Source organism: Chlamydotis macqueenii, chromosome 4 (assembly GCF_036417535.1).
Source record: "Chlamydotis macqueenii isolate bChlMac1 chromosome 4, bChlMac1.mat, whole genome shotgun sequence".
Classification (NCBI taxonomy): Eukaryota; Metazoa; Chordata; class Aves; order Otidiformes; family Otididae; genus Chlamydotis; species Chlamydotis macqueenii.
This window is the reverse complement of record NC_141559.1, coordinates 180,142-324,320: the sequence shown is the minus strand read 5'-3', so window position 1 is coordinate 324,320 and position 144,179 is coordinate 180,142. Positions and strand designations below refer to the sequence as shown.

The window sequence follows — 144,179 nt, the reverse complement described above, 5'->3', positions numbered from 1 at the left end:
GAAACCCTCTGAAGTGCACAGAGGCTGATCTCCTCAGCTTCCATCAGACACGCGGTGCTCTTCAGCGTCAGGAGCACCACCACACGTGTACATAGGGTCACAAACCACAGCCAGCCCCAGTACGTCAGTATTCACGCCCACCTCCCTACCTCTACGCACACGGTTTGCCTGCAACAGCTGCTCAGAAATTCTCATTTGCAACTTAACCAGATCTTCCTTTTTACTGCCTAGGGTTGCTCAGTGCTTCCAGGCTAACCAGTAACGACCAGTAACGCCTCCCATAGCATGGAGCAGAACAGCAGGAGCTCTCCAGAAAGCCCTCCAGCAGCTGGAAGAGCAAAGCAGGGCAGCACGTCCAGCAAAAGCCCTGGTGCTCGTGCCCCAGGGGCGATTCTCCGGTCCCTAGGGAAGCAACTGCATCCCTGTGCCGCTGCTGGGACGGTGTCCTGCAGTGCTTGGTTTGCAAGAGTGGTGGGTATCTCGGAGCAAAGGACACAGCAACGGGAACTCACATAGAAACTGTGGTGGGCATCTGGCGCCAAGTGCAACTGTAAAGTTGGATTCTAGGTTTTTTCAGTCCAGGAACGCTCGTAGTTAACTAGAGATGGGAGAAGGAGAAAATACAATTTATATGAAGAGGGGAAAAAAGTTATTGCTATTTTATTCTGTTCTTTCCTGTATTTTTCCAATCTTATCTCTGTGTTGTTTTTAGTTACACCTGAATCACGTAATCCAGATCCTCAGCTGACTTCAAAGAAACTGTGACTTTTTCTATCCCATTGAGAGCCAAGCCCATTTTACTTACGACCACAGTAATACATGTAGTGCTGATAACTAGTCTCCCCAAATTTCCAATTCCTTAACTATCATCAGAATCCAAATATTTCTGATTAAACAAAACCGGAATCAGTTTTAATATTAACTGCCTTCAGCTTTAAAGGCATGCAAAAAAAAAAATCTTAGGCCCTGCAAGTCCCTAAGGAACCCTTAAGGTGCTCTCTCATACAATGATTTGTTACCTATCACGGTAATTCACAGATGCCGCGTCCCATTTTCCCTCCTTGGAAAAGGGTTGCTGGAAATATGTAAACGTTTGTCAAGTGTTTGAAAATTCAAAGTATCAAATGCAGTGCTACAGATATTGATATTTACACATTGATATTTCTACCAGCGTTTGAGCTGGCAGCCCTCAGCAGCAAAGACTTTCCAAGACCCAGCGCAGGTATCGTCCCCCACACTGATCCCCACCGTCCCCAGAAAGCAGCACACGCAACTTCTTAGCCGCATCGTTGGCTCCGATGACTTCCTCAGAGGCCACGGCGGCTCGGAGTGCAGGATGGCCCATCGCACGTGAACCACATCAGAGGGAGGACGATTGGCCTCACCGCTTCTACGGGTAGGGTGAGAAAAAGCAGGAAAGCTCACACTGGCTAGATTTTGCCCACTGACATTTATTTCCTTAGCATCCTGCTTTAAAAAAGACACAGATTCCTATAGAGGGCAACTCTGTATTAATAAAAATTGCTAGTGAAGGACGTTCGCTGCCCTGCATTTCTCAGAGCAGGGAGTGGGGACTCAAGGCCATCGCTGCTGCTGAGAAGCAGACAAAAACTTTGGGACAAACGTGGCCAGGTGCTGCAGGAGCTACGGACCCATGGAGCCCACGTGCCTGCCCCGAGCCACTCGGCGGGCACTGCAGGGCACTGCTCACCCAGCATCCCTGAACGTCTCCAGGGAGAAAGGATTCACCTCCGAAGGGCAGAACAGTACGTGTCCAGAGCGACGGCAAAGCACGGCGACTGCTGCCACAGGTGGGCCTACAGTCAGAGCTGACGCGCATCCCATCTGAAGAGGTTACAAGACACCACAAGTCCAACCACAGCTCACCAGCCCATCCTACCGAAGCAGGATAGGGGGATGTTTGGGAGCTGGCAGCCTCCGGGGTGGCTTTCTAACACTTTTTGGGTTTTCTAAGTGGTGGACTTCTGCGTGACCAAGCTGAAAAGTCTTTCCCGAGTGCAAAAAGACGGGCGCTTGGAAGGGATGTGCTGCAAGAGTTTCAAACCTGCCGGGGTCAACTGCAGAGCTGCGATAAGGGATCTGAAAAATCAGATTATCAAAAGGGTTGGTTTCAGCTCCACTCTGCTGCTGAGCCAGTGTTTATTTGTCCAGGTTGGCAGGCGAAAGGTTAGTCCTTTATCTAGTTACTGCGAACAAAAGCAGAGGGAACACATATGGGTGGATAGGTCAGACTGTCACGGGTGAGCGAACATCCAAACATCCCCAAAACCTTCAGGCCTTCTTATGGTAACCATACATCCCTGGCTGATGGCAGGGAAAAGGAGGGAAAAGGAGGGAAAAGGAGGGAAAAGGAGGGAAAAGGAGGGAAAAGGAGGGAAAAGGAGGGAAAAGGAGGGAAAAGGAGGGAAAAGGAGGGAAAAGGAGGGAAAAGGAGGGAAAAGGAGGGAAAAGGAGGGAAAAGGAGGGAAAAATTTCTGCCTTCAGAGGTGGCTGAAACGCGTGCCAAGGGCATTTCCTTTCCCAAAGAGGGAAGCCATGGCGTGGGACCCAGCGCTGCCTTCTGGGCCCATCCCTTCGCTAGCAACTGGACGTGGCTGTGAGATCCCTGCTAGTGGACAAAGTGCCATTTCAACATCAGCACTAATGCTGCATTGTAAAAACCAAAAAGCTGTACATTCAGAAAAGTATCTGCTCTCTGGTGCTTTGTCCCATCAGGGCGTTTCAGCAGGCCCAAGAGGTTTGGGCTGGAGCCAGGCGAGGAGCTCTGCTCGCGAGGATGACGCCTCCAGGTCCCGCCTCACTCCCCACGTGCGCGTTTCGCCAAGGGCCACAAGTCAGGGTCTGCAGAGTCCCCACCTGAAAAAACCACGCCGAGCCTCTAGTCCCAAGTGGGGATGGCCACGAACCCAGCGAGCAAAAGGCTGAGCCAGAAGCGTGTCTTGGCTTACTGGAAGCACATCTCGCACTACGAATTCACGTATGAATTTTGCTTTTTCTAGTTAAAGCCCTAATTGCCTGGATTTTCTTACAAATGCTTTGGAACTGCTTTTTCTTAAATGAGTGGGAATTAGAACGCGCTCTGTAAATTACCATAGCGCGTTTCTTTCCGCAAGCCTGCCGCTCTGTTATTGCACGCCTGCAAGAGATGTCTTATACTCTTGCTTTAAAATACCTGCTTAATTCAAATGTTAAATTAAATTAGACTTGTTCACATGATGTGAAAGTTTCTTAAAACCTCCTTATTTTTCCTAGTATGATTTTTTTCTACTATTGTAATATAACAGGATTGTAAGTTTTAATTGACTGACATTAAATCTTCCCTGCAAAACTGTAACTTCGATACTCCCCAGGACTATCAGGTTTTTATTCATTCTTTCTCATTACTGAAAAATCAGTTTGAGAGAGCCCCTAGGGTCTTCCCCAAATAAGGATAAGAACCTATTAGTCCTACAAATCATACTCTAGGAAGTAATTCTTATTGGGAGGAAAAGCCCATGGGGAATTAAATGCAGATTGAGTAGCCAAAGAAAGAGAAAGAATGGGGACTAGAAACTGTTAAAGCTGCTCGATGATGTTTTCCTTCGCATCCAGAGACCATCTGGCAGCTCCGAGACGCTTGGCTTTCCCGCACCATCATCATCCTGATCTGTAAACGGCTTAATTTGCATCAGGTTTCTGGATTTCAAAACGCTGAGGCACATTCAGACTGTTTGACTATAAACAAATTAGCGGCAAATCTGCTGCACCTAAACAAAGTAGAGAGAGAGAGAGAGAGAAAGCGCACTCACATCCTCACGATATTCTGGTTGTGTTGTAAAAATGATCTGCCCTGTTTAATAATCCCTGCAGACGCGTGCGAAGAACCTGCGAAGATCCCGTCGTGCCGCCCGCCTGCTTTTGCATCAGGAGCAGCGGCTCGTCTAGCGCTGCTCTGTTTTGGTACTGAGCAAGTTGAAAGTGAGAAAGATGAAAAGCTTGATTTTTCTCACATCCTAATAAAGTTTCAACTCCTTTAAAGTTACTTTTCCTTAAATTAAAAATAAAAATGCTCAATTAGGCGAACAATGCTTTTCCCCTGTAAACCACAGGGGAAGTGTCGGCCTCGTTGTGAGCGTGCAAGGGTCATGCTGGAGGGGCACTCATATCCGGACCCGTGGAGTGAGGAATGAAGTAGGAGAGATAAATTATTGCCTTTTGTTTTTCAGATTTCCAGGTGCTCGCAGTAAGTACCCACTGCTTCTTATCTCAGCTGTCACGCAAGCAACAAACATCGCTCCGACTACTGAATTTAATTACCCTAAAACCAGAGCGGTCCCGATGCAGGCCAAAACCCAAACAACCCCACTTGCTCTTGAGCTATCTGTGAGAAAAGCTGAAAACGCTGCGGTGACCCAAGCGCTCGCCCCTGCCCGGGTGGAAGGACGCAGCCCAGCGAAAGATGCTCGGCGCAGGATTCACCTGCATCCTCGCGTTGTTGATTACTCGAATGGCATTTAAAACCCACCCTGTAAAATGCCCCCCAGAAGATCATCACATTTATTGGTGAAGCTACAGTATCAGCTATCTTGCACGTGAACTGAAAAAGACGATGCTTTGCCTGCTCCTGACGTGTCCCACGCGACCGACACGCTCCCAGGGGTGCAACCAAAGCCATCGACACAGTCACGGGATTTTTGGCTGGTTCCTGTTACAGCTCTGCGCTCATGTTTATCTTTCTCCCGTGCAGTGGGTGGTACTGCAAATTAGAAAATTAATTCCGAAAGAACAAACTTCTTTTTAATATTTACTCTCTCTCCCCCTCTTAATTTATTGCCAGCTTTAAGCACGTTCGCTCCGTATGATTTATTACCCTGACCTATTTCCCGATCCAAGGGCAAATGCTTCCTCTCCTAATGACATCTTGTTAAAGTTTTCAAACATAACATCTCCTCAGCCTTCAAAGCTCCATCCATCCAGAAGCATTAGCTCATTTGAGTCATTTTTCTCCCTGTTTGACCTCATGAAGATTTTTGTCGTAGAAGTAGCGTATTCTAAGTCACGACGTAAAACAAATGAGTGGGGAACGTGGCTTCTGCGCTCTGCCTTTTCTCCAAGGCGATGCCTGCTCACCGCACTGCTTGTTATTTAGCGGAGCCCAAGCAGTCCTTGAGTCCCTTCTCCCTGGTTTACCTAAGATACCCTCTTTCCTTTCACGTAATCCCGATTTATTCTCCTTTCCTGCCCATACAGTCAGTGACACCACAATACAGAGCTCAACAGCATTCGGTATCACACCGAGTTCTCCCTAAGCGACGCAAACATCAGCTTTATGGGCTGTCTATACACTCCCTCCTTCAGTCAGGTCTATGCTTCTCCTCTGCATTTTATAATCAAACAGAAAAAGAAAGTAAAACCTCTCCCATGAGTTTAACCCTCACGAGTGGTTGAACTGGTGGACCACAGCAGCTCTCTAGGCTTCCATGTTCGTAACACCGGCCCCTTTGAAAGCACTGAAGGAGAAATATGCAGTTTTCTTTAGACTGTCCTTAATGCAGAAAACGTGCGCGTTCGGCGAGGTGGAATGGAAACCCGCCATCTCTGGTGCCTCCATCGGTACAAATTAGTAAATCTGCCTCCTGTGAAAGCAAGCCGGGGACTGAAAAGATAAATACTCACTCAGTAAAATAAAATAAAATCAGCTCTAGAAAGATGTAAGACCCTGAAAAGGACTGAAATAGCCCCTTGAAAACAGTGAAGTAATAGGCTTACAGTTTTATTATTTGTATAAAGTTTAGTGACTTCAAAATGAACGCGAAGCCAAACAAGACTTGTTATCCCACTAAAATCCATGCTGTAACTGAAGCCAGTACCCAGATGTTCTGCGGTAAAATCCGCTGCTTCGCTGCATAAAAGCGCCACATAGCCTGATGTACAGTCCTGGCTTGCTTTTATCCAAACCTACTTAGATTCTGGATTATTTTTCTAGCAATCTTTTAAACTGCCATGGGAAGCGTAAAAGGTGGTCTCCTACAAAACCGTTCGGTACCAGCTTGAAATGTAACCATTTGCAGAAATAAATCAGGATTTCTTTTTAATAAACTGTTTATTACCAGCCTTTCGAAGCATAAATTGCAGAAGAAAAAGCAGGGTCTGAGTTTAATAAACATCTCGTCTTTTTATACATATTAAGGCAGAAGACGCTGGCACGCTTCAGAGTGAATCGTCTGGCGAACAGGCTCCATCCAGCCCTACCGAAGCCATGAGAGGGGAGCGGAAGGGCCACCGACACCCCATTGCGCAGCCAAGGTGAGCCCCTGCTCCCCCCAGCTCCGTTAACCCACTCATCACTACCTTCAGGGCACCTCCCAGGAGTTTATCCCTTCTTTTCCAGGGGATTTCTAAGGTAGACAAGCCTTAGGTGGACAAACCTTCTAAGGAGGACAAAGCGGACTTGAAGATGCCATTTCTGCCCCTACGCGCAGTTTTGGCGTAGGAGCTGGAACGCTTCCAGGAGCTGGGAGCAGCAAAGGAGACCCAGGGCCAAATGAGTGGGTTGTGGCACAAGTGGAGCCGTGGTATCGATCCTGCCCGTGCCACCGCACCCCCAGCCCGGCTCACAGGAGGAGGAGAGGTGCACTGGAAAAACCACGGCAGACGGGAGCTTTAAACATCGGATGAACGCCGGAGTATGCGGTGAAAGCATTCGAGCCGAACAGGGAAGGCAGCACAGGCGTTACGTGATTTTGAACAGCTTGCTTGACAGTTTGCACCATATTGTATTTATAAACATTGGGGAAAACCTAAATGCTCTGCCTTGGTGTTTCCGAAGTAGTCATCCACAACAAAACAGGCGCGCGGGGCGATCCTGCACAGCTCTACCTCACCTCCGTGACAGGCCTCTTAAAAAAAGGGGCCCATTTTTATCTCTATGAGATCAGCATCCCACACGGCGTCCTAATTCCCTCTCAAACTGCGCATCCGATCACCAAACCCCAAACTCTCCCTCCCAAGGGGGCTGAGGCGTGAGGTAACCCATCAGCCGATGACATCAGCAACGCGTCACGCATGTGTCACCACTCACAGGTGCCACCGGGTGCTGTGTGTCCCCGGGCGGGCGCAGGACACGGGTGTTGTGTCGCCTCGCTGGCAGGGCTGCAATGACACACTGTGGTGCCCACCCTCCACAGCAGAAAAAAAAAAAAAAAAAATCAATGGGTTTTCTATCCGGGGATGCACAGAAACAAGGACAGCGTGACGTACCCACAGTCCTCATCGCGGAAACGTGACACGGCCGAAGGGATTTTTCGGATGTCTTAGAGCCCTCTTCCAAATTAAGACGGGCTCATTATCCGCAGACACAGGAAGTCCACAAGGAACAGGTCTCGTTCTCCCGACGCAGCCACAGGACCCCAAATACATCCACGCCGTACCCACACGTGACACACTACTGCGCATTTCTGCTTCGTCACATTTCTAATGGTCAAACTAGAACATAAAAAAAATCTCTCAGTGTTTTTAAAAGTCCTTTCCTCCTTCAAATATTAACAAGTTTCAAATTCTAGGCATTGCTTTAAGTACTCACGGAGACTCTTAGCAGTACTAGAAAGCTGACCTCGGCAGCTCTCCTCGTGCAGGTATGCGTTTTGCTACGAGGCAGGAGAACGAGGCGGGGAAGATGAGGCATTCCTGCCAAGACGCAATCCAAAATGCCATTCCTAAAATAGCTAAGAATCAGCGATTTTCGACGTAGGCTGAACAGAATCACCAAGTTTTTCTCCCAGCTCCCTTACAGCACAATTAGAGGTGCTGACCACATCGCACGCTATTTTCATAGAAACCAAGCCAGCGGTGCCTTGCCAGGGTCACCAGTGTATAAATCACTCGCCGGGGAGGAATTCACCCTCAAATTGCTCTTGTAGCTGCATAAAACTGGAAGAGATCACTCCACCAGCTTGACCGAGTGCGGAATCAGCGCACCTAGGCTGGCAGCCCGTCCTGAGACGGAGCTGGACGGGGCGGCCAGCGCAGCCAGAGCGGAGGATGCTGCGACAGAGACACAGTGCCACGATCGTGTCACTGAACGTCACCCGGTATCTGCTCGCAAACAGCCAGCCGGGGAGATCTGCGTATTTACGCTGAGGACCTCGCCTGCCCTCTGAGCTCGCCTCCTGCGGCTCAGTCAAGCCACAAGAGCAGAGTCGATGCGTTTTAATTACAGATTGTAACGAGATGCTAACCAGATCCTTCGGCGGGGAGCGAGAGTCCAAGGGAGGCTACAAGCTTCACAAACTGCTCTCCGAAATCGGCCGTAGGGAGGCTGCCTGGCCCATGGAGGTGCCCTGGGCAGTGCGGCACGGACAAGATCACGCTCATCCCTGGCACCAAGCTAACGCGGTGTGAGGAATCAGGGCACGTTCCCACTCAAGGTTAAATACATCCAGACCAAAAACACTCACAGAATCCCTGCTTTTCAACGGTCTGCGCTAGCCCGTAACTGCGAAGGTTTAAATACATAAAAGTTCTATCTGCAAGCGATTAAACAACGCTTTGGAGCCATTGTCTCTGCGCGGTTGAAATAAAAAACACGACCCGAGCTGCGCGTAGTGAACCTCAGCACTTACATCCCCACCCTTGAGTTTTCCATCTACTTTTTTTTGGTAGCCACTTTTTTAGTAGCCACTTTTTCTTTTTCTTTTCTTTTTTGTCCCCCTGAAAACGAAGTATGATGCTAGCGAAGCCGGAGCTGTTGTCTGCCTGGCACAGACCCGGTCGGCACCAGTGCTCGGGATCCAGCGGACAAGCCGGGGCTCCCGGGGGCAGCCCCAAAAAAACCGGCAAAAATAGAAAAAATTGAGAGGGTAAAAAAAAACCCCCAACCCTCAAAACCCAAATCCGAGAGGGTCCTAGCGGCAGCATCCCCGCAAAAGCCGTGGGTACCAGGACGAGGGGCTCGGCGCTGCAGCCGGGGGTGGCCGCTTTGGCCGAGGGGGTCCCGCAGCCGGATGAAGGAGGGGGGGGCACCGCGCCCCGACGGCAATTGGGGAGGGGGTTGCAGGGCCGGCCCTGCTCCCCCGCCCCGTTGCCGGTGCCTTACCTTGCGGCGTCCGGTCCCGTTCCGTCTTGTCCCTCCCGGGGAAGGCGGGTGGGGGGGGGGGCTTTTTTTTTTTTTTTAAGGGGAGGGGCTGGGTGTTTACCAAACCCCCCGCACCGGCGGGGATGGACTGCAACGGGGACTGTGTCACGCACGGTCCCTTCGCGCTTTATAGCCCCTTCCCCTTCCCCACGCCCTCCCCGCGTGGAAGAAAAAAAAAAAAAAGAAAAAGAAAAAAAAAAGAAGAGGAAAAACAATAAAAACCAGGGAAAAAGAGCCGGGAGCCCCCCCCTTAGGGCACTCGCCGCCGCCCGGGGCGAGGGCACGACCCCGGCTTCGCCTCCCGGAGGCGGCAAAAGTTTGCAGGAGGGGCGCGGAGCTGCTGCTGCTGCCCCGGCGGGCGCGGCCGCCCCGCCCCGCGCCCTTCCGCGGAGGGAGGGGCGGGCCCACGGGAGGGGTGGGGTGGGAGGGGGAGTCCCGGTCCCACGGGGGGAGCCCCGCTCCCACGGCCCCGGGTGGGAGGGGGGGAGCGCGCTCCGCGCTTTGTGCCGTGCTCGCCTGCGCTGCCAGAAGCTGCTCAACATCCATCTTGGAAGTGTGGTCCTGCGTGGGAATGGGTGGAGGGGGGGCGTGGGGGGCAGCGGTCCCGCTGCTCGAAGGGGTCGGGGTTGCGGGAACGCTGCGGAGCATCCCCGATGGAGGAAGGAGAAGGGGCCGGGGAGGTGGTGAAGGATGCGTAAGGGACGGGGATTTACCACCACCCCCCCCCCCCCCCCCCCGCAATTTAGGAAATGGGGCTGGAAGCAAAATGCAACCTCTCGACCTTCTCCCTCCTCACGTTTTGATCAGAGGCAGCTTTCAGGTTCAGGGAGTGAGGGACATTTTTCTTCCTATTACCTGGAAGCGGCAACGAAAGGGCAGAAAGTATCCTTTGCCTTTTAAAAAAACAACACCCCTCTCTCTTTTTGTTTCTTTTTTGGCACATCAGTCATAAAAACGTCAAAAGCCACATAAGCATTAAAACAAGTAATTACTGACGGGTAATTTCCCTGAAGGTGATCATCCTTTCCCTACTACTTCAGATTAGGGGAGCAAAAATAAAAGAAACCTTCCTTTTTTTTTTTTTTTTTTTTTTTTTTTTTTTTTTTTTTCCCAGACCGCTGAGCAAATCCGACAGTGAAGCCTTGGTGGAGGGATGCGAATTGTCATGTTCTGTAGGCTGACGAGCAGCTTCGCTCTGTGGCAGCACAGCCCCCTGAAGAGCTCATGTCTTCAGGGACACGTCGCTGTCGAGACCTCTGCTAATTGCCATTAGTTACTGCCATTTACCTCCCGCTCCGTTAACTCGGAGAGCAGCCGGGTCGCTCACTGCAAGCCAGCCAGTGCTCTGCCCAAGGGTCTGCTCAGAAATAGAAGTTCACCGAAAGAAACCCAGGATTAAGAAAAAGAGCCCCATGGGAGTCCCCATCCAGTTATCCTTCTGTTTTCATGTCTCTATTTTTACGTATTTCACAGGTATATTTATCATTTTCAAACAGGTTCAAGGATAGGAGTTTGGGGAAAGGAGGAAAGAAACAGAAGTTTAGAATTAATTTATGCATGCGTAAAGAGAAACTGAAAATACCTGGTATCGACACACAGCATCCCGATTTCTTCCTTTGTAGAGGATCGTTTGCCTCCGACCGCAACACTTCGGTTAAAAAAAAAAAAATAAAAAAAAATCTTGATAAACTGCACGCGCTCCTCTTCTGCTGCAGAAGATGCAGAGATTCAATCATCCAAAAACGGGAGAATCTGGCTAAATAAGAAAGCCAAAATTAGTGAAGAAAACCCAGCGCAATCTCACTAGTTTTTCCCCGAGCCTTTGGAGCGTGCAGGAGGCAGCAGAGAGGGATGTGCTCAGGTGAAGGCAGGCAGCTGCCTTCCAGTCCGATTCGTGGCACAGCAGCGTTCCGGAGAGCCTGCAAAAATGGCTGGCTCCGGTTTGAGGTCATTAGAGGTAAAATATTGCTACCCAGCCCAAAAGCTCTTGAGACTGTGCGCTTCACACACAGGCAAACCGATTATTTTTAACCCGAGGACAGTTTTAGTGCTATTGTTCTTAGAGGGTATTACTGTTTGTGATTTCAGAGGAAGCGAGATGACATCCCAAGGATATTATTTACCGAGGTATGCGAATATCAACTCTTCTGCATACAGATAACTCTTTTTTTTTTTTTTTTTTTTTTTTTGGATGCTTGCAGTTCCACCTCTATCGCAACTGCAAATCTCAATCGTGATTTAAAGCACAGCAACAGAGTGACTCCCTGCCAGAGGAACAGTTAAAACGGTTTCAGAACAAGAGTCGCTGCTCTCAAAATTTACAAGGAACAAAAATATTAAACAGATATGGAAGGTGAATTTGGAATTTAAATGCTGAAAATTACCTGACTGCCTGGGAGTTACTAGTTAATGGCAGCCAGTTAAATAGAAACCAAACACTGAAAGCCCAAAATATGGAAAGTTCTTGTGGGTAGGTGACTCCATTCAAATCCATTTAACTGTCCCAGGTACTACCCCAGCACCTAGGCAACTGGTATTGAAATTAATACCTGAGTCCAGAGATGATTCACGTCTGTGGAATCTTTACAGGAACAGGTCTCAGGCACGGCAGCGTACAACACCCAGGGCAAGAAGTCTTTGACTCTAAAATGCCGTTCCTTATGCCGATGCGGCAAAACTGAGAATCTAAAGGGGAAGAAGATGGCCCAACCTCTAAATGACTTGGCTTTGGGCACTCATCTTCTCCTTCTACCCTCCCAAAGACCATCAGGGAACGCAGTTTTACCAGCAAAAATGGGCACAAGAATGAATTTCAAGAGGCACACGCTAAATACCGACGAGAACCAAATTCTTCATTCGCATGCAGTCACGATCTTTGCAGCTCTGGATCATTCACTTGGGGGCTGAAACTGTTTTGACTTAAGTGAACAAATAAATATCCAAAATTTGGAACAGCTGTAGCTGGTTCATAAAGGCAACTGTAAACTGTCTGGGTAACAATTCCGCTCTTCACGGTTTCAGCACGCTATTAGAGCGGATGGATAGGTGCTACCAGGAAGCAAGATGCATGTTATGTGTTCTGGTGAAAAAGAGGAGAAAATGTTTAATAAGCTATCCAGTGAATAAATCTGAAGAATAAATCTTTCCAAAACCAAAATGGAAATGGGCAATTGGATATTCTAGGAGGAGAGAAAGAGGGATAATTCATCATATAAATAATTCATTGCAAATTTTAGCACCCAGTGCTGCTGCGCATTTGGTATGGAGGACAGATGACACTGTGTGTGCTTGCATGTCTGTGTTTAATTGTGTGTATATATAATTTTTTTTTCGCCCAATTATGTGGTTCTCATTGTGATGCAGATCTGAAGATCTGTTAATAGTAATTCCATTGATGAACATTTGTTGCTAGGGAAAGGGTACCGTTATCTATTAACCTCAGAAACCGAGACACTAAACCGGACTTACCAATCAATTACGCCTCGTAGGCCATGATGGGGTTTAGTTATGCAGCATCACACAGCGCTCACTCTCTCAGAAGAGGAATGGGTTGGGCAGCGGGGGCCTCAAGAGGCATCGACGAAGCATCTGGCTCGGTAGCTGCCGCCGCCTTCCCCAAAGGAGCCACTCATGAATGCCTAGGTGGAGTCTGAGCAGTGACAACAGGTAAGCAACAAAACCAAAATAATTTGCTACAAGCATAGAGATGATGCTCCTACTATCAGTAGAAATACTGATGTTGCTTACTGGGTTTTGCTTGCTCGAGGCTGAGCTACAGGTTTTGTCTGAGTAACAGGTCAAGTTTTTCTTCTTCCCGTTAGGCTGGATGCTCCCTGGAGCAGAGTGACCTGTGTGTGAGAGGTGGTGGCGTTTCAGAGCTGGGCAAAGCACAAGGCTGTGCAAACACCTTCCCCCGGTGCGCTGCTGCTTCACCAAGCACAGAAGCCAAGCAGCGGCTTGCCCAGCACACTTCCCCAGACAACCCGGAGCTACTGCGACCAGCGGCAGGGCAGCGTGAGCACCCTGCAAGCGCTCTGCCGGCTCCCTTCTCACCTCAGTTACGGTTTCTTGTTTTAGTAAGAGACGTTTTCTTTACCCTATCTTGAGAAAAAGCAACAGGCACGTGCAGCAGTTGACATGTGGCTTGTGATTTAACTCAGTATTTCTCCTGCATCGCTTGGAAGTGCTGGTGGGAGAAGGATAAAACAAGACACCTCAGCAGCACAGTGTGGTTAATACAATTTTGCACCACCCTGTTCCATGCCCTCTAGGCTTTACCCAGCTGCGGTGCAAACTGATGCGTTGCCGCTGACCCCAAGAAATTACATATTTGGGCTGCCCTTAACTCATTACTTGCCTATTTTATCCAATTACCTTTTATTTATTAAGCTAATCTTTAAAATCTCTTGGTGTTGACTGTTTTACACCTTCGGTGCATCCTACTGTTTCATGAACTGATTAACAAGACTTTTTGCTCCAACAGCACAAAAATAAAGCACAAATCTAAAATATGGTCCAGGTAGCCAGCATTGGTGTTTCCCATACCTTCAGTGGAAAACGCCTGCTGTCAGACACTACTGTAGCATATATTTTGCCAAATTTGATATAATATTATAAAATCAGATTAAGGATGAGTGATTTCACTGTAAATTCCCAAATCTGCATGTGAAAAACAATGACAAGCAGAGCGCTCATGCTCCAAGCATTATTTCTTAATCATAACTTTTTTCCTACTGAGAAAATAAAAACGATGTTATTTCACATAGTTTAAATAATCTAATCTGCTTTCCAGATAAAATTGTTAACAAACCATTGATTTTATCTCAAGCACCAAGTATACCCCTTAAACTCTGATGCAAAATATCTATTCCTCTAATTAAAACAAATTAATATAAGAGGAGAACGCCATGATAATTGGACGTATTATGAAGTATAGGCTACTTTGATCTAGAACACGCACTCTAAGTCTTATGTGACTAGATTCCCACAGCCACAGCCCAGACCCAAGTTCTTGTTATATTCCTATTTACAAAGAATAATTGTTTTAGACATGTCACCGCAAAGTGTTTGTTCAAGTTGCTATTTTCGACCACAGTGTAACACACTCGCACAACGGAGCAACAAATCCTTTCCTTGGCAACAAGAATCAGCTGTTCCAAAATGGTACTTAAAACTGAACACTAACTTTTTGGTTTGCATTTAATGCTTTGTGTGCCCTAAACTTCAACTGTACATACAGCTTCTGCATGCATGTGGACAAATAGGACATTCTGCTCCTCATAAAACCTCGGTGCAAAAGCAGTAATTGCAATTTTTAGGGCCAATTTGAGGACTCGGTAAGTACTTACCTGGGAAATTAAAGGATGGCAACTTAAGTAGCAGAGAACTGAAACTGATTTGAAGAACTGATTTTGGGTTTATCTGATGACACCTAACTGAGAAGGATTTGCTTTCACATAGGCCAGGTAAGGGGAGTCTGTAGAGCTCTAATTCCTTCCCATCCACTGAAAAAAATCTATGGCATTGTCGTGGTTTTGCTAGTGAGGGGGGGCCTAAGGTGGCAGCTTCTGTAGGAAACTGCTAGAAGTCGCTCCCCTTTGTTCAGTGGACTCGGCCGGGCCTAGGGCAGACCTGCTGCTGGCCAAGGCCGAGCCGATTGGTAGCAGAACGTCCCGTGATAACGCCTCTGCGATAACGTATTTAAGTAGGGGAAAACAGGAAAAAAAAAAAGGGAGGAGAGAAGATGTGAAGAAGCTGAGCGGGGGCAGAGGCACAGAGGGGGAGGCGCAGGCCTCATGGGCCTTGCAGGCCTCACCCTCTGGCCTCTCGCCAGGCAGCCGACTGGGCCCGACTCGGTCTGGCCTGGCTGCAAGAAGTGGAGAGGAGATGAGAAGTGAATAAGATGTAAAAAAAGATCCTGAGAGACATCTACCAGCCTGTTGTGAGGAACGGCTGCAGACGCCAAGGTCAGTTCAGAAGGAGGGGGAGGAGTAATGTGACTCCTGGCCAAGATTCCCCTGCAGCCTGGGGTGACGACCATGGTGGAGCAGGTTGTTCCCCTGCAGCCCATGGAGGTCCACGGAGGAGCAGAGATCCACTTGGAGCCCGTGAAGGACCCCGTACCGGGGGAGGTGGATGCCTGAAAGCGGCTGTGGCCCGTGGAGGGCCCGCTGGGACAGCTGTTCTGGAGAGACTGCACCCGTGGAAGAGATGACCCACGCTGGAGCAGTTCCACAAAGGACTGTGGCCCGTGGGAGGGACCCCACGATGGAGCAGGGGAGGAATGTGAGGAGTTCTTCCTCCGACCATGAAGCAGCGGCGTGAAACAATGTATGATGACCTGACTGCAACCCCCATTCCCTCTTCCCCCTTGTGCTGCTTGGGAGGGGAAGGTGGTAGAGATAATGTTAAGCTTGGGAAGAGGGAGGGGTGGGGGGAGGTTATCTTGTTCTCTGTCTCATTATCCTGCTGTTTGTCGTAATAAATGAATAGTTTTCCCCAAGTCGAGTCTGTTTTGCCCATAACGGTAACTTTAAGGATTTTCTCCCTGTCCTGATCTCAAACCTCGAGCCGTTTTTCCTTATATTTTCTCTCCCTGTTTTCTCGGAAGGTGGGGGGAGTGAGAGAGAGACTGCATAGTCTGGTCCGATCGGGGCTGAACTACGACAGACATCAAACTCCTTCTCCTCCTCTTCTCTTTCCTCCCTCAAGGTGAAGACCAGCTTTCAATATCATCAGCTCCCATTTCAATACTAAGATTTCTTCCCTTCTGGTTAACCAATGACAAGAAAAAAAAAAATTACAAACTCTAGTCACCAGAAGCAGCAAAATCATTCTCATGACATTTTTCCCTTTGGACTTTCCCAGAAGGTCCCTAGCTGAGTGTAACATGAAGATGCTCAGAATTCTTCGCATTTTTGTACATCTACAGCACATAACATTGCTGTGTGCAGTAGGCACGGCTCTCTCTTGATAGAATAGCCCTGAACGAGCGTTACCCATGTCACCGAGTGTATTTAACCAGCAGACATCGCTGATTCCTAGGAAATCAGAATAGTAGACAGAAAACATTGAGAAAGAAATAGCAAAAGGGAAATTTGTCAGTCATTGACCAGATGACACCATTGCTGGGAGAACCTGAAATATATCGGAGCTAACATTTGATTCTCCGTAATTACTGATAAGGACCAATGAGGAAATAAACTCTTAACCTTTCTCCTCTGGGAAGCCCCAGATTTCACCTTTATCCATTTTCAAAGTCTGCACTACGGGCTGTAACAATACCAAAAGAGGTTCTCCTAAAGATAGCAAGTGAGTCAAATTCAGCTTTACCTTACCTCCAAGGACAGCCCTGGTGCCATCAGGGCAGCTGTGTTGCGTTACGGAGAACAGAGGTGGGCTACAATGACTCGACTCTCTCATTAGAAGGTGAAATCAGTGATATCCACTCATATTGCTTTCCGTGAAGAATGTGGCATAATACCACCTCACGCTGCATGGAGCAGGGGCCAAATCTTATAGCTGCTCATACCACCCATGTTGAAGATAAGCATAATGTCCCCAGAGTCGGAGTGTTTACATTGCTCTCTCATGTATTAGTGTAGTTGTTTGATGACATGAATAACAAATGTGCTTCTAAAAATGTGTTTTTAAAAGCTTTTGAGGCACAAATCTGAGAGGTGACGTGCATACCAAACTAGCGCGGTCCCGGCGGCAATGGCGTGTAGCTGGACCTCTGAATTCATGGATTATGTCTTTCAGAAAACTTCACAGACTAAGACATGCTTCATTCTGCTTTCTTTGCCACACTTCAAAGTTTTATTAGCTGTCTTTTAGGTAATGCAGTTTAAGGTTGAATATTTTTCCTTCTCACACCCCAATCACACTTTTTTTTTCCCCTCTAAACCATTAAGCAAGTTTTCCGGCGCTTTCATTTTATTTGGGTTTAAATAGCTAAGGGGTGTAATTATTATAATTAAATACTGGAAGCGTACTAAGGGACAGAGAGATTTGAGGGAATGAGCGCTAAGACCGTTCTGCAACACAAGTCAGTGACAAGAAAATGAAAACATCAATGGAAGCTTCAAGCACTTCTAGCCACAGAAATACATTTCCTTTTTCCACATCTTCAGCATCAAACATTTCCTTGCTGTTAAGCAAGCGCTTGTGAAGCCAAGCTTGCTCAATTCAACCCTGTTACGTGAAACAATCCAATAAAAACGAGGTCTATGTCCTATTTTCTCAGCTTCTGCAGCAGCCTGCCTGGGCTTCATCCCTCAAACAAGAGCTCCATCTTGTGGGCTTTCCCAAAACGTCGAAGCATCCATCCAGCCAAACCGGGCCCAAATTCCGGCGCCCCCAACGACACCGTAGCATAGTTTCAGCCGTAGCTTACTTCAGGGGATTGATTTTGGCTCTCAGGGTCAAACCCAGCATTACAAACCTGTCCCATGAGAACTAACAGGACCGGCCGGTCAGCGTCAGTGCTTTCAGAGTTGGTCTTGCTTTGCTTCACCCTGACTGTGCTTTCAAAGGGCAACTAACCGAAAGCTCACCCTGCCTGGCCGATCAGCTCCCACAGAGGAAAGACGTGAGCAGATTTGTGTCAGAGAGAGTCTCTGACTCTCTGCGCTCTGAAAATAACCTATGGAGTTGTCTTAAATGCAGTTTCCAATGTCAAGCCTTACAACATCCCTGTGCAACCACGATCACGGTTTTTACTGATGAAGAAAACAAGATACAGGGATGCTGAAGGCTACTTCGGTTTCCTGAACAGAGACATCTGACACCCTCTGAGACATCTCTGGGGGTCCTATTGGGCCATAGCTGCCCACATGAAGGGTATAAACCTCCCATTGCCCAGTACCATATCTGCAGATGTTTTGGACACCCAGGGGCATCTCAGATGGAACTGGGTGACTGTTTTTCGCCAGCAAGCTGAGCCAGTTGTGGTAGCACAGCAAACCAGTGACACGAGCCCTGAACCCTCAACACCTCCAGCAACTGCATCGATGGGAGACAGCAACAGTTCAGGAGCTATGAAGTTCCCCAGTTTGCACTTTAGAATGTTACCATAGTTTTTAATCCTCTCTTACTAAACAGCAGATTCTGTTACCGATATTTTGCTGAGTCTAAGTAGGACATCTGTTTCAAAGATCCATAGTTGCTTCCTATCTCAAGTGAACAGTTGATAAACACCAATGAAGAAGATTAAAATTTAATTCTAATAAATTGCATTGGCCAGGAAAGCAAAATTTAAAAACACACAAGATTGAAATTATATAGAACACAATTATGCAGAGCTTAAAAACCAACATCATCTATAACAGAATAAATTTGTCTCTGCCTAAAGAATACAGCGTGTGGGAACGCACGTAACTGGTTTGCCTTCAGAAGCACTCGCTGTGTTGTCTCTCGTAGAAGCCTCCGCAAATTGGGCAGGGTAGCAGGATTCCACAGATTACATAGCCTCAGATGTGCGTGTGTAGTCAACAATTCTGATCAGTTTGTCTGTTTTTTCATAGCGTTCACATCTCGTGAGGAGCAAAAGGCACAACAGAGATGCTTTCTATTTACAGTTTCCTTGTAGCTAAGCACATCAGAGCTACTCAAAAGAAGTTGCCTGCAGCCCTTGATAAGCGCAAGGACTGCTTGTTAGAAGATGGGCAATTAACAGGAAAATGCAAGAAGAGAACTGAATGTCTGTGTGTGGTCCTCAGGAAAGCCCATGGGAGAGCTTGCCTCAAGACATTAAGAAATCTGTGCAGATGAGCCTGCTACCAAAGCCATAAGGGCCAAGGAGGAATTGACAGGATGCATTTATTTAATCTTTCCACTAATTTTTACAACACCAGCTGGAGGAACACAGGGAGTCAACGAAACCAGGGAGTTAGAGGGGAAAGAGCACCCCTGAACTCCATAGCTGGAAATACTTTCGGGGTATTACTATTCCAAACGGAATTGTTTGCGTAAAGATAATTATTTTTCTCAGCACTAGCATTAAGGTTTTTGCACATGCCAATGAAGTATTTTCCAGCTCCAGTTTCTTCTCCCACCCCTCCACACAGACCCAGCATTTATTGCCTGTAAACACTGTGACCTGCTGTGCCAGAAGGCTCTGAGGAATGTTACTAAGATCACTTCTTAAGAATCTCTTACACTAAATAAAGAAACATGCAGGCAAAAATTTCACAAGCACTAAGTTTCTTACTGGAATCTACTTTCTCCTAGGGTCCACAGGTAGCTCTTCTTTTTTTTCTTCCTCTTTCTCTAAGGTTTCTGAGGATAATGAGAATCCAAACTTGCAAAAGGAGGTCCAGGTGGCAAACATGTACCTCCAGGAGAGGGAACCACTCCATCACACTGTATACAGAGTATTTGCACAGTGCTAACCAGCTAACACAGGCAGAGAGGGCAAAGTCATGCAACGCTTTCACATACAACCAACGGTTGTGGATACCAGTAGTCCCAAGGACAAGTCCCAGAAAATGAGGACATCCCCTACCTGGCAATATCCCCGGCATTCCTGAGGTCTTTCATGGGTGCAGGGTTGTTTTCTAAGATTTGTGAGCATTGGCTCATCAAGGAGAAAGGGAAAAGAAAGAGGATTTTAAAATCAAGCAAAAGCCAAATAGGAAGCGTACAGCTTAGAAGCCCCTGATTTTCCCCATCACCAATTATAATCTTTGAAAGTGGGATAAGATGCAGTACATTTGTTTTCAAATGATATTTTACTCCTGTCAGAAAAGAAATGGGATGATGGAGAACTAAAGAGGGAGATAGCATTAGCACCAGCTACAGCTTGGCCACAGCAACGCGATGCCCCTTCGGACACGATGCAAACAAAGGCAGCATCCTCAGGTGCTGCTTCTTATGTCCCACTTTTCCAGAGAAAACTGTGTGCTTTCTCTGTGAAATGATCAAGATGATGATGACCATGTCATGGAAGTAACTCCACAAAAATCCCCTTGCCAAACCAAGGGAAGACCAGCATCAAAGCTCTTCAGCTGCACCAATTTCAGCCTGGCACCAATAATGACATTTCAATTTATTGTCTAGATTAGCTGCCAGCCCATCAACTTATTTATCATGCACTGACTTATAATGTTCTGCTTTATTGATAACATTACAGATTTCCTCTGAATTGGCCTGGATCTGGATTACAAATGTTCTACATTTTACATGCTCGTTCCCTCAAGAGTCAATAGAGCTCCTTACCAGTGCAATGTCACATCTGAAGTTGTTTGAAGAACTTTATGATCTCCAAAGCAGAGATGAGTCTGTACAGCAGTGACTATATTTTGATACCCTTATTCAGACAAAGTTCCCACTGGTGGAAATGGACAGGTTAAACTCCATCCTCTGAACCCACAATGCATATGGAATTGTATTTCCTGTCCTGATTTTTACGTGTACATACATGAATGTGCGCATCTATTACTGTCATTTTATGTTCTTATTTTACTGTTCTACTGACATAAAAATTCACCAATGAATGAACATTAAAAATATAAAATATAAAAGCCTCAGTTCACTAAATAGGGGAATGCACCAGGCTTAATTTTATACAGGAGGTTGCACTATTTTGGTACGCACTCCCCCTGTGACACATCTTCAGAGCGCTGAATAAAGATGGAGCTTTCTTCCACGGAAACTCCAGTCAACTGGAAACACTGGAAAACCAACTTGTAATGTTACTTGAGTGTAACCTTCTGTAACCCTGCCCTGTGTTATATGGCCATAATGGAAATAAAGATTGATCACTCTTCCCCAGCGGTCTGCCTTTTACGGCTTTATCAGGCAGCCAACTGTTCCTATACAAAATGAAGAGTATGAAACAAAATACTCTTATGGAATTCATACATATATCAGAAAAATATGTGTATTGTCTGTAGTATAACCACTCAGGCAGAAGTTGATTGCGTGCCTAACTCTGCCAGAATCAGATCATGCACACTGTAATATCAAGAAATACATCACACTAATGCCGTAACTTTCTGAGTGTCCACAGCATGTAATGCACACTTCCCACATTTATTCTTTATGGTCTGTCTCTCTCCCTCAGAAAAATCTCACCAGCTCTGCAACCTGCAGGACCAGGGATGGAGATCAAACAAGCAGCGTGTCCCTGGGTCGCTGAAGCTGGACCTCCTAGGGACAGGTCTCACCTGGAGGTCCTGTGTGGATCCTCTGATGTTTAATAAGCCCAGAGTTAACACTGAGATTTCCTTGAACTGAGGTTCCCCTACCTTCTACCTGCCCACCTCTAGGAAGCTAATACCCTTGAGACCTGCTGGATTTCTATCAAATTTGACTCAGGTTGGCAAATATGACATTGCATGGATGCTAGTCACTGGGAAGGCCAGCATAGCTTCATAAACACTGCTCCGTAGGAAACCAGGCAAAGAGCATGGAGCTGTTCTGCCTTACACTTGCACAGAGGTGACCTTCTCCCTCCTACTGAAATACCACATGTCGCTGGAGGCCGAGGAGAGGAAAGGTGTCTGCTGCTCCTCACCACTCCAGCAAAGCTCCCAGAGGTGCACCATGACCCTGCAGGCAGAGACAAGACGGTGGTTTAGCTCTGGAGGCCCCTCACCCTGAAACAAAAACCAGAAATGGAACAGACTGCTTTGGAGCCCAATTAAACTGCTCTAGTAAACTCAAAGTACTCTTATAAAAGAGTAAATAAAAAGCAATGGAAATGCACTTTTCCCTCACCAGTGCATAAACAGAAGGCTGGCGCAGCGAAAGCAAGCGTGGTGGCAGGGAGTGGGCTCTGCCAGCCATGAATACAACACGTCATTAACACAGGCAGAGCTTTTCAACCTGGGAAGACTTAAAAAATTAGAGCCTGATGAAGCCTGAACTCCAGGTTAAAAATAAATTTTCATTTTCTCTTACTACAATCCTCTCCCCTGGGAACATGACGTACTGACTCTTGTGATGTGGCCAGGGTAAAAGTTTTAGCAGTCCTGCTAGATTTCTTCCCTAGAGGGAAGAGCACGTATATTTAAATACTTAGTTCTTACACTCAAGTCTTCATAACTGAACACTGATTTTTTATGTGCATCACATAAATAACATAAATATGCAAGTACAAGCACAAGCTGGGATGTGTTCATGTGCGCTTGAACGTCACCACCTGCATGTACAGCCCTTAGACCATCTGGAAGAACCTGAGTTATCTACGCACATTTGTCCTATGGAGTGAGGAAAACCCGTTTAGTTTAGCAAAGCCAGAGTCAGCCTGGCTCTGCAGAACCCCACCAACTTTCCAGGGACTTGAGAGGCAAAAAATCTGCAGAATTTCAGGGAATAATCTGTAGATGTTTAAAGTAGGCTGAAGATTTAGATGCCTGCAACTGAAATGAAGGATTTTTGAGAACAATTGTCCAAGATGAATGACATCCACTCAGTAGTCATGAAACATCGCGTCTGTGTTACGCCCTACTAGCATACATCAATCAAGGTGCCGTATCTGTATCATTTTCTTCTCAGATGAAGAAAGGCTTACAGCCTTCATAAGCTTAAGCTGTTCTAAAACAAAATTAAATGCTGCTTGTAAAAAACAGAGTGATGTTCACACGCAGAAACTAAACAAAATTGGGTGGCTAGGCTGACTGAATCAGAACAAACAAGAAACTTGTAAGGGACGTTCCTTCCTTATTAATATCCTCCTCTTCCCTGGTACTGCTCAGAGATTTTTTTTGTTTGCCGTTCCCATGTCTCTGATCTGCGCTTTCAGACACAGAATGCCTCACAATACACTATAGCTTGAATGTTTGTATTCATCAAATCGAAAACTTCTATTAATAAGAATTCAATTATCTGGAAAAGTTTCCTGGCAGCACAGCACCACCTTTCTAAGTTCGCTTCCAACGGGAATTTTACTTGCCACAAACCTTGTTCAACTCGTAAAATACAAATAGATGGTTTGCTGCGACTCCAAAGTAAACGACTCCAGAGGAAGGAGCATGAAAAGTAGAGCCTGTCGCAGGCGTCTGTGGAGCAGTAGGAAGTTGTGGTAAGCTTGTGAATAGTAGCACTGTCTAAGGCTCCCCACGGGAATACTATTAAATTAACAGCACATTCAGATTAATTGCCTTTTTTTTTTTTTTCCTGGGGATTTTTTTTTTTTCCTGTTGCCCAACAGGTATCTTGTAATGCAGAATTGTGGTTCACAGAGGTCACCCTGTCACACAACAGTGGGTTTGATTTTGGGGCTGTGGTTTTCTGTTTTTTTTTTCTTCACCGCGTTTCAAAGTCATGAGTTGTCCATTTATCAGACAGAAAAAGAAAAGCAGCTACAGCACCCGGACCCAACCACACCCAAATCCCCAGGGAAGTCAGATGTCTCTTCAGAAGTCAGGAACGGTGAGATAACAACATCACATCCACCCTTTGAATTTTAATTGTCATTATTGAGGACTAGGAACAACCCCTGTGAGCAACCGATTCTGCTGGCATTACTGGGCCAGACTCAAGCCTACTTTCAGCTAACTGTGATGCAGTATTCATGCCTCAAACCTGGTTTTAGTGAGCCCCCTTCCCTTCTACAGCAAGTACATCGCTGGAGGCTCCAAGTTTCCTGTTTGGTATCCCCACTCTCACCAACTCTTGACCGCAGGGGAATTATAACAGGGAATAAAGTAATCAGGGTAATGGCATTGCCTTAAATGGATTAAACTGGGATTTACACAACTAAGAGCTGAGATACAGGATGCCTGAACAGAGGAAGGTTCAAAATGAAAACGTCCTCCAAGAAAACGAAAACATCTTCCTTTCTCTTCTCAACCAAACCAAATGATTAAATGAAAGAAACAAACCTGATGATGAAAATGCCAGCAAAGGAGCTTTACCCTTCGTCAAAGCTGTAACTTCTCTCTTAATCAGGTCATGTGATGTAAGACATTAGCAACACAGATGCTGCTTTTGCTCCACAGGACTTCCCTTCTCCAAATCCTTTCCCTTGGCCATGGGCAGAGACCTAGACCCACCTTGGTCTGATGCCTCCCATTAGACCAACAAAGTCGCAACCTACAGTCTCAGTCTTGCAAGATCTTAACTCCTACAGCAATCACTAAGTTGTACCAGGAACCGTGCCCCATCACGTACCCTACCTACCTGCCCTCACTGTCCTCAGCCCTGCTCTCACCACCGCCAGCCCATCACACGCTCAGTGGCCAGCACGGACCCTTTGCTCTCACATAAGCAGCCCTCCAACAGGAAACACCTGGGTGCTCCCCATTTACAGGGCAGGTGGGAGCGAGGCTGTTGCTGCCATCAGTGAAAACACAGCGTTAGCCAGCATCCTGGCGGGAAAGTGTTTTATTAATCAAAAAAACGCTTTCTACCCTGTGGTGTCTTGCAGACCTTTAAACTTGCATCTGCAAAAATCAGAGAAATTCTTCTGTCATTCTCACAACAAAGTTAAAATACAGAAACCATTTTTAAAACTTGAGGATTTTTTTTTTTTAAACAAGAGAGAGAACTTCACCCTGACTAGAAATAGTCTCTGAGCTCAGCACAGGGTGGCACGGGCAAGGCAGAATTTCCAGCTCATTAGGGTAAGGTTGCATTCCCAGTCTATTACAGGGGCAGCTGGAGCAGCTGAGCTTTGCTTGACCAAAAGGCATCGTTATACAACACCAGCTTTTTCTAGTTCTGTTCTAGATGACAGAAAGGGAGAGGGGGATGAAGATCAGAAATTTGGGGCATCTCATAATCCTGATTCCCCCAAAACATGCTGTAACAAAGTGAAATGCTGACAGAGCAATGACAGGTAGGAGGCTGGGAGTGTGATGTGGAGCTAACAAAATGCAAGTCCTTGGTTGTGAGAAACCAGAGCCAAGGGGTATCGTGCGTTCTTTCATCCACAGCATTCACCATGCATTTCTACTTCTACTATTTATAGAATTCATTTAATCTCAGAAGAAAATATTTTTGTTTATGGATGTGTTCTTATTATAATTCATGAGATTTTTATATTACAACATAGCACTTTGCATTCCAGTGGATAAGACATTAATCCCTCTTAGAACACTGTACAAAGGCATTGTTTGCCAGTGGAGCTAGAAAACAAAGTCCTGACCTTCTCCTAAATATTACTAAAGGGCAAATGAGAATGGTATGCCAGAACTTGAAAGGCTATTGCAAGTAAAAAAGGTTTAGAAATTAAGTATGCAGAGGAGAAGTTGGGAAGTGGGGTTGCAGGAGAGATCTGAAGGAAGATGGGGAAAGGCTGTTTAGTAGGGCCTGTTGCAATAGGACGAGAGGTAATGGTTTTAAAATAGAGGGGGGTAGATTTAGATTAGAAATTAGGAAAAAATTTTTTACGATGCGAGTTATAGAACACTGGAACAGGTTGCCCAGAAAGGTGGTGGAGGCCCCATCCCTGGAAATGTTCAAGGCCAGGCTGGATGAGGCTCTGAGCAACCTGATCTAGTCAGGGATGTCCCTGCTCCTTGCAGGGGGGTTGGACTAGATGACCTTTAAAGGTCCCTTCCAACCCTAACCATTCTATGATTCTATGATTCTATGAAGACAGAAGTGTTTCTGACAGGCAGAAGCTGAAGACTCTGCAATAGCAGCATCATCTTACGTAGGATGCAAAAGCTGTCCTCTGGAAGGCCAGAGGGAAGATACGAAACTGGGAGAGCCTGAGAGAGTGAAATGTTAGGTGAGAGATGAATGAGAGAGGAAAGTTTGTTATTTGGACAAGAAATCTAATGTTGATGCTGTAAAAGATAAAAAAATAGTGAATGGATTCAAGGAGGAAAAGAAATGTGACCCAGGATTTTGCTTATAATCTACCAAATCATCCCCAGCTGTAATATCTAGCATTCCTATTATGGGATAGCATAGGTGTGTATTTGGGGCACCCATGTGCTTTGCCTACAGCATTATCATGAATCCACTTTCTCTTCTATCCAGAGTTTGAGACAATTAAAACAGCTCCCAGCTTTTACCAGCAATTTCAAAGTAACAATTTTTCCTTCCTGAAACAAACTGACAGCCAGAGACTAAGGAGGGATGCTATTTAGTAATTTATACGGACAGAAAACTTATCACCAATTAAATATTCATATCATGTCACCCATATCTATGTATAAGAAGAAATATCTATAGAAATACAACAGAATAAGCATTGGAATGACTGTCACCAAAAGCACTTCAGGCCTTCAGAAGAAAAAGACAATTTTAAAACAGCATGTATTTTTGACAATACATGCTTAAAATACCTGGGAAACAAAATAGTGGTGAACTAAAACAAAAAACTTCAAGTAAGCAAAGTGCTGGTGTCACATCTGCTAGCTCCACAAAAAAAAAAAAAAAAAAGGATGGGACAAAAGCTCCCCAAAGACCCCAAGCTTTTAAATACCTCATTTGTGTTAATGACTCCATGAGTTCAAACACGCTTCTATTTTAATGTTGGATAATTACTGTTGTGGTAATTAAAACATCATTTAGTGAATCCAGCACATGATGTTGAAAATAATGTAAAATAATAATGTAAGCAGATAATTTAACTTGACCTATGAAGACTTGCTCTCTTTCACGGAAATGAAAATTTCTCCACAGCATGTTTAGTATGTAACACTGGAACCAAATGGAAAAAGTTCAGTTTAGAAAAAGTCTTCAGAGACCCATGCCAAAACAGATATAAATGTTCTCTACAATCTGTTATTAAATTAAAATTGGTGTGTCTAGTAGATATCATAACTTGCCATTCAGAATCTGTACAACATCTGTCAACACACGTGCTCCCATCAGAAGTCACAAGGCTTTCCAAGGGCTAATCGCAACCCATACCTGGACCCTCCCCATCATTTTAACATGCTGAGTAATTAGCTTCATTCTAGGTCAGTTTCTTATCGTACATATAAAAGTTCATCACCTTGTAAGCATTTTTAGAATGGTAGTTGAGTCCTTGTAACGTGGTCGCACAGGGATACGAGCCAAGTGCTCCTGATACATCTCGCCTGGTGGGCAGACCGGCCAGCATCACTGCAGGACACACTGGTTTTTCTGCTAGATAAATGAGAATATTCCCTTAAACCGCTGAAATTTTTTTACAGAAAATCACTTTATGCTTGTCTGTTTCCCCAAGCTACCTTAAGAGCGGAAATCAGGGGGCACAAACTGTGGGTGTAGCTCATGACTGCTGTTAGGGGCTCACATATTCAAATAAGTGCCGGTCTGGTACGAAAAGGAACTCACTCTCTGTGTATGAATTGCTCCTCTTGCAACGTGCATAGTAATTCCAATATTCCCACACCCTGAGCAGGTCCTACAAGAAAAGGAAGGAAAACATAAAAGGCTTTTCACAAATACATTAGCACTTACTGTGAAATTGGTTCACTCGCCACTGACAGACAAAAATATTGGAGGACACTAAGTAGAAAGAATCAGATGGAAAATTTGGCAGGTGTTTGGAAAATAAAATACGTAACAAAGACTGGGAAGTGCCAGGAGGTTTTTTAAAAGGCCAAAGGAAGAACTGCGAGTGCTGATACCCAGTTTCATCAAAGTTTGAGGACGGAAAAATGCCAGTTATAGGTACCATGTTTGACTTTAACTAAAATAACTCCCCCCCCTCCAGCTTGCCTGTGTCACTGCAGAAAGCATATCGTTTGGGGGTGGTTGAGCCTGACAATACTGATTCAAAGAGATGACAGCACCTGCGTTTGGGAAACATACAGCATTACAAGAAAATCAAGAGGAAAATCAACTGTGGAAGCATTTTATATGCATTTTAAAAGACACAGATTCTCTATCATATAATACAAGGAATACCCCACACTTAGCGTGACTGGGACCTGTGTGAGTCAAAGTTTACAGTCTTGTGCCCAAGCCAGCCAAACATTAAAATCCTGTGACTAAACAGAGGGGAGAAAAAAAAAATAGTCCTGCAAACTCTATTTTCTTACTGTGAATGGCTCGCATTGAATCATCTGCTTGGGCCAGATAATGCTTGCACAAGCCGTCAGATAATTAGTTAAGCACCACAAATGGAAGGCACAAACCTTCGCGGTTCGTTAGGGAAAACAGTGGAAATGAATGAAATGAGGAGTTGTTGCCTCCCACACCAACCGCACAGAAGCTCGTCTGTTTTGAGGATTCACATCTTTGAGCGCGGGGTGCTCTGCCCGCACCGCTGGTCACCTGCTGAGAGCTCGCATTGAATTAGGTTACATTATAATTGGATTTTCCGAAGGCACCGCATTAGCATTTTCCATGATCTCACCCTTATTAGCCAAATCACTAATCAGGAGTTGTGCAGTTATAGTGTTTGCTGGTTAAACTATCTGCTGCTACAGCGTCTGTAAGCCAGCTCCAAATGCATGCAGAGATAAAAACTCCTCTCTCTCTAACAGGGGCTCGGGAGCTTATTCTGTAGCTAATGTCGCACTCCAACTCTAATTTTCAATAGCAATTTCTCTTCAGAGGCCGGTTCACTCGGCGCTTTGCTCGTGTTCTTCCTGAGACCACATTATAAGTTAGGAGAGTCATTTCTTTGATCAGCGCAGGCAAAAGCAGCATCGCTGTAAAATGTAACAGCACAAAAATCCTTTCCCATGACCTGTTCCCCATTGTGTCCACAATCAAATGCTGGAGATGTTTTAATCCTGTAAGGTTGTTATTTTAACGCACAAGCCTTTGTATATTGATGGGAATGGAAATACCTGTTCTAAAAGCAGAAGTGACACATGCAGATCTCGTAAGTGATGACTCTGTCTTTGCACAGCTCAAAATGCTATTTGCGAGGGAACTTGAACGCGTATTAACTACTTCTGAGCTGTAAGGAAAGCACACAGGTCATCTCATACAGCCTAGAAGCGCAAAAATCTCAGTTCCTTCTGTCAGGTGGGATCCCAGTAGGTTCGGGTACTGGTCTCCCAACAACTGCCCTCTCAAAAGCCTGAAGAGAAGAGACAATTTTCCAAGTAGATTACCAAGTAAAGTTTGCTGAACACCCATTCACCACAATTTTCTGAAAAAAAAAATCATGGTCTAAATACAATTTCATTTAAAAAGCCAGGTTTTATTCTCAGGTTAGAGGTTACACGATGACGTTCAGATTCATTACAAGAATCATCAGGAAATATACTGCCCTTTTCACTGACAAGTTAAATCTATTAAATATTTCTAAAATTCTTCTGATACAAATAAGCACACACAGACAAAATTGTGATTATATTTTTCATATAATTCTGGAGCCAAAACAAAAGGAAAGCTGGCTTTGACTCAAAAAGGGGAGCAGGCACCTTCTACCTGACCTGGCATTGGTGGTACCCTGCTTACAAGTACACAAATGTGTTAAAACAGTGAAGTTGATTTCCTTTTTACCAAACAACTAAGAAAAAGAGTACGGAATCCAAGATGGTGTATCAACAAATCATTCCCTGGAATCAAATAAAAAAGACTATAATTCTCAAACAACAAAAAAAATCACTCCACTATTGGGCTTATAAGCTCTTGAATTCAAACCAGATGTGACTGCCTCTGAATCCTCAGCAATAGCTGCGTCTTTTCTCGTAAGCTTTTTAAAGAGATCCTCATAGGCAGCACAAACAGCATCTTCAGAACAAAGGGCAATAACGCTTCCCAGCAGAGTTTAACTGGATCGTGAGGATCACTAGCCTGTATGATCTGCTTCTCTACTGTCCTCGCAGGGATTTCACCAGGGATGAATAACATGCACTGAAGAGATAAGGAGTTGGGGGCAAAAAAAAAAAAAAATAGAACAAAAGAGAACGATGAAGCTGCAAGATGAGCTTGCAGCCTTTGGTCTACACTTCTCCAGGTGACAGAATGTCAGCGATGGGCTCTCTTCTCCGAGGATGGATCTGCAAAAGTAAATTAATACAAATCAGTTTTGACATTGAGAAATACAACTTGTTTCTGATTAATTTCCCTTTATTTTGTAACACGTACACACACACCCTCAGAGCAAATACTGTACATTGTTAGAAGCCTGTAATCAACCCAACACAAATGGCAGTAAGTGTCAAGGTACAGAAGAGGGTAGGGATATCACACAGTGCACTACAGGCTCTCTCAACTTTCATTTAGTCCTGATCGTTCCTACAGAGCAAGCAGCAGAGTGTACTAAGCTAAAGTCCCCATGTAAAATCTTTCTGGACCTCTCAAAAGAACAGCTGACACTGACCAGTGCTCATAGCATACATTTGCATTAGGTGCACCCAAGAGAGCGGATAAATATAACAGAGGGAAGAATTAGGCAGCAGTACCTACAGCTAAGTAGGTGTCTGTGGTTCAAAGACGTGTTTGATAGCAACTCACTCAAGCTAGGAAAGCAAAATAAAATGGAAGAAAGGAAATATACTGTTGCCAGTGTAACACATACTTCCTTCCTAAAGTTTCAAAAGATTCTGGAAATGCTGTAACATGTCACTAGTAGCACACACACAAGCGCACATAGTATTTCACTTACAATAGAAACATTAAGAGTGAAATATCTCCAGCAGGGTTTTGAATTTGCCTACGAGAATTGCTCTGCAGCTGCTATGCAGTAACTCCATCACTCACTTCCAAACCCACAGTGCTGATGATATCCAAATATATATGAAAGAAAGCTCGATCCAAAAGGTCCACATTTATAGCAAGTGGCAGTTTTGGTGACACCTTTTCCTTGCAGGTAGTAACAAAGCTAAAATTCATGTTATTTGTTCTCAAAAGCCAGGAAGAGCAACAATTAGCAGACTGGTTTTGGGTTTTTTTTGTAAAAGAAAGAAAATTGGTACTTGTGTGTTCATTTCATTTCATTCAAACACGTTTGGCAGCTGTACAGTGGGGGATGTCCTTCAATTATTTTTGTTCCTTCCCAGTCCTGAGTCCCACTGGGACACACTGAGGTCACCAAGCTTATGTCAAGATGCTTTTGGACCCTGAATGTCTTGCCTAGCTGGTGCAAACCCACAGATACCACAGCATTGCAGGCATGATCTGCCAGAGAAGAAAGGCGAACATGATAGAACATGTAGTTCCAAAAACAAAAAGTGTCTCTCATCTAGGCAAAGGAAGGTGGACTCATATAATGAGAGTAGGTAGCACTCGGCTGCTACTTCAACAAGAAAATGGCATAGAATGAATTTTTACATAATTTCCTTTGATGATCAATGAGGAACTAAGGATATTTCCAGATAGCAGATGGATGCTTCAACAAGTCACCAGGTAAGAGAATGATTTAATGAAAACAGTCACCACGTCACCTAGCACCAGACCACCACCATCGATGTCCCCTTCCAGACAAGTTCCCTTAAATGCCCTCATTCTTCCCTATGTTTCATTCTCAAATGAAAAGAAAAAAAATCCACTGCGTGAAGCCATTTGAAATGTAACGGATACCAAATGATAAATCCTGATATGTTGTTTCATCGAAATGAAATTATCCAATCATGAAGCTGTTTAAACTACAAACCCTGTTCCTCTTCACATGAGACTTTTCTGCCTGGTACTCTGAAAAACGACAACACATTCTGTGATCTTGAGCTCAAGTTGACTTTTAAAAACAATAAATTTCTAAAAAAGGCAACTCCTTATGTTCTGGAGTTAGAAATTAAAGGTGTGCTAATGGCCATTTTGTTACATTGCAGTAGCAGAAATCAAGCTGTATCAGTAAAAATCCTGAAAACAATCATATTTTCATTCCAAGTGGGGATGGCAAGCTGCTAATTAAATCTGTCTTGACTAGTTGGGAGCACTATAATTTCTAATGTAATGTATGCACTGAGGACAGGCTAATACCAAAAATGTTTAGGGTCTGGGATTTTTTCCAGGAAAATTAAGATGTTAGTTAATTGACTTCTTTTTTTTTCTGTCTGTTTTTCATTGAAAACCTCCACAAATCCATTTTTCAGTTTTTCATTCCCCCCCCCTACAGATGTCATTATTTTCCATGGAAAACCCCACACTTCTCCCTCCTCTTCTTCCAATTAGCTGTAATTATAACAACATTAGCAGCAAACTAGGTACCTTGAGGGGAAAAATCTGGAAAGCAGTAGTGTGGAAGGGAACGAGATATCATAACGAAAGCAAGTGGACACATCAAGCTTCTTCATGTGCCATCTGGGCATCCTTAGGGCTTTGCAGGTTGGTTTCTGCTTTCCCTAGGCGTGCCAAGACCAGGTGCCCAGCTGCTCTCCCCTCTCCCACAAACCTCCAGAGCTACGTCTTGGATGGAGAGGTAGGCAAAGGGCTACGTTTTGGCTTCTCCCTGTGCCTGGCATAACTGGATCAAAACTAAAAAGGTACAGTTTATAACAAAGAAATCCAGTAGTTATGTTTGACGTTCTGAAGGGGTAACTGGGGTTCTTAAATACTTGTATCGAGAATCTTTCTGTCAAGAAAATAAATACAGTAAGATTCATTTTGGAACAGAATACACACCACCAGTTGTGGCATGCAAAAGGGTTCTTGCTCTGAGCAGGCTTTGAGCAATAAACCTCATTTCCAGAGAATTTTTCATTAAAAAACTGGGTTTAGGGAAAATCTCCAAAATCATTCTTTTTTTTCAACTGTCTTTTCAATTTTGCACAGTTGGATAAGGAAGGAAGTCAACACTGCTTGCCAAATAAAGTGACATCAAGTACACTTGCTGGAAATCTTTCTGCCTTGCTCCTTGAAAAGGAAAAAAACCAAACAGCCCAACAAAACCAAAAAAAACTCCACAACCAAGAACGAAAAGATTGGAAACCAGTTCCAGGAACACTGAGTGACAGAGCACAGAGAGACTTAGGAGCTGATGACCCTCCAAAGGCAGTATTGCTGGTCAAACAAGTCTAAGCTGGAAGAATTTAAGCACGGTTTAGGACCAGGCTTTCTGCACAGCAACACACCTGGGGAAGGACTAGCCCAGAGGCAGGCAGGACAAGTTATTATCTTAGAAATATATCGCCAGTGCAGTGAAACAACATCTCATCTCATCATCTTCCTTAATCTCTACTTGCCTCCCATTGCTTACCTTTCCACACAGCTCTTCCCTCTTTATTGTGACTTTCAAGGAAATACCTCTGCTTTTTTTGGAAGCCTGATGATTTCCCCTAACCCTGCTATGCAGACAGGCACTTGCCCTGTGACAACTACCTGAGTGGCCTTTCCCTGGCAGCCTGATCTCCAATGCAGCCCACTTATGGAGCATGGCTGGACACAAAATGTTCTTATCCATCTCTTCGATGTGCCTGCTTTCAGCTGGAGAAGTTCATGTTTGGGAAGATATGGAGAAGAAATACTTGTGTTCACAGACAAGCTGAGTATGAGTTACCCGAGTTTTTAAGCAGTTTAACAAGAGGTGCAGAAACTTTGGAAAAGAGGATCAAATAGGATTGATCAAATCTCTGCAGCAGATTTTTTTTTAAGCCTTAAAAATATTTCAGTGATGATTCTATTTCTGTAGATACAGACAAAGAGGTGTTTCTTACAGAAAATAGAGACAAACTAGGCTTCACAGAGGCAGCAGTCCTTTAAGATAGCCTTCTCTGAACATGGGAGCAACTAAGAAAACAGGCTTTTTAAAATTATATCATAAAAAATATCAATCTCCCAATTTATTTTACTTAACTCTAAAGTTACAAACTGTGACCTTTATTTTGTAATTATTCCTTAAGAAAAAATACCCGGTGTCAAAGGAAAATTTGTTCAGTTAAGGAAAACCAAAGTGTTTTCCCTAGAAACATCAATTTACTGAAGTAGCATTCCTAAAGCAAACTGCCTCATGCCTAAAAGTTGCTGCATTGTTTTTTGTTTTTCTCTAATGAAGCCTTATCTCAGAACAGATAAGATTTATTGGTCAGTTTATCACATAAAGAGGAAATAAAGATGAGAAATTAGACTCAGTAATGCTTCTACACATACTAGCTCATTTAAACCCACCACTGTAATTAGCACTCGTACAAAAGAGAACTAAGAAATTGGAACATCAAGAATACTTTTATCACATATTATTGGAATTTCTACATTTGAAATCTTTCTCAAAACAAATGAATGCAGATTTAATATAGTTGACTAATGCTAGTGCCTTTTAATCTATAGTAGAAGTTGGACTTCTCTGTGACCAATGGCTAATAAAATAACCTTTGGTTTATCAGCAAAGACAAAAAGAATAAGAGCCCCAAAGATTTTAAAGCAGACGTCCTACACAGCACTATGATGGGACATGTTGAGAATTCCTCTTTATGGGGACTGAGAAAAAAAGGAAGGGAAAAGTCTCCAAGTGTCCTACTCACTTTCCCATTGAGAAGGAGGTATTGGGATGTTCTGGACAAGGAATGGTAATAGAAAGACTGAGCATGGATTTAAAAAAAAAGTTGTTTTTTTTTTTCAGGGAGCCAGAAGTCAAGTCATATAATCAAGCAGAGTAAAAGAAGAACTCTCTTTTTTCTGATCCCCTAAGTGTACTGCCCTGGACCACAGCTGCAGTTGGTGGTCGGACTTGTTTCATTCCCTGTTATAAACATCCTCCCTGTATTGTCTGGTGCAGTAAATCACTTTGAGTCTAAGTGGGAGGAACTACAAAATTAATCTCCTCTCCCCTCTTGCAGTCTCAGCACTACTTTCCCTACAACCACATCAGAAACCTCCAAACAGTTGCCATGTAATTATCGGAAGCTCATCCTCCATTTCGGCGAGCTATGTTCCCACCCTACCCTCTCTTCTGTGCGAATGTGGACGACAATAAATAACAGAATAGTTCCTCTGTAGCCATCATCATCATCTTCTAGATGTTACAAAACAGCTTTTGGTGATGAGTCCCTGCAACCCCAGGTGGTACCCACTTGCACCATGAAATGCCAGACATGTGAAGAACACACATTCCTGCAGCGCACACCAGCAAACTCTGCTGGTCCTCCTGCAGCAAAGGACTGGATCGTTCATCCGAGATGGAATCTCTACAAAAGGGCCACGAGACATGAGAACAGAGCAAAACACTAAACTAGGTGCCACAGTTCTCAACCACTTTTGAGAGAAAAAGGGTGGTTTAGCGGAGTTTCTGAAGGAGATGATCTGGAGGGGCAGATTCCCACACAGAACAACGTCCCTTCTTTCCGCCTTCCTTGTGCTCTCTGGCATCCATCTTTTGAGTGGTCTGAAACAAGTACTTCAAAACAGCCAGGAACCTGGCATGATTTCAAATCCAGGTACAAACACTAAATACTCCTCCTGGTTTCCAAAAGATAGCTTGCACCGACATTTTGTCAACTAATTAACTTTGCCCATTTACACGGTTTTATTTTCAGACCTGGCACCTTGAACAGATCAAGCAGATCAAGAATAGCAATGAGCTTTTTGCCTTTAGGGTGAAACAACATCCTAAAGCCTGCACTTTGTTACCAAGCGCTCCGATCTTAATGATATGCCCCAGGTTCAGCACATCATTAAATTTAGTCTTAGCTGGAGCAACAGAAGCTCTAAGGACAAGTCTGAGGATATCTTTTCTTTAGGACTATTACAGGTTTTTAATGAGGCGAATGTGTGATCTTATAATCTGTAATAAAGACATTTTACAAATCGCTACAAAGCTGAAAGCTGTTATGTAGATGTACATTAGAAACCTCACCTGTGTTGCACACACACCAACCTCTGCTCTCTGAGGCAAAGCTGTCACATAAGCACTCAACAGATAAACAGGAAAGTTTACTCTACATCCCTCAAAGGCCTCCATTAAAAAAAAAAAAGTACATTTAAAATATGCTCTGTACAGCTGTTGTCTTACCATTTGCCTTGTGCTGCACATCTGGCGGAAACTGGTCAGGAACATACCACTGATAGTCTGGCTGCACAGAACAATAAAACGTTATTACAGCAATATGGACTCCATAGACACTTCAAACAAAAGAATAGCGACATGATAAAAATGTAATTGTGCTGCGAAGTTTTTTATTAGTCATACAAAAGTAGTTTACAAAAAAAAAAATCTTATATTTAGCTTTATATTCTACTGATTTAATCTTTCATCTTGCTTCCTTTTTTATGACATGTGGTTTAGATGCTGTACACATTAGAAATATTGGTGTAAACCTTTCTAGATCCCATAAATCAAAAGCAACATTATCAGAAACAAATCAGATTTTTAAAGGGCTAAGGAATAAAGCACACCAGAAGATACCAGCAGGCATCACATGCTCTGCACTAAAGAAGCCCAGAGAAACCTTGTACACTCCGACCTGACAGGTGAAGCTGTTCCAGTCTTAATACACGTAACATCCGTAACATGTCTCGGTGTGACAGAAATAACCCCTTTAATAAAGTTCTGTCCCCTCCTCCTTTCCCCATAGGTTAGCATTAGTGTTACTATAACACAAGCTGTTATCAGATAACTTATTGAAAATATTCTGGGATGGGAAAAATTCCCATCTTTCTCGTAAAAGGAAATCTTGGGAAGGTTATGTCCATGCAAACATAGTTTTGTCCAGGGGAATCGTGGCAGACAGAAATACTGCATTATTGTTTATACCACACACCGTGGTAAATGAGTAGCAAATTACCACTAGAGAAAACAATTTTGGGACCAGACATTTCAGTTGAAGCTGTATTAAGCTGTCTACCTGGTTTAAGTAGTAAATGCAAGCTTGTCAAATTCCAAGTAATTACTGCTACAAAATTAGTTAAACTGGGAAAATAATTCATGTTTTGCAGAAATTACTCTGACAAAATCCTGAGTAGTCCCAAGGAGACTCTCCTAGATTTCAACTTGCAGGAAAGAAATTCCATAGAGTTCTAAAGAAGTTTTGCCTAAATTAGGATGGCAGGATGAAGCTGTAGATACAGAAAACAGGTTCAACTTTCATGTATGCTGTCATTCGTAGTTACACAACAGTAATCACTCTCACACACTGTCAAGAAAAAAGGAACTGTCCTATTTTCACTTAAATTACACCATCCACTGGAATTATTAACTAATTCAGCGCTTGTGGGCAAACAAAACAGGCTTTGATACAAAGCAAGACCCTGCTTTGCTTTAAGCACAGGTAGGTTTTTTTCCACCAATGGCTCAAAGTGCACTTACTGGCATTGCTTTGTTGAGTTTCTATTGAATTTTCTGTTCTCTGATCTACTCTTCTCTTTTATACATACTTACACAATGCAAACTTAAATGAATTTCAGAAACAAGAGGTGTATTTCATGTCAGACTAAACAAAATGTTCCTAAAAGTGTAAAAAGGAATGAAAAGGTGCAAGATATAAAAAGAATGAAAAAGCAAAAGCCCAGGCTAAACACGCAGGATTACGTACGTTAACTCAGGACACCCATTAAATTCTAACACCTTTCCTCATTGCTAAACAAATTGCTCAGGGAGGTATCAAAAGCTCAGAGCAGCAACACTGCACTATGGCACTCACACAGAGAAAGAATTTCAAAGAAAACTCAGAATGAAACTGGGAGTTACAAAGCAACCAGTCAAACTGACCCCGGCGCTCCGGCAGGAATGGCAAAGCTGTAAACCTAGTGATCCCTCGCAGAATTAGAAACCCAGATGATGAAAATTCAGGGAGAAGAGCCAAAATAATCTGGGACAGCATCCAAATTGCAGTGAAAAACATTCTGCAATACATCTAACTCTGATAAATAGGCAGATAAGCACACTCCTGAAGCACAGGAATGACTTGTATGACCACAGCTTTTCCGCTGGATTTCTACAGTCTGAAAGCCTTATATGTGTTTCGTAAAAATTTGGCTATAATTTCTCCAATAATGCGCATCTTTCCTCTGGCTTTATAGCCAGAAACAGATACTGTGTATTTAAAATGACCTTCACCATGTTTAAATGCATTCTCACTAGATTGGAACAAGCACAGCCCACTTAAATAACCCAAAGCACTTCAAAAATATAATTCTTTGAAGGAGTATTTTCCTTGAAATAGGTAACTCCTCCTCACATAACCTGCCCTGGCACAAAGCTATTCTTCACACTGAGGAAGACAGGGACCTGCTGTGTGCCAGGAAAAAAAAAAAAAAATTCCCATTGTGTTAGCCACACTCAGACATAACTTCCACTTTCGTTGGGTTGGGTTTTTTTTTTATTTTATTTTTTTGCAATACACAGGCTAGCTTGGGAAAATTGCATTCCTAAAGCATTCACAGCCAGAGTGTCTCGCCCTCAGTAGAAACTTACTCCTCACGTAATCCCGTTTCACTGCAGCGTACCAGAGGGAAAATACTACCGGGTACAAGCAACAGCACCTGGGATTTTGCCCTTACAGTTTAATAGCAGTGTCGTGAACCCTGCAGATAGCTTCTCTGTCTGCCCCAGAACATGTACAGGGAACCTGGGATTGTCCAGTCTGGCTACAGTGGTGTTGCCTGATGGCAGGACAGTTTTATTACGTATGCATACAGAAGCCATAAGTGAAGAAGAAGGCAGAGACAGGGCCAGAGAAAGACATACCTAATGTAAAACACGGAAATAAAGACCTAGTAGTCAATAAGTTTTCTTAGACCAAATAGAGGAAGAGATCAGAGTAATGCTGATCCCAACTGCATTCCCATTTCTGTTACTATCATCTATGTTGAATGCCCAGAACCGGGCTCCAGAAAGCAGATCCATATTTATGAATTTGGGTAACTATGTAACTAGAAAGGGCTCTGAATGTGTGGCATGGAAGTAAATTAATCTATGAAATCAGCAAGAGTTTAATCAAACAACCTTATTTTTTAAATTAAGGAATGACCTTCGGTAACATTGAAAACAAATGTATAATAATCTCCTTTTTCTTCCTAGTGGTATTGTAGATAAATAGTATTTGCCAAAGTACATTTAAAATATATAAGAATATACACTTAAAGTATAACTCATCAACCATATACTTAAATTACTGCAATTTTGCCTCCTTGTGCATAGATTTCTATTGGTTATGCTTTGATTTGCACAGGACAGCACTCTATGCAATTCAGTACCAAAGACACTGGAACAGCAAGGAAGAAAAAACCACGACTATCAAGAGAAAAATCAGCATTTTGAGGCTGACAGTAAGGGAAGAGAGACTGCAGAGACATCAGGAAGGCTGTTCCAGACCTTGGGCTAATTCTAAAACCAGTACAAAATCTTGATCTGGAACCAAAAACAAACTGGGAAACAAGAGATTTAGTTACTGGGATAGCACCATGTTATTTTCCTGTGGTCACCATGCTGTGAGAAAATCAGTGCCCTTGTGAAATGGGAGATGGTGGGAACCTTACTGGGTACTGTTGCTGCTCGCACGCCCTGTGCGACGCTGGATGTACTCGAGGATGTTGACAGTGAAGAAGCAACCCACAACTCCTACAATTAACACCTGGCGAGAGGAAGACGGGAGGTGGGTAGCTGGGCCCCTCAGACTGTACTGGGAGGTCTTTTTTCTGTCAAAAAATAAGAAAAGGAAGAAGAAATGCACTAGCAGCAGGATACAACGGCCAACGGAATATTCACGTTCAAATTAATCAGTTAAAAGCAACAGGGAAGAAACCCTCCTCTCTCAGCACAGGTCGCAATACTGCTCGTTTAGTCCATTCAGATTGTTCATGATCTTAAAAGTTATTTAAGAAAGTTTACTCATGCCACACGAGAGTCTTGATGCTTTTTATGTGAGAAAATATTGGTTTCAAGATACGGCAAGCACATGTCTGGGTGTTCTCTATATTCAAGATACATTTTCATTACACACAGTAGCTTTCAATAGTTTGAAGCAGAACTACATGGACAGGCACTTGCATAACAAGAAAAATAAAACATTTTGGTAAAGGATCAAAGTTGATGGCCTCGAGATTTCGGTCTTTCTTTTCTTAGGCCCTCTGTGTCCCAGCAGAGTCAACAGGAATTTGCTTAAGGCCAGAGGAAGGAGGGGTAACAAGATGAGTCACAACAAAATAATTTGACTTAAGAAAACAAAGCAACAAATATTCTATATGGTTCCTCTCATGTTTAAAATCCTTCACAAGCTCTGTTTAATCAAATGCCAAGGCAGGAAGAGACAAGAAGATCTCTAGTGCAAGTTGTAGACACACGTTACACAGCACTTGTACACCCCCTCGGGTGTGTTGGACATGTGCAGTGCTGTTGGCATTTCTCCTGGTCCAGAGTGGCCGGGGAGCAGTGGGAAAGGCCTTTTAGCCCTATTTTTGGTCACCCTCCTCACTGTCACTGCTGCGAGAGGGTCTCGCAGCGTTCATTGACCAGTTGGGGTCGTGCAAGAGATTTAGTCTTTTACAGTCTCTAGACAATGCAAAAATATATAGGAAGAAGGTGCCTCTGAGTAGTCTGTCTCCTACAAAAAAATTTCTTTACCTTACTGAATTACCCAGGAGCGGGCTTGTGCGTGGAGGAAATACAACTATGCTAACAGATTTGTCCAAGGCATTTCTATAAGCCTGGGATGTCCTGAGTGGCAAATCATGGCATTCCCTCCACCGTTGCTATTTTTACCCTTTCATGAAATGCTTCCAAGTACCTGTAAAAGCACTGACAAGTCTGGAGCTCCACTGCAGCAGCACCCAGTGTCAGCCAGGATGCCCAGCCTGCTCTCCACTCCCACTGAAGTGATGGGAGCGAGGGACACCTGACAGCACCTTGCCTCAGATATTATTTCAAGACCATACTAGTATCGATGCATGATTTGGTTGAGAGTAAGCCAATACTGAAGTTTCTGTTTCATAGCAATGTTGGAGAGGACAATAAATCATCACAGAACATTTTGGTAATCGGCCATAATTTTAAAACTTTGCACAATTCTGTCAAGACAGGAAACCTCGAAATTTCATCATTTTTAAAGGAGGTTGGGAAAGCTCAGAGTTTTGCATGCCATGATTTTATTATAGCTTCCTGAATGTCTGTGAACAGAATACTGACACTACTGTGAAAAGATAAAAAGGATGTTGCAACAAAGAATTATTGCAGCGGCTGCTCAGCTAATTCAGATGGAGACAGTTTTTTTTTCCTCAATGATATTAACATTACTCTGTAATCCCACTGCAGAGGTCAGGATTCATTACAGAAGCTTTTATTTCAAAAGTTGGTTTGATGTTCTAACTCTTACATCAAGTGCCAGTGAAACAATCAACAGTCCTCTGGATTTGTTTTTTGTGCCCCCCCCTCCATTTTAAGATATGTTTGAAAAGTTTTTGCAATAAATACTCCCTTCATGTACTTAATTTGGGAGTCATCTCTAATCATTTCTCATCTTCTTACTGCATTACTTCACAATGATTTCATCCCAGGTGGTGACCTCATATAAAATCCAGTGTCAATTAATGGAAGGCAGAAAGGCTTGGGTTGTGTGAAAAGTGAGAGAATAAAAATAAAATACACATGTGCTGGCAATGGTAACTTTCTTTCGACTCATACCTGAGAGTTTACTTTTTTCAGTTGAGACTGTAATCTCTCGTTAATTTTCTGCAATGCTTCTTTCTCCTCATTAAGTCTTTCTCTGTCAGATCTCTCCTTTCTGAAGTCTTCTTCATATATTTGTACCTGCAACCATTATGACAAAGTAAGTGAATCTCAGCAGAGCTACAATGGAAATTTTCAACAACTTTGTTGTTTGGTTGCTTTTTAAACACTGGCCAAGCAGCGGGGTGCTTCCAAAAGGATCCTTCCTCTTTACAGCCCTGAAACAAAAAGTTTCTGTCATCTTTTTTCTGGCCAAAGAAATGGCTATTCTCCAATGGCACCTGCTAATCAAAACAGTTCACAGCTTCAGTATTTGTAGATCTTTGTAATTTAAAAGGCTGACAGGCAGATATGAGTTTTAAATACTACAAATAAGATAGTAAATACTAAAGATATTGATCTTTCTAAGAGATAAACAGTAGCAGGACAAATATTTTACCTACTGTTTTCCAGTTGTCTCTTCCATTATGAGCACTTTTAAATCCCTCCTGTATCTCAGATGCAAGCAGTTAGCAAATTCTCAAACTGCAGCCCGAAGAACCTACGTGTCCCACTGCAGAAGCAGAGGGGAATGCTACGTACACAATTCAAAATGGAAATGCAGAGGTTTGATCCTGTTCCTAGAAGATAAACTGCCTTTCAACTACTGAAGGATGCAATGGCTTAGCTCTTTTTATGTTGCCAGTAATTGTAGCACTTAATCCCATGAAAAAATATCTGGCCACCCCAGGCACAGGCAGTGAGCGCAAGGATTCAGAAGCAAAACACAAATCCATAAATTAATTGGTGTTAAGCTGACTGGCTTAATTTGTCAGCTAACAGGCAAACAACCACCTGGTAAGAAGCTGAAGGTTGGTGGCACTTCTACTGACCAACAACAGCAAAAGCACGTTGGGATGGGAACCACCACCAGAACTTTCAGAAGTCCTTTCATGTCCTCTTGGTTGGTCACTAAAGCCTGCTGTCAGACTGTTTCCAAAGAATCTGCTTGCTGTGGCTTATGCCCTGCCCGTCGCACAGATCTAGTTTTCATTTTGCTGGCAGCAGCACTATGACTTCACAGGAGGACTAAAGAAAGGTTAATACCTCAGGGGACAAAAAACATCAACACAGGGCTCTATAAATTATTTTCATGCCTTGCTTGTTACAGCTAATTTTGCAAGGCTTTTTTCGGACCCGATGGTCCCTCACTAGATATAACCCCCTTCCTGAATAACACTGTGTGAAAGGAACAAAAGCTTTCTGTGTGGCCGCGTTGGGGACTCAGCTCCACAGCCTGTGCCTGGAGGAGGCATGCGTGCCCCTGACCCTCCGAAGCAGAAGTAAAGCTGTCCCTTGCAGAAATCTAGGTCTCTTGTATCCCTGTCCATCCACATGCTTCTCTCCTCCATATTTCCTTATTTCTTCTCTCTCGATTCCCACTCTGCTGGTCCCACCTCCCTCCTGCTCCCCAGCTGTACAATCTGCTGAAGCTGCAGAGGAACCACTTTGTCATAGTTTTGCCATATATTCTGTCACCCTGAGAAAGAGGGGGACACCTCCCAAGGAATGAACGCCTTCATCTCTTCTGTCGCGGCCAGGGATGGGGCTGATGACAGCCAAGCTCTGGTGAGACTCTGTCACATCGCTGTTTGTCCCAAGAGTCCCTCCTCTGTATAGTTAGAGCCTTCTGCTCCATTTCATGCAGAAGGAAGTCTAAACTCACTGTACTGATTTATACAACTAGAAAAAGACATTCATAAAATGGATACCCCATGAGAATTCTGAAAAAAAAAATTGGTTTACTCTATTTTATTGTGTAGAATGAAATAACTCATTACTGTACAATCAAATGCAGGATTTTATCCTCCAGCATGTGGCAAGCATTACATTAGAGAGCAAAATCTGGCTCTGCTGTCAAACGTGACAGAAACAAGTATTTTATTCCCATTGAATAAAATTCCCATTCTGATCACATCCATTTGTGTGTCAATAGTGTTAACCCTAACACTGTCCAGGATGACAGACCTAAAACATAAAATTATCTGAGAAGTATCATGTTTTTAAATAGATTCTTTCATATGGAAAAAGAAGAGGATGCAAAGCACTTCAATTGCTAAGAACAAAGATAAACAAAAAAATAAGTACACTTCTTTATAGTGACTGGTATGCAGGTTATGGATGCAAATGTTTTGCTTCACACTTCAAAAAATTGCAATGCCAACACTCTAGTTTTCCAAGACTAGGATTCTTAGATAATTCACTAAACAATCAGTAACTCATGAAGTTTAGCATTCCCTCTGGATGAAGTTCAGCCCATAGCAGAGAACTCGCAGGACGTCTCCAAGAGTCAGGAGAGCCATTCCGCTGCCTCGAGTCCTACACTTGTCCTTGATCCAGTCCTTTGCAAGGACTCAGTTTCACTTCACAGACACTGCTGTGATGACAGCATCTTCAGAAACACCATTCGAATGGGCTATGGCTAAACCGGTTTTTGTTTTCAAAAGCTCTACGTAGCAAGCGTACCAGGCACAATTCTTGTGAGAGAGGGCAAAACTATGCTGTAGGAAATCCATCCAGGCTTACTTCCAGCTGTTCTCACCTGCTGTCTCAGAACTTCAAGTTGGGTTCTCATGTCCTCAAGGCTGTTCCCGTCACCCTTCTCTGAAGGAGCCCCAGGAACCGGTGAGTGCTGCTTTTTCAAGACATCCAGAAGGGTCTGGAACATCAAACAACAAAATTACTAAGCAGAAACTGACTACATAAAAAAAAATCCTTTACAATTATTAGAACATTAGCTCTCTAAATAAATTAAAGCGAGTCACAGACTTGTGGGGGCTTTCCCTTCACCTGCGTATATGAATAACATATATGTTTTACTTATAACTAGAACCAACATTTACTTATGGAAATCACAGCTGCAAATCTCACTCATAAACATCATTTCCCTGCAGAAGTCAGAATTTGGGAAAACAAAAACAGGTGTCTGAACTCAGCTGAGGCCAAAAACAAGCAAACAAAAATACCTAAGAACATAAAAGCCATACTCAAAGATGGTCTAAAAATGTGACTACAGTCAAGGCTGACTGAAACATTTTTTGCACTAAGAGTACAAATTTCTTCAACTGGAACCGCAGTAAAACCTCAGGTTGAGTAGAAGTTATGTAGTCTCTATAGCTTGTCACTAGAGGGAGTTACGAATACCGGTAACGTTCTTACTCTGTTTTTTCAGTCAGATTCTGCTATAGTTCTTTGCAGATTTTGTTTATTTTTAACAGTATTACACAGCTCTTCCTTGGACTGGAATAATTTTAAAATCACTTTTACCCTTCTCCGTCTATAACCACATACTATACACACACACAGATATATATATATTTATTTATTTATTTTTTTATATATTTTTTTTTTCATTACTTTTCAGTATCTCTCACATAAGATACAGACTCAGCTAACTTCATCCATTTTAGAAAGTTCAATTGCTGCTAATGATCCCCAGCTCCTCCTTGCTGGCCACACTTGATTCATGCCATAAGGGAAGATAATTTGGAGGGGGAAGAGGGAGAGGGGGATGTGGCCAAGCAGGAGAACTAGTATCTAAAGCAAGTCAATGATTAGTATTAATTATAAAAAGGCCAACAAAAAAAATTAAAAGAAAAATTAGCACTTTCCATGAAGAGCACAGAAAAGGGAGGCTTTTTATCTGATGAGCTACTGTCCCCAGGAATTGTGTAGAAAAGAGATTGGTATAACAGAGGCAAAGTTTGTGTGCCATGTCAATACATAAATAAGGTTTAACATAACATGGGAGGATTAAGATACAGATAGCTTACAGATTAATCCTCCTTTTGTCCCTTTGAACCCTTTCAGGCTATGACATTGCAGTGTTCTGCACAAACAGTAAAACAAGGAATAAAAACAAGTTTCACACTGGCATTTATTTTGGGCATGGATTGCCAGCAGCAGCAAGAGTCAGTGAGGTCTGACACTATCACAGTACATACGATACGTTCCCTGGCTGACTGCAACCCACATCCTTTCCCCAGAGTGTGGTTTGTTAAGCGTGCTGCTGAGGGCAAAGACAAGTGAAACATGTTTTTCTTCTTCCCCCTGCCTACGCGGGATACATCTCGATCTTGCCAACCACTACAGAATTATGAGACTCATTTGGGTGGCGAGGGACCTCTGGAGGTCCAAGCACCTGCTCAGAGCTGGCCAGAGAGGTGAGGTTGAGCACCTCCAAGGAGGGTGATATCATGGCCTCTCCAAGCAATCTTATCTAATATTTGATCACTCACAAAAGAAAGTGCTTCAGATGTCCTGATTCCAAGACAACCGAATATCCTGCTTCCTTCGCAACAAACCATTTTCCCAGTCATCTGCTGCACCCACATTTTACATGGCTCAGTCTTCTGTTACAACTCCTTCATTGGGACGTACCTTACTGATCATGGGCCATCCTGATATTACGAAATGGTAACACACTTCTACAACTGAAGTACATATATTCATAAGCTGTTGATGGTTCTCCTAATTCCTGAACAAATGGCACTATACTGACATTTTTTTTTGCAGCTCACTTCCTAGAATTATATAATGATATAAACATATTAGGTGTTTGGGCAATTCTTCAGCTTTTTTTGTTTATTCGGGGCTCTTCTGAGGAAGCTGTACATCTCAGAATTATGGAGCAAAAAAAAAAAAAAAAAGAAAGAAAAATCCAGAAAATTTGATCCAAAAAAGGTTAATAGTAGAAAAGAATAAGATGAGGATTTTTTTTAAAACCACATTTGGAAGCAATACTGTCAGATACTTGAAATTAAAAGTAAATAAGCTATTTTAAATATGTAAATAAGATTTGTAATTTCAGATTAGCAAATCTGAGAAACGACAAAGAACTTCTGGGCATCTTCTATAACTGGTCCTGTATGCAGTCTTTTCAGATCATTTGGCTATTCCCACTTCATTAGAAGTCAAAGTACAAAAAAACCCTGACCAAACAAAACACTCCTCTACCCTTCAGAAAATGGTATCTCAAGGAAGCTGAAAAAAAAATTGTGTAGCAAAATGCTTGAGGGAGAACTAGATTAATAATTTCAAGAAGAAAAATTAAAATGCCTTTAGGGACTGGAGAAAGGATTTAATCCCAACAAAAGCTACTGCTTTTGGTAACGTTTAGATGAAAGTGCAGGGTAAGAGAGACAGTCACACTTAGCTATATATTGCAAAAGAAATTAAACTATAAAATATAGAAATATAACTATAAAATATTTTCTTCTTCACTATAGAAATGAGCACAAGAAGGAAGGCATTACACAGGAAAGCAAGACTAAAGACAGTATTTCCAATGAGGAGGATAATGCAGAGCTCTGTGCCAGTGGCAGGATGGCTAACAGCAAAGAAGATGGACCAACGAGAAAGAACTCACAGCTCACTGAGTTAAACTGAGCTTAACTTAACCTGGTGTTAATTAACATTCATTCAGACGTACCGAGAACTGAAACCTGAAATTGCAAGATAAGCAGCACAGAGGTTTTCTGGATTTTTCAACATCAAAAATGGAACTGTATGACTGAAAAATAACTATTTGTTTCCAAATCTACAAAAAGAATAGGTCCACGCACCTAGAAACCTCTTAATCTAACTTCAAGAGTGCGTTAGGCCTTGGGGAATATTTTGAAGACAATTTCCTTATAGACATGAGAAATAGGATTAAGCAAAGCACTCTTCAACCTGATGTCTTTCATTAAAAAACTCAGATTTTCTTATCATGGGGAACACATTAAAGGTTATTAGTCTATGATTGAATAACAGTTGAGATGGCGCTGCAGCAAAGTTACAAAATAAGTCAGAAATTTGGCTTGTACTTCAACTATATGGTGAATCATAGAATCATAGAATCATTTGGGTTGGAAGGGACCTTTAAAAGCCATCCAGTCCAACCCCCCTGCAAGGAGCAGGGACATCTCCAACCAGATCAGGTTGCTCAGAGCCCTGTCCAACCTGGTCCTGAATGTTTCCAGGGATGGGGCAACAAGGAAACAACCACAGGAGAGCAAATAATCTTGGGATACAGTGTTGCAAACCTATAGCTTGCATCACTTTCATGCTACAGACATCAAAGTAGGATCAGATCGGGCTCTATACCTTGCCTATTCTGCACAAGAAGATCAAAGTTGGATGAAGCCAAAAGTTAAAGGTCAACGTACTTAAAGTAAAAAGGTTAAGATACTTAGCAACAAGTTGTAGTATCGTCCATAGACTGAGAACTACGCGCTTTAAAAAGACTGAGATTAAAAAAACACGCATATTAGCAGGCATAGCTGTATTTTTTTAAAGACCAAAAGAGCTGGGTCAGCTTAGCTAAACTGTCCTCTAGTGAAAATACAACTGCTCTCTGTAGCTCTAGGGAAAGAGCAAGGGCCCCTGAGTTCCGCTTCATGGAGAGGACAGATCTGTCTCACACAAGGAGTGAACCAGATCTGTTGGACTCTACTACCAGAAGAACAAATGAATACCATCTGGCCAGAATAAATTCAGCCCAACTGAACGAGACGAAAGCATCTAATGAAAGAAGGGTAACAGTTTCAGAACAGCCTTCCAACAGAAGCACAGCAGAAGGAGCTTAAGTATTGTTAAGGAAAAAGTTGTTTGATTTTGGAGAATTTGTAAGAACTTCAGACCACTGAACCTGCAACAGCAGGGGACTAGACTTAAAAGGGCACAGACGGTTCCTTCCAGTCTTAGGTGCATTAATGACATGAGATTTGAAGGATGCAAACACACAGAAAATCAGTAAATTACTTGTGGGAAAGTATGTTACATGAAATGGATGTTTCATTTAAAACAATGGCCTATTTACCCACCTGTCTTAGTTCCAACCATAAAATAAGATAGCAAAACAAAACATTGAAATAAGTTTTTTTTACAAACAAAATCTTGAATGAAAGTTACACTGAGGCTTAGAGCAAGTCCTGTCGATGCATTTCAAACAGAGCTAGGGATCATACGTTCTGTCAGGTTTTTAACATGGCAACATCACTCTTTTGCCTTGACTTTTGCACACCATGGCCTTTTAGCTTGCGCATCACTCAAAGTTACATAGCAATGGTTACTGCAGTGCATTTCCTCAGGAAGTGTTTGTGGTTCACCATGAAATACAAAATTGTTAGAAAACACCCACTACTTTATGTGATCTTTTGATTTAAAAGAAGTTACATTTATTACTTTCCCTCAGTTTAAAAAAAAAATTACATTTAGCTGTTCTATGGCATTTTCCTCCATAAGATAAATATACACGTAATACTTATATGTATGAATAGGTATGTATGTACATAAAAAGTAAGACAGGAGCATGTCTTGTGAAGAGAAGCCATCATTCTCAAACACAGAATCTATGTAAAACAATAGTTTTTAAACTGTCTATTTTTCTTTTAATCACACTGGATTTCACTGGATGCATATGAAGGCCTCTTTATATTATTTCCCTTCTGTTCTAAGGAAGGAGAATGTAAAAAGAGCTTAGATATGACACACAGAGAGGTTTCACAGAAGAACTCAAAGATTCTCTTAACTTTCCTCTTTACAATGCAACCCTTCTACCTGCCACAGGTATTAGCTGAAGCAAGCCCTTGGTTGTTTCCCCAGCTCCCGAATGGTGATTGTGAATTTGCTACCATGAACAGGTTTTTCACCCAGAACTGAAAAGATGGGCATCTGGTGGTGTCACTGCCTGACAACAGAGACACTGGAATTAAAGGAAAGGTCCTGGTCAGTGGCTCACTCTTGTTCATACCTTATTGAGACGACTTATTTCACACTCATAGTGTTCTTTCTTTCTGATCATGGAGGCATTCTTCTGCTTCAGGAGCTTGTTCTCTTCCTTCATTTCATGGAGAGCTTCACTAAGGACCTTTATTTCTTTCTGGGATGCAAAAACACAGAGAGATGCTGCTGAAAGGCAGATGGAACCATTTTTCAAGCACAGTTTTCAGAATATCTGCTGTCTGGCAGATGTGCTGCATTTTTGTTGTCCCAAATGCAGCTGGGAAGGGAGACAACAGGAAGGCGGATGGTTAGTAAAACCCAGATATGATAAAGTCTGTTGAAATTGTTTTGACCACTCACCATATGATGAGACAGAGACAACATACCAGACTAAATCCCTGCTCTCTACAGCCTGCAGTTGCACAACGGCATGAGAGAGCTGGCAGGCAAAGCAGATCAGTGCCGTACAGTGATTACACCAAACCTGCATTACTCTTACGTACTCACAGTGTAGGGCCAGTGCTAAACGCTGGTGGAGTCCCAGCCACTCCCAGTGTCATACAACATCAAAGACAAAACCAGATCTCAGTATCACATAGTCTGAGGGCTTTTTCCACTACACAGGAGACTAAGGCGGGCCTTAGCCTGCTCAAGAATTACCAAGCTACCAACCGAGGCTTAAAAAGCCACTTTCTTTGACCCCATCATGGTTGTTGTCGACTTGAGCTTGACCCTTCCTAGTGTGTGTGCCTACACTGTTGCCACCCCAGCAAACTACCAGGAAGATTATTCTTTTCTCCTGTTGCTTTCGATGTAGCTATTTTCAATCTACAATGAAGGGAGCCGAGATCTGAATCAGATCCCGAAGCAAATGGCCTTGTGTAAGCTTCTCTCGCAGGGTGTGCACTCCTCACCAGCTCGCTTTTGCCAGGCTGTCTTAGACCAAAGCCAGTTAGGTATGAAACAGAATAGCCTGCTGTAATAAAAAATAAAGTATTTATGTGATGAAAAAAATGAGATCTAACGGTCACACGCACAGAACGTCACATGAATGCTTTCTTTCCTGTGCAACAGGCAGATCTCTGTGCAGCTAGCTACCAGGCATTTACAGCTCAGGCTCATGAGAAGTGCATCACTGTAACTGAGCCACTGAAAAAAAGCCTTGACAAACTGTTGCTTGCACATGAGGTTGCTTTATTTTCCTTTGTTCTAAGTTAGTTGGAACATTTCATTTTCTCCAAAAACTGGGGAAGATTAGCAGGGTATCTCCGCACTAAGTATAGGAACTCACCCAGGAGCTAGCTCAAGCTGGCACATGCATGTATGTTTTAGGATATTAAAAAAAAAAAAACAAAACAAAACACTAAAATCCATACAGTTTTTTTAGCTATGCTCTCCTCTTCACTTTTGCCATCCTCTTTTACTTGCTCCTAGCTGACACCTCCAGGAAGATGGCCATGTATGACCAAAGATTTCCAGTTTGTCAGGTTTTTGAACCATCTGAATTCTTACATCTTATTGCTTCTTATTCGACTCTGAATCTTAGGTGTCACGGCACGTAGATTTTACAGTGACTAGGTTCATCTTTGATTCCTGTCTATGGGTACATAGTCGCCCAGAGAGAAGAAAAAAAAAATAAAAAGTACATCTCAAAAACAGTCAGTTTTCCTCTGTTGCCCATGGAGGATGTGGGGATGGATAACATTCACAGCATTATTATTCTGTGAGAGCCATAAGCCCAGGTGCATTTAAAAAACAAAACAAAACAAAACAAAACCCCAAAAAAACAACAAAAAAAAAGCAGCTCTGTAACACAGCAGCAGCATGTAATCTGTCTCAGGGGTCTCAGGGCTGTTTGATGCTGCTGGTGTTCCTAAACGGCTCAGCAGAGCACCCAGAGAACTGCCACTCTGAGTAAACAAATTTAAAAGACACTGTCAGGCTGCTGGACTAGATAAGCAAGTAGAGAACAAACATCATCTTACTTTGCTCTGGCAATTGCCCTGCACAACTTATCCCAGCTCCATGGCTACAGCTGGTTAAATAAAACATTTTAAAAAGAAAGAGTTGTCACCTTTCAAGAAAAGAAAAAACACACATAGACATATATATATATATAAAACAAATGCAAGTGTGAAGCATGCTAGTTGCTGCAGAAAAAAAAAAAAAAAATAAAAAAAACCCAAACAGAAAAAAAACACCATAAAGCCCTAAAAATCTAATACTGGTAGACCTGTCAGCTTGGGTCTCTTCTGCATCTGCTGAGCTTTAAAGCAACAAGCCTCCTTACATGCTTTCAAGCTGAATGTATCTTTATACATTTTTCTGAGTCATCCCCTGGCACCGCTTTTTCTTCATCCTGCCCCGTGAGCTGGCACAGCTGCTGACTTGGGTGTTACAATCCTTGTTGCTCATTCAAAAATCTCTACTTTTAGCAGCTACTGCTGCAAATGTGTAGATCTCCTGCATCCCTGCATGACATCTAAAAAGCAAAGAAATTCAGAGTAAATAGAAACACTTACTGGCTGAGTACAAAACTTGTAAAGAAATTGCTGACCTAAGGCAGAAGTTCCACGCAGGTTAACCTGTTCCCGTAAGAGATTTTCGGATTATATTGTAATTTAGTTCATTATTCATGTATGTAGTAAAAAAAAAAGAAATTGGGAAAGAGTTCTGCTCATCTTTACCTTTCCTAAAAGGCAGTTTGGGCTATTTTTCCACAGTTATAATATATTAAAGGGTAGGCAGTAAAAACCTTAGTAATATGAACAGGAATAGTCTTCCATTGAATCCGCACACAGAGCAAATACAGGCAGTGATTCAGCAACTACATAATGACACAGTTTGCTTTAAAACACGTAAACGGTCCTTTTGGTTAGAAATCAAGCACGTGCTTAGCTAAAACCATACCGTAATTGACAAGCAAGTAAGATGAATGTTCTGCTAATGAAGATAAAAGCTAAGGGCTTTGCATTTCTTTTCTTGCGGGAGCTAACATATCTTATCTGAGCCTGGAAGTGATGTGATTGCCACTTGTTTTCAGGTTTGTTTCATGTCATCAAGCAAATGCAGTGGCCAACTTCAGTCGTCAGAGCACCACCCAGAATCTCTTATGAAGAGGTTACGAAGCGTGTGATACCATGAAGCAGAATAAGAATAGGAAGCACTACTCTGTGGTGCTTATAAAACCAAGCTCAGCCACTCTCAGGGTGAGGTGAACGCTGCCCTAGAGCAGCCTGACCAGCCCAGGCACTTTGAGCCCTAATAACTGCACTGACTACATTACTAATACTTACAGGGAGCTCAGATAGCCAGCGGACGTATAAAAGCCTATACAGCAAATATAAAAATGTGGATGTTTGGAGCTGAATTCATTCCTTTGAGTATTTATCATAGAATCACAGAATGGTTTGAGTTGGAAGAAACCTTAAAGATCATCCAGTTCCAACCTCCCTGCCATGGTCAGGGACACCTTCCGCCAGACCAGGTTGCTCAGAGCCCCATCCAGCCTGGCCTTGAACACTGCCAGGGACAGGGCATCCACAGCTTCTCTGGGCAACCTGTGCCAGTGCCTCACCATCCCCACAGTGAAGAATTTCTTCCTTATATCCACTCTAAATCTACCCTCTTCCAGTTTAAAGCCATTTTTCCCTGTTCTGTCCGTACCTGCCCCTGTCAAAAGTCCCTCCCCGTTTTTCTTACAATCCCCCTTTAGGTACTGGAAGGCCGCTCTCAGGTCTCCCCGGAGCCTTCTCTTCTCCAGGCTGAACAGCCCCAACTCTCTCAGCCTGTCCTCACAGGAGAGGTGCTCCAGCCCTCTCATCATCTTCACAGCCTCCTCTGGACTTGCTCCAACAGGTCCATGCCCTTGTTATGCTGGGGGCTCCGGAGCTGGATGCAGTACTGCAGGTGGGGTCTCACAAGAGCGGAGTAGAGGGGCAGGATCCTCTCCTTCGACCTGCTGGCTATGTTTCTTTTGGTGCAGCCCAGGATGCAGTTGGCTTTCTGGGCTGCGAGCACACATTGTCGACTCATGTTGAGCTTCTCATCCACCAGCACTCCCAGGTCCTTCTCCTCAGGGCTGTTCTCCATTCATTCTCTGCCCAGCCTGTATTTGTGCTTGAGATTATCCCCACCCATGTGCAGGACCTTGCACTTGGCCTTGTTGAACTTCAGGAGGTTCACACGGGCCCACCTCTAAAACTTGGCATTTATTGACAACCACTTTGTGTAACATCTGCAATGACGTTCCTATTCCATTCAAAATCTCTGTAGCATTTTTGTTCACAAAGAAATTCACCCCAAACTGAACAGCGAGGAAGGAAATCTCTGCGGTATTCATATCAATCTGCTCTTTACTCCCACACACACAGAGTAATGCCGTGCTTTCTGCCAGTTTCTATTGAAATGACTCTCTCTATGCATAGTTCTCTGATCAGACAGAAGATCAGCCACTGTCTTGGGTAAAACACTGAAGAGAACTCAACACCACAATCTCATCTCATGGCTGCACGACAACCCACGCCCTGCCACTCACCAGAAGAGAAAGATGAAAGTCAAGACAGCGTTCAACACTGAGCACAAACAAGGTAACAGAGTGCACCCTCCTACCGTTTCCTGCAAGGGCCTCTCTCTGCCCAGGGCTCGCAGCCTCTCATCTTCTGGATGCTGGTGATGTCTCTCTTCCTCTAGCTCACTGACTCTCCTCTCTGACACATCCAGTTTTGCTTTCATTTCTGCCAGCTGAAAAGCAAGTGACAGACAGTGGTGGGCTGACTGGGGATCCCGGCAGGCATGGCACCTTAATGGTGCCTTCAAATCCTCTCAGCTCTCATAGTGTAAAACAGTGGATCTGGTTGCGTGTAAAGTCCTCAGCCACTGAATTTCCCCTCCCGATCTCTTAGCCTCGCTGCTCTCACTGTAGTGAAGACTTAACAGTCCTGGGCAAACTCTCTGTTGGTGTTCATCTAGTCGGGTCTCCAACTGTTTTGCTGCCAAAGGACAGCTACCATGGGTCTGTTCCTCCAAGTGATTTCTCCATTCCAATGTTTGCAGTTTGGACTACCTCTGCAGCGTTGCACATCCAAATTATCTAGCCAGAGGCATAAAACAGTCCTATACTAAATAAGGAAGAACAATTTAAATTTCTCTTTGTTTTGAGGAAATTTTTAAAAAAAATAATCAAATAAATGATCCAGATCTCAGTAAAGCTTACTGGAAAATATTAAAGAGAAAATTTTCCTGATAAGCACATGAGGTCATTCTGCAAACTTCGTTTTCATAGAAGGAAACAGGATATGAGGAGTGTCAGTCAATGAATCAACTTGGTTTTTGGAATACTGGGCAAAATTTTAAGCAGCCAGCTTGTCCTGCTGAAGATGGTACACGCATTAGATTCACTTTTATGTGATGAAGCTTTTTTAATTTGTGAGCTAAAGATCCAGTAAACATGATGCCTTTCCTCTCTAAGATACTTGCTATAGCTATGGCTGGCTGGTATTTAAGCACAGACTTAACTATCAGCAGATGGCATACTTATTCCAACAGAAGTAGTCAACATTGTTACCTGTTTTTCATAAAGTTGTTTCATACTTCTAAATTGATGATCCCATTGCTTGTTCACCTCCAGAAGCTGTAATTATCAGGAAGTCACAGTAAGTAACCTTTATTTCAACATCGTCAATAAATAAAAATAGACTGGCATTCAAATCCTCCAGCTATGAGTGTTCACAACCTCCTCATTATCTGGCCACTTCATTTCAGAAAAAGCAGGTTTAAGGTTTGGCAAGCTTTACGGCCCATCTGCCAGTGCTTTGGTATTTCAGTTGAAGTACAGGAACGTTCAGGAAGTAACATTCAGGAAACGTGCAAATACGCAATAGGCTACAGGTGAATCATCTGCAATGCTGTACAAATCCCAAGCTGCAACTCCTAAATGGCCAAGGGCTGTCTTGTTAGTTTGCTTCAAGTTCCATAAATGTATTTCCAATTAGAAGGTCTTTGATTTGAAGACTCCTGTTGACTGCAATTACTACTGAGGGCAAACCTCCCTTGCCTTTCTCAGTCCCACTAAAGTGAGTAAGTGTACACATGCATGATGGGAAGATCAGCTAACACCACACTCATGTAAGTGTTAGGAGTGAAGTCGGTGTGCTTCCATTTTTATTGGAAAAAGCCAAATAGGTCCCTCTGAAGCATTTTCGGATGCTCAGCAAAAGAACGGCTTCCAGTTCGCTGCTACCTGTGACCGAGACACCACTGGCTACTACTCACAGTGGTTCCTTGGCCTTTACAATAGTGATCATTAAGAAAATTTGCCCTTTGCACCACATAAATCTCTGCTCTTCTAGACTCATAGCCACATTACAATAAGGTATAATTTGTTTTTAGGAACAGTTCTCCAAATAGAACCTTGTCTAGCTCGGCAGAGAGAAGTAGGACTACATGAACCAGTTTAAAAACATAATTTTAAGTGCTTGCACACTTCAGCCTGCGAGGAAATGCAAAGCAGAAAGTCTCCACATAGAAATTGTCTCACAAGAGCGCAGAATGAGATTCCTACAGGAGAAACATAGGCCTTGCTGGACTGGAGGGTAAACCCAACTGCACCATAAACACAGTGTAACAATGGTAACACATCCGGCAATTTCCTGCCTGGGGCATATTACTGATATTGTAATGTCTGTCTTAGAGGCTTTATAAGGGTAAACTTAAGATTACCTCTCGTCTCTGTCTTTCCAGTGAGAAGATCTGTTGTTCCAGAGAACTGGCTGATGTAGTCTTCTTTTTGGTTAGTAACATGTGCCTGGACTGGAGAAAAGAAATGTTCAAAAATGAATGCTTTCAGCATCCTCTCTTCAAGTCAAGACTATCATCTAAAACTCCCATCTACCCTGCCATGTGCATGGAAAGAAACTGAAACAGCCACATTTTCTTACACTGCATTTGTATTCAGTGCCTTTACACCTGCCAACAGCAGACTCTGAAGTGTGTATCTGCTTTAACCCTGCTTAGTCTGTGCTTTAATTGAAGCATTATGCAAATAAACACTGAAATAAACAAAATTATATCTATTTGTACCACCTGAGACATAGAACTCAAAATAGGATTTCATTATCTTACAGATGGTAATACAAACAAGTAGTACAAGTCACAAAAGTTGAGCATAAGTTGAAGTGGGCGTAAGTAATTCCCTTCATTTACAAGAACTAGAATAATTAGTAGTATTGCCCCTGGTAAGTGCTTGCAGGCCCAAGGCAATAAACTTTAGCACATGGGTTCAAAACAAGCAATACAGAAAACAAATAGGCCCTTTGGAGAAATTAGAAATCCATCTGCAATTGCTCAATTTTTTTAAAGCGCGGAGTTTTGCCCACGCAGGGAAAGAGCAGCTAAAGCCTCATTTTTATAACGGCAATGTTGTACATCATAATTTCCAAGAAGTTTCTATGGATTGTCATGAAAACAAATGTGTGATCTACTAGATATATAAATAGACATATATCAAGAGAACTGTACTGGAAAAATGATACATTCTCATAAGAATAAAACATACTATGTTTTGATACCTGGTCAGTTATTTTTATTTTCTCCCTAAATTCTCAACCAATATATGAGAACCTAGAATACAAGTGTGAGCACTACTCAGGTCTTAAATCTCCTGAAATAAATTTATTGTCTTCAGCTAGAGAATTTAATGTCAAATACCAATGAAGATCAAAGAATAGGTTTTTTTGTGGTTTTTCATAGGCAAAAAACCCTGATGACGTATTTGTCTCATGGCCAGTCCTCTGAGCTCTACTGTGTTCACCAACATTCTAACTTAAAGTATCTGAAGAAATTACCTGGCAGTCAGTAGTGTTACTCACATGTCGAATTGTTTTCAGAATCTGGCCCTTAGGCATGTGTGTAAGTGCATATTTAAGAGTTCTATTAAAATCAACACAACGATTCACAAATCTAAAAGCTCTATATACACTTGGCACCAACTGGCCAGAATACCACTCAGAGAAGCTGTTGGGTCACCAAAATGAACCACTTTCTGCCCTTTGTATAACAAATTGAAATGACCAAATACTTTTCAGGTGGGGAAAAAAAAAACTGCTAGGGAAGGTTTTCTTTCAAGAATGTTGTATCCAAAAATATTTCTAACGTTTCATTCTACTCTTAAAGAGCATAAATCATTCAGACAAATCTCCTGGAATACAAAACTGAGCCCGTAATTGTCAATCTACAAAGCGACACGCGTGACACCTGCCCCAGCTCAAGCCATTCCTGTTAATCAGACAGCACTGCAGAGGACAGCCAAAACAATCACTTACTTCCAGTGGGTCTGCTGGGGCTTCCATGTCACTCACACCCGCCCTTGCGCATCCAAGACGGTCTGGAGCATTTGTTTCACTACGGGTCTTTGGAAAAAAAAGCAATGAAACAGATATTTTACACTGGTTAAAGGAGCAGGAGAATTGCGTTAAGACCCGTAAGATCCACGGGTGCTGCCTGTGGAAGCAGCTGAGGTTCAGAAATAAGTGGTGGAATTCTGATTTTAACCTTTTCCTCCTTCCTGGCTGGGGGTTTCCAGAAGGGCTGAAGCACACTGCCTATGACTAATATGCCAGGCAAGGCAGTACTCTGCTTAGTGTGCATATAAATCGCAATCGACTGGCCAGTTCACCCTGAGAGAGGAAGTTGCACGTATAAGGGGAGGAAGTAAATAAGGACAGGGTTTTCTATCCCTGCTTCCAGTTGTAAGAAAGGACTTAGGTCAGTATGACAAGTACTAAGTGACAAAAAGACAGAATGAACTATTGTTCTGGTTTTGTTAGTGAGGGGGGGCCTAAGGTGGTAGCTTCTGTAGGAAACTGCTAGAAGTCGCTCCCCTTTGTTCAGTGGACTCGGCCGGGCCTAGGGCGGACCCGCTGCTGGCCAAGGCCGAGCCAATTGGTAGCAGAATGTCCCGTGATAACGCCTCTGCGATAACGTATTTAAGAAGGGGAAAACAGGAAAAAGAGGAGGAGAAGATGTGAAGCAGCTGAGCGGGGGGCAGAAAGGGGGAGGCATGAGCCTCATGGGCCTTGCAGGCCTCACCCTCTGGCCTCCCGCCGGGCAGCCGACTGGGCCCAACTCGGCCCGGCCCGGCTGCAAGAAGTGGAGAGGAGATGAGAAGTGAATAAGATGTAAAAAGGATCCTGAGAGGCGTCTGCCAGCCTGTTGTGAGGAACTGCTGCAGACGCCAAGGTCAGTGAAGAAGGAGGGGGAGGAGTAATGCGGCTCCTGGCCAAGATTCCTCTGCAACTCGTGGTGAAGACCATGGTGGAGCGGGTTGTCCCCCTGCAGCCCATGGAGGTCCACGGAGTGGCAGAGATCCACCTGCAGCCCGTGGAGGACCCCACGCCAGAGCAGGTGGAGGCCTGAAGGAGGCTGTGGCCCGTGGAGGGCCCGCTGGGACAGCTGTTCTAGAGGGACTGCACCCCGTGGAAGAGATGACCCACGCCGGAGCAGTTTCACAAAGGACTGTGGCCCGTGGGAGGGACCCCACGCTGGAGCAGAGGAGGAATGCGAGGAGTTCTTCCCCCGACGATGATACAGCGGCGTAAAACAACGCGTGATGAACTGACCGCGACCCCCATTCCCTTTTCCCCCCCGTGCCACTCGGGAGGGGAAGGTAGTAGAGATAATGTTAAGCCCGGGAAGAGGGAGGGGTGGGGGGAGGTTATCTTGTTCCCTGTCTCATTCTCCTGCTAATTTTAGAAATAAATGAATAGTTTTCCCCAAGTCGAGTCTGTTTTGCCCATAACGGTAACTTTAAGGATTTCTCCCCGTCCTTATCTCAAACCTTGAGCTGTTTTTTCTTATATCATCTCCTCCTATTCTCTCGGAGGGTGGGGGGAGCGAGAGACAGACTGCGTAGTCTGGTCCTGATCAGGGCTGAACTACGACAACTATCATGACAGAAAAATTAGTGAGTCGTGCTTACAAAGAAGTAATAGCAAAGTCTGTTAACAGCTATGGGGAAGCGCACACCCATACAAACCCCAAGATGTTTCTGGGAAAACCACAGTTGGAAAATTGATTTACTTTCCCTGAAGAAAAGCTGCACAAAGCTGAAGAATGACAGATGATGTTACTCTTCTCCTAATGACATTGTGTTTTCAGTTCTAGTAATTACCTTACCTCAGCATGGATCTAGCCTCACGCTACTCAAGTCTCCTCTTGAGTGCTCAAGGTAACCAACTTCAAACTTGTGTTGGCTTCCCATTTGGAAAAAGAGGTTAGCCGTACCAAGTTAAACTCACAGGAAAGATTAACAAAGAAAAGGCTTCCACAGACTTCATATACAAAGTCAGGGCAAAATAGAAAAGAGCAAAGTATTGTCATCTTCAGTCTTGGAATTATGATGCGTTTGAGAAGGAAGCATGAAAGAAAAATTATTTTCCTCATTGTAGAAAGATCTCTGGGTCTGAGGCATTTTCAGTGTGGGTAAAGGTTGCTTATTTCCTTTTCAAGGAATGCAATCAAAGCTAGTCTGTGAAATTTGACATAAAATAATATAAATCTGTGGGACTTCTTTCATTTTCCAAAAAAAAAAAAAAAGGATTTAGAAAAAGTAAAGTAATCCTGTGAAATGCTGGAATTTAACAGCCACATTCCCGATATTGAGTTCATAATGTGTGACTATGCAACTCCTCTTTTGCAAGATACAAAACCCAATTCAGAAGAAAGCTACTACTTTACAATATTTGTATATGAAATATATCCTCCCTACCTGATGCTCTTTTTATTTGTTCATAGTTTATGGAGCAGCTGGAAAACTTGTGGGATATCAAGTGAGAAATTAAAAAACAAATGTTATTTTAATAAAAATATTTTCGATTCTACATATGAGTCATCCTACCCACCAAAAAAATAAAATAATTTCATCTGTACCCATACCAAAACTAGTTTTCGAGCATATCCCTCCCAGGCAAAGCATTGGTTTAAAGAAGGAAGAACTACTGGCTGATAACACAATGGCACCTTCCACAATTGCATTTCTTGACATCTCTGTAGTGATTAATATATTTTACGAAATATGAGCCAGTAACTGTCAGGCAATGAAACAAAGTAAGCCTCTGTACTACCAAAGCAAGGTTTAGTGAAACAGGAAGGCCACCCTGCGGGAAACAGACATGCGAGAAGGTCAGCTTCTAAAATGAATAAACATACTGCGCTACCTTAGAGAACGTAGTAATAGTTAAACCATAAAATCCGCAGAGCGGAGAAGGAAGAGGAAGCACTACGCATTTTAAAGATGAGATTGAGTATTATAATATAATTAAAAGTTTATGTCAAATCAAAGCTTACACTTAGTGACGTCAAAGCTCTTTGCAGAAGTAGGGAATAACCCGATTAGACACAGGGAAAGGGACCAACTGAACGCTAAAGGTCATCCAGATGTTCACGTCAGACCAGAGAACGATGCCTCCTTTCACCCACACTCTGTCCATCCGTCTGTCACAGCTGCGTCCGCAGCATCCATCAGCAGGCTGTCACTGCATAATTTTGTGTCCTGACTGCACTAAAGTTAGGGCACATGAAGAGTCAAGAGTCAGCTGCTGAAGGAGAGAGTACTGTAACCAGACACAAATGACGCAAAGAGCAATTATTTGTCATCTTCTCACAATGTCCTGCTACCTCGCACTGGCCTGCTACACTCCAATAGATTATCAACTCACGGAAACAGAGTCTGCCTCTGTCTACAAAGTACCAACACTGAGCATCTGATTAATAAAAATACAATCAGAAAACTTCCACATTGCATGTCTGCTCTCGCGGGCAATGATTCTCAAGCACAGACGCTCTCCCTTACCCCACCTCCCATGCTCAGCAGTCCCATCCCTGTTCCAGAAACAGCTAAGGTGTGAGAGAAAGCTTTGGTTGAACAGCTGCATTTTATGGCCTGGTTTGCTAAGGTAAGCCAGCCCTGGTTTCCCATTTCCTCACAACAGCGGGCTGCAGCGTGTGATGTGAAGTGCTGAGTGGTCCCTGCAGCGGGGACAGAAGAGCAAACCCAGGGCTCAGCCCTACTCGTGAATCACAGCTCCCACTTGAAAGATACCAGCGCTCAAATTACTTTGAAGAGAGGATGAGGCTAAGACCTTGGAGTGCGCACAGTTGTTACTGCCACTTAGTTCAAAATAGTTTCCTGGAAAGCTGAGTAGTTTCCTGGAAAGCTAGGTGGACATTAGGACACCAAGTCCTCTGTTGTTGATATCTTAATGACCATATTAACAGCTACTAAAAGTGAATGATTCTCGCTTGGACTGGAGGATTTGAAGGTGCCATTTACAGGGATTTTAACTGGCTGCAACACTTCTTTTCCACCCTCATGACACTGTGAGAGAGCTGGGGAGACCTGGGGGAAAATGTGAAGCTCCTGGAAGAGCAGAGGCTAGAACAGCAATAGCATCTCCACATCTCCCCTATTCCATGCCAAAGCAACCTTCCCATTTCTCCATTTTCACTCTCCGTGAGCCTACCACAGTGACTGAGGACCAACAGCCGTTGTCCTTTCCCACACTAGGGATATGCGTAAGAGTTTTGAGTCAAGTTTAGCTGTTTGCTGAAATAGCTGTTGTCTGCCTGCAGTTTGGCACTGTCAGTGAATGCAATTTATACTGGCCTTGCTTTTTGGATAATCTTTCACCTAACATTCCCATTTTGTTTGAAAGATGTATTGCTCCCTGCCAACAATCAACAAGCTCTGAGGTAGGCATGCCTGTGTGAAAGTTCTTAGATTTTTTTTTTTTACTGGCCTTGCACCCTACACATACATGTTAAAAAAAATGCCAATTTTTCTTGTACCGTCTTAGCTATTCCTCCTCACTACAAGTATTTTATACAAAATATGAGAGAACAGAAATTGCATTAAATACTCGTCAGTGTCTAGCTAAGCAAGCTTGGGATTTATATGGATAACGCTGATGCCCCTTTGCACAGTGCTGAAGTCAAATGCCTTTTAAGAGACCTGATAGGAAATACATCTCAAGGGCTATAACATGCTGTTCAAAAACAACGGTGCTATTCAGTTGTGTGAGCAGCTCAGTGGGAGAAAGGTACCTTGCTCCCTCCCTCACAAACACTTTTCTGTACTGATTCCCTCATAAGAACAGGACAGGATATTGGCAAGAGAAGAGTTTGTCTGAAATCTGTCCGAATAGAAGAAATGCCAACGAGTAGGGAAAAAAAGCCCAAGCTCTTTAGAGGTGGTGGTATTCTTCTGGCAAAAACTGGGAGACCTTGAAGTAAAATTGTTATATCTCTCTGTGAAAACAGTTAACTGAAAAGAAAGACAAGGAGATGACAACATTAATGTTCTTTGGTACTGCAGAGATAAAGACACTACAGTTGTTTATCGGTTAAGTGCTACACAACGAAGAACAACTTAGCTGTACAACAGCACTTCAGAAATCTAAGATATATACAAACCCTTGAAAGAAGGACTATTTTTGATAGCCACCAGACTTCCAAAGTAAAAAAAAAAGAAAAATATTTTTAAGGCATTTATACTTGGTTTGAAGCTATTGAATCAAATATGCAGTTTTAAATTGCTTTGAGAATTTTAATTGAAGATCAGACTGCAAATGCAGTCAAAAACCTAAAAAACTGTTTACAGATCCAAGCAAACTTTCAAAAAGCTGTTATTTTCTTCCAGTCTGCAAAACATAACCAGACCAGTTAAAGATTTTGGAGGAAAATTTGTCCTAGTGCTACACAGTCACAGGAAGCTCAGGAAGCTTCAGAGGAAGCAAAAACGACAGCTGCAGAGGGTGTCTGCAGAGTGTGAACACATCTGTATGAAACACCAGGAAAGTAAATTTTGGAGGAAAACACAGACTTATAAGTGTTGTCCACAGGCAAGGCAGCGTAGGTTTGCTAGGTGTTGCACTGGTGGTAAACGTCTACAGAAGAGCAGAGAAGATACCTGAGGAGAAACCAAGTGTGCTGGCTCTGCGGGAACGATGCCAGCCATGCGCTGTGCTGAGAGGACGTCCATGGGCGCTAACAAAGGTGAGCGCTTGCCAGGAGCTGCCTGAGCCACTCCTGCAGCCGTGGACCAAAACGGTACCTCAGACGCGGGCAGCACTCCTGATTACACACGTGCTGGACACTGCCATACAACTTAGTATCATCCCTAACACTGCAGTAAAAGGCTTGTGGGGAAAATCTAGTCACTCTCTTGTCCCAGAATACTAAAAATGAGATTTTACTGTGGTGAAATCATACCTACTTTAGCCACCAACATGCAAAATCAAGACTTGCTAACTGTGATGTAACCGCAATGACAAACTGGTCAGCAAGTGTTATAAATCCCAATCTTACGCTTGCATCAACCTTAATTTCCCTGATTATTTCATCTCTTCCTCGTTAAATGCACAAGTCAGTCTGTGTCATGGCATTTACTGGTTACACTAAAGAAAAAAAAAATCATAAGAAAACAGATTGCAGGGAATAGTCTCTGAGTGGAGACACACAAACTTGGCAATCTCTTACGGTATAACTGCCTCTGACTTCTCCATAAACACATGTAAAACCAGATCACAGTCCGCAATGGATGGAGTTGAGTTACTTTCTATAGCCTTCCTAGAATAGACAAACAGGCCTTTATCTAGCTGGGGTCCATCAGATATTTTAAGGCAAGAGCAAAACTAACTTACATTCTCTTTTCAGCCGTTTCTCACCCTTTACTTCTTCCACTCTCTCTCTAGAAAGTCACTTCTTTCACACGTTCCCTCTTTCCATCCCAAATGAGGAAACGAAACACCATTACTCCTACTGCTAGGCTGTGATGTGCAACTGTAGCATCAACTGCCACTTTATAAATAAAACAACATTTTATAAACAAACTTTTTCTTTACATTTAGGCATAGTTCGAGTAAACACAGAAAACAAAGCAGAGAAATGGAGCAGAGTCTGCTCTCCAGAGCAAATGAGGTTTGGTAGCTTAAGAAAATGAAGTTACTATATACAAGAATGATCACTTTTTATCTTTGGAGAGCTGGTCAGATCTGGCTCCTCCTAGAAGAGTGGCTGGTTATTTCTCCACTCATCACTCCTGGAAATTCCATTTGTTCAGTAACTGCAGCGAAACCAAGAACCATTAAAAAGCTTGAATCAAGTCAAAGTGAAGCTTTCCTTGATGATGACAAAATGGTAAAATCATCTTTTTTTTTTTTTAATCCTTCCTAGCCAATCAGGTATCTGCTGTGAGATGATGTTCTTTTTTGTTTGCTTTGTTTAAAACTTGGTTTAAAACTACCAAGCTTCTGGGGAGCCTTCTGTTTGCTCACATTTCAGTTGAGCTTTGCTTTTGGCTTTATTCCTGAAGCCATTATTATGCCAGCAGTGCTTGCTAGAATATCCAGTGCAACTCCTTTTCTCATTCTGGTGCATGTAGTGAAATGATAAAAAAAAATTAGACATTTTAGTTGTATAATAAAATCAGCTCTTAAACCAGAAGAAGAATCTACGTCTTCCTGTCTAAACCCAGTCGACGTGCTTCACCCAGAGAAGCATGCTAGAAAGGGATTTTCCCTTAAGTAAGTATGTCAGCCTCAACTTCTTGTGCTGTTTGGTTATATACTCACTCTGACAAAAAAAAAATACGCGCAGATGAGAATGTGTGCCTTAATCTGTGAGAACCAGATAAAATTAGAGCAAGATGTGGTTTCAAAGTAAGTAAAACATACCACTAGCTTCTGTTTCAGGATTTCCTTCATCCACTGGTTTCCATCATCGCCTAGCAGACTAAGCGTAAGGGCACGGCTATTCAAGTGCCTAAGCATTTGCAAAGTCAGGCCTGATTATGAAAATCCCAGTTTTACCGAATAATAATTACATAATAATTTGTAACTGTAGCAAACTGGCTACTTTGAGTTTTACAACATAGTAGTTTCAAGTACAGATAAATGAAAATTTTTCCTTCTTAAACGAAAATTTTTTTCTTCCTCGCTTCATATCCAAAACAGTTTAGGTGCTTAAAAGTGTATTACTTTTTTTTTTTTTAAAAAACCAATTGATCCCATAAAATATACTATCTCTATCAACTTTACTTTAGGTTGACACACCACTAATTATTTCAGTTGCTGTTCTTCCCTTCCTATTTGATACTTTTATCCACCCTCACCTCCCCCAGAAAACACACAGGGACACAGGCACTCCAGTCCCTTCTATCAGACCAATGAACCATGTGTGGGTGTCGGGGACCCAAATACACCAACACGCACTAATTGCTGTGACCTGCCTGTAAGGATGTTTCTCTGTAATCTCCTCTCCCTTTCCCTCTCCCAGAGCAGGGAATATAGCATCATGATAAGCTGCAATTAAAGTACTACAGATAAAGAAATGATAGGCCGAAGGATGTGCTGAGAATTAATTCATTCTGCCGACTTACATTTTCTGTCTCTCAAATATTTGCCTTTAAATTCACAATAATATTATGTATTTTTACAGAAAAAGAAACTGTTGAAAAAGGGATTTTGTTTACAGACATATCCAGATAACAGTCTCAAAAGTTATTTAAGCTCAGAAGGAAATGCCATTTTGCCATATGCAATTTATACTCTTCACTCCAAAAAAAAAAAAAAAGGTTATAGAATAAAAACAGCTTGCTGGCTCTGACAAATAATAAAGAATTTTCCCTTCATTTTAAGTCTAAATCAGCATTTCACTTCACAGACTGATATTTCTTGCTTTTTTTTTTTTTTGTTTTTAAAATACTATTTTATAACCTTCATAATTGACAGGATACTAGGTTTGTTAAAAATATTGCTTCCTTTTCCAAAACACACAATCCGCTACAGGCACTCCTAGCATCTTATACTGAGGATGTTGGAGCTTATCATTGCAATTGTCAAGTTGTCTACTTACTTGAAGTCCAAGTCAATAACCATCAAAGTGACTGCTTAACTTAAAAGTATAAATAAAAAATAGCCAGGATATTTCTAGTGCAGAAATATCATAAACCTTCCTCCTTTACTCAGGCAAAAAAAAAATAAGTGCTATAAAAACAGAAAGCAAAAAAAAAGCACTACAGATGAAATAATGTCATGGTATTCTATGTGAATAGAAGTGCTGAAGCACTCCACGGAAACAATTGAGGTGAGTACATCCCTTCTTCCCTTCCGCCCCCAAATCCTTTCCTACATCTCCTTTGGTTGGAGGGAGGCAACCAGGGGGTATCAGGTGTTTCCACAGACCACCTGTGGCTTGCTGTTCTGCCCTGTAATTTCATAGCTCAGTGCGACTTGATTCTGCACTGACTTGTGTTTCACCATGTTAATTCCTCCCCTGGGGCTGGGAATCCCAGTTCCTCCCTGTGGCTTCTCTCACTGTTTCTAATCCCACTTATCTAACCCTGGGGCATCTTCTTAGGCTCAGCTCAGCTTCGTGCCCCGAGGTCATGAGTCATTTTGGAAATGGTGGTTTACATGTGAAAGGAGCTATGTGTAATTTCGGATTTCATAGAAGAGAGTCATCTCTCCTTTACCTCCTCCTTCCTGCATCATGCCTTGGGGCGCAGCCATCAGAGGTTTTCTTCCTCCCACCCCATTGAGGAGTCACCCAGGCAGGTACGTGTGTCATCCCTTGCAGGTGGATGGCATTCACAGCTTAATTGCTCTTCTCCTCCGCACCTCTCACTCTTCCCTTTCCCAGTTTGCAGAAAACAGGAATTCCGTTTTGTCTTCCTACTGCGCAATAAAAAGCAGCTTGCTATTTCAGGGGAGAGGAGGGAAACTGAGAGGGAAATCTAGAGCAAGTTTCTGTCATGCTTGCTAACCGCTGCTTCACTGCAAGCAAAGACGATCATCTTAGCAGGGGGCTTACAATTTTCTGTTTGTCATACCACAGAAGTGTGGGTTTGAATCATCATTTTTCTTCTTCTTTCTTCCTATTGATCTAAAAGTCTTTCTGACACTCCCAAATATCTTTGTCCCCCACACCTCTGCTCATCCTCAGTTAAATCAGAGCTACTAAATGTAACAGCCTAAAGAAATGTCGGTGCTCTTGGGGTATACAGGTTTGTGGATTTGTGTTATGCAAAAGGTACAGCTGGCTACAGAGGGCGGCACTTTGGATAACCAGTGGGTTTAGTTGACCTTTTAAAGCACTATAAAACATATCTTCTCACTCAGTCTTCCTCATAACAGAAAATAGCTGTATCAGAAAAAAAAAAGAACAACTGTAGCAAGCTCATTGCATCATTTCAGAAATCAAAAAGTTTCATGCATAATCAAGTCACCCAGGGAACATCCCCTGAATGTTCTTTCCTGGCAGATAAACATTGCAAAAGCAGACTGCGTTTACCTTAAGGGAACATGAAGTTCTCTGAGGGTTCGGACTCGCTTGGGCAATAGGTTCGGGGTCCTCACACGACTGGTAAGTGTTATTCTTCTCTATCAAGTTCCTTATTTCAACATCAAGCTCTTTACTTTCACACCTGCTCAGAAAGAAATAGCAATGTTAAATTTTGCACCAAAACTTGAAGCGCGGAGAAGGTAAATTTGTCAGCTGTTTCCTGGATGTGACAGCACAGAGAGAGCTGGTCTGGCACCGAGCTGCTGCTATCTTCCTTCCTGGTACGCAATCAGAGAGCACTAGGGCAGTGTCACATAGGGAATCTCCAAGTGCTTTGTGGCAGAAATTCATTTAAAATATTTAAACAAGCAGTCTTTATGAGTTTTACTACTTTGTGTCTACAAAATCCAAGTCAACTCTTTTGGGGATTATATGAAGACTGTCATGTGCTCTCAACCCCATCCACCCACCTGTGGTTTCAATAATTTTATATTCAACTTTAACAAAAATGCAATCAAAATGGTTAAATATGTTTTGAAGTCTAAAACCAGGTGCTCAGTTCAAAAAGTGTTTTGATGGCACATGTTATTTTCTCTGAGACACTTTGTAATAAATACTTGACATGCATTTTCAATTTTTGTTCCTGAAAATAAAATATTAATATCTTGTAAAAGTTGCTGTGTTGTGAACACTGAAATGATTTTTTTTTTTTGGTGGGAAAAGTCTTTTCTTTCAGTCTCTCCGTTAAGGACACACAGGACTTACATGCACTTAAGGGCTTGCTCCAAATTCCCAGAACTAACCAGCAATTAGGGCTGATGGATTTGATACACCGTAATGGTGGAATGTGACCTTCAGAGAATGGAAGGAGGCACTATTAAAACAACTCCCCAAAAAGCTCTATCCCCAACCCAAGATTTCAAGAAATACCCACGTCTTTAGCAAGCTCTGACCTTCATTTCCTAATCAGCTTAAACCAAATCTAAATATAAGTAATGCATGACCAGAAAGCAAACTGCAAGGCTCAACAGTATTACCAACTTGTTAGAGTAAGAAAGTCTTCGCTTGAGCTACCAGAAAAACTGAAAGCAGTAAGAATTTATCAGTTATACTTCTTGCAGTTTAGACAGGCAATCCACAGGGATCGCACTGTAGGTTCTGAGGAAAGTTTTGAAGGGCAATTGATAAAATCATCCAACAAACAAACCCATCTATCTTAATAACAAGAGTAAGAAGTGTGGAGAATTTCATGCTGACAGCATAAAATGATTCACTTTGTTCTAAATATTTACAACACAGAGACTATAACAGAAATGTATTTTCATTTTGCATGAATGCAAAATAATTTGCAGAAGTACTACAATAAAATACCAAGAGTAGCAAATGAGAACAAGTAAAACTCAAGAGCTGCTTTTTATTTTTCACTTGCTACCTAGTAGTTGGACAAGCTGAAATTTCATGGCAGTTTCAGAACTGCCATGAAGCCTGTCTGTACCAAAAAAAAAAAAAAAAAAGAAAAGAAAAGAAAAAAAAAAGTTTACTGGCAGAAACTAGATATTTGGACGTGTTTCGAGAGCTAGACCTGTGGCATAGGGGAATAGGACTTTTACACAAAGAACCAAGACCAGGGGTTCTGGTCTGAAGCCACAGCATATGATTTTTCTTCTCTCCAGAGAGATATTTCTTCATACTAACCTTTTGGCGTTAAAAAACAAAAAACAAAACAATAACAAAAAAAAACCCCAAACCCACAATATAGCAACCAGTGCAAGTTCAAAGAAACAGAACACTCAACTGAAGAGAGCATTGTCTTTTGTCAGAACACTTGAACTGGCCACAAGTCCCTTTCAAAGCCATGACCATTAAGTGCCAGACCTTCGTGAGGCACGTTTTCACAAACCTCAGGGTGGTGCAGCAGGCTGCAGCTGCTCTGAGCGCTGGTGGCAGTTTCCGAAGCCTCAGCTGTGCGTGGGTGGCAGGTGAGCCCCAGCAGCACAGGCAGCGCGCGGCAGCCAGTGAAGAAAACTACAAAAGGAAAACAGCGAGCCTTGCGAAAGAAATCCAGCCCTTTTCTGTCTCGCTAAATATTGCGAAATCCTGGACAGACCAGTGCGAGTGGCACTTTTTATTTTTTTAAGCAATTCTGTGCTAAGGTTCCTGAACAATAAATTCTCAGGCAGCAGCATGACCAAGCACTTCATTTTTAAACAGCTACATAGTGCAAACTTTGCTACATAAGTAGCAACAGCTCTTTTCTTTCAAGTGCACAACATCTTCAGCTCATTTGGACTCCCATGCCCGAGATCGCTCTGCGTAACAGAATTGGATATACAACACGCAGAGGACTCGGTGCTTTTGAGGATGCTTGGAAGAATGAAAAGCCACAGCAGGGAAGCAGTGGCTCATGGAGTAGTTTTAGAAAAAGTGCATGAAACTACGGTTACATAGTAAGGGAGAAATTATTGCTGGAGCCTCCCTAGAGCCCCTGGAAATGTGGCAGAAGGAAGGGAGAGGCTACATAAAGCGAGGTGAAACGTTATTGAGCAGTACAAAGAGATTTCGGACAGAGCTGCTAAAACCACAGGACAATATTTTCAGACTGAGCTTTCAAAACTTCAGGTTTTTATCTGTGCTTAGGTAACCAACCAAAGGTAGGCTAGTTGCTCTCCTCTTTCCTCACTCCACCCGCCTCCTGTGTGAGATCAGTAGAGCCACCAGCTTACCGCGCAGCTGAGAGAGAAAGCTCTGGCCTACAAGTGGCTTCTCACAAAGGGTGTTTTGCCATTTCCCAGGCTTGCAGTCACACATCCTGCTCCAGCTGCAGCAAAGCCAGGCAGGGTTTAACTCCTCTACAGCCACTTTCCACCTTCACTACCTCTCTACTGCAAACTACCATCCCCAGCTGGCAGCATAATCCACTCATCCAGCTTGGTCAAAATAGTCAGGGTTTCTTAAGCTCTTTTAAGTCAAATAAAGCAGCTTAAGCTAAAATAACTGTTCAAAATAAAGGACAACTATCAAGGTGCAGTCCTGAGGACAGTAAGACATGGGCAGCAACCTCTGGCAGGAGTGCAGCAGCAAGTATTTGGGCAGGCTGCACTCATTTCTGCTGCTGGTTCAGCCACAGCGAGAGGAGTATGTGTGACCACAGCCTCCTGAGATCAGAGCGTTAATCAAGCTGGGAAATACCCCATGAAGCCATGGGTTGGCTTTCAATATTTCTTTTCAGCCAGGAAGTGTTCATTCCTCTGCTCTGCTCCTCGCAGTTTGTCTGACGCTGCGGCTGTAAGAAATGTTCACCTCTGGCTGCTCCCACCCTGCCTCTCTGCGTTCTCCTTTCTGTGCTGAGGAGTACCCGGGCAAGAGCAGGAACCAGCTGTGCCTGGGTAAAAGAAAAGGAACTGCAAAACACCCAAATACCCACAAATTGATTGCTGCTCTGTAATACCCCTAAGTTTCAACATCACGGAATCAGAAAATTATTTCGTTGACTGGATTTCTCAGTGCATTTGGTTTTCCCTCTGTTTTTAGACTAAGATCTTCTGACCAGAAACTACTATTCCATTTATCTGTATTTTAATATTAGTCACTTTGATAACTGGAAGGATATATTTATTGTGATGTAAGACGTTAATCATATCTGGTGTATAAATCCATTTTACAGTCTGGACTTTCAGAGCACACAGATGATCTCAGTGCTTGAATACACCTTGAAGATACCGGTGATGCCGAGCTACCCCAGTGCCAGACAGTTCGTGATGATTACCTGAACTTCCCCTGCTGAGCTCTAGAGGGCACTCAGCATTTAGCTTCTGCGGAAAGCAATTTTTTCAAAACTGCTTTTGGTTTTGTGAAGTTCACAGGTACGTTTCTGCACCATTAATACACCCTTACAAGCTTGGGAGATACAGTTTTTTATGTTTCGTAAAATCAATCATCAGAGAATATTAAAAGCATTTTCATGTGGCCATATGGGACAAAGTGTAGCCCTTCTATGTATAAAAACTTTCTAAAATATATCAAGATGTAAAAAACACATATGCTATGATTAATGCAGAAACCAATAAAAGATTAGAATACTAACTCTTCTTTGTAAACTTTGAGTTAGTTGCTAAATTTCCTTTTTTTTTTGGGAAAATTAAGACATTTCACATGGAAGCGGAACCTACAGATGTAATGAAGGATGCTGGTCTCCCAGTGTAAGGTTTAGCAGCTTGCAGGAAAAGGAGAGAGCCCAACCTTACTCCTAATTTCCAAGTCATATCTGAAAAGTAGTACCCAGTTTCCTTCTAATCATGTCCTCCTAGAATAAGAAATTAGGTCTGTTCTCTTTGGTTTGCAAGTTGCCAGATCCAGGCAGGATTTCACGACTAGAGACTAACTGTGCACCACGTCAAAGACATTTTCATTCCTCCCATGTATTCAGCTAGCTGCCTTTAAAATGCTTTTCACTTTTTGCTCTATGGTACATTTTTGTGCCATTTCAATTTCTAGGTTCTATCGGCTTCCTGTAATTAATTATTTACAAATGGTTGTATACTTCTTACAGCAATTCAGTTTTTTAGCTGGGAGCCAGAACAAAAATTGTGCCCAGCACATGCTTTGTATGCGAGTGGGACTGAAATTCCTACGCAGATCAGTCCCACTCAGCTAAATAAACCATGCTGGTCTGTCTGTCCTCAGAGGATTAGGCAACGAAATGCTGGTTGTACATGCACAGGGAATTTAATTCAATTACGCATGTAACTGAGACAGAGCTAAACCTATATTTGGCCCAAAACTGTCACTAAAGCCAGAATATGATGGCACTAAAAAGGAAGTGTGAGGTGTGGACACCAGTGGCTTCTCATAGCTTGCAGTCCATATTTTCCTGGTCAGGAGAAGCAGCGGAACAACTCCCACTAATACACATTTCCATAATGGAGTAGCAACCAGTTCAGTTCCTGATGGCCTGCCGCATGGCTTTTTTTTGATAAGCCACATGCTTTGAGCTTGTAGCAGTATAGATTGATGGCCAAGACATACAGGTTTATCAAACAGCCAGTTACAAGTTCCATGCAGAGTCCCAGTTCTGCAGCTGGTACCATCTGTGGGCTCTTGGCTCTCCCTTATTTTCACTAGAAACTGGCATTATTACTTACTAACAGCAGTTATGTGGCAACAATGGACACATCTACAACTTGTCCCAAGACATTTATTGCAAATGTTCATACTAAAGGCATATTAACTCTATTTGAAGTAGTAATTTCAAGGTTGGTGTGGTGGGGTCATTCTCCTGTGATTGGTGAAAGCACAAGCACACACCATAAACAATTGTGAAAAAGTTTTAAGCCAGGATTTACAGCCAGGTGCCAACATCACGGAGTCATATTTTGATGGGAAATGAGTTCCAGAGTCTAGGGGTTAAACATATACTTCATCCCCTTTGGTGGGCATTTGGGACACAGGATTCTTACTTGGCTAAGCCTAAGGAGCAGAAAGAAAGAAATTTCTGCATTTCAATTACAGAAAATGAACTAAGTCGGATAAATTTAAAGATGCAGCAAATTTCAAGGCAAACCATTTCAGCTAATATGTCCCCTATTTATGATAACGACCTAATTTCAGAAAAAGGCCTTTAGAATATGGGAGAGAATAAGACCTGGATTACAGAATATTTGATCTAATTTGTAATAGAAACAGACTTACAATAGGAATCAAATAAGGCATCTAATTCTTAAAAATGACAGGTTGTCTGTAGAACTAGTGTATTCTTTTATGTTCCACATGGTATTACATGTTTTTGGTTTTCTTTAATTCAGTTTTGTAGAACTCTTACATTTTTTTTTCATGTAAACTCATTGGGATTTTTTTACTAAAACCTTATCCAGTTAAGACTAAATAACAAAGAATTTCCAGTCCAATAAGCAATGGGAAGAACAAACTTTTTCCAAGAAAACAAAAAGGCTTTTGTTACAGAAAAAAAAATTTTGCAGCCTCATGAGCTCTTACAAGTTTAGTAGATTTTGAGCTGATAGAGAATAGTTGCAATGTGGTGCGGCTCCCTAAGGATCAGTGGTGCTATTCCAGTACTCAACACTTAGGGAGCAGATCTCCGCTCAGATTTTAGGCTGGGAATTTGAGCCAGATCTCTTGAAATTGAACTCCGCTATAGTTCTACGTTCCACCTCACATGTACACTATAAAAACCAGTTTATTGGGCATAAAGCATACTGCACTGGTACAAGCACAAAAAGAACACCTGCCTTTGATGATTATGAGGATATACTTTTTTTTTTTAAAGCAACACATTATTTCATATTATTTCAAACTTAATTTTTTAACTCAAGTTTCACAAAAAAAAAAAATCCTTCCAATATTTCAAAAGCATAGCTGGAAAGCCAACCACCAGCAGCAGCTGGGATCCACCTAGCAGAAGAACTGCATTGTCTTTGGAGTGAAATGTCCCAGATGTTGCGAAAAAAAATGCTGGCACTGTTGCTTGAGAGATAAGTATGAGATTAGAAGTAATCTCATTGCAGTCCCAAGAAGAGAGCTCCATAAGGTAAGGTGTATGATAGGGGTTAAAACTTGTACGTACTGCGGCTATAGCAGAGAAACCACTTAAACTTTCGCTCAAAACTGATTTAGCCAAAACATCTGCCTATCACCCCATAAACGTCCCTACACTTCTGTTCCCTTTACGACAAAGGAATGGAGTTTTTAAGGCACATTTAATAGCCAGCAGCTGTTTGGCTGTCAAATGCCACATCTGGAGAAGCTGTGTGCTGTTAATGTGAACAGAAACAATTATTCTTTAATAGTTTTGCTTAATTTTAAGAATTACACAAATCACAACAACGAAAGAGGTGCGTGTTCTTAATGGAAACACATCTGGTTTCTCTGAAAATAAGTCAAAAAAAACCCCAAAGGACCCAGTGATTAATTGAAGCTGCACCTATAATCTGTCCCATCTCAGTGAAGAGAGAATTAAAGCTACTGATACACAGGTACTTAGTGTCTCCCAGACTTTAACTATTCACCTCCAGAAATATGCAACATGCAAGAAGACGATGACTCACTGGTTCGCTTTAAATGGCGTGTTACTTATCCCACAGTGCTGCTCCCCTCCATGCCTGGAGGTTCCTGTCCTTTGGGACTGGGTTTCAGTGCCGCTGCCTCATTTCTGTACCCTGATACAGCCTGCACGTGAGGAAGATAACATCACTCCCCTTTCACTTGGATCTTCTGCTTAATCATACTACCAAGGCCATAATTAAATGTCTTCCTGATAGCATTTGGGCTGAGTTAAAATCTCAGGAAAGCCAATTAATTTATTTTCGTCAAGTTTCTTGGGCTTTAAATGAGCTATGAGTGAGTTACAGAAGACTGTCTCTCTGGAGAAGCAGTAAATGGAGCACTGTCACCCAAACTGCTCAGCCAGGACTCATGTAGCTGCATGTAGATCACTAGTGGAAAGGGAATTGAAGTTTTACCATGAAAATTAATCAAACGGAAAGCTTGGCCAAGCAGAGCCACCAAGTAGTATGTACTTTCTGAGCAGATTAATTCCTCTATTCACACATGCAGAAAGCTGGTGAGAGATGGCAGGAAAGTGTTCAAAGAACTGAAGACTAAGACTTAAAAAACAAGAAGAGAGACAAATCTAGATGTTTTCAAGTGCTTGCTCCTTTTTCTGTGAAGACCAATAGCTAGAAAGGCTTGCACCTCCTTTAGGGGGTTGGAACTAGATGATCTTTAAGGTCCCTTCCAACCCTGTTCATTCTATGATTCCATGATTCCTAGCCTGAGTGGGCATCTTTCTGAAATGGTCGCTCTCCCACAGCCCTTCTGGACTGGCTGCTCGCTCCACAGATACAGCTTGAGCACCACGAGTTTATTCAGATCTTACACGTACTCATTTCTGTAGAAAGCTGTGATTCTAATGCAATTACACAGTCGACATTTTTAACTGGTACTTTACACCACTATTCTTTCTTTTCCCAAATCAGGCATCACCACAAGCAGAACAAGACCTACACACAGCCCGTTTTGCCTTGCAGTTCAGCCTTGGCCAGGATGTGGATGCGTCACCAGTGCCATACTGACCTGGGCTCACAGCTGGGCTGCACACTTCGCGGAAAACAAGTCCATGATTAATTTGGGTCAGCGTCTCCCACACAGACCTGAGATATTTGCAGTGATCTACTAACAGCACAAGCAGAACAAGCAGATGAACACCATTTGGAAATGCAGCCAGGAAATTTAACGTACAGTAGCTGATGGAGGACAACCAGCTCTGTTAGTTCAAGCCAACTTCTTGCCTGTGGTAGCTGTTGGGGAGCCAAGCTGAAAGGCAGAAGAAGCTTGCTGCACATCTGTCTGTGTCACACATCCAGAGCTTGAAGTGCCAGCAACTGGCATATGGTTTCACCAGGGATGCCATCGCCAGACGGGAACCTGGCACTTCCCTCCCTTCATAGAGACAAGGCTGGAGTCAAACTACACTTATCAGCTCACAATGTCTTGAATAAATCGGAAATAACAGACTGTAAGGGGTTTCAAACCCAGTTATTTCACAATAAACTAACCTGGGAAAAAAATACTTCTTACAGGAAGAAAAAAGGGTATGGGATTATTTCTTAAGCTTCCCCAAACAAACTATGGTTACCTTAGAAAAATTTTTCTTTTTATCTCTCTCTCAAATCCACAGACTATACTTGATACTGTTTACAGTTACTTTTTAATCATTCTCAGCTACCTATTTTTTTTTTCCTTTTTGACCAGAGCTTATCTTGCTGAATACACTAGTATCCACTGAAGTACTCAGCACTGTTAATTTTCTTAAAACTCCTTATTACTCACTGACAGTTTTAGAAAGACATTGCCATCATCACAGCCTCATCAGAGGCTGTAGCCATAATGTGACTTCTTTATCTCTCTATCCTACAGTACAATCTCTTTTACTGCCATTACCAGTAGAACTAATATTAGTTTGTGAAGAAGCAGGTGCCCAAAGCGGCTGTGAAATCTCCATACTTGGAGATATCTGAAACTCTCATAGACAGGCCCTGAGTAACCTGACCTAACTAATGCTACTTGGGGCAAGAGGTAACTTCAGATGACCTCCAGAAGTCCCTTCCAACCTACACTATTCTCTATGATTTTGCTCCTCTCAGTACAGAAAATTTCCGTGTTTCACATACTTAAGCAGATCTCCACAGGCCAGATAAAAGCAGAAGAAAAAAAAAAAAGTATTAACCTGGGTCTCTGGAAGATAAAATGATTGACACGCAGGAAACACATAACTGTGTATTGCCAATAATGTAATGTAAGTTAGTTTAAAAAAAAATAAAAATAAAATAAGTTTTACATGTAAATTAAGATAGTTAATACCTTTCCATCTCAATACACTGATGGGGGCACAATTCTAGATGATCCTCTGCATCTTTATTCTTCCTTTTGAGCTGCTCACAGTGAATCTGTAAGAAACAGGGAGGGAAAAAAAAACAGACTTTAGGGGGAAATAAAAAGATTAGCAATCTAGGCAGAAAAATTTAAGCAATATTACAATAAGAAGAGATAACTACGTGTGGCCTGCATTTTTTTAATCTCTTCATATACATAAATGGCTGACAAGCAAGCCAGGATCTACTTTCTCCTTCCCAGCAACATCCTCTCTTAAGTCCACCACTCTATCAGGAACAGTTTTGCAAGAGCAGGAGCAATAACAGTCTCTGGCTGCAGTGGCAAGAATCTACCAAAGGAGCAAAGCTGTCAGCAGTTGCAAGAAACGTTGTGAAAAGGCCTTTTGTTATTCATCCTAAAAGAATCAACTCTAGAGTTCAATTACAACCTCACATGGACTGGAAAATTCACATGCTCCACGGAAGCATCCAGTAAAACTACTCCTCCAAATTTAAGAGAATTTGAGTAATGAGTCTGATCTAGATCACTTGGAGAGAAAAGTAAAGGCACTGCGAGTTACTGTGCACAAGTGCATTGTTCAAGCTCTTCGCAAGCTTCCCTCTGGTCAGGGCCAGCGACTGTCCAGCTTTGCATTTCCAAAGACAAGGAAGAAAAGAAAAAGCACATCGCTCACAGAAAAGGACATGCATCAGGGTAACAATAAGCAGTCCACATTTAGATACTCCCTTCTGGATGAAACCTCCAAACAGGAAAAAAAAAAACAAGCTGTTTTAATTTTATGAGGTACCACCACCTTTCCATCACAAATGGGAGGTGATTCTGCCCCTCTGGGAGGTGATTCTGCCCCTCTACTGGGAGGTGATTCTGCCCCTCTACTCTGCCCTGGTGAGACCCCACCTGGAGTACTGCGTCCAGTTCTGGAGTCCCCAGCATAACAAGGGCATGGACCAGTTGGAAAGGGTCCAGAGGAGGGCCACAAAGATGATCAGAGGGCTGGAGCACCTCTCCTATGAGGACAGGCTGAGAGAGTTGGGGCTGTTCAGCCTGGAGAAGAGAAGGCTCCGGGGAGACCTGAGAGCGGTCTTCCAATACCTCAAGGGGGCATACAGGAAAGATGGGGAGAAGCTGTTCAGTAGGGCCTGTTGTGATAGAACAAGGGGTAATGGGTTTAAATTAGAAGGAGGTAGGTTTAGATTAGATATTAGAAAAAATTTTTTTACAATGAGAGTTGTAGAGCACTGGAACAGGTTGCCCAGAGAGGTGGTGGAGGCCCCATCCCTGGAATCGTTCAAGGCCAGGCTGGATGAGGCTCTGAGCAACCTGATCTAGTCAGGGATGTCCCTGCTTCTTGCAGGGGGGTTGGACTAGATGACCGTTGAAGGTCCCTTCCAACTCTAACTATTCTATGATTCTATGAAATGGGAGAACAGATGGTACAAAGAGTGAGCCAACGTCACCTCATCCAGAGGAGCCATTCTGCTCCTGTGCTGCAGGCTGCTAACAGCTCTGGGTATATTTCTTCAGGCTCTATGGGACATATCTAGTTCATCAGAAAAGTCTTATTCTTCTCTTTAGATCAAAATGACAAACAATAGCATTATGATAGTTGCTGGAATTAGAAAACTGTCGGGTTTCACAACACCTATCGTAAGGACAGCAACGTGACTGCTGAAATAACGTGGGGAGCCATCAAGAGCAAAATCTGCTATTTATAAGCAAATAAGTTTTCAATTACAAGTCGCTCTCTTTATTGGTAACATCAATTTAATGTGAAACCACAGCTGAACATTTTATAGAAACCATGCTGCTTCATCTATGTGCAGAGCAGAAATTTAAAATGAAAGGTTGCCAGGGAGAAGATCTGAGGTGTTTGGCATCCCTCCCCCCCGCTTAATTCCCCTTCCTGCAGGCATTTCACACATTTTAAATGCATCTGGTAATCACTAATTACAAGGATCCTATTAAGAAAAAATGTCAATTCGGTTTCATGTGAAACTTGATTCCAGCTTGTCTGAGTTTTATGAGTGTCTGTTTAACCATAACAGAAAGATGTTGAAGTATGGAAAGCTGTGTTCATTTTATTTCAATGGGAGCTGCAGACAATGGGTACTAATGAGAATTAATCCTTATTTTGGAGTGCTGAAACTTGGCTTTTAGGTGTCTAACTTAAAAATAATAATAAAAAAAATTGAAATACATTGACCTAGAATGAACACTCTCTACCACCACTTAAACAATAAAATGAAATTAGTAAATGAAATCTGACCATACTTGTCTGAATTAAACAAAAAACCGCACAGAATTCAGACTGCTACTCCATCTCCAATTCATCCCACTGGGCTTAGACATTTCAGCAGTCTCAGATGCATTTGCCGAGTTACGCACAGTATTTTAGCCCATGCGCTGAAAAACAGGCCATCTTAAAGGGATACAGGTTAAATGTTACTGAAAAGACAACACTCACGTTGGTAAAATTCATACAAGAAGCAAAAAAAGTTCTGAAAAACTGAAAAGAAAAAAAAGCAGTGAATACCAGAAAAGGTAACAGGTCATCTGGTTCTGCAGTGACAGGATGGACAGGTGGATTTAGGGGCTCACGGGGAGGGGTGCTGCCCACTCCCTGCTGGGGAACGCTCTGGGATTGCTTAGCGGGCGCTCCAGGTTTTCCGTGGCCCTGCTCTGCCAAGTCAGGGAAACTCATGGAAAGGAGCTGCTAAAGCCGATAATTCCCAAATCACTGTGTGGCCCAGCTGCGCACCCAGCCAGCACAAACAAGCAGTTCTCCAGAAGTCCTGCTGCTAACATCTGCTGGGGCGGGGGGTGTCCCCTCCCCTGTGGCTTGACAAGGTCCGTTGTACGCATCTCCTGACTCTTAGTCATATGCAGATTTGGCAGCGTGTTCCTCCGTGCTGGGCACCTTGATTTAATGCATATCTATACAAGCCAGCCTACCTATCAGAAACCATTTCATTATCAGCATAAGAGTACATCCATCCTCTCCTATCCAGTCAAGATACTGGAAAAAAGTAGTAAAAAGTTACCTTCACTGACAGCTGGCCTGGTCAGGCTAGGGCCTGCTAAGCAGCATTGCCACCCGCTTTGATTTGCCACCACTGTTTCGCAAACTATTGATGAGCAAGGGACTGTTGAAGCAGAATTACAGCTTTTTGGTAAAACATGTCAGTTCTGAAAGGTTTGGTTTTGTTGGTTTTTTTTTTGTTAAAAATAATTTTTTATTCTTCACAACAAAAAATTTACTGCGATGAGTCTGACCTGTGTTGGCAGCATAAGTTGTGCTAAATCTAAACGTACAGTCACGAATCTGAACAAAAGAGATGCAGCTAGGTTATTGTACCACGTGCAAGCGTTTGTTATTAAAACAACCATAAGTTTTTACAACTATAATATGCAATTTAATGCCTTAGGTTTTTATTAGATCAGACAAATTGAAGCCAAGATGGATAAAATTCAGCTACTTCAAAGAAATAAGGCTGTGTAGAAAATAGGGGGGTTATAATGGTTATGTAAAGGATTGCTCAGAATTACACGCATTTTCTGCTTTCTGTCAAGACTTTTAAGAACAGGAACACCCTGAAGTAAAACAGAATCAGTTTAGTTTTGCTCACAGATTTATGGGGTTCCTCAGTAATTGAAAATGTTTGGTAAAAAGCATGCAAGATTTCCTTGATGCTCGTCCATCAAATTTATCAGTGCTCCAAACCCTCAAATCCTAGATACTCCCAAGTAGGCCAAAAAACCAGGTTTTGGTTGAAGTATTATTTTATATTATAAATAACTTTTCCACATATGAAAAACACATTTGGAGAGAAAAAAAAAATACATCGTTCAAGACTGACAAGACGACTCACTAATTTTAATGAAATCTTAATTACAAAAATGATGACAGCCAGACAGGCACTCATCATGCTAGAGTTTCAAAATGTTATCCAAAATGCATTTCACAAACATCTGTATTGTAAGTGTTAAATCCTGCACTGCTCTTGCCCCGTTCTCCTTCTTTCTCCAACTCTAGTTAGAGCTCAAGAGCATCCAATTTTCCCAAACCTTTGCTCATTTTCCCCAAACTTGCTCTGTAATTCACTTGTTCTTCAGTTGTACCAAAGCAATATTTTGTGGGAATGCAATGTAGAATGAATGTCAGAAATGAGCCAGCCTAAAAGATGCAGAGAAGGGAAAGGAGATTTTTGGTTTGTTTTTTTTTTCTGCCTAGATCAGCTCAAAGATTCAGTTTTGCAGACCACCATGAATGGACATATTGCCACAGTGGAGGGAGCAAAAGACAGACAGTATGCCAAATAAATGGAAGTACTAACTAGCAAATTACACATAAGGGATAAATCCAATAACAGGTTATGCTTTCAACGATACCCATTTGTGTATTGCGAAAGATCCTGGGCCTGTCACAGCCAGGCCGAGTAAACTTACCTCATTTAAGTATTACCCATATTGCAAAATAGCTCCAAAACAAAGTGGAACATATCTAATCATAAACGCTGTTGATAAACAAGCCAGCAGGTTATACATTATCTGTGTGTGGCTGTTGTGTAGGAGGAGTGGGAGGGAAAAGTGGATTGTTACTGTAAATGTGATCATAATGGAAGAACAGCCGAAGAAATAAAAAAGCATTTGATGAAAGTGATCCTAAGCAACACTCGCTGAAACTGATCTGAAACAGGACTCAAGCCTTCAAGATTTTTTTTTGCTTCGAAGAAGTCAAATGTGTAATATTTCTGTGATCTCCTCCTACCTAGATATTCCCAGGTTTGCTACTCACAATAGCACTAACATGCAGTGCAACCAGCCGTTGCATTACATGTCTTTCTGCTTCTACATCCAACCCTCTTCACTGAAAATGCAGCTTCAGTCATGTAAATGCAGCACAAGAAAAAGCCACAAACACAGCAAGATCTGCCAGTTCTCTTCCCCCTCCCCATTATTTCCTGATAAAATACCGAAAGGGCAATATTAGACAGTTTCTACCCAAAACTTAAAATCTGAAGCTTGATTTTTGCCAAAAATAAAGAGTAGTTAGGTTCCTCAGTTCTGTCTTGCCTGATTTGGTTAGGATAAAATGAAACTGGTATCTGCCCTGTGTGATGAGGGAGGATTTAATGCTGAATAAATAAAACTGAGCTCACCATTAAGTACAATTCTCCTTTATTAGGCTAACAGTGGATTTAGAACAGCAATCACCCCAAAATTCGGAGATGCCCTCCCATGAAGCTGGGATATAGCTTGATAAGCAGTCTATTTACACGTCTTGAGTTAATCTCAAGCTATGCAGCAACAGAAGCAAACTAAAACCCAAACAACAGGAACCTCTTCAAGCGGACCAGACTGAGGAGTGTGCCAATTAAAGGCTGAACACACTATTTCCACCCAGGACTGGACACCGCACTTTCGGCATAGAGCAAAGGGGACTGGAGAGGGTCTGCACTGCGGGTTCTTTGACTTTGGTCTGAGAAAGCAAAATGTGCTTGGTCATGCTGGATGTAGCAGGGTGACTTCGCACAGACAGTGCCTGCTGTACAGCTCCTCGGTCCTACGGGTGCTGGTCTTCCACCACTGGGTGTGTGAAAACGTGAAAATGCTTCCACTGACACACAAACTAGTTTAAGTTGTAGGTAAAAAAACTCACTGTTTTCCACTACATGACCTTGGTAACAATCAATCACTTTTTTCTTAAATTGAAACAGAAAATAAATTTTCAGGCGTATTTCTCTCTTTGGAAATTAGTCCATTTAACAACTTCTAAATATCTTCGGATGGAACATCTCAAGAACTACATCTGAAAGTTAGACAAATATTCCTCAATAAGTCCCTTCTTCAAGTAGAAATCAGTGGTACAAAGGCTACCAAAAAAAAGCAATGAGAGTCATGCCCAGGGCTTAGGTGACAGACTTTTGCATTTGAACTTACCACGTCAGTCACTCCACACGGGCATGTGTACAGATGAGTTTAAAGCACACAGGCTAATTTGAAAGGCTACAAAATTTAAGTTCAGTGCCAAAAATATCATTACAACACTTGCAACATGCAAAAGAGTCACATAAAAAGTGACCAGAGGAAGTCATAAATATCATCAAGCCATCAAAGCCACACACAGCGTACCTCAAAACACCCTCAGTACTTCTCTGGATTCCTGTCGTCACCCTCTCTCTCCCATCATCAGAGGCCATTAAAAAAAAAGAAAAATAAAATACTAAGCTCTAATTATTATAAGGCTATAAGTTTGGGAGTTGGGAAGATTTAAGCTTTTCTGGTTTGGGGAGTTTTACAACATGTTACGAAGTTGCTAGAAGATGTATGATGACAACCAAAGATGTCACCTAAAGACAACGCCAACATTTTTCTGTGTTTTGGAACTAATTTTTAACTTCCAGGTTATTTGAGCCCCTCTGATATCTAATCACAGCCTGTTACTGATTTTCAGATACTGCACGTAGACTCCTCATTTTTAATATATATAGAAGAGATCTTTTCTTCACTGAAAAATGTTGGGTTTGGCTGAAGCCAATCCATGCACACAGATCTGGGGGCAAAGTTAACGGTACTTTGAACACACCGATTGAACACAACTTCCATGAAAGCAAATTGTTGTTTATAGAATATAAATTAGTCCCAATGAAGTATAAAATATATTGATAAAATAAACCCTCAACAATAAATATCTTTGATTTGTTTAAAATTCATTTATCAAGCAATCGCAGATCTGTCAAATATATAGAAATTTGCCAAGTGTATAGATCTTCAGAAGAAGACTTGCAAACTAGTCCATGATTCTGTATTCCATGGAATAGCACTGCATGAGCCTTTCCAATGCTATTTTCTCACTATCTGTATCCAATTATAATTAGCATAAAAATATTTGGAGGTGGGCAAGATAGGAATGAAGTACTTTTAGGTATTTGTTAAATGTCAGCTTTAAGTTACCCATTACAAAATGGTTCTTTATTATTATTCACTGCCAAAGTATGGATGGGAAACTTTCCAAGAGATAAAATACAGAAATGAAGAGGAAAAACGCTGCACGACAAAAGCAAGATTAATAACTATGATACTCACTGACGTTTTTTCTGAACAATTTTTAATGGAGATCTTACTACAGTGAAACTATGATTTTGTGATAGGAAAGAGAAATGATGGAACTTTCTTGCGCAAGCCAAACCAAGAGAGAAAAGATTTAGGTTCTATCAACTCCAAGGACTTTGGAATCAAGTCTCTGCAGTATAAAGAGGAAGCACAGGAATAGAAAGGAGATCACTCCCAGTACAGGGCCCATATGGATAGGAAGGAAGGGAGGCTGTGAGAAAATAATTCAAGGTGTAGGCATATCTACCTACAAAAAATTGTGCAACTACAAGAACAGAAGTTTAACAGTGGGAAGATAAGAATGATCTGATTTAGATAAGGAATGTTGCTCTGTTTTATTTACATTTAATGCTCTCCAGCCAAACTTCAAAATCCCAAGACAAAAAAAAAAAAAAAAAAGAAAAAAGAAAGAAGAGCCCACAGAAAGGTAGGAACAAACTAACAAGCCAGTTGCAAAAAAAAACCTTGGCATTGCTTGGTTGGCAGAACCACCACTCCTAAGCAACTCAGAAATGCATGTTGCTTTCCATAGGTTCTAGTGTGCCCACACTTCTGGAGATGTGTTACTGCTACTACTAGAGATTAGGACTCTGCTGGCAGCATGCCATGGTGTGCTAAGGATGCAGAAGCAAGTCAAGGGAAGATGATCTCCTAAGCAGCTCTTTCTTCAGGCTTCTAAATGGTTTGCTGTGAGCATTTTGTAACTCTCATAGGTGTACCGACAACTTTTGCATTGTTTTGAGAGCAGCGAGGTAGAGCGGTCGGGAGTTGCTACAGCTGCCCTAGCACAACGGGTATGTGTGCCCCCTGGCAGCAAACAACCCTGGTTCTGAACACAGAAGGGTTGCTTCCCACTACAATGGATAGAAGTACTGCAGATTTATGTTTTCATCAAAGTAGTAGTTAAAACAAGGAGGGGGGGAAAAGCACACATATGTTTGGTTTTTTTCTTCCTCTATACAAATCTCATCTCACTAGTCCTCATAGCTCAGCTCGTTTATATTTATCAATCTGAAACATACCGCTTGGAATTTATAATACTGTGGCGCCAAGTATTCCTTACTCAGAGTTGGAATGTACCAAAACATTTTCTGAGACACAGCATTAATGCCAATTTAAAGCAAAAAGGCAAGAAAAATACCACCTAGCTCAGAGTCCTAGCGCACCCTCAAATGCTATGTGGATTATAGAAAACAGTTTGTAGCACATGGATAAAAGGCCCATCTCCTAACACCAGACCCAGCTAAGGAAATCCTGTGCCTGATCCCATCAGAGTCAGTAGCGCAGGGAACACCCCAAACTCTACAGAACAGGGAAAACTTCTAAAGGTCTCAGAAGAAGCGTTATCCAAGGAAGGAATGTTGGTTAAAGCCAGTACAGGTGCATTGAATCTTTGTATCTCTAGATTTACCCCAAAATAACTGTTTGACATAGGCTTAATGCTCTATATGGCAATAACCCTTCACTATTCCTGTATCTTTCATTGTCCAGCTTTGTGCAAGAAAAGAAAGCAAAAGAACTCTGCTAGAGCTATTCTATATAAGAATTACGGAGAAATTAAAAAGTCATTTAGAAAAAAAAAACAAACCCAAATTTTAAAAGATCAGGTTTTGGATTTGAGGTCTCTTTGGCAGATGACAAGGGAAAGAGGCACATGCCTTCATGCTGAGGCTAGGCAGAGACCCACTGATACGAGCTTCAAATTAATGCAGAGGTTACTCACCATATTTAGGGAGGGTGTTTGTCTCCGTGCTGCTAGGTTAGGACATACTAGTCTCCATAAAGGCTCTCTGAATCAAATGAGAACTACGTGGTTTGGAGGCAAAAAAAATATATATCTCTCTCAAGGTTTAACCTACAGCCCAGGCTCAGGGAAACCCCTTTCTTAAAGTCATTCTAACGTTGATAGCATATTCATATCTCTCAAACACAGCCCACACAGATCTACTTGAAAGCACTGCTTGTAGGAGACCACAGAGGATTCCCTCTCGTTCTTCAGATTACCATGGAACAGTGACACAATGGTACGCCCACGCACCAGCAGAAGCTGCTCTGTAGGAAAAGCGGCGGTCTAGCATGGTGGAAAAGTTGCATCAACTCAAAAGGTATAGAACACAAATATTAATCTCGAAGTAGAATAATTTACTGTAAGGGGCAGATAGGTCAGGGACCCATTTCTAGGAATACATTTTAATTAGAATTTATTCTAAAGGTTTCCCTACAGAATCAGCGCTCAGTTCAACTGGCTACAGTCTCCACATCAGGAAGTGACATTCAGCTCTGCCCCCAGCCAGAAACATTACATTCTCGTATCTGATTTTCTCTCTGAGGAAGAGGGCGTACAGAGGTGGAGACTGCAGAAAATCTTCCCTTCACCCAGACAAGAAGTGATGCAGCGTTTTCAAGAGTATACTATTCATTTCAGCCTATATTCCGTTGCATGCAGGAGTTGATTAATCAAGTTTCATACATGATAAAAATGAACATTTTCACGCTGTTACCTAGAAGTAAAAGATTCATAATAGGTATGTTCAGAAAAAGGTTCATCTTTAAGCCTGATCTTTGTTTCGGTTTAGACGACAACAAAACCTGCACAGTTTTGCACCAAGGAGCAGAAACCGTTTTGATTTTTCTAGGAGACTCCTGTTGTCTTCTGGGTTGGAAATACTAGTGATCTAACTGCCCCGAGAGCATTTTCTACCTTCTAGCAGAAATATCACAGCTGCTCAGCAGAGCAGGGTGGATCTTTTTCTGTCAAATCATTTACATTCTGCTTCTCACATGCACACAGACAGCAATCATTTGCAAATTCATGTTCAATTCACCGCAGTTTTGTTGAAACAAAACTATGCGGGGGGTATTTGTAACTATAGCAGAGGAAACAACACGCCAGGGCCAGGATGTGGGAGACCAAGGTTAAACTCTTTCCCCTGCCTTTCCCTGAAGGGAGTTTAACTGTGTTTGTACCTCCTGGATAAACGTTTTAACTGCTGGAGTTGCAGGGTGGTTTCTCCAGTCTTTTGCAAATAATAGTCTTGCACTGCATATGAAGTATTTACTGTATTTACTTTGTTGGAGAAAATGTTAGTGATTTCAGTTTCATGGTTCAGACATTTACCAACAGAGTTCAGATTTACTGTCTGCCCAGACAAAATTAAAAAAAAAAAAAAAAAAAAAAAATTAAAAAAACCCCAACAGCACCAATATCTTCCGCTTCTCAGAAGAGTGTCCCATTCACTCAGATCCACATGAATAATTTTTTCATACTCTGATCTCTAGTTTAGTTTTATATAAGCATTTATAAAAAGCAAAGCAGCCTCCACGGGGGAGGTTTGAAAGCAACCCACCACCAAAAGCTCGGTAGAAAACTGCTAGAGTACTGTCTTGGGAAGTGAGTGGAATGTACTCAAATCCTTCAAAGCAGCAAAAGAAATGGAAGCCAAGAGATACACCTCTGAGGGGAAATGCTTTTTCCACTGGATGACTGAGTAACAAGGGACTAGCATTACTTCTTCCTCAGCACTGCATTCACACAGAGTATGGTGAATATAGCCTTCTGTCTTTTTGGCTTTCACTGTAGTCAAACACAGCTTTCGCTTTGGACTGACCAACATGTTTAATTTCTATGGGACTGGAAATAGTTCGGGAGGTTGTTGTTGTCATTTTATCATCATCTGTCAGCTCAGGAACAATGATGGGCCTAAATTAAAGCTTCCCACACGTGCTGTTCCTGGGTTTAATATCCATCACCTGTTCAATCACACCACTGTGGTTTCTGCCAGGGAGGCTAAGAACAATCAGACTTCTTCTCATCCAGGACCAGGCAAAGCCAGGACTGTTAAGCCTTTAAAGTCAGGTGCCTTCTTATCTGCAAGGCTGCATGCCATTCCATGAGTTAAGAGAAGTGACCAAAGATGCCAATTTATTCTGGTAAGCGTTCTCCGAGTAAAATGCAAAATGCTTACTAACATTTTAACTGGAGTCATTCTGAGCTGCACACATTTACTGTCAAGCTGGGCTGCTTCTAGCATCTCTTACAACAGCCATGCCCGTAGCACACACCGGGAGGGATACGCTATTCTGTCCACCACATCAACAGCTGCCTTCTGCACAGAGACTAAGAGGGAGCAGCATCCTTGCTGCTTCCAGAGAAGAGAAGATGAAAACATTGGTTCTTCCCTTCCTGTCAGCACCAGTTTAACAACCACCTGGACTCAAGCAATTATATTGTTTCATTTTTAACTCCTGTAAATGTTAGTGATGTGAAAGTTATGACATTTTCATCACAACAAAGAAGGCACAACAAAATGTTTTGTGGAGGCAGAGAGAAGTAGTCAATGGAAAAATTGAAGGGGGAACCCTTTCTCTTAACTTGCAATGGAAAATTGTGGGGGTACAGTAGAAATCACATCTGTATATTTTTACCTGAGCTCCCCTCTTCCCCCATTTAGAAGGGGAAAACCCCTTTGGCTACACCATACATAACTGAATAATAAAAATTTCATTGCTTCTTAGGCATACCCAAGCCACTTATCTAGAGAAAGTCCAGATTGGATGGCTGCCATTCAAATTATTTTATTGTCCACTGAAGAATTGTTTGTTTAGGGGCTTTCCATAAGGGAAAAATAAGGAAATGAGTTGGAGAAAATTTAATATAACACAAAGACAGCAGCTTAAAAGTACTGGATCCTAGGTGACTTGTAAAGGGCTTAATTGCCATGTAAGTATTATTCAGGAGAGAAAAGACCACTACAAGCAAGAAAGGAGACTGGGAAAAAAGCAATTTCAAAAGTACTCAAAACAGTTTGGGACTCCAGTATCCTGGAAAGGAAGCTAAAGGCAGTTTTGCTGTCCAGGAAATTTCTGAGATTGAGTTTTAAGTTTATACTTTGATACCGCACTTAGGGTATTAGGAATTCATTCTGCTGAACAAGGCACCCCGCTCACTGGCTGTCTACAGCTGTCCTCCTCTCTTTTTGGTGCATGAATGAGAACTGCTCCCATGCACTTACATTTTTGTCAAGCCAAAATACTCTCTTCTGCTTCACTCAGAAATAGATTGGCTGCTATCCCCTTTTTTATTTATCTATTTCTTAAACAGATTCACATGCCCCAGAACAAGAAGTAGTAACATGAGACAGTCCCAGCTGTCAAGTTTTTGAGGTAAACTAAACAGTTAAAAGGTGAGGGTACCTCTTATCCACACTTCATACAGAATTGAAATACTTCTTTTTGTTGACAGAAGTGACTTTCCCAGGGAGGAAGGTACTGTCAACCCAGTTCTACTCTAAGTTTTAGTGAACCGCTGATTTTAGCTTGGACTAAATCAGTTTTTGCCTGAGATGTACTAAAAGTCAAGGCCCTTTCCACTCCTTTTGCTCCTGCTCCCTGCTGGCTTACTGCTTAGCCACGAATGAAAGACCACCCACAACAAACTCTCCCTTCCTTACAGAAAAAATGGAAAAGCCACAGCTCTTTTATGAGGTCTTGGACAGCGATTCAATCCATTCTTTATTGTTACTCAAACATATTCTTATGCTATTTCACTGGATTGTCTTGAAGATGTTAATGAAATGGATATGTTATCAAGTATGAAAACAGGCTTTACAGCAGGCCAGCAGGAGGTTCCAGCAGAACATAATTTCCATCACATTTGTCAGTTCCCCAGATTTTAAGCATGCAGCTTAGTGTAAAGGACGTCAGACTACAAACCTTTCCTCTGGCCAGTAAGGCCACCTTGTTCTCTAGCTGTTTTCCCACCCATTGATTCCTACCATTACTTTTTTAACTGAAATATCACAGGGTATAAATTCCAATTCAAACTGGAATTAAACCTAATTTTATGCAATGTCTAAATCCTCCATGAAAGGGATTTCTCTTTCTACATAAGATTCAGAAAGATTTCTTTCCTATTCATACAGAGTTTAACCTGCTTTGCAATTAAGAAAAGTCTGAAGCCATACTAAGTTTCCTATATCAGTGAAATTTTAAACCAACATCTAGTGGTTTGACAGAAATGTGACCTTTACCTCATGGAGACGGGGGGTTTTCGGATAAGGCAAAGCATTTTCAACCAGATTCAGGGACTGCCGAAAACTGCAAGTTGCAGACACTTTTCTGTCTTTGCTACTTCTTGGCTGAGCTACAACATTAAGACCAGGCACAGAGTCTAGAGGACTTACATACCTCATACTACTCAAAATAGTACATAGAATTTTCTCAATGAGATAATCTCCCACAAAACTAGGTTTCTAGTCTCCGATTTTCTTCTCGGAAGCAAAGGAATGCAGTGAGTTACTAGGTTTACCTGGAATAGTGGATACCTCCACAGAAAAGGCCAAAGATAGAGTGCAAGATGTTCAAAGCAAAGTTCAGGATGAAAAGAATGAAGGATTATCACAAACCTCATCGTTGCCCACCCTAAGTGTGAGGAGCACACTCCTGACGCTGGCCTGTCTTTCTAAGATAGATTGTACAAAAATGTGTTACAAAATATCTCAAAAAACTTGACAAGAACTAGCCACTCTCATCACTACATTTATTTGTCCCTCTGGATAGAGCTCCATGGAATTCAAGCCCAGCTAGGGTTTTGGTCACATTAATTAAAGCACCATTGGGAGTTTATGATCATGGTAAGGAAACACTGGAATGATACTGAATAAGGTAACACACAATAACATAAACCAGTATTGTACAAAAAAGCTGCTCCTTTGAACAGTAAGCTTAGCATGCCTTTGCCAGCTACCACCACTATCATAGGTCAACTGGGCACAGAAGCTACAAGAGCCTGGGTTAAAAGTGACAGGAAAAAGCAAGTAAGGCCTGATGTACCAAGTGAAAGCTAGTGTTTGCCATCAGCACAGGTGGCTGAATAGAGAAAGATGCCTTTGCCCGGGTTTGCAGTTGACCAAAGGCAAACAGGGCAAGTGAAAGCATTTCACGGGAAGTATCCTGGCTATTGGTGGACAGGAATAGAGGCACTTCGGAGGAGAGCAGAGGTGACTCATCTACTACATTTCAGTTGAGAATTGTACTCCTCCTTAGCTTCTCTGGAGGACCTGATGACCTTTTCAAAACCACTGATATTCATATAACACAAGCAGAAATCTGTGTCTGGTGTCCCCCTCCCCCCACCAAGTATATGAATCTAATTTTCCCTTTTTGTGAAATCAAGAATGATATCCACTTACAACTCTGCTAGATGGTTGGTGCAAGACATGCAAGTGGTATAGTAAAGCTAATAACCACATTAGAGAACTATTGTGTTGTTAGAAGCCGGATCCAAGTATTTCCAATGCAGCTCTTGATCACATAAGCACACAGACACACACCCACCCCCCAAAAAAATAAATAAAAATAAAAATCTCTAAAGGCAAACATTTCTATATATCGTCCTACATGAAAACTGCCTCAGAGCTGTTTCCTGTTACAAAAAGAAAGGACTATAAAAATGAAGGAACCCCTGATCTTAGGCTGCTATTTCCACCTCATATGACCTTAATTTTATGGAAACTGTGCCCTTGTGTTATTCAGATTTTGCTCATAAAACATAGACAGAGGCAGTGTATAGGCATTGGGGAACAATCAAGAAAAATGTAAAAATTCTTTGAACAGTAAAGAAAAATGTTGTTAAAGTGATTAATTCTTATAAACGATGTAAGGAAAAGCCATTTGCTGTAGTGGAGATAAGGTGCTACTTTTTTTCTTTCGTTTCATTTTTCCATTAAAAAGAAAAAAAAAAAAAAGAAAAAAAAAGAAAAAGAAAAAAAAAAAAGAAAAAAAAAAAGAAAAAAGGCAAGTGCTTGGAGCACTAGGATGTTGTAGCAAACACAGTTTTACTTCCCTTATGTACTTTCCCAGCAATTACAACATCGAAAAAAAGATTAAGTACTAAAGATTAATTTATAAAGTAGGGATATATGTCTACCTACTAATTATAACCTTGCTCTAAACGTTTGCAGTACCTCTCTGCTCATCCTACTTTCAAAGAAGGCTTAAACCCCAGCAAAGCGCCAGTGAGTCTGATAAATATCCCATTACTACCTGTAAGTCTTTCAAGTGTTTGCAAATATTCAAGCTTAGTTCAATCTAATTTCCTAAAAAACCATGTTCAGCATTTACAAACCAAAGACAGACATTGAAAAACAACTAAATACATGAAAGGATTATTGCGACAAGATATTCTACTACAGGAGAAAAATAGTAATGGTCATAGGAAGGAAAAGAAAATATTTGACTACTAGCAGTTCAGAGCCTAATCATAGTGCCAAGGTGATCTTAACTGTTTACGTAGAGATCTCACTACATAAACGGGGTGCTATTTTCAAAATTTCTATAGGATGCATGGAATCTTTTCCCTTTTCAGAAGTGACAAAAGCCCTCAGGTCCAAGTTTTCCAAACCAGCCAGACTTCACGCTATGCACCTAAACACCATATGGAACTGTGAAGAGCGCACTCAACCAGTAAGCTCCCAGTAGCCACATTTTATCCAGGCTTGAGCCTGAGACAGACTACAGAAGCAGATTCCCACGCTGCCAGTTCACAAAACAGCTCAGTTCCACAGCCAGGGCTCTGAACCCTGGAGACAGGGACAAATCACTGCACCCAAACCTGGCTTTGACCCCCCAGACCCATGTGGGTGTGCACCGTCACGGAGCTTAACAGTTTTGCCCAGGATAATGTGAGACAAGTCTGCACTGCTGGATCCTGAGACACCCTCACCTGCATAGGATAATGGGGAAACCCAGCTTTACTCACCAGTGACCTTCACTAGAAAAACCTGACTTGCACTGGCCAAGCTGGTCAGCTTCCGAACCCTGAGTGTCTCCACAGGGACCCACCCAAATGCCTCCGCACCACATTGCTCCAGTTCACAGTACTTGCGGGGCAGCCCAGTTCCTTTGGTCCTGTTACCCTAAGAGGATGGCAGCTGAGAAATTTAGGTGATTTAGGGCATTGGTATAAGACTCTGAGTCTTTAGCACTTAAATACCTTTGAAGAGACGTAAACCCAAAAGCTTTTTGGGGGTTGAGGGATGGAGCTGTCTATGTTCTCTCATTCATCAGCACAGAAACTCCTCATGCTGTTAGGAAACGACTGCCTCCTGAAGTCACTAGTTGAGAGCAAGGCCCCCTAAAAGCATTCTTCCTAAGGAAATCCCCTCACCTTCGGTTAAGAGTATTTTTTTAAATGTTCTTTCTCTTAAAGCATTAGTCAAAGGCTATGGGAAATTGTACATCTTTGTGGCTTTTATTAACTTATTTCCTTTACAGCAATATGCTGTAAAACTGGTAGTGAGACTCTCTTTAAACTTGAGTGTAACTGTGGGGCCTCCAGCAATTTCATGATCCTTTTCAATTCTCAGTAACCATCATATCTCAATATATAACAACCACCTTCTGTATCTTAATATTGAAAATATTGATATAATTTGTTTTAAATGGTGCCTTTTGTGGGTGGGTTTTTTTGTTTTGTTTTTGTTGGGTTTGGGGTTTTTCTTTTTGCATTCCTAGACAGCTGGAATTGCTGAGTTCTGTTTAAATGACAGATAAAACCAGAAAGCGACAAGGAAAAAAAAAATGCCAGAAGGACTTTCAGAGTCTAAAAGCAGCAGAGAACAAGTTGTCTCACCTAGTGCTGTGTATGGAGGGAGCTGTTACCAGCAGAATGGGTGAGTCTGGATTGCAGCCTGTAGAAGCTCTCGGGTAAACTCTGAAATTAAGGAAGGAAATCCAGAGCTGAAAGCAGGAGTAAAGAGAATACCTTCAGATTTTCTGCATATTTCTGCGGACACAAGAAGGCAGGACCAAAGGCTACTGCAAATTGACATTTCCATTTGCTCCCGTGAGCAAACATAGAAGATTTGAAATGTGATCAAAACTCCAGCATGACAGAGAGTTACAGCAGTTACTCCAGAGAAAAGAAAGCAATAGACGATGGTTTCATAACACTGCAGCTTAAAGCAGCAGGGGTTAAACCAACAGTAATATCAGGATAGTCAGATTTATAATGAAAGATGAAAACTCAAAGCAATCTTCTATGCCTGAAGAAATAATTTTTAAAGCTATTCAATTTTGAGTATATAATGAACATATATACACACACACAAAAAAAAAAAAAAAAAAAAAAAAAAGGCTAAACCAGACTGTGCTTCTTGCTGAACAAATCTTAACATTCATTACTGGGAACACATGAACTATTACGGGCTACAGTTGGTGGGTTTTTTGTCTTTTTTGTACAGAATTTCAGACATCTATAACTGCTGAATAATATTTTCAGTTTGATACTAGTTTTGATTTATTCAGCTTCTAAGCTGCTTACTTCTTACTGGAACTGCCATTAATTGCCAATTTAATAAACAAAACTAGCAGCGACATTGCTTGCTTACCCTACAACTCCCCCAAACCTTTCTCTGGTTTAAACTACAACCTACGCAATGGAACAGGATTATATTTAAGCAATAATACAATTTTATAGTTGGAATCCCCTTCAGTTTGAAGAAAACAGCAGCAGTGACTCATTACAAAGCATTTAAAAAAGGGGATTTCCTACTGAAGTAGAACACCAATGAACACTACAGAAAACAAAAATCAGCGAAGATAACAGCAAAGAGAGAGCCCAATGATTACAGAGTACAAATAATGGCTTTTATTTCAGCTAGAGGTGCATCCAAACTGGATTTGTTACTCTAAAACCGAAACTAGAGGACGTACTGAAATGTGAGCCTTCGCTCTGAAACGCAGCTAAGCCAACACAAAGCTGCTTTCATCAGTCAGCAGCAGTTGTGCAGTTTTCGCTTCATCTTAGATTCTGGCAGAGACAGAACCATCGTAGGCATCGCCTACAATATTGTATCTGACACAGAACCCGGCTTCGGTTTAACTATTGCACAAGACAACAGAGAAACACGTTATCGAGCAGCAAGCTATTACCCAATACCTGGGCTTATTCCATGAGTCAGAGCGGAGCAGTCTACTGCTTTCAGTAAGTACGAAGGTCATTTTTGCAATTACTGTTTCTAGTAAAGATAAACTCCCACACACAGTGAAAGCAGGAGGGTGGTTGCAAACTACGTGGGATGTTTCATATGTGGGCTATACAAACAGGGGACACCTTCTGCCTCGAATAGAAATGCCAGCAGTTAGGATTTTTAGTAACTGGTGAATGCCCAGTGCGTGAATTCTCACACAGCACCAGCGCACCAGTACGTTCGCAGTGGCTTCATGTTACGGGGGGGGGGGAAGATCAGCAGCCAGAGGATAAAACCGGGGCTTATTCTGCCACTGAATCACAGGGCTACCTCACTAAGTCACATCATCTGTCTACTTCTGTCCAGGAGGCATAAGAAAACTGCACAGCTTAATGTTCCTACTGCACCTGGTCCTCCAGCAAAAAAATAGTACTGCTGACTGAGTACAGTTGTATTTAGATGTCATCTTTGTACTGAATTTAGCTACATTAAGTTCAACTTCTTCATTACAGAGACATGGGAACAGGAGGTGATACAAAGAAGTCAATCTGTCTTCCTCTACCATCTACCTGCACTGTTAGCACAAATACAAAACACCATGAAATTGAGCAGCAATTCAAATATCTAGCTTTCAAATGCCAGGCATAGAAAGCAAGAGGTAAGGGGGTAGTGCCAATACATGTTAACTAAAAGGAAAGCAATGACGGGTATCAAACAGCTTCATTTATCCATAGCAGCTGCTGTAAGAGAACTGGCCAACACTTCCACCAGCTTGTCTGTGAAATCTTAATGACTCTATATATCGGAAGAGGTCAAACTCACTGCTTTGTGAAACTGTTATTCTTTCATAGCAGAGTTTTGTGGATGGCTTTTTAATAGAACTGGTCCTCTGGACTGACTTCTAAATTCAGGTATTAGAGACTCCTTTTTGCTTTCTCAGGCTCAGATGGCCCAACGCTTGCACCTAAAGAAGAGATATAAAACAAAGAAAACCATCAATGGAATAAAGGGCATCAATTAAAGAACTAATCGCACAACCCTATAGAAACAAATAGGCTTGGGGTAGCTAAGGAAGGGAGGAGGAGAATGCCAGAGGCACAAGACACGCAAAGGAAGGAAAGGCTGTGTGTTGAACCAAAAAAAAAAAAAGAAAAAAAGAAAAAAAAAAACCAGTACAGCTGTGCTATGCTGGGAGAGAATCTGCAGCATTTTCTTTAAGTCTCTGAAACTTCCTTCTCATAAAGGACCAAACTAAACTTACATTCATTATATTTATACACAGGCAAATAAAGTATTCTGCTAGGTGTCGTGGTTTTGTTTAGTAGGGGGGGGCCTAAGGTGGTAGCTTCTGTAGGAAACTGCTAGAAGTTGCTCCCCTTTGTTCAGCGGACTTGGCCAGGCCTAGGGCGGACCCACTGCTGGCCAAGGCCGAGCCGATTGGTAGCAGAATGTCTCGTGATAACGCCTCTGCGATAACGTATTTAAGAATGGGAAAACAAAAAAAAAAAAGAGAGAGAAGAGAAGATGTGAAGAAGCTGAGCGGGGGCAGAGGGGCAGAGGGGGAGGCGCAGGCCTCATGGGCCTTGCAGGCCTCACCCTCTGGCCTCTCGCCAGGCAGCCGATTGGGCCCGACTCGGTCCAGCCCAGCTGCAAGAAAGTGGAGAGGAGATGAGAAGTGAATAAGATGTAAAAAAGATCCTGAGAGACATCTACCAGCCTGTTGTGAGGAACGGCTGCAGACGCCAAGGTCAGTTCAGAAGGAGGGGGAGGAGTAATGCGGCTCCTGGCCAAGATTCCCCTGCAGCCTGTGGTGACGACCATGGTGGAGCAGGTTGTCCCCCTGCAGCCCATGGAGGTCCACGGAGGAGCAGAGATCCACTTGGAGCCCGTGAAGGACCCCGTACCGGGGGAGGTGGATGCCTGAAGGCAGCTGTGGCCCGTGGAGGGCCCGCTGGGACAGCTGTTCTGGAGAGACTGCACCCGTGGAAGAGATGACCCACGCCGGAGCAGTTCCATGAAGGACTGTGGCCCGTGGGAGGGACCCCACAATGGAGCAGGGGAGGAATGTGAGGAGTTCTTCCTCCGACCATGAAGCAGCGGCGTAAAACAACATATGATGAACTGACCACAACCCCCATTCCCTCTTCCCCCCTGTGCCGCTCAGGAGGGGAAGGTAGTAGAGATAATGTTAAGCTTGGGAAGAGGGAGGGGTGGAGGGAGGTTATCTTGTTCTCTGTCTCATTATCCTGCTGTTTGTAGTAATAAATGAATAGTTTTCCCCAAGTCGAGTCTGTTTTGCCCGTGACGGTAACTTTAAGGATTTCTCCCTGTCCTTATCTCAAACCTTGAGCCGTTTTTCCTTATATTTTCTCTCCCTGTTCTCTCGGAGTGTGGGGGGAGTGAGAGAGAGACTGCGTAGTCTGGTCCTGATCAGGGCTGAACTACGACACTAGGCAAGAAAGAAACTCTCAATATTTTTCAAAGCTCTTTTCAAATCTCTCTTCAAGTAATTTATCTTGCTACATCTCCCCCAGTGTAGCCTCCTCACCTCCAGGCCCAGCAACAAAGCTGATGGAAAATTTTCTAAAAACTGGTCTGTTTGAAAATGGTAATACATTAAAACCACAACTTTTCTGCTGAAACATACTCATTACACCAGAAGGCTTACTGGGTGCATAATTAATTTTCTGGTGAAAAGGGAAAGGGGGTAAATACTGGGCCAAAGGGAAGGAGTAGGATACATAAGCAGTGTCCTCAGGCACTCCAGCTCAGAGGACAGCTGGCCTTTCCTTTGCCACTCTTCACACACTGGACAAGTACTTCAGCCCTCCCTGCTTCTTGCAGAGAAGTACACAGAGACCAGGGCTTCTGCTTTCAGGTGAGGTGAGGCACAGGAAGGCAATGGAACCTGCTTCCCACCCATCTGCCTTCCATCCCCAGGTGCTCTGACCTCCTTACTCCCAAGCACAAGAGAAGCAAGTGTTGGGGAGTAACAGCCTGACTCTGCATTTTTTGCTGCCCTTTCTGCATTTGTGTCTCAACCAGCTGCTCAACCCCTGCAGATCAGCACCTGGGGACAGCATCATTCTTACCTCCACCCCTCATTCCTCTTTAGACCTGACAAAAGAAGTCTTCACAGCAAGGGACAGCGGGGACTAACTTCTACTTCGCCAAGTGAGCATTTTTGTGCAAAAATATTTCCTTAAAAAGGTCCTAGCTGTTACTACAATTGTGTTAAATCATGCAATTCAGGTAAAGACAACTACTCTTCCTTCTCCCATCAAGCAAAATAGACTTCCTTATGTTGGGCTCTGATCACATCCACAGCTTGAATGCCCACCTGCCTGGCAGCATCTCATTTTGCATTCCCAGTTGTCTGCCTGCTCCCGAGTGCCTGTGCAGCACAGCCTCTGCTCAGTCATTCCACAGTCTAGTATTACTGTTTCACTTCTGGAAAACCATTGCAACTGGCTTCAAAATTCAGCTGAAATTAAATACACCTAAAACATATTTGACGGCAAGCAGGTCTGGGGTCAGAGCTCCTGAGGTCTGTTCCCCAGTAGTCCTCTCCTGTGGTGCCCATTAAATAAGGAAAAAGGTCTCTAAAATCAGTAGGTGTAAATCACCAGAAAGTTCTAAAAAATTAACTCTTGGGCAGTGAGATGTTCATAAAACTTTTCTAAATACTCATTTTTGAACAAAATGGTTTTTTAATTGTTTGGTTTGCTTTTTTTTCCCCAGAACAGCAAACCTTTACCAGACAGGACAGTGAGCTATGTACCGAGTCCATCTAAACCATGTCAGTACAACCGATTCTCATATTTTCTACTTCTGAATGTTTCACTCTGTAGTGAATCTAAATGTATTTACTTTGAAAAGTTAAAATTTATTTCTAAAGAACTCAATACGTACACACCCATACAGACCAATGTGTGTCATACCTCAATGGACTAAGGAAGAGCAAATTCAACGTTAGAAAGTGTATCTCTATAGCTCATTTTTAACATGTTTCTAGGAAGCAATGAATTCCTATTCATGCCATTCATCAGGTTATATCTCGGAAAAAAACTGATAGTCAGACCAGCAAACTGAATTGACTGAATACCACATATATATTTACTAGAAGGAGCATGAGTGTGTGTATTTGTTTAACATCTAAATACATAATATACTATTCACTACAAAAAATCAATATAATTTTGCCCCTTGAATTCTTAGTTCAGTTACACTAATTACCCCAGTGATGTCACATATTGATTCAAGTGTTAAAAAGGAATTCTGCTATTTTTCAATTCCCCTATCATGCTATTTTTCTCACGCCCTTATTTAGCATCACCAGCAGGCATTTAAAAGACATTTTTAGTGTACTTATCATGTAAAACATAACTGGAAGGGCTAACCCTTTAACAGGCTGACATTCGTGTTTTCAGGGTTTGCAGTTTTCACAGCTGTACTGAAGACAGTATCTAAGTTATCCTCAAAGTACAGCAAGAAAAGAAAATTCATTATGAAAGATATTTCCTTCACAGAAAATATTAGCGTATATTAAGGAGATAATATGTAAAAATAACCTCAGTGAGATAATTTCATGTAGGCTTTGAATGAACTACATCACTGTTTTTTCCTGGTATTAACTACGAGCCAGATACTGAGTTTTATGTCAGCCAACTGAAATGCATAATGAAGCTAAGTCTTGTTATGCCAAAGGAGAGGCCAACACATTGTGAAGGGGAAAAAAAAAAAGAAAACAACCAACAAACCAAAACACAAAACTTAGTAGCAAATTACCCAGAAATAACAGCAGAGAGCAGAAAAACACTCTCTATATAAAAGAAAAGCAAATGAAGCAGAAATTGGAAGGCATGTTCAGTGACACTACATTACTTCTCTTATTATTTTATTGCCACCATCAATCTTATTCTTTACTAAAAGCTATCTTATTTTAAAGAAGGGTTCATAATAGATATTTTCTTGTATGCAGGTATGCAACATGCACACAGGGCTCTGCTGTTTCTAGAGTGCAACAGACTTGACTCAGCAAAACATTCATTTTTTTCAAATATTAACATGCAAAAGAAATAACAACCGGTTTTACCACTCACCTTGTTCTCTCTGCTGCCCAGGTTTGCCTCATCAGCTGTGCACACTTGGACTTTAAGCACCTTTGGGAACGGCTTTCTCCAGCCCTCTCCTCCCACCCCGCATCTGTCCTGCATCTACAGCGTGGTCCAGAACACACTGAACTGAGAGGTAAAGTTCATCATTGCCCTCATTGGAGCAGAAACAAACATTTAACTTATTTTTTGTATCTCTCACATGCCCTGCAGAGGAAAAGGGCAACTTTCAAGCTACAGCCTTCTTATGGATTTAAGACTACTGCTAGTCCTCAAATTCTAGGAAGAACTTCAGTGGCACATGGCCAATGAAGATGAAACTGTGACAGTCATTATTTTTAAAGCTGCTGAGCTACTAGATTTCATAGCTGAAGAAACTAGAAGGAAGTTACCCTTCCTTGGTGCAGTAGAAAACAAGGAAACAAAGTTGAAGAAACATGCCAAAGCACTTTGAACAGTCAAATATGTCTTCATCTACTCTTTTTTTTTTTTTTGTGTGTGTCAGCCTGTATTGCATTTAGTGTTTCAAGGGAAAAATGAGCTTCAGTGTCAGTTATAGTCCACAGGACCCGCTTATTTCAGATGCATTACCGCTACTGGTCCTCGCTGAGAATAATTCATTAGAGAACCAGTCTAATTTGAAGTCTTGTTGAATTAATAGCTGGGTCTGTATTGCAAAATTGTTTCAAATGACTTTACCCTTTCACCTTGGGGGGTGGGGGGGAAGCCTGTGTCAAAAATCAAAAGCCAGGAGGCTGTTTACAGAGTTTGCTGTTTGTGAAAGATCAGTTAAATGTTTTGGTACTTTTTTTTCTGTTTCAGGGAGCAGGACTGAGGGTCTGATTGTATAACTAAAGATTCGGTAAGAATAGCAATTATTTCCAGATGCTCTATAAAGAGTACTGTATACACTACCAGTCTAAAACCCAGGGAAACAGTTAATGTCATTAAAATCTTAGCAGTGTATTAGTCCACTTAGACTTATGGTTAATAATACAGTTAAGACTTACACATACAAACTTTCTAGTACTTACTCTTTCATTTCTCTCTGGTGTTACACTCACTCTTCCAGTGTCTCTCTGGGTCCTGAAGACAAAGCACCACTCTTCCTCATGCCGAAACATCAGGGGAGCATGGCAGCTTATCAGAAGCATCCCAAGTTCTTCACTGGGAGGAGTTCCTCACTGGTGTTGGGGGTCCCTCTGGTTATGTTTATGTTTTCTTAACACAGACAGCTCTCTCGTACTCAGCTATCAGTTTAAATTTGAAATTACAACAGAGTCCACCCCAGCCCTAACTAACATAAAGGATTGTTGTTTGTTAAATGATTACATCTAGGTTCTCAGACATTTATATAAATAGTTATTACAGAGCAAAGCTCAGATATGTTAGGAATAAGTAATTGCCCAGCTATTAAGCAACATCCACAGCAAAAACTAGCTCAAGGCCAGACAAGCCCTGAGCAGTACACTGTCAGGCCAGTACAACACCTACAGCCTTTTACTACTAACAGCGACAGTCCTGTTTACCAGGCTGCACAATCTCTGAAAAACTACAGACGGGTGCAGAAGTTGAACCATATCCCATGTGGAGTATTTGGGCAACTTTTTGCCCAACAGGCCTTTCAGTTTATTTCTTCCTCAAAAACAAGTTATAGATGATTCTGTGAAACATCCCACAAGGTGTCACTAGAGATGCATCAGCCAAAATCCTCCTCAAACATCCTCCTCTATCTCCGCTTCTCCTTCCTATGAAGCATGTTACAGGTAGCTTTGAAAACATGAAAAAAAGAGTCAATATCTAAGCAGAAGCATACTTGTGCAGCACTGTCCTTTAAGGTGTGGTCTATTAAGCAGCTAGGCAATAGTTTGAACAGAAAATGAACCAAGTACATACACGTCTATGGGAAATGCAAGTCAATTTTAGGCATCAGCTTTGATGAACTGGCTCAAAAAAATTGCAGCAGGTTTTATGTTTACACAGTGGGAGTCAGCAGAAGATGCGCTGCCTCTCTTTTCAGAATCCTAACATAGAAAGAGGAACAAAATCAGCCACCAGCTCTGCCTCAGTTCCACCCTAGTACCAGGAAAGAAGTCTCATTTATTTTAATTTTCATTATTTACAGTTTTATACCCATCTTTTACCAACCACATCTATTCCTAAAGCTACAAAGATATTTTGCAAATATATGTTATCATCAGATATGACTGCATGATAGTATCCTCATTTACAGTTATCACTTAAGGCCCTTTCTATTGAACACTGTACAAGCAAAGCATGAGTTCAAAACTACTCCTTTGGATAAAAAAAAAAAAAAAAATTCCCTTTTCCACCTCCCCCATATTTCCCTTTCTTGGGAGAAAAAAAAAAAAAAAATCGCATCTCACTTGAGATAAGGGTTAATTAACATTTGGAAAAACATCTTTGACACAGAGCTCTCAAGCAGAATTTACATTTCAGTGCCTAATTTTTCCTCTTCTCTGAAGAATCAGTATGATTTACAGCCTTAGTAGATGACATATTTACTTGCCGGTGAGCAGTGCATAGGCATACCAGTGATCTAGCACTCACTTGCTCCAAAAAGGCTCAAGTACACCAGCTGTAACGACTTACATTGCTTACTGCTTAGCAGCTAGTGCGCTGTACTTAATTGCTGCAGCAATCAGAGAGACAGCTCTGCCCAGGAGCAGCTCCTCTGCCAAGCGCAGCAGGGCTGAGGGCTCTGCCTGCAGGAGCTGAGGGGAGAGGAGCGAGGCAGAGAGAGCTGAAAGGCAGCCTGGGGTGGGAGGATGCCAGGAGCTCAGTGAAGGAGAAATCTTCACAGCCGTGGACATGGTAAGTCTCTGGATGCAATGCAGCTGGTTTTACTGGAGGGACACCCAAAAGCAGGAATATCCCAAAGCATATATGATCTTCCAGGAGCATTCTCTCATTTTCTCCAGAGCAGAGGAGGAGGAGATGCTCCAGAGCAGGGATTCCCTGGTGCACTGTCAGAGGCACAGGGCACGACGGCTGCCTTCTCCCAGGGACGGCTGCAGGGTGTGAATGTGTGTGTGCAGCCAGGGGTGCCCAGGGCTGTCCTTCAGAGCAGGGTCCCTGCACCCCAGGGGCTGTGTGCTGGGGCAGGGACTCTGCCTCTGCCAGGCTCAGCACTCAGCCTGCCCGGGGAGCTCCCCATGGTGTCTGGGGAGAAGCTGTGGGTGGAAGGACAGACCCCCATCAGTGAGGGTCCTTCTGCTAACAAGAGGGTGCTGCATGGCTCAGAGCCTCTCACAGCTCCAGGTCACTCCCAGGACATGGGCAGAGGCAGCTTTTCAAGAAGCACAACAAGGCAGGGGCTGCCTGGAAGGAAAGGTGCTTTCCAGGGTCTGTGCTCTCGGTTTCCTGCTGTGCCTGTGAGGGAACAGCAATGCAGCTGTTGGGTTTGGACAAGAGAAGGAGGCTCCTATAGTGTAACACTGACAGATCAGCAGGTCTGCGAGGAACTTGATAAAGCTCCTTCATCATTCCTTTGCCTACAGAAAGCTCAGTCATCTCTTCAGTGTTTTTCTGGCCCACTCCTTAGGGCTGGCCAACAGAAAGATGGGCCTGGGCAGGGTCCTGCTGCCAGGAGGTTTCCTGATGACAGGGGTGAGCACACGGTGGGTGGGATGGGCTCTGTGAGTTGTAGCCGCTGCAACCAGAGCTCCAGCACAGGAGACTCCCGAGTGCCCCTCTGTCCCTCCATGGCCTTGCCGCCCTGGGCAGAAGCACTGGGGCATTTCTCCTTCTTTCTCCACCTGCCCCTGCTGCTGCTGCTCTTGTTTTCAGGCTCTCTGGGGATGAGGGTTCAGCAGCAGCTCAGCCACTGACCCTGCAGGCCTTGCTGTGCAGATGTGTCCATGGGAGCAAGGTGCCCAAGCCCTCTTCTGGCCTGTGGGTCTCTGGGCAATGCAGGCCAGAGGGTGGGGATGAAGCAGGCTCTTTTTGCCAGGTGAGGCATCTGACCCATCTTCAAGGGGTCAGAAAGCTCACAGATCTTTACTGAGGGGAGTTTTACTGGGGAGGGGAGTTTTAAACTGGATTCCTCTGCTCTCAGCAGTATCCATATTTCTTTTGCAGAAAACAACTGGGTGTGATCATCCTCCAGATTAAAGAGGTGCAAGCCCAGGGCAGCTGGGATCAAGTCTGATGGACTCACTCTGCACTAAGGGTCTGCCTGTTTGCAGCCCAGCTCTCCCAATGCAGCACTTGTAGCAGAACAGAAAATTCAAGGCAGTGTGCCTTCAAAAAGTAAAACAAACACAACCAACCCCCACAGCTCTGCTCTGCAGCCGGGTGAGTTGGGAGGGACAATGCTGAAATGTCATTGATTTAATGAGGGGATTTAAACAGAGATCACTCCTGGTTCCTACCTGCCTGTTGGTGCACAGCGGCACTGACTCCTCAGGAGCCCCCAGCAGAACCCTCTGCTCCCCATTGCACCCTCAGCCAGCAGAACCCAGAGCTCAGCCAGGGAGCTGCACGAAGGTCTTTCTGGAAGGACAGAGGCTGGGGAATGATGGTTCCTTGAAAAATGGAGTCAGTTTTGCTTAGTGAACTCAGTCCTGACCCTTCACTGTCTTCTCCTGGTTTGACAGACTCCCATGCCCAGAGGAAGCAAATGTCCAACAGCAGCTCCATCACTGATTTCCTCCTCCTGGCATTCGCAGACACACGGGAGCTGCAGTTCTTGCACTTCTGGCTCTTCCTGGGCATCTACCTGGCTGCCCTCCTGGGAAACGGCCTCATCATCACTGCCATAGCCTGCAACCACCGCCTCCACACCCCCATGTACTTCTTCCTCCTCAACCTCTCTGTCCTTGACCTGGGCTGCATCTCCACCACTGTTCCCAAATCCATGGCCAATTCCCTCTGGGACATCAGGGCCATATCCTACTTGGGATGCACTGCACAGGCCTTTTTATTTATCTTCTTGATCTCAGCTGAGTATTTTCTCCTCACTGTCATGGCCTATGACCGCTACATTGCCATCTGCAAACCCCTGCACTACGGGACCCTCCTGGGCAGCAGAGCTTGTGTCCACATGGCAGCAGCTGCCTGGGGCAGTGGGTTTCTCGAGGGTCTGGTGCACACTGCCAGTACATTTTCACTGCCACTCTGCCAGGGCAATGCTCTGGAGCAGTTCTTCTGTGACATCCCCCAGATCCTCAAGCTCTCCTGCTCAGACTCCTACCTCAGGGAAGCTGGGGTACTTGTGGTCAGTGTCTTGCTTGCATTTGGCTGTTTTGTGTTCATTGTTGTGTCCTATGTGCAGATCTTCAGGGCTGTGCTGAGGATCCCCTCTGAGCAGGGACAGCACAAAGCCTTTTCCACGTGCCTCCCTCACCTGGCTGTGGTCTCCCTGAGAAGAGGGGCTAAGGAAACTTTAATAGATATGGCATTTATTGATTATTGCTGTGCATGCTAATACAAATGGCGCTTTATGCTTTGCTAACTAGCTATTTTAAAAACTACCCGAGGGGGGGGAAGTCTTGCATTCCCCAACCGAGGGGCCTTGCTTTGTGCTTTGAACTCTTTATCTGAAGTGAGAAGTCCTGCACCTCCCGCACAAGGACAGTCCTGATAAGAACCAAGGGGCCTCCTTCAGGAGCCAGCTAAAACTGGCCAAATGACCTCTTGGAGCTAATTGTAATACCCAAATGACCTCTTGGAACTAATTGTAATACCTAAATGACCTCTTGGAACTAATTTTAATACGGAGCGGGGATAGCTCATGCATATGTATAGGCGTGTTTTTTTAACATCATGTATATGTAACACTTGGTTGTATAAAATTCAAAGTGAATTGCCACGCCAGGTGCACACAATTTTGGCGGGACTACCCCCCGTGCTGCCTGGCGCCGAATAAACATACCTACTGTACAATCTTACATATTGTGGAGTCTGCTTTCCGCACGTCATCCCTGTTTATCAGCACTGGGATATTTGCCTACCTGAAGGCCCCCTCCATCTCCTCCCCACCTCTGAACCTGGCAGTGTCATTTCTGTACTCAGTGGTGCCTCCAGCAGTGGACCCCCTCATCTACAGCATGAGGAACCAGGATCTCAAGGATGCCCTGAGGAAACTATATGAATACATTGTCTTCCATCATTAATAAGGACCAACCACCTACATATAACTCCCAGGAATGCAGTAAAATCCCAGTCTGTCTTTTGCTCTTCTATTTTTTATTTTGTATTTTTTTTAAACTTGTGATAATATGAATTGTAATTATGTATTTTTCATACAGCTTCTTCTTAATCTTGAGACCTCTTTTTTCTCTCTGGTAAATCCAATGTACATAAGGACCTCAGCTCATTGCATACGTAAAGCAGCTGGAATGTAGTCATTTGCCCCTACTCTCATCTCTCAGATCTCCTCTGGAGCTTGGGGCCCAGCCCCAGCAGGCAGAAGGGATTCAGGAGCCAAGGGCCCAGCTGTCACATAGCACAGGACAACACCAATGTTCACGTAGATGTTTGACCATGCAGGGTGAGGACACGCTGCAGTGGGTGTGTGGTGCAGAGCCCAGTCTCCTGCAAGGCAGCTGAGACAGGCAAGTGCAGGAAAGAGGAGGCTGGTCCATTCCCTTGGTGGCATGGACAGTCCAAGAAGGTGCCCCAGGGCACCCATCACCCCCCAGCCTCCTTTGTCAGATATTTCTAGCACTGGCCACTCACACCAGTTTATGGGTGGTTTTGCTCTGTGGCCATCTCCATCCTCCTGCTGGTCTCGACACCTGTGCTGGGGCAAGAGCCAGCCGTGCCCAGCCGCTCTTCTCACCCAGACCTTGGCCACCCTAGAGCAGGGCTGTTTGTGAGCCCTTGCATGGACACGGCTGGGGCTTGGCTGGATCAGGGCACTGGGGGACTACAAAAGAAGGAGGGCTGATGGGGATGGACACTGAAGTCTGGCATGGGGGGTCTGGTGACAGCAGTTTCCCCACCCGAAACACACCCTGTCCTGTGCAGTGTCTGATGAGGGAGGCCGTGGGGGCGTGTTGGGCAGTGGGGCTGCGCTGGCTCAGGAACGGGTCACAGATTGGAGCCATAACCCAACAGGCAGGAGGAGGAAGCAAGGACAGGCCGTGAAGGAGAAATTTGGAAGTGTGACCTCAGCGTACAGGCACGTGTTTAGGAAAGCTGACAATCACCTGGAGCTGATGGGGTCTGCAGGACAGGTCACGAGAAAACTGAAGAGCTTCAGTCACTGAGTTTGCAGTAACGCCTGAGCAAGGAACAGGCTGCTGAGTGATGGGGTGGAGCGGGCATAACTGCAGACACAGACGGGGCTGAGGCACTCCATGCCTTCTTTGCCTCAGGCTCTGCTGATAAGGTCTCCCAGGCCTCTCCTTAGCGACAGGGCTCAAGGAGGAGGAGAGGGTGTATTGACCGGAACCTGGGCAGATCCCACAAGGACAAGTGCCAGTTCCTGTCCCTGTGGGGCACTCACCCTGGCCGTGGCACAGGCTGGGGAGCAGCTCTGTGGGAAAGACTTGGTGGGCAGGGAGCTGGACAGGAGGCAGCCGTGTGCCCTGGTAGCAAGAGAGGAGAGCAGTGCCCTGGGCTGTATAACCAGGAGCGTGGCCAGGAGATGGTGGGGGAAAGCACTCCCCCTCTATGTGGAGGTTGTTAGGCCACATCCAGAGCACTCTGTCCAATTTTGGGAACCCCAGCACTGGAAAGGTGTTGGCAAGCTGCAACAGGTTTAGTGAAGGGCCCTGAAGATGGTCAGGGGGCTGGATCACTTTCCCTGTGAGGAAAACTGATGAAGCTGGGCTTGTTCTGCCCGCAGATGGCTGAGGGGCACCTCCCAACAAGGGGGAGGGCTCATCTTTTTTACCATGAGGCTAGCCAAACATTGCAACAAACTTTGGTCATCACGAGACATGGTGAAGTCCTCCATCCTTGGAGATTTTCAAGACCCAGAGGGACCAAGCCCTGAGCAACCAGGTGTGACTGTATACCTGACCCTGCTTTGAGGTTCTACAGATGTCCCAAGGTCTGCTCTGAACCTCAGTGTTTTTATCATCCTAGGATCTCTTGTCTGATATCTATTCAGCAGATGAGAGAACAGATGTATATGGGGCACAAACCCTCCTGTGTTTTATGTGACCATGTAAACCAAGTCAGGTGAACTTCTCCTCCACTCCATTGACTGCAAGCGGAGCCTGGGAGGCACTGCCTCAGACAGCTCCACATTACCCATGAAGCTCATAGCATCAAGTTTTAGCATCCTCAAAGGCCATGGTCTGGACCCTGAAGCTCTTACCTGTTGATTTTGGAGAGTGCTCAGAGGAGCTCTCCCAAGATGGGGTTCAGAGCCTCAAGCTTATGGTCTATGTATAGAGAAGGAGAGACCTGGGCATCTTTGGCCCAGTGGCAGAGAGGGTCAGAGCAGTATAGGAGTAGCCTGAGAGTGCTTGAAGGGTGGTTTCAGAGACGGTGGACCTTTGCTTCATAGTGAGAAAGAACAAGAGACAAAAATAAAAGAAGAAAGTACAGCTTAGGAGGTTGAGATTTGACATGAAGAGAAAGAAATGTCTCTGCAAATGTAGTTCTGTGCTACAACAGGTCACTCTGAGGGAATCTAGATTAGCCCATGTCTTTGTGTTTTGAGGAACAACCAGGGAGCACAGAGAGAGATCAGTAATGTTATGGATATGGTCGGGTGAGATCAGGAGAGGGAAGCAAGGAAGATTTTGACAGCGTGCAGGGAAAGAGCTGCAGATGTGAGACTGTAGAACACCCTGTGCTGGAGAGGATCAAGGGCTGTGGCAAGACTAGAAGCTCCCAACAGAGCCAAGATCTGTATCCCCACTATGGCTGTTGCCTGGACCACCAACACCTGACAGGAGACACCACAACTTGATGGCACCAGGACATGGCGGCCTCCTCAGACTACCAAGGAGAGACCCATAAGCATCATACTGTACTCCTCCACCAGGCACTACACATTCCCACATCACACTGCCCCAGGAAAAGGCCTGAGCAATGTGTGACCCACAGGATCTCCCTTCCCAGGGGCTGGGGGTCAGGCCATGGCCCTTTGTCTTCATGCAACACATGGAGATTCACTCAGCATCAGAGCCACCTTTACATCGCCTTTGCCTGCCTCTCATCTCTGCCTCCCATTTTCTCCTCTAACCAGCCCCCAGGGAGGCTTTGTTGGTAACGATCCTCAGTGGGACCCATTAATACTCCCTGAAACTGTAGGGATTGCTTCTGACGTTGGCTTCTTCAGGGGTTTGTCCAGGCTCCTCTCAGTGACTGAGGTTCCTGGTCTCAGAACCAAATGCTTGATAAAATGCAAAAAGCCATGTCTCCTTCAAGTCTTGGACAGCTAATTGGAGGGTCTCCAGAGTGGACATAAAGGGGAGGATTTTTCTGAGTATTCAACACAAAAGTATTTTTTAATTTTAAGTTTCTTAATTTTTTCAATTTTATTACTTTTTCAGTTGTCAGAAGTAGTGATTGCAGCATTGTCCAGTAGATATGGATGCAGGGGATTTGCTAATGGTATCAGGATGGGTAGGACCAGCTCCTCCTGGACGTCAGACACTGCATGGACAACCTGATTCCTCACCACTCCAGCCCCACCATTTCTCTCATCACCCCCCTGGGACTTGCATCACTTTTCCTGACATCAGACTTCTCCACCCAGGTCTGCAGCTGGAGGTGGCAGCTCCTCTGCACCAACTCCCACCTGCTTTCCTGAGAGACCTGGCTGCACACAGGCACAGCAGGGTTTCCTTCATTGCAAACAAAGGGAAGGAGAGGATGGTAAAGTTTAATAAACAAGAACCCACGCTTCCCATCTCTCCAACGAGCTTCCAGTGAGGTTCACCACCCACAGGGGATAACCTCACTGGAGATGCTTTTCACAGGTAGATACAAACACAGTGAATCATAGAATCATAGAATCATAGAATGGTCAGGGTTGGGAAGGGACCTTCAAAGGTCATCTAGTCCAACCCCCCTGCAAGAAGCAGGGACATCCCCAACTAGATCAGGTTGCTCAGAGCCTCATCCAGCCTGGCCTTGAACGTTTCCAGAGATGGGGCCTCCACCACCTTTCTGGGCAACCTGTTCCAGTGTTCTATAACTCGCATCGTAAAAAATTTTTTTCCTAATTTCTAATCTAAATCTACCCCCCTCTATTTTAAAACCATTACCTCTCGTCCTATCGCAACAGGCCCTACTAAACAGGCTTTCCCCATCTTTCTTGTAGGCCCCCTTGAGGTACTGGAAGACCGCTATCAGGTCTCCCCGGAGCCTCCTCTTCTCCAGGCTGAACAGCCCCAACTCTCTCAGCCTGTCCTCATAAGAGAGGTGCTCCAGCCCTTTTATCATCTGCGTGGCCCTCCTCTGGACCTTCTCCTTCTTGTGTGTCCTTCTTGTGTTGGGGGCTCCAGAACTGGACACAGTACTCCAGGTGGGGTCTCACCAGGGCAGAGTAGAGGGGGAGAATCACCTCCCTCGACCTGCTGGCCACGCTTCTCTGGATGCAGCCCAGGATGTGGTTGGCCTTCTGGGCTGCAAGGGCTCATTGCCTGCTCATGTTAAGCTTCTCATCCACCATCACTCCCAAGTCCCTCTCCTCAGGGCTGCTCTCAATCCATTCTCCGCCTAGCCTGTATTCGTGCCTGGGATTGCCATGACCCACGTGCAGGACCTTGCACTTGGCCTGGTTGAACTTCATGAGGTTGGCACGGGCCCACCTCTCCAGCCTGTCAAGGTCCCTCTGGATGGCATCCCTCCCTTCCAGCGTGTCGACGGCACCACACAACTTGGTGTCGTCGGCGAACTTGCTGAGGGTGCACTCTATCCCACTGTCCATATCGCCGACAAAGATGTTGAACAGGGCCGGGCCCAGCACGGACCCCTGAGGGACGCCACTCGTGACCGGTCTCCACATGGACATTGAGCCGTTGACCACCACTCTCTGAGTGCGGCCATCCAGCCAACTCCTTATCCACCAAGTGGTCCGTCCATCAAACCCATGTCTCTAGTTTAGAGAGAAGGATGTCGTGCGGGACAGTGTCAAAAGCTTTGCACAAGTCCAGGTAGATGATGTCAGTTGCTCGTCCCTTGTCCACCGATGCCGTCACCCCGTCATAGAAGGCCACCAAATTGGTCAGGCACGATCTGCCCTTGGTGAAGCCACGTTGGCTGTCTCCAACCACCTCCTTGCTCTCCATGTGCCTTAGCGTGGTTTCCAGGAGAATCTGCTCCATGACCTTGCCAGGCACAGAGGTGAGGCTGACCGGCCTGTAGTTACCTGGGTCTTCCTTATTCCCCTTTTTAAAAATTGGGTTTATGTTCCCTCTCTTCCAGTCATTGGGGACCTCACCAGACCACCACGACTTCTCAAATACAATAGCCAGTGGCTTGGCAACTTCATCCGCCAGTTCCCTCAGGACCCGCAGATGGATCTCATCAGGACCCATGGACTGATGAGAAGGAGCTGCATGAAGAGATAATCCTATTGCTGACAGACGAGGCGAGGCTTCTGACTCTCTGAAGCTCAAAGCAGCACCTGGGTACTTGAGAGGGATCTGATTCTGAACAAGGTGCAAGGGCAGGGGGAAACTGTGGAGCAATGGAAAGGCCATAGGTCCCCATGAAGCATCTGGGCTCTTGGCTCCTGAACCCCTCCTGCATGCTAGAATCCTAGAATATTTAGGTTTGGAAGGAACCTTTAAATGTTGTCTAGTCTAACACCTCTGCAGGGAGCAGGGACATCTTCAACCAGATCAGGTTCCTCAGAGCCTCATCCAACCTGGCCTTGAATTTTACCAGGTACGGGACATTCACCACCTCTCTGGGCAACCTGGGCCAGGGTTCCACCACCCTCAGTTTAAAAAAAAATTTCCTAATATCTAATCTAAATCTACCTCCCTTGTCAGAGACTGAAAAGGTTAATTAATGTCTCAACATCGCTAAACGATGGATGGAACCGAGCAAAACGTCCACAAACCACAATGCTAAAAACTTCAATAACTGTGAAAGAATGTCCAGACAAATATCCTGTTTTGTAGCTGAAGCAGCAACACGTGCTTAAAAACTCCAAGAACTGCAAAATGGGGTGTCTTGTTTTTGTACCCTTCCCCCAGAATAGAGCCAAACCCTGTGCATGAGCTCAGGCCCTGGACAGTACCAAGCATTGTGGGTAGTTAGGTTCTGGCGACCAGAAGATATCACGCTGTACAGAAAGATAGGGCCTCTCTCCTGACGACCAATAGCAGTCAGTTTGTGATGTAAGCAGACGGAAATAACGTTGTAAACCCAAGCTATATAACGCGCTGTTACCCGTCAATAAAAGCCATTTGCCGTCCACCACACTGGTGTCTGCGAGCTGATGGACCGAGCGGCCTGGGGTTGGTCACCGTGCCATTCCTGAACCAGGTCGCCACGCCAACAAAGGTAACAAGTGGTGCCGAAACCCGGGAGAATCGCCTGGAGGGGGAAACGGCGGCCGGAGCGGCAGGACCAGCCCGGCGGGGAGGACGCTCCCGGACCAACAAGGAGGATGGAAGCCCTTGTGAAGGTCGTATCACAATTACATAGGCAGTGGGGTATTGATTGTAAGCCCAAAGATTTTACTCTCGCAGTTGCGAGGCTTTTACAAATTGGGGTCATTGACCAGCCGGTGGATATTCTCCACCCCAAAGTGTGGGATAAATGCACTAAAGCATTAGCCGAGGAGACGATGTCCTCGGGTAGTGGGAAAAACCTTAAGTCGTGGGGGAAAGTCATACAGGCCCTGCAGAAGGCCTTACAAGAGCAGGAAACCTGGAGGACGGCAAGGGAGTGTTTGTTGGTCACCCCGAAACTGGGAGTCGGGGCAGCTATGCAGACTCCGCACCCCCAAACGGCGATGATTCCACGGAGTCTAAAAACTTACAAGAGGGCAACACACCCCCTCTACCCCTGAACCCTTCGCCCCCTCAATCCCCGAACCCTGACCCGATTACGGAGGCGCAGAAGTGCGCACTGTCCTTCTGGGGTGGGTTAACTGAGGAAGCCAGGGGCGCTGAAGCCCGGGCGAGACCACCACCTTATGCGCCCCAAAATGGCGCCGAACCCCGTGGGGAGGGCGGCGCGAAGATGTCCCCGGCAGGAACAGGGAAGAAGCGCTAGATCCAACAAGCGCACACAAACGGGGAGGAGAGGAGGACGAGAAGGAGAAAGGTGGTTCGGGCGACCGGGGACGGGAGAGGAGTGTGGGCGAAGGGCAGACAGCCAATCAGAGCGGCCCGCCGAGCAGAAGGAGGGGCGAACGAAGACGGAGGGACGAGCCAAGGGGGAGGGAACGGCTCGCCCACAAAGGAAGTGGGCGGGGCCCAACAAAAAAGCACCAGAACCTGGGAGTAACCAGTCAGTCGAGTTCCGACTGTGGATCAGAAGCCAGGTTGGATGAGTGGCTCGTAACCGATTCAGACTCAGAGGAGGAGGACACGAGGGTAAATAGAGTCAAAAGCAAAAATACCCCCATCCAAAATAAAAAGGAATCGCGAGGGGAAGAAATTCCTCTCACGGATTGGAGGGAAATAAAGATTGCCTGTGCCGATTGGGTCCCAACAGCCACGCTGGCGTTCCCGGTCTGGGTGGCAGACGGGGGACAAAGGGTCTACTCGCCAATAAACCCCAAGGATATACAAGCGATTGTTAAAGCAATTGCGGACAAAGGGCTCAATTCTGCCCTGGTCTCTACCCTTGTAGATGGTGTCTTTGGGGGAGACGACATGCTCCCATTTGATATAAAACAAACTTGTAAACTGATCTTTGACGGGGCAGGGATGATCGTTTTTAAACAAGAATGGGAGGACAACTGTGCGAAGCAACTAGCCCAAGTAACCGGGGCGGATCACCCGCTACATGGCTCCAGCCTGCAGTGGCTGATGGGTTATTAAACAAACTCGTGTCGTTTGTCAAGAGCCGGTTAGAGACGGTTAACATCATGTTAGTGGAACACATGGAACACCGACAATTGCTTTAAGGTTCTGTTTGTTTAGAATGATCCCTTATTATTCCCCATTTACCATCCGCCCAGCGTGCCTTATACTCGCTATCGCGAGATGATTACACAGTATTTTCAATCAGGTTTACTAACAGTATTAGGCTTGCCTTCGCTTTTATGCCTACTCACAAAGTGCCATTAATCGATCTTTTTAAGGTAACAACTATTTTAAGATATATATATTTTTTAAGATTGCTGTAAAACATAGAACAAGAACAGAATATTTTAACTAACTTAGCTATACATATAGTATATTTTTATCCGAAATCACGGTGTATGTATTCTTGAACTGGATCCAAAGTGCGTCTTTGTAGTCGCGGTACTAATTTATTGTGTTCTGTCATTGTAGATTCCTTTGTTCCCTTGTAGTGGGACCCCGATGGCCCTGAATGGTGTCCTTTACACCGCGATACCTCTTGTAAAACTGTATTTGTTCCAGAGTGCAAGTAAGTGCTGTAATGAAAAGTTGTGAGCAGTGTTTAGCTGGAATTTCGAGTGTCCTAGGTGAGTAAAGAGAGGGCTGTGTATGTGTACGCCGGAAAGAGGAAGTTGGACTAAGGGAAGAGAGGAAGTAGTCGCCCAGTCAGATTCTGGGGGAGTGGCAGCACCCGTCAGACTTTGGAGAAGGGGTGGTACAGCAACTGAGTTGCTGGATGTGGAGCAAAGACAGGATCAGAGAATGAATCAGTAAATATGGGAGAAGGTCAGAGTGAAGGAACATTAAAGAAAAGCCCTTTAGGTTGTGTACTTGCTCACTGGAAAGATATCGTTGGGACTGGACGTACGGAAAGTAAGAAGACCTCTACCCAGCAGTGGCGGATCCATATACCCTGCTGACTGTGATGACACCTGAACCACTTTGGTTTGCTGCTCTGGATTTGAAGGGCGCTTTTTTTCTTTTGCCTCCCTCTCCACGAGGCCAGTCAAAATCGTTTGCATTCGAATGGGAAAAGACTGTGATATTTTGACCAATTTAATTACGCATAGGGAGGGGGGAAATGTGGGTAGCTAGGGTCTGGCGACCGGAAGATATCGCACAGTACAAAAAGATAGGGTCTCTCTCCTGATGACCAATAGCGGTCAGTTTCTGATGCAAGCAGACGGAAATAACGTTGTAAACCTAAGCTATATAAGGTCGTGTTACCCATCAATAAAAGCCATTTGCCGTCCACCACACTGGTGTCAGCATGCTGATGGACCAAGTGGCCTGTGGGTGGTTGCCGTGCCGTTCCTGAACCAGGTCGCCACGCCGACAAAGGCAACAAAGCATGCACAGCATTGCCAAGGGACTGCACAATGGAGGCCTGCTCTGGGAGATGCAAAATGACTTTGTGGACACTGTCTTGCTGGACATCAGGTAACCGCACGGCTTAGCAAGAACAAGCGGGCCTTGCATTTGCAGAGAGCTATCGCCCACCACCACAGAGACAGATCAGCATGATGCAGCAATCACAAGCTAAACCACAGGCAGGAAGCACCTGACCTCCTAAGATGGAAAGACTGGTAAAGGGCCCCAAAACATCAAGAACGGGGGGGCTGATACACAAGACTACAAAAAGGGTCGCCGCATGAACCCGTGTGTGGACCTCCACCACACTCAGACGGACCTTCGGGACGCCGATTCTCCATGGTGGCATTGTCGTCCTTTTGAGGCACCCACCCCACCCACTCTGCAAGAAGGACTTTCAGGACACTGACTCTCCATGGTGGTATTTTCTGCACTCTTTTTTTCTCTTTTCCTCTCTCTCCTCTTTTCTCTTTCTCTCCCACCATTACCCTTTGTGTGTGAATGAAATAAAGAACTAACATAAGCGTATGACATCGTTGTGTCTTAATTCTGTAACCGAGAAATTCGTACGTTTCACAACCAGACATTTATAGGTTTGTGACAGGAAGGAAAATAGAAAAGTGCAGAGGCCCCACCACAGAGGAGGAGGCTTTGGCCTAGTCTTGTGATTTGTAGTGGCGGACGCCATGTGAGCAGCACAGAAGGGCAGCAGAGCTCAGTAGAGCTGGTCTTCAAGGACAGCGCTTTTCAAGTACAAGACTGTCTGCACCAAGAGTCAGGAAAACTAGAAGAGATATTCAGGAGAGAAACTTGAGGAAGCAGGAAATTCTTGGGAAAGCTCCATGGCAAAAAGGAAGCATACAGGAGATGGATGCAGAGACGTGAAAGAAAGAAGGAATTCAGAAATAGGGTTGGTTTTAGGAAAGCTGCAGAGTTGACACTTGCAAAGGAGTTCACGGGCACAACAATCAGCTGTTCCTACTTGAGGAAAAGTTAAAGAAGAAATGAAGAGAATGTGTGGCCACTGCTGGGTTTAGTAAGAGGAGGAATAGATAGGTTTGAGGTACTCTCGGCCTTTGTCTTCTCCAGCAAGGTCTCTCAGTTGCGTGTGCCTAAAAGGCAGAGCCCGGGCAGAACACAGCAGTGGATGGAGATGGAGTCAGAGGTTACTTAGGTAAGGTCAAGCCTTAAGAGTCCGTTGCACCAGATGGGATGGATCTTAGGATGCTGAGAGAGCAGGATGATGTCACAGCAAGGCTGTTCCGAGACATTTTGTGAGGTCATACTGAGTGGAGAAAGCAACAAGCAAATCTTGCATCCCTCTCCATGGAGCTGGCTGCAAGCTGTAATGAGGCAGTGCTGAGAGACAGGCCAGCACCTGAAGGTGTCTCTTGGAGGCTGGTGGGGAATCCCTTTGAGCAGGTGAAAGGACAGCAGAAGCCCACATGCAGGACAAGCGAACCTTTCCCTACTCATGATGTTCAGGGCAGAGTGCAGAGGTGTTCAGCTGAGCACGTGGAGTAGCACAGGGAGATCTCAGTTTCCCTTTCTCTTCACCATCATCTGCATTTTCTACCTGTCATTGAATTTCATTGAATGTCATTGAATTTGTCAGTCATTGACTGACTCTGGTCTCCTGCAGGACAACTCCTCTCCTTTGTCACAGCGACTGCTCACAGGGAAAAGCATCACATACACCGGGGTGTCTACGAGTGGCACTCGATGTCCATGGTCAGACAGCTGAGCTCTGCCTGGAAAGGGGAACAACTGCTTGCAGCACTTAAAGAACACTTGAGCACCTTTCCATCACCTGAGATTAAGGAAAACTTTAGTAAAATGATGGTGATTTTGCACCACAACAAAATGGGGATTTCCAGGATGCATATTAATTGCAGGGGAGGAAATATGGTACTGTAATTGTCCCTGTACTCTCATTGCCAGAAGTCTGTACGGTGCATTTAACCTCCCTGATTTTTCCACCTCTCCAGGTCTAAAGGCGCCTTCTCAGCAGAACGTCTGAATCAATGTCGTTTCCACTGCTCTCTGGTTTCCCTTTCTCCTCACTCCTTGCTCAGTCAGATCCCATTCAACCACCCAGGTTGAAGCTTGGAGCTCCAGGGAGTCTGAAGCCCTCCCCTGTCTATTTATCCCTTCAGCCAGCTCCTTGGCTGTGTGTAGATCTACCCTTGGCCACCTCTTTGGCTGAAACTCTTCCAGTGAGGTTATCCCCTGTGGGTGGTGAACCTCAGTGGAGGCAGCTCCAACTCAGCATACAGTTGAGAAGTGTGGGTTCTTGTTTATTAAACTTTACCATCCTCTCCTTCCCTTTGTTTGCAATGAAGGAAACCCTGCTGTGCCTGTGTGCAGCCAGGTCTCTCAGGAAAGCAGGTGGGAGTTGGTGCAGAGGAGCTGCCACCTCCAGCTGCAGACCTGGGTGGAGAAGTCTGATGTCAGGAAAAGTGATGCAAGTCCCAGGGGGGTGATGAGAGAAATGGTGGGGCTGGAGTGGTGAGGAATCAGGCTGTCCATGCAGTGTCTGACGTCCAGGAGGAGCTGGTCCTACCCATCCTGATACCATTAGCAAATCCCCTGCATCCATATCTACTGGACAATGCTGCAATCACTCCTTCTGACAACTGAAAAAGTAATAAAATTGAAAAAAAATAAAGAAACTTAAAAATAAAAAAATACTGTTGTATTGAATAGTCAGTGAAAACTTCCCCTTTATGTCCACTCTGGAGACCTCTCCAATTAGCTGTCCAAGACTTGAAGATTGAAGGAAATAATTGGAAGAGACATGGCTTTTTGCATTTTAACGAGCCCCAGGGTGCATTTGGTGCTGAGACCATGAACCTCAGACACTGAGAGGAGCCTGGACAAACCCCTGAAGAAGCCAACGTCAGAAGCAATCCCTACAGTTTCAGGGAGTATTAATGGGTCCCACTGAGGATCGTTACCAACAAAGCCTCCCTGAGGGCTGGTTAGAGGAGAAAATGGGAGGCAGAGATGAGAGGCAGGCAAAGGCGATGTAAAGGTGGCTCTGATGCTGAGTGAATCTCCATGTGTTGCATGAAGACAAAGGGCCATGGCCTGACCCCCAGCCCCTGGGAAGGGAGATCCTGTGGGTCACACATTGCTCAGGCCTTTTCCTGGGGCAGTGTGATGTGGGAATGGGTGGTGCCAAGTGCAGGACTATGGTGCGATGCTTATGGGTCTCTCCTTGGTAGGGTGAGGAGGTCTTCATGTCCTGGTCCATCAAGGTATGGTGTCTCCTCGTAGGCCTTGGTGGTCCACATAACAGCCATAGTGGGGATAAAGACCTTGTCTCTGTTGGGGGCTTTTAGCCTTGCCACAGCTCTCGACCATCTCCACCACAGGGTCTCCTACAGAGTCTCATACCCACAGCTCTTTCCCTGCAGGCTTTAAAAGTCTTCCTTGCTTCCCCACCTCACGCTCACCTGAGGATCTCGCTGCCCTTACTGATATCTTTCCATCCTCTCTAGCTGTTCGTTGAAACACAAAGCGATGGGATGGTCCAGGATCTCTGTTGGTGACCTGTACAGCACAGAACTACTCTTGGAGAGACATTTCTTTCTCGTTTTTTCCCTGTCTCAATATCCTAAGTTACACTTTCTTCCATTATTTCCTCGTCATGCTTTTACTACTGTGAAGCAAAGCTCCACCATCTCTGAAACCACCCTTCAAGCACTCTCAGGCTACTCCTAATCTGCCCTGGGCGCCTCTGCCGCTGAGCCAAAGATGCCCAGGTCCCTCAGCCTCTATTCACAGAACATATGCTTGAGGCTCTGAAGCCCATCTTGGCAGACCACCTCTGGGCACTCTCCAGCTCCTTCCAGCTCCTCCCAGCTCCTCCAAAATGTGGTGCTGCAGATAGGGACACACATGTCTGTGGAAGCACACCAGTGCTGAGGTGAAGGGGAAGGTAACTCAAGTTGTCTGATTTGACATATTCTTCCTAATGCAGCCCCAGCTGGCCTTGTTCGTGGTGAGCAGGCACCACTGGCTTGTATGGCATCCCTCGTAGTGCCTTCTCCTCAGAGTCACTTCTCAGCTGGTCAGGTTACAGTTGGCCCAATAAATGGGGTTATTCTCCCCTCCGATGCAGGACTGGCCACTACTTCTGGTAAACTTCAAGAGGTTTCTCTTGGCCAATTCCCCAAGTTACTCAAGGTTCCCCAAGCTCCATTTGGTCGGCTGTTAATGTCTGTGCTGATGGCTCACCCTGACTGAGGTGTGTCTGACACAATAACAGTAGGAGGAGTTTCAGGATACTATAGAAAATAAAAGGATGTACTAGTTTAATTTCTGGTAAGAATTATTGTGACAACCATCTCTGCAACAGCGAATCAGGATACAAAGCAAACAAAACAAAGACCAGTGGATAAAGTACATGAGGGTTGATGTGCCAAGCTGTGTTAGTGGAAAAAGGTTTACCCATAGAGAGAGACAGACAATATGACTCCCTCCAGGAGCTGGTCTTCCACCCTTCGTATAACCAGGAGCTGGCCTAAGTTCTTCTGCCTTCTCCTGCAGACCCCTGAGCTCTCAGCTGACTCAGATGCAAAAATGAGGTTGACAGTGGGTGAAAATAAGGATGGATAACTGGGATAAATAAACAGATACTGTCCAAGCATCCAGGAGTGAAGTTAGGAAAGCTAAAGCCCAGATGGAATTGAATCTGGCCAGGGATGTCAAATCAAAGACAACAAGAATGGCCTCAAAAAGTACAGAGGTGACAAAAGGAAGGCTACGAAAATGTGGGCCCACTGCTCAAGGAGAGAAGGGACTGGCTTAGACAAGATATGTATAACAGAGAGGTACTGAACACTTTCTTCACCTCTGCCTTTACTAGCAGACTGGCTTTCAGGAATCCCAGGTCCTAGAGAGCAGTGGGAAGGGCTGGAGCAAGGAAAATGCACTCTTGGTAGAAGAGTTTCAGGTCAGGGAACAGTGACTTGATGATAAACTGACCAAACTGGCCGTGGGCTGCCGACACAAAAGACTCTGGGCCCTGATGGGATGCACCCAAGAATGCTGAGGGAGCTGGCAGATGTCATTTTGAGGACACCCTTGATAATCTCTGATTGATGATGGTGACTGGGAGAAGTGCCTGAAGAAGTGAGGAAAGCAAATGTCAGTCCCATCTTCAAGAGTGGCAAGAAGGAAGAACCAGGGAACTGCAGGTCTGTCAGCATCACCTTGATCCCTAGAAAGGTGATGGAGCAGCTAATCCTGGAAACCATTACCAGGCACTTTAAAGACAAGAAAATAATCAGAAATTGTCAGCATGGCTCCACCAAGGGGAAATCATGCTTTAAAAATTCATAAACTTCTGCAGTGAAGTGAGTGGCCTGGTCGATGAGGGGAGAGCAGTGGATATTGTCTGCCTGGCCTTCGGGAAGGCTTTTCACACTGTCTGCCCTAGGATCCTCATACAGAAGCTGTTGCTGTATGGACTGGATGAGCAGACTGTGAGGTGGATGGAAAACCGAATGGTAGGACCCAGATCAGCAGTGATCAGGTGATCAGCAGTGCAAAGTCTAGCACACTCCTGCGGCTCTCTCCCTGCACGCTGTCAAAATCTTCCTTGCTTCCCTGTCTTGATATCACCAGACCATCTCCCTAACATTACTGATCTCTCTCTGTGCTCCCTGGTTGTTCCTTAAAACAGAAAGATATGGCCTAATCTAGACTTCCTCAGGGTGACCTGTTGTAGCACAGTACTACCTTTGATGAAGACTACATGTCTACATGTCTTTCTCTTTGTGTCAAAACTCAGCCTCCCATAGCTGTACTTTCTTCTGTTATTTCTGTCTCGTTTTGTTTCTCACTGTGAAGCAAAGGTCCAACATCTCTGAAACCACCCTTCAAGCTCTCTCAGGCTACTCCTGTACTGCTCTGACCCTCTCTGCCACTGGGCCAAAGATGCCCAGGTCTCTCCTCCTCTATACATAGATCATATACTTGAGGCTCTGAACTCTCCAAAATCAACAGATAGGAGCTTCAGGGTCCAGACCATGGCCTTTGAGGGTGTTAAAGCTGGATGGTAGGATTTTCATGGGTAATGTGGAGCTGCCTGAGGCAGTGCCTCCCAGGCTCCCCTTGCAGTCAACGGAGTGGAGGAGATGTTCACCTGACTTGGTTTAGATGGTCACGTAAACCACAGGAGGTTTTGTGCCCCATATACATCTCCTCTCTGATCTGCTGAGCAGATGTCGGACAAGAGATTCTAGGATGATAAAAACACTGAGGTTCAGACCAGACCTTGAGATATCCATAGTACCTCAAAGCAGGGTCAGAGCTGGTTGCTCGGGACTCGCTCCATCTGGGTCTTGAAAATCTCAAAAGACAAAGGACTTTTACAATGAGGGTGGTAGAACACTGGAACTGATTGCCAAGAGAGTTGGTGGATGCCCCATCACTGGAAACATTCAAGGCCAGGTTGGATGAGGCTCTGAGACACCTGATTTAGTCGAAGATGTCCGTGCTCCTAGCAAGGAGGTTGGAGTAGATGACCTTTGATGACCCTTCCAACTCTAAACATTCCATGCTTCTATGACTTCTCAATGTCTTGTGGTGACATAGACAAATGTTGGGCTAGCCTCATGGTGGAAAAGACAAGGACTTCCCTTGCTCGGAGGTGCCCCTCAGCCATCCCTTTACCAGGCAGAACAAGGCCAGCTTCATCAGCTTTTCCTCACAGGGAAGGTGATCCAGCCCCCTGACCATCTTCAGGGCCCTTCACTAAACCTGCTCCAGCTTGCCAATACCTTTCCAGTGCTGGGGTTCCCAAAATTGGACAGAGTGCTCTGGATGTGGCCTAACAATCTACACACAGAGGAGAAAGGTCCTTTCCCCCCATCTCCTGGCCACGCTCCTGGTTATACAGCCCAGGGCACTGCTCTCCTCTCTTGCTACCAGGGCACACGGCTGCCTCCTGTCCAGCTCCCTGCCCACCAAGTCCTTTCCCACAGAGCTGCTCCCCAGCCTGTGCCACGGCCAGGGTGAGTGCCCCACAGGGACAGGAACTGGCACTTGTCCTTGTGGGATCTGCCCAGGTTCCGGTCAATACACCCTCTCCTCCTCCTTGAGCCCTGTCGCTAAGGAGAGGCCTGGGAGACCTTATCAGCAGAGCCTGAGGCAAAGAAGGCATGGAGTGCCTCAGCCCCGTCTGTGTCTGCAGTTATGCCCGCTCCACCCCATCACTCAGCAGCCTGTTCCTTGCTCAGGCGTTACTGCAAACTCAGTGACTGAAGCTCTTCAGTTTTCTCGTGACCTGTCCTGCAGACCCCATCAGCTCCAGGTGATTGTCAGCTTTCCTAAACACGTGCCTGTACGCTGAGGTCACACTTCCAAATTTCTCCTTCACGGCCTGTCCTTGCTTCCACCTCCTGCCTGTTGGGTTATGGCTCCAATCTGTGACCCGTTCCTGAGCCAGCGCAGCCCCACTGCCCAACACACGCCCCCACGGCCCCCTCATCAGACACTGCACAGGACAGGGTGTGTTTCGGGTGGGGAAACTGCTGTCACCAGACCCCCCCATGCCAGACCTCAGTGTCCATCCCCATCAGCCCTCCTTCTTTTGTAGTCCCCCAGTGCCCTGATCCAGCCAAGCCCCAGCCGTGTCCATGCAAAGGCTCACAAACAGCCCTGCTCTAGGGTGGCCAAGGTCTGGGTGAGAAGAGCGGCTGGGCACGGCTGGCTCTTGCCCCAGCACAGGTGTCGAGACCAGCAGGAGGATGGAGATGGCCACAGAGCAAAACCACCCACAAACTGGTGTGAGTGGCCAGTGCTAGAAACATCTGACAGAGGAGGCTGGGGGGTGATGGGTGCCCTGGGGCACCTTCTTGGACTGTCCACGCCACCAAGGGAACGGACCAGCCTCCTCTTTCCTGCACTTCCAGGAGACTGGGCTGTGCATCACACACCCACTGCAGCGTGTCCTTGCTCTGCATGGTCAAACATCTACGTGAACATTGGTGTTGTCCTGTGCTATGTGACAGCTGGGCCCTTGGCTCCTGAATCCCTTCTGCCTGCTGGGGCTGGGCCCCAAGCTCCAGAGGAGATCTGAGAGATGAGAGTAGGGGCAAATGACTACATTCCAGCTGCTTTACGTATGCAATGAGCTGAGGTCCTTATGTACATTGGATTTACCAGAGAGAAAAAAGAGGTCTCAAGATTAAGAAGAAGCTGTATGAAAAATACATAATTACAATTCATATTATCACAAGTTTAAAAAAAATACAAAATAAAAAATAGAAGAGCAAAAGACAGACTGGGATTTTACTGCATTCCTGGTGGTTCCTTACTAATGATGGAAAAAGATGTATTCATATAGTTTCCTCAGGGCATCCTTGAGATCCTGGTTCCTCATGCTGTAGATGAGGGGGTTCACTGCTGGAGGCACCACTGAATACAGAAATGAAACTACGAGGTTCAGAGGTGGGGAGGAGATGGAGGGGGGCTTCAGGTAGGCAAACATGCCAGTGCTGATAAACAGGGAGACCACAGCCAGGTGAGGGAGGCACGTGGAAAAGGCTTTGTGCTGTCCCTGCTCAGAGGGGATCCTCAGCACAGCCCTGAAGATCTGCACATAGGACACAACAATGAACACAAAACAGCCAAATGCAAGCAAGACACTGACCACAAGTACCCCAGCTTCCCTGAGGTAGGAGTCTGAGCAGGAGAGCTTGAGGATCTGGGGGATGTCACAGAAGAACTGCTCCAGAGCATTGCCCTGGCAGAGTGGCAGTGAAAATGTACTGGCAGTGTGCACCAGACCCTCGAGAAACCCACTGCCCCAGGCAGCTGCTGCCATGTGGACACAAGCTCTGCTGCCCAGGAGGGTCCCGTAGTGCAGGGGTTTGCAGATGGCAATGTAGCGGTCATAGGCCATGACAGTGAGGAGAAAATACTCAGCTGAGATCAAGAAGATAAATAAAAAGGCCTGTGCAGTGCATCCCAAGTAGGATATGGCCCTGATGTCCCAGAGGGAATTGGCCATGGATTTGGGAACAGTGGTGGAGATGCAGCCCAGGTCAAGGACAGAGAGGTTGAGGAGGAAGAAGTACATGGGGGTGTGGAGGCGGTGGTTGCAGGCTATGGCAGTGATGATGAGGCCGTTTCCCAGGAGGGCAGCCAGGTAGATGCCCAGGAAGAGCCAGAAGTGCAAGAACTGCAGCTCCCGTGTGTCTGCGAATGCCAGGAGGAGGAAATCAGTGATGGAGCTGCTGTTGGACATTTGCTTCCTCTGGGCATGGGAGTCTGTCAAACCAGGAGAAGACAGTGAAGGGTCAGGACTGAGTTCACTAAGCAAAACTGACTCCATTTTTCAAGGAACCATCATTCCCCAGCCTCTGTCCTTCCAGAAAGACCTTCGTGCAGCTCCCTGGCTGAGCTCTGGGTTCTGCTGGCTGAGGGTGCAATGGGGAGCAGAGGGTTCTGCTGGGGGCTCCTGAGGAGTCAGTGCCGCTGTGCACCAACAGGCAGGTAGGAACCAGGAGTGATCTCTGTTTAAATCCCCTCATTAAATCAATGACATTTCAGCATTGTCCCTCCCAACTCACCCGGCTGCAGAGCAGAGCTGTGGGGGTTGGTTGTGTTTGTTTTACTTTTTGAAGGCACACTGCCTTGAATTTTCTGTTCTGCTACAAGTGCTGCATTGGGAGAGCTGGGCTGCAAACAGGCAGACCCTTAGTGCAGAGTGAGTCCATCAGACTTGATCCCAGCTGCCCTGGGCTTGCACCTCTTTAATCTGGAGGATGATCACACCCAGTTGTTTTCTGCAAAAGAAATATGGATACTGCTGAGAGCAGAGGAATCCAGTTTAAAACTCCCCTCCCCAGTAAAACTCCCCTCAGTAAAGATCTGTGAGCTTTCTGACCCCTTGAAGATGGGTCAGATGCCTCACCTGGCAAAAAGAGCCTGCTTCATCCCCACCCTCTGGCCTGCATTGCCCAGAGACCCACAGGCCAGAAGAGGGCTTGGGCACCTTGCTCCCATGGACACATCTGCACAGCAAGGCCTGCAGGGTCAGTGGCTGAGCTGCTGCTGAACCCTCATCCCCAGAGAGCCTGAAAACAAGAGCAGCAGCAGCAGGGGCAGGTGGAGAAAGAAGGAGAAATGCCCCAGTGCTTCTGCCCAGGGCGGCAAGGCCATGGAGGGACAGAGGGGCACTCGGGAGTCTCCTGTGCTGGAGCTCTGGTTGCAGCGGCTACAACTCACAGAGCCCATCCCACCCACCGTGTGCTCACCCCTGTCATCAGGAAACCTCCTGGCAGCAGGACCCTGCCCAGGCCCATCTTTCTGTTGGCCAGCCCTAAGGAGTGGGCCAGAAAAACACTGAAGAGATGACTGAGCTTTCTGTAGGCAAAGGAATGATGAAGGAGCTTTATCAAGTTCCTCGCAGACCTGCTGATCTGTCAGTGTTACACTATAGGAGCCTCCTTCTCTTGTCCAAACCCAACAGCTGCATTGCTGTTCCCTCACAGGCACAGCAGGAAACCGAGAGCACAGACCCTGGAAAGCACCTTTCCTTCCAGGCAGCCCCTGCCTTGTTGTGCTTCTTGAAAAGCTGCCTCTGCCCATGTCCTGGGAGTGACCTGGAGCTGTGAGAGGCTCTGAGCCATGCAGCACCCTCTTGTTAGCAGAAGGACCCTCACTGATGGGGGTCTGTCCTTCCACCCACAGCTTCTCCCCAGACACCATGGGGAGCTCCCCGGGCAGGCTGAGTGCTGAGCCTGGCAGAGGCAGAGTCCCTGCCCCAGCACACAGCCCCTGGGGTGCAGGGACCCTGCTCTGAAGGACAGCCCTGGGCACCCCTGGCTGCACACACACATTCACACCCTGCAGCCGTCCCTGGGAGAAGGCAGCCGTCGTGCCCTGTGCCTCTGACAGTGCACCAGGGAATCCCTGCTCTGGAGCATCTCCTCCTCCTCCTCTACACTGGAGAGCGATCTCTGTGGGCTGTGGCAGCTGGACGAGACCCCTCCAGGAAGCTCCTGTCCATTGCCCTGCAGCCAGAGACTTACCGTGCAGAGGGCTGTGAAGGTTTCTCCTCCAGTGAGCTCTCAGCCCAGGCCGCCTATAACCTCTCTCTGCCCTGCCTGTCCCCACTCAGTGCCTGCAGCAGTGCCCTCAGCCCTGCTGCGCTTGGCAGAGCAGCTGCTCCTGGGCAGAGCTGTCTCTCTGCCATTCTGCCTCCTTGCCGTGAGCTCCCTGCATCCCAGGAGCCTGGAGCAGCTCAGCAGCAGAGGACCAGCCCAAGGATTTTAATGACCTCTCTGGTGGGTTTGGGGCCGAGTCCGTGAACCTCAGGCACGGTAAGGAAGTTGAGAAACCTCTTCAGAAGTCAAAGTCAGACGCAAACTCCAAAGTTTCTTGGAGCCTTAATGGGTCCCACTGAGGGACATTACTGACAAAGCCTCCCTGGGGCTGGTGAGAGCTGAAATGACAGGGAAAAGCAATGTAGAGGTGGAACAGATTCTGAGTAAACCTGGATGTGTTATATCAAGCCAGAGGGCCATGCCCTGACCCCTAGGCACTGGAAAGGGAGATCCTGTCCCTCACGTTTCTTGAGACTCTTTCTGGGTCAGTGTGATGTGGGGATGATGTGCAACGCCAAGTGCAAGAACAGGCTGTGACACCTCCCTGCTCCGGAGTGGGGAAGAGGAGGCCATGAGGCCCTGGTGCTGTCATGATAAAGTTTCTCCTAGGTGGCACAGGGAACAGCCATGGCCAAGGGGAGAAAGAAGTCAGCTCTGATGAGGGTATTCAGCATTGCCAGCTCCCTCAACAATCTCCAACACAGGCTGTCCTCTGCTGCCATACGCCTGCACCTGTTCCCTTGAAAGCTGTGGACACCTAATCCTCTTCTTCTTGTTCTCATCTAAGCATCTCACTACCATTACTGATTTCTCTCCACCGTCCCTGGCTGTGCCTTAGCACACAAAGCCTTGGGCTGGTCCAAACTCCCTCTGGATTGACACACACACACACAAATCCATCCACTGTCAGTCCATTGTTCAAGGAGCTGAAATCTTTGATCGTGCTGTTCTGAGCCTGTGTCTCAGCAGGCAAAAGCCCAGGTGCCTCAGCATCCCCACAGAGGCCATGGACATGAGACTCCATCTTGGAAGACCTCTTCTGGGCACTCTCCAGTTCCTTTCAAGTTGCCTAGAGCAGGAAACCCAACAGAGGAACCCACCAGTCCAAATGTGGTCACAACAGTGCTCAATCGAGGGGGATGGTAACTCCCCTTTTCTGAGTGGCCACACTGTTCCTAAGGCAGCTGCCTATGCAGTTGATCTCACTTATGGTGAGCGTGTTCTACTGGCTCATATGGCATCACTCCTTGGGCTCAGGCCCTCCTCCTTAGGGTCCCTGCTCAGCCAGCCAGGTCCTAGCCTGCCCTGAGGTACAAGGTTATTCTTTCCCCCCCATGCAGGACTTGTTGCTTCTCCTTGTGAACTTCAGGATGTTTCTGTTGGCTGAATCCCAGAGATTCTCAGGGTTCTCCGAGACTGATGCTCCATTTTGTCAGCTGTGAATCTTGCAGGCAGATGGCTCACCCTGCTTTTGGTGTCTCTCACAAGAAAACAGCATGAGTTGCAGGGCACTACAAATACTAAAATAAGGTATTCATTCAATGAAATTGCTTTCAAATATAGAATTATCCATGCTGACCACCTCAGAAAGAGCTACAAAGCAAGCAAAGCCAAGACCAGTGCGCAAAGAGGAAACAAAGGAGGGCTGTTTATATGGGAGGAGCTAAGGATGATCAAAGGGAAGATCTCTGGTGGGGGAAAAGGGGGGAAAAAGGAACAGCAGATGAAGCAAAGGGCATGATCAAGGAGGTTTGGAAGTACCTGCCAAGTACCTCTGCATGTGAGCAGTGGTGACTTGCAGAAGACAAGAAAGATGATGTGGCCAAAGTCATGTTTGCTCACTTCCATGGTCATGAGGAACCAGAGTGCTTCCCCTAACATGGTCAAGGGAAGCCCTGTGGTGGAAGGAAATGCACCATCACTCGAGCTGTAAGGCAGCTCAGGAGGTCTCTAAGACAAACTCCTCCTCACAGCAAGGTCTCATTCCCATTGCGCAGCATCTAAACCTGATCTATTTTGGATGTAGTGTAAAAAGTGCTGAGCAGAAGGAGATAATCACTTCTTCTGGCTGTGGTGCTGCTCATGCAGCCCTGGATGTTGTTGGCCACCTTTTCTGCTGGGTCATGTTTTGCCTCATGAAACTGAAGGACCACCACAGCCTTTTCCCACAAAGCTGTTGCCCAGGCACACAGCTCCTGGCATCTGTCACTGCAGCCTGTAATTCCCCTGCTCAGTCCTTGCGTCTTTTTAGAAGATGGATGCAAGATTGGCTTTTTGCTTTCTCCAGACATTATGACCTCACAAAATGTCTCGGAACAGCCTTGCTATGACATCATCCTGCTCTCTCAGCATCCTAAGATCCATCCCATCTGGTGCAACGGACTCTTAAGGCTTGACCTTACCTAAGTAACCTCTGACTCCATCTCCATCCACTGCTGTGTTCTGCCCGGGCTCTGCCTTTTAGGCACATGCAACTGAGAGACCTTGCTGGAGAAGACAAAGGCCGAGAGTACCTCAAACCTATCTATTCCTCCTCTTACTAAACCCAGCAGTGGCCACACATTCTCTTCATTTCTTCTTTAACTTTTCCTCAAGTAGGAACAGCTGATTGTTGTGCCCCTGAACTCCCTTGCAAGTGTCAACTCTGCAGCTTTCCTAAAACCAACCCTATTTCTGAATTCCTTCTTTCTTTCACGTCTCTGCATCCATCTCCTGTATGCTTCCTTTTCTTATGGAGTTTTCTCAGGAATTTCCTACTTCCTCAAGCTTCTCTCCTGAATATCTCTCCTTGTTTTCCTGACTCTTGGTGCAGACAGTCTTGTACTTGAAAAGCACTGTCCTTGAAGACCAGCTCTACTGAGCTCTGCTGCCCTTCTGTGCTGCTCATATGGGCTCCCCCACTACAAATCACAAGACTAGGCCAAAACCTCCTCCTCTCAGGTCGGCCATCTGCACTTTTCTATTTTCCTTCCTCATTCTCCTTGGGAGGTGAGACCCTGTTACCTAATGGTCATGACAACTAAGGCTGACTCTGGCTTTCACATCCGTCACCAGATCTTCCCTCTTGGTGAGTAACAGATGCAAATCAGTTTCACCATTGTTGGCCCATCTGACACCAGATCTACAGAGACCTATTTCCCAAACTGTCCCAAGACCCTCCAGCAACCTCCACAATATTTGGCATGCTGTTTTGCTCCCCTTCCAGGTACTCCCAGGGTCACTGGTCGTGAAATTCTCCATGAGGACTTGAATGGGTTCTTTGTCTCCCACAGCAGTGTGCTCCTCAGCCTGAGGACATTGGTGCATGTTACGCTTGGAGGTGAAGCCCATCCCAGCAAAGAAAGAGAGGATTTTGAAAGTGGTTTTGGGTGTGGGCATCCTGTGATACAGGAACATCATGAAACCTGTGGGATTAATCCACAATGGTATCATCAATGGGAAGATTAAACGATGGGGAAGAGAAGAACCAGGAGGGTTTGAGAGTGACGGAACACTTGCAGAGACCTTCGTGTAAGATGTTTTGTGTTCATGGGCTGTCATACATCTCCTGGATGGAGAAGGGACAGACCTTGTGTCTCTGCAGTGGTGGGATTCAGTCACTGGCCAAAGGCACTGAATTGGTTGGAGATGCCCTGGCTGGTGCCCGTCACACCACTGCTCTGAATGGGGCTGGGGTTCCTGCACAGGGCCGGTGCTGTCTGTGCCAGCTGCATGCAGTTGTGCTGCAGAGCCCTGGCGTCTCGCGTAGCACTACAAGCCCATGCTTGGCCATCAAACTGACATTCAACTGCCCTGATTGAGGTTAGGCACAGAAGGGACATATGTGGGACAAGTGCCATTATACGCTGTAGGGAACAGCGATCGTAAGATCTCGCGTTGTGACGGAAAGATAGGCTGACTCCTTCCTTAGGAGTGCACCGCCCACGAAGGCGGAGCTAGCCAGTATATAAGCATGTGACGCAGCCTAATAAATCGCCATTTGCATTTCCACCATATTGGTGTCAGGGTGCTTATTGGCCCCGGGGTGGATGTCCCTGGACTCCAAGACAGGCCACACGTGGGTAACCCGTAGCCGCCTATAGGTCCCACCGATCCCGAACACGAAGGCCAGCAGCAACAAGTGGTGACCCCGACGTGATCGGTGAATTGGGGAGAGAGGCTGACGTGATCGAGATCGGAGAGACCGACGGGCCGGTGTAGAGCCCCATGGGATCGAGGAGCGCCTGCAACGCCAAGATTGGCCTCAAGAGGAACGTGGCAGTAGGTGGGGTCGGGCTAGCCACCCATAGCGTCAGCAGATGACACAACTTTCACGGCCAAAGAAGGAGTGAGGCGGTTGCAGGACAGTGGATGCCTGTGTGAAGGCTCACGACCATGGAGACTACGATAAAGGTATTGAAATGTCTGGCAAGGGTACAGGGAATTTGCATCAAATCGGCCTCGACCAGAGATTGTATCGATTATATGATACGTACAGGAGTGATAGGGACTCCCTCAGATATATTTGATAGAGAAAGACGGGAGAAAATAAAGGGCGCATTCGTGGAGCTTGCCATTTTAGGCAAGTCGGGTCGGCTGATGACCTTGTGGAAGGTCATCAGGATCTTAGAAAAAGTGCGTGAGGTACACCAAGTGTGGGTGGGAGCGAAAGCGTGTATAACAGGGAGAACTGAGAGGGAAATGGACGTGCAAACGGGACTCTCCTTAATGGGGGATGAGGAGATGGTGGAAGAAAAATTGAGGGAGGTTGTGGAGAACATAGGCTTTCAGGGGAAAATGGCTGCCGGGGTGGGGGGAGAGAACATGGCAAAGAGTTCGGAGCGGGGTAGGGCAGGCGAGGAGGACTGGCCACCCGAATCGCCTGTTGCCTACCCACTGAGAAGGAAGGAGTCGAAGGAACCCCCACCACAGTACCCCTGGGAGGATTTGGTGGAGGCAGCGAACACAGAAAGACGGAGGGTGGGCGAGGGGGGACCATAAAAAGCACGAAATGAGGGAAGAACATAAACGTAAAAAGAGGAAAGAACAACTACTTGACTGGGTGCCCAGCAAAAGGCTGTCCTTTGATAGCGATTCGGAGGCAGAGGCATCGGCTCCGTCCCCGATCCCCGCCAGAAAATGGCGGCAGCCCCGACCGTCCTTCCCCTCGGACTCGGAGGAGTCCGAGGAAGAAGGCAGAAATCATGATTACAACGATGGGGGAGTCGGGAAGGTTCCATAATGGGAGGGCCCTGCTGGCTGCCGCGAGGGGGCGCGGCCCAAAGAGCGAGCCGACACGCCTACAGTGCCAAAAAAGGCAAACGCCCAGAAAGGGGAGAGAAGGGAGGAGTCCAAGACAAATAAGGACATGAGCGCAGCAGAAGTGTTACGAAGTCTCATGAAGGGAATGCAGGAACTGGCTGCTGCGAGGGCTCATCAGAGAAGGTTCCTAAGTCACCTCCCGCTGGGCAATCTCCTGCTGAGGGAGAAACAGGAACCAACTGACTGGAACCTGATAGGGAAGGAGTGTATCTTGAAGGGCGTGAAGTTAGAGTCAGGAGTGACAGCTGCCTTCCCTATAAAAGCAAACCCAACTGGAGGGCATGAGTGGACACCCCTAGACGCAAGGCTTGTGCAAGCATTGTATAAGGCGGTAAAAGAAAAAGGACTAAGAGATGCTGAATTAACACACGGTGAAACTAAATGTGCTGTTGAGTCTCTTCTTATAGGTCGTCCTCGGCATCCTAGGACTGCTGTGCCTAAGTCGAGCCGTGGAGGGTGGCTACTGGAGGAACTGGATGTCAAAGAGGAACCTGACGAACTTGTGTGCCTACTTGCTGACATGGAGAAGAGGTTTGGGCACACTCAGAAGGTATTGGAGGCACATGCGAAGGCAATGGATTTAGCATTAGAGCTCCTGGGTCAAGGAGGCTGTGGTGGAGCCATTATACAAAATCTATCATTCTGTTGCCTTGATAACACAGATTATGAAGAGATAGGAAGGAGGAATATATATTTAAAGAAGCTCGCAGATAACATAGCGGATAACGCAGACATAATGCGTATAGATTTGGTTAAAGATTTGAACACAGTATGGGAGTGGATTACGAGCTTCTTCAGTTGGGATTGGTTATACACAGTTCTGGTAGTTCTTGTGATTGTATTTGCAATGTTATGTTGTGGTTTGCCTGTTTGCATGATTTTTGGAAGATGGGTTATTGTTCATTTATGTGTATTAATGGATGATAGACATCAGCAAGTTATATATCATTTGTTAAGGAATGCATGGTGAATAAAGTTGTGCCTGAAAAGGTTTATCATGGGGAGGGGGAGATGTAGGGAACGACGCTTGGAAGATCTCGCGTTGTGACGGAAAGATAGGCTGACTCCTCCCTTAGGAGTGCGCCGCCCACGAAGGCGGAGCCGGCCAGTATATAAGCATGTGACGCAGCCTAATAAATCGTGATTTGCATGTCCACCATATTGGTGTCAGGGTGCTTATTGGCCCCAGGGTGGATGTCCCTGTACTCCAAGATAGGCCACACGTGGGTAACCCGTAGCCGCCTATAGGTCCCACCGATCCCGAACATGAAGGCCAGCGGCAACATGTTACAAATTTAAATCAACAGATTCCCATAGGATACGAACAATTGGCAGGAGAAAATGCTTATAGTAACCCGCTCCTGCAGGCACAGTTCCCGAGGGAAGCGTATGCTCAAATCAGACATATTGCTCTTAGGGCAGTGAGAAAAATTCCAGCATCAAGGGGCGAAGGACCTCAATCTTTTGTTAAGGTGCTGCAAGGAGCTGATGAGCCATATGCAGATTTCAGAGATCGACTGCAAGCTACTTTAGAGCGGCAGATCGACAATGATGATGCAAGAGGGCTGTTGCTATTACAATTGGCTGTTGAAAATGCTAACAATGATTGTAAGCGCGTATTGCAACCTATGAAAAACCGTAATCCCTCTTTGGCTGATATGGTCAGAGCATGTCAAGATATTGGCTCAACAGGACACCAAGCTGATGCTTTAGCTAATGCCCTCGCAGCACAGTTAAAGGTAAAAGGTCAGGACAAGGCAGGTGCTATTGTTGTGGTGCTTTGGGACATTTAAAGAGAGATTGCCCGGAAAATGCAGACAGAAAAAATTTTCCACCCCAAAACTGTCCTCTTTGCAGGAAAGGAAAACATTGGTCTAATGAATGTCATTCCAGATATCACACTGATGGACAGCCCTTATCAGATCTCTCGGGAAATGCGAGGCGGGGGGTGAGATCGCGTGCCCCGAACAATCAAATAAATCCGTGTCACACTGTGTGGTGGGCGACTTCACTCCAGCCACCGCAGGGAGTGCGGGGCTGGAGCTGGCCACTGCCCACTCAGTTACAATAACAACAACTGATGTAATTCTTATCCTGACAGGAGTTTGGGGTCCCATCGGAAAAGGGGTGCATGCTTTGCTAATTGGTAAATCATCAACCACTAAACTGGGACTTTTTGTTTTACCTGCAATCATTGATTCAGATTACAGTGGAGAAATTCAAATCATGGCATGGACACCGGTGCCTCCATGTTTTACCTCAGCAGGACAGCGTATCGCACAGCTTGTACCTTTTCAAGGGGAAATGTCTGGGAAATCTGGACATTCAGGTAAAAAAGGTTTTGACTGCACTGGAAAACCGCAGGTATTGTGGACAAAATCTGCAAAGGGGACACAACCTATGATAACATGAACCATTGACGGACATTGTTTTACAGGACTTGTAGATACTGGTGCAGATGTCTCTATAATCCAGAGTTCTGTCTGGCCGCCAGAATGGCCCACAGCAGACCCGGCTTCCACGATTGTGGGAATAGGAGGAATGCAGCGACCAAAACAAAGTGCACTTCTTCGAGTGATCATTGGACCAGAAGGACAGGTAGCCCGTGCTGCTCCTTTCATTGCTCCAGTTCCGTGCACCTTATGGGGACGAGACGTGCTTGGACAGTTTGGAACTACGGTCCACGTAGCAGAACCAAAACAGAGAAATTGTATGCAGAGAACATTGAACAACCGATCAGAGCCTGGCAGCAACCGATCTTCAAACTCACCTGGCTAAGACAACAACCTGTGTGGGTTGACCAATGGCCCCTACGTCGAGAACGCCTGGAACAAATAGGTAGACTGGTGGAGGAGCAGTTGGCAGCTGGCCACATCACGCCTTCCATGAGCCCTTGGAACACTCCTGTGTTTTGTATTCCAAAAAAGAACGGCAGATGGCGCTTGCTACACGACCTCAGAGCAATTAATGCTGTAATTGAGCCTATGGGAGCTCTTCAGCCAGGGATGCCCTCACCACCTATGCTTCCAGCCAATTGGCCTTTAACAGTGATTGATGTAAAGGACTGTTTTTTCACTATTTTTTCTTTTCACAGGCAATCGAAAATCGTCAAGAATGGCAAGGTCTCCTTGAACTACCAATCATGTTGGCAACAATTGCTAATGTCTTTCAGCCTTTTGCAGTTCTCTTTCAATGGTAAGAGAGTGCAAAAGACCCTCTGCGAGTAATTGAATGGCTCTTTTTGCCACATTCTCAATCAAAAACAGTAGTAACAATTCTTGAAGCTTGTGCTAAATTGATACGAAAGGGAAGGGCCAGATTACAGGCTCGCGATGGAGTAGATCCATCTGTAATTTTTATTCCTGCAACCAAACAAAATTTGAATTGGCTTCCTGCTGAGAATCTCGATATGCAAATTGCTTTGGCTGACTTTCAAGGCCAAATCTCTATTCATTATCCCAAACATTGAATTTGGGCTGAAATTACTAAATTGCCCCTGTATACAAAATTGCGTTGCAGACCAACCCCTGTACAAGGCATTACTGTCTTTACAGATGTCTCTGGCAAATCAAGGAAAGCAGCCATGGTATGGAAACCGTCCCAAGAGGCGGAATGGCAACATGAAGTTAAAATTGTTCCACAGGGCTCAACTCAAGTAATTGAGTAGTCAGCAGTAAACATGGCTTTGTTAAAATTTAAGGATGAGCCTGTTAATCTTGTCACAGATTCATTTTATGTAGCAGGGATAGTAGCGAGACTTGATTATTCAATGATTAAGAATGTGGATAACTCTTTTTTAATGGCTGAACTTGGCATGCTTTGGTCCTTAATAGATCAAAGAAAGCATGATTTCTATGAGATGCATGTTCGATCTCATACTGATTTACCTGGTCCTATAATGGAAGGTAGTCAATTAGCAGATTTCTACACTATGTCTGCAATAGTTCCTAATCAATTTGAGTAAGCTAAATTGTCACATTCCTTTTATCATCCAAATGCTAGAGCACTTAAAACACATTTTCAGCTAACCATGACTCAGGCACGTAGTATTGTTGCTACCTGTCCTGGTTGTCAACTCTTAGCCCCATTGCCTGCCAAGGAAGGAGTTAACCCACGTGGAATTAAAGGTAACGACTTGTGGCAAACAGATGTCACACACTTTGGAGAGTTTGGAAAAATGAAATATGTGCATGTAACAGTAGATACTTTTTCTGGGTATCTTGTTGCTACTGCACACATGGGAGAAAGAGCACGTGATGTTTGTAAACATTGGCTAACCTGTTTTGCCATTTTAGGTGTTCCACGAAGAGTGAAGACTGACAATGGGCCTGCTTATAGCTCTGCACACGTTCCAGTATTTTTACAACAATGGGGCATTGAACATGTCACAGGTATTCCTCATTCACCCACAGGTCAAGCAATTATTGAGCGAACTCACAGGATTTTGAAAGAACAGCTCAATAAACAAAAAAGGGGGAATATGGGGTTGGAATCTCCACAGGGAAGGTTATGGAAAGCAACTTATGTCCTTAATTTTTTGAATCAAGATGAGACGTATAAGTCAAAATATGAAAAACAACATGGGTTATCCGTACCTTTTCAAGGTAAACCATTGGTAAGGGTAAAGAATCCAATTTCAGGACAATGGGAAGGGCCAATAAATTTAATAACTTCGGGTCAGGGATAGGCTTGTGTTTCTACAGGTGATCTACTGCAATGGGTTCCATCGCGTTTTGTGCGACCCTATGTCTCGGAGTCATCAAAGGAGTCACAGGATTGCCCGCTGTCAGCTTGAATGCGCCTGATAGCAATGCCTGGCTTACCCTTGCTAAAGCAATGAACACAAGTACCATGTGTCTTTCTATCGCTACACCAACCGCTCCTTTTCGTACCTGTTTGGTAGGCGTACCATTAGCAAGTCAGGAATTAGATACTTTTTACAATGTCTCAGTGCAAAGTCCATGAGAAAAACCAGGTGTTATTGAGCCTCTCTGGTGGTGTCATGAGACATGGTGAAAGACCACCTCACAACCACAAGGTTGTTATAACACCTCTCTAAATATGATACATGATTTTCCAGCCTTGCCAATTCAAGCACAGGAATTAGACATTATGGGTACACTGAAAAGTCTCATTTGTTTCTCTTTGAACTACACGGCTAAAATATACATGGATAGTTCTGGGTTTGACGTTTCACCACACAGAAAATTTTTTAAGAACTGGACTTGGTGTAATAACACTGCATCAAGTCAAATTATCCCTGGGATCGATGCTATTGGCCTTCCTGAAGATATTTTTTTTTGACTTGTGGGGATAGGGCATGGAAAGGTATTCCTGGGAAGGCTGTGGGAGGTCCATGTGCTGTTGGCCGACTAACGCTATTTCATCCTAATATCCCATCTCATAATTTGACATATCAACTCAGCCGTCGTATGAGACGAGTTGTAAAAACATTCCCAGAGAACTGTGATTCAAGTGTAAAATTCTGGAATGCAGCTGAGAGAATTTTTGGTTCCTTGATTGCATCCATAGGGACTGCACACACATTAAATATGATTAATAAGTTAGGATGTTGGCTTGCTAGAGAAAGCAATGCAACTAGTATCGCTTTGCAAGGCTTATTAATGGATGTTAACTCAAGAAGGCATGCTATATTACAGAACCGAGCAGCAATTGATTTTCTACTCTTAGCTCAAGGCCATGGATGTCAGGATTTTGAAGGCATGTGTTGTATGAACCTTAGTGACCACTTGGGATCAATTCACGCAAATATTGATCAACTGAAGGCTTTGACCCAGCAATTGAAGTTACATTCAGAAGAGGACTTCTTTGGCTTTCTTCCACGGTTTGGGAACCCTGGGCCATGGCTTAAAAGACTTGTTGTTTTATGCTTATTAGGAATATTTGTGTTTTTTCTAATTTGTGTCTGTACTCCATGTTTTTTAACTTGCATGCAGCGAATGATGAATAATCGAACGCAGGATTAACAAAATTACACTTTTGCATGTCAATGTAGTGCTTGCTTTAGAATTCTTAAACAAAGAAGGAGGAAATGTAGTGGATGGGAATATGAGCAAGTGTATGGATGTAGAGCAAATGGAGCAAAGTGAGTAATGCAGATCGGAATGTGGGTAAATGTATCAAAATGAACAGAATCTGAGCACAATGGACAAAGCGAGAGTACGTGCTGAGAAGCAACGGTATGATGGACAAAATAAGAAGTACGTGATGAAGAACAACGCTACAACGCCAGCCAGGTGCGTGAAGCTGATTGGACAAATAGTGGGGTGGTAGAGATCGTGATAATACTTGCCCTATAGGAATAGAAATCGTAGACAAAGAGCATCCGGGTAAAGAGTATCAAACACTGCTTGTAAAAATCAACTTTGTCTCACTTGAACCATGAGTGAGTCTGTGCCGTAATATGCAACAATGGGGCTGTACGGTGCTGACGCTGTCCACCACTCTGCCATCCCCAGTGGTGCTGCGTCTGCCGGCTGCAGGGCGCCTCGGTCATCTGCCAGCACTGGCGCTGCCGTGGAATCTTCCGCTTCCCCTGCGGCAGTGAGCGAGGCTGCATCTCCCAGTTCTTTGGGGCGTACAAGTGAGTAGAGCTGCCCCATGGGGCTGGGGCCAAGGCCAGGCTGGAGGAGGCTGGGGCTCAGCTGTCACCTCCGTCCCACAGATCTTTCTCCTGGAAGCACCGTCCAGTGCAGAGGGTGTGAATGCTGCAGCAGGAGCAGAGCCTCTGCCTCATCTGCCAGGAGGTGGTGACAGGGCAGCCCTGCTACAACACCCTGGTCTGTCCCACCTGTGCCAGCACCTGGTTCCACCGCCACTGCATCCAGGTAGGCGGCATCACCCCCAGTCCCTGACGTGATCGTCACCTCTGGTTTGCACCCTGTCCCACAGCGACAGTGGGAGGTGAATGGGACCCCCCCGTGCCACTCATGCTGATGCCATCTCAGCCCCTGGGCCCGGCGCTGCGCTCTGCCCTCTACCACTTCCGCTGCGCTCTGTGCCAGGAGATGGCAACCTTCCAGGCAGAGATGTTCCACCCGGGCATCAAAATCCCTGACAGGTGGGTGCCCTGGCCTCCCCTCTGCCTCCCTCCTCATTGGCAATGCTCCCACTGATCCCCTCCTGCCTCCCCGGCTGCCGGTGGTGTGTCCCCCTCACCCCTGGGGCTGAGCGCTCCCCTGCTCTTGGAGGGGTGCTGCCTGGGAGTAGGACGGGGCCTTTGTAGACCATTCCCTGCGGCACAGCTCCTGTGACGCCAGCCAGTGCCTGTGCCCACTGGGATGGGAGCAGGTGGAAGCGAGCAGGTGAGTGCCGCTGACCACGTCCCTGCAGCCCCAGGGAGGAGACAATGCCTTTGTCTCCTTCTTGGAGCAGGGATGGAGGTTCCCTGGGATGCTGAGCAGGGCCTGGCACAGGGTTTGTGCTGGGAGCTGAGCACTGGCTACTAGGGCAGGAGCAGGGTGGAGATGGGCTCAGCACGATGTGGCCCCACCCCTCCTTTGTGTGCTCAGGGACAGAAAATACCTTATAAGGCCATGTGGCCCCGCCCCTCCTTTGTGTGCTCAGGGCTCGAACATACCTTATAAGGCCATGCGGCCCCACCCCTCCTTTGTGTGCTCAGGGCTCGAACATACCTTATAAGGCCATGCGGCCCCACCCCTCCTTTGTGTGCTCAGGGCCAGAACACGGCTCCAAGGCCAGAGCTGCCCACCCCTGGCTCATTGCAGACGCTGTCTCTGCTCCTGCATGGTCAAGGGAGGCAGCAGCTGCTGAGAGGGAGTGACGTGTGACGTCAGTGGCTGGTGCTGGCCGCGTTTGGTTCCATCCCTGCAGCCATGAGCCAGCACGCTGTGGGACAGGGCTCCACGGCACGCAGGCGCTCCTCGCCCCGCCACGGCCTGGCGCAGAAGGACGAGCACCAGCAGGAGCTGGAGAGGCTGCGGGCTGAGCTGGAGGCTGAGCGACTCCGCTCCCAAGAGCTGCAGCGACGCTTCGAGGCTGAAACTGGCCGGCTGAAGGAGGCGGCAGAGCGGAAGCGGCAGCTCCTGGCCAAACAGCTCCACTCTGCGTGGGAGCAGCAGCAGGCACAGGAGCTCCAGTGGCTGTGGGAGCTGAACCAGCGGCAGCGGGTGGCAGAGATCCGCCAGCTGCTGCGCTCCAAGGAGGATCAGCTGTGCAAGGCGCAAGCAATGCTGCAGCAGCAGCGTGACAACGCCATCCATCAGGCATGGCAGCTGCGTCAACAGCTGGCCAAGGAGCTGGTGAGAGGAGGCTGGAGCGGAAGCCAGGCCTGCGGGAAGCTCCAGGATGCCCTCAGCAAGCTGTGCTGGGAGAGCAATGGCCAGCAGGCTGCTCACATCCTCCGCCTCCAACGGGAACTGATGCTGCAGAGGAGAGCCTTCCTCAAGTACATCTTGGAGCGGTCCAACAGTGAGCAGCCTGCTTCCTGCAGCAAGGCCGGGGCCAAGGCTTCAGACGGGCTCTGCCAGCAGAGGCTCCTCAGCTGCGGGGGAATCGGGCCCTTCTCTTTGGAGAGCCCCATGGGGTTTTCCACCCTCCATGGAGAAGGGCAGCCCAAAAGCTGCAACAGCTTCAAAGATGTGTGCCTCCAGGAGAGAAGGATCAGCCTGGAGGAGGCCCTCAGGGCTATTGGGTCAGACTTGGCTGATTGCTGCTGGGACTCCCCGCCACAAGGAATGAGCAGCGGCGTGTGGTCTGTGCCAGAGCTGGATGTCCAGCATGGAGGGCAGCAGGAGGACTGGCTGCCTGGTAGCCGTCCCAGCAGGCTGCTGCAGCAGAACATCCACCTGCAGAGTACCCCCCAGGACCTGGAGAGGCCATGCAGGATCCTTCAAGAGGAGATCTGTCTTCTGAGGAAGGCAAGCTCTCCGCAAGCACAAGAGGAGCTGGAGAGGCTCATGCAGAAGCCTGCTGGGCTGGGGGAGCAGCTTCAGGCAGCTGAGGAGCTTCAGGCCCAAGAGGCTGTGGGTGAAGAGGGCTCCTATTGTGTGAGCAGCCAGTGCCACACTTGTGAGAAGTTCCAGGTGCAGCTGACTGAGCTGAAAAACGAGAACACCCAGCTGGCTGAAGAAAATGCTCGCCTGCATGGGCAGATGAGATTGCCAGAAAGGGAAAGAAAGGTGAGTGAGAGAGGAGCGAGATTCTGCCATCCAAACCAAGATCTTCCAAGCCAGCTGCAGGAGGCAGAGCCCAGAGTGAAAGGCAGAAAGAAATGGGAAATAGACGTCAACAGCTGGAGACTGATTCATTTTGAAGAAGTTCCAGATAATGATGATGACGAGTGACTGATAGCAGGACACAGATGATGCCTGTCCTGTCTTCTTCTATCTTTGTCATTAAATCTTTTCTGAACTTTCTCTCTGTGGCTTTTTCTTTTTTGCAGCTTTTTTTCCCCAGCTCTCTCAGCTTTTTGGGAGGCTCAGCTCTTGCGCTTGCAAATACATGGAGACCCAGAATCTTGTTGTGGACAACTTAGGTATTCTGCAAGGAAAGAGAGACCCTTCTCAAAGGCTGCTATGGGCGTATGGGGCTTTCTCCCAAATCAATGATCCCCTTCTGAGCTCAGGTTTTACCCGAGTTCAGTGCTTGCTGCTTCCCCAGCAGCAGACAGGCCAGCTCTGCAATGAGCAAACACCATCCTACCCAGCGCTCTCTGCTCACTTCAGTAGCCCTTCTCTTCATTTCAGGTGTCTGCAGATTAAAAGCAAAGCTTTTATCTTCTTGTTGATTCAGATTGTTTACTGAAGTTTTCTGTGGGTATTTCTTGAGCCAGTATGGCATCAGTGAACAGAAACCAACCTTGGGAGAGGGATGCAATCATGCTCGTTGGAAGAAAGTCATGGGACTGAGAAGAGAAGCTTTAAGATAGGAGATATTGTTAGTGAATTTATGGCTTGTTTTACCTGATGTTCACAGAAAAACTAGTCACTGGCCCTGTAGATAAGAGAGTTGCTGGAGTTGTTTGTGTCTGTAATAGTAGAAGAATGCTGCCATGGAAAATTTATAAGAAGTATTAAACTTAGTTTTGCTGTAGCAATCCTGAATATGTATAGCGTGTAAGCATTGATTTTATTGGGTAAGCTTGTATGTGGGATAACTGTTGATTGGACAAGAATGAAATAAGGAAGGTAATGCTTAAGAAGGGAAATGTATAAAAACCCACTTGTAAAAATAAACAGTGTCTCGCCGCCGCCACCCCCTCTGGCCCACCCTGCCGCAAGACCAAAAACTAAACCTGCTGCTGCCATTCTTGCAGTCCTGCCACCTGCTAATCCTGATGATGACCCAGATGATCCTTTTCATCCAGAGCCTAATGATCCAGGAACGGAGCCTGATTTATTTCCTCCCGACCCTCATGATAAATGGGCAGCTGTAAGGGGAGAAGCGAGGCACGTGGGGGATGCGGATATGCTGTGTGCTTTCCCTGTGGTGTCTGTGCCTGATTGAGACCTGCGGTGGGAGGTCTCTTGTATGCTCTTAGTAAGGATATCAGGGGAACGATGATGGACCATGCACTTGGGGCTCCGTATACAACACATTTAATAGAGTCTCTCTGTGATACTCATGTGTTTACGCCAAATGATTTTAAAATGTTGTTTCGCTTAATAATGACGGACATGCAATACACTTTCTGGGAGTCAAAGATGAAGCAGCTTGCGGGCACCCAGGCTGATGAAAATTTGACATTAAGGGGGCGTGACCCATTGCGAGCAGTCACTGCAGACGCGTTATTGGGGCAAGGCGATCACAGCACCAATGCTGCACAAGCTAGAATCTGCCAGGCGGGTCTGCTGCAGGTTAAACAGTTGGCACTCCGTGCTTTAAGATCTGTTTACCCTGAAACCGGTAAACAGAGACAGCCTTTTGTCCAAATCAAACAAGAAACAAATGAACCATTTATGAAATTTTTAGAGCGGCCTAATGAGGCTTTTGAAAAGCAGATTGATAATGAGCAGGCACAGGAATATATTTTCAAACAACTTGCTGTCGAAAATGCCAACCCTGACTGTCAGAAAGTATTACGACCTTTAAGGAATCCTAGCATCGACGATATGCTGAATGCTTGTATGAACATTGCGTCTAGGCAACACCATCTGTCTCTGATTGCAGAAGCCTTTGCAGCGCTGTCAGCTAAGTCGCAGCAATGCTTTTCGTGAGGTTAGTACATGACCTGAGAAACATAAATGAGGTCATTGAAGATATGGGAGCCTTACAACCTGGGCTCCCTTGGCCAACAATGTTACCACAAGCATTGACTCTTATCGTCATCGACCTGAAAGACTGTTTCTTGCTCCGCAAGATGCACCGCGATTCGCCTTCTCTGTGCATTCTATCAATGCTGCGGAGCCGCTCAGAAGATATCACTGGAAGGTGCTGCCGCAGGGCATGAAAAACAGTCCAATGTTATGCCACCAGTTTGTAGTGGCAGTTTTAAGTCCAATACGAAAGTATTTTGAAAATGTTCTAATCTACCGTTATATGGATGACATCTTACTTGCTGTGGAATCAGAGCAAACAGCCCGAGAAGTGAAACGACAAGTAGTCCAAGCAGTTTCAAGCACGGGGCTCACAACTGCAGAAGAAAAAAATGCAGGAAACCCCACCGTGGCAGTATTTAGGATGGAAAATATCACTTTAAGGATGTTTCCTGACAAATTTGGCTGATCTATTAGATTGTGGCCTTTCAAGGAATGTGTAAATCCCATTTAATTCTGAGAATTTTGCTCAATATGTGAATAACCTCAGGTCCAAAATGAGGACCTCTATCTGATGACATTCTTTTGGGAATTCCAAACTGTGGCATTATTTCTTTCAACATATTTTTAGCCACCTCTCTTGCTTATTGGTGTGACAGAGAAAAACTTTTGGACATATCTCCTAATGCCAATAGGTATCTATATCCATTTTGTTGTGGCAATGCTGAAAAATCAATCTGGCAATAATTTTCAGGCGAGTTTCCTTTATATGTGGTTCCTGGGGGTGGTTGTTTAATATTTCTAGGGTTATTCTTTAAACAAATTTCACACTTTCAATTACTGATTTTATTAATTTTGTCATGCTAACACTAATTACCTTTCCTCTTCAATCACTGATCATTGTCTCTATGTCCCAATGAATTTTTCTGTTCTTAGCATCGATTGTGGTGAGACCACAACTTGATTTTTAGGAGTAA

The 144,179-nt window shown here is 44.7% G+C and overlaps 3 protein-coding genes across 5 annotated transcripts in view; all 3 read right to left on the bottom strand.

Annotated features, from left to right (window-relative positions):
- Window positions 1-10,925, bottom strand: part of NDNF (neuron derived neurotrophic factor) — a 22,989-nt gene extending 12,064 nt beyond the window's left edge. Inside the window, exon 1 of one of the 3 annotated variants that reach the window (XM_086746803.1) lies at window positions 10,716-10,925. In XM_086746803.1, coding sequence (XP_086602929.1) covers window positions 10,716-10,735 — 20 coding nt within the window. In that variant the 5' untranslated portion in view covers window positions 10,736-10,925. Of the gene's footprint in view, window positions 1-7,260; window positions 7,625-9,094; window positions 9,485-10,715 lie in introns of those variants that run through there. The other 2 variants (XM_086746804.1, XM_086746805.1) reach the window with 2 other exon arrangements.
- Window positions 10,926-29,159: 18,234 nt separating this feature from the next.
- Window positions 29,160-96,027, bottom strand: TNIP3 (TNFAIP3 interacting protein 3). The gene is made up of 13 exons (XM_086747150.1): window positions 95,915-96,027; window positions 76,977-77,062; window positions 67,611-67,743; window positions 57,587-57,673; window positions 55,986-56,075; window positions 54,832-54,897; window positions 53,877-54,008; window positions 49,294-49,422; window positions 44,101-44,217; window positions 41,475-41,600; window positions 39,335-39,493; window positions 35,871-35,931; window positions 29,160-29,985 (listed from the first exon to the last, which is right to left on the bottom strand). The coding sequence occupies exons 2-13, from the start codon at window positions 76,982-76,984 to the stop codon at window positions 29,954-29,956; spliced, it is 1,140 nt and encodes a 379-aa protein (XP_086603276.1). The 5' UTR covers window positions 76,985-77,062; window positions 95,915-96,027; the 3' UTR covers window positions 29,160-29,953.
- A 27,840-nt stretch (window positions 96,028-123,867) lies between these two features.
- On the bottom strand, window positions 123,868-124,887 carry OR1S1 (olfactory receptor family 1 subfamily S member 1). The gene has a single exon (XM_086746575.1). The coding sequence runs from the start codon at window positions 124,885-124,887 to the stop codon at window positions 123,868-123,870; it is 1,020 nt and encodes a 339-aa protein (XP_086602701.1).
- Between the last annotated feature and the right edge of the window lie 19,292 nt (window positions 124,888-144,179).

What these genes read in the sequence shown, in the direction of transcription:
- TNIP3 (XM_086747150.1), bottom strand. An exon ending in AACAACTTTATGAAAAACAG is followed by an intron (nt 54,009 to 54,831) that starts GTAACAATGTTG and finishes CTTGCTTTTCAG; the next exon opens with CTGGCAGAAATGAAAGCAAA. An exon ending in GCGAGCAGCAACAGTACCCA is followed by an intron (nt 35,932 to 39,334) that starts GTAAGGTTCCCA and finishes TGTTCTGTGCAG; the next exon opens with CCAGACTATCAGTGGTATGT.
- OR1S1 (XM_086746575.1), bottom strand. Translation starts at nt 124,887, where the DNA reads ATGGAGTCAGTTTTGCTTAGTGAACTCAGTCCTGACCCTTCACTGTCT.